Source organism: Tachypleus tridentatus, chromosome 13 (assembly GCF_004210375.1).
Source record: "Tachypleus tridentatus isolate NWPU-2018 chromosome 13, ASM421037v1, whole genome shotgun sequence".
In the NCBI taxonomy this organism is placed as follows: Eukaryota; Metazoa; Arthropoda; class Merostomata; order Xiphosura; family Limulidae; genus Tachypleus; species Tachypleus tridentatus.
This window is the reverse complement of record NC_134837.1, coordinates 102042690-102164585: the sequence shown is the minus strand read 5'-3', so window position 1 is coordinate 102164585 and position 121896 is coordinate 102042690. Positions and strand designations below refer to the sequence as shown.

Genomic DNA, 121896 nt, shown 5'->3' with positions numbered 1-121896 from the left:
ACGTCTGCGACGGCGACAACCTCAACCGCAGACTCTATCTCAGCTTGCAGGCTGAGTTGACAGCCATTCCACAGGATGTGATTCGTCATCTCATCGCTTCCATGGGCAGGAAATGCCAAGCAGTTATTGATGCTCACGGGGGGCATACTCGTTATTGACGTTAAACTTCACCTAGTGAGCATGGACTTCGCCTTTGCAGACTTTGGATGTTCAGCAGCGAATGTGCAAAGTTTCACACATGTCTTACAGAACTACCCGGGATAAACTTGTTAACAATGTGTCTCATATTTTGCCTTTTGCGTTTCTTTTTTTGAAGAGTATAGCTTGAATCAGAAATAAAACACTTTTAGCATTCATTCTTCGTATTAAAATAAAGAGGACTAAGCCACTTATCATGATATGTTTGAACGAAATTACACTGAAGTTTTATTTTTATAATAGTAAATTCAGGGATACGATTAAGTAAGAATTGTTAAAGTTGTTCAAAAGTGAAAATAGGAAGAATGTCAAACACAGCTCATAATTCATATTCGCCATTCTTGTTTCACAGCTTTCACTAAATCAACAACACGAAAAGTCTAATACATAAAAAATCTAGTCACACTTCGTATTTGTGATTTGTCGGCGAAATTTTCTCACAGCTTTGTAGGACCAAATTTATCAGGCGGACGCAGGATGATGACCTTAACAACATCACTAAGCTCCCTATCAAGAGAATTAAACATGCCCAAGGGTCACTCAGGCGTAAAGGGAGTCTAATAATAGTGTTCAGGGTCGCTGACCCCGCATCGGATTTGAAGGATCTCGGGGACATATGTTTGCATCTTTGTTCATACTCTTACTCACCGGCCAATGGGACCAAACGTGACATAACACTTTTGTACCACATGCGAATGTCCTAACAAGTTTCATTTGCGGGTAGCTATTGAAATACTTTGGGATAATGATGGAGCCTGTGAAACACGGGGGAGTTTTATGGCCGTATTTTGGGTTCTAAGTCCCATTATATTTCAAAAATCATCATTAACAATGATTTAATTGTTTTTAAACATGACAACGCCCGTCCTCACACAGCCCGACTCACCACTGTCTTCTTGAGACACCACAACATCAACGTTCTTCCCTGACCCAGATTTCGGTTTCTCGTTATTTCAGTTTTAAATTATTTTGCGTATCTTATTAATGTGTATTTGTGTGTAAACATACAAGACTTGTAAAATAAAATATATGTTGTGGTAACGATTGACATTAAAATATTTGACATAAAAATGACATTAATATTTAATGTTTATTTTCAATTTCATGAATAATTCTACACAACAACCTTTATTATTAAAATAACAAGATAAAATTAAACAAACCACATATAACCAAACATCAAACTATTTTTATTTTCCTGAGAGGAAAACCAACAAAAACAGCACAGTGATAGTCACATCGACTACATGAAACACTTTATGTGTCATGTTGTTTTATCATTAATCTACCATTTCGTCATCACTTAACATAAACTAACTCTCAAAAAAAACAAAAACATTTAAAAAGAATAAAATAACAAAATCATGACTTTAAATTCTGTTACTATATTTTTAACATAATATCTATCATATTCAAATGTAATGAAATTAAACTTCACACTTTAAACCAAAAATGAACTTCTCAGGATGTACAACTAGCTGTTTCTGACTTTTACAAAGTCATTTAAAAACAACATTATTCAGGAGGTTGAAAGAATGTCAAGTATCATTGGAATGTAATACAATATTTGCTACAACCCTTGTTTAAAATTGTATTTAACTTACCAAAAATGTTACTGTATGAAAAACCTTGGACGTTGTTATAACATATATATGTAGGCCACGTGGTGTACTTAACGATCATACATGGTCAAATTATTACAATATATTTAGAGATTCTATTGTACAACTGAAATGTTAAAAATCTTTAAGATGTACTGTTATAAACTTACCTGCACATTTACATGCATGCACGACTCCATTTCTTCATTAAAAATAATAAATAAATAAAAGAGTACAGATTTGTAATTCGTCATTTAACCTTATAGTGTTTCCCCTTTGACATTCAATTGAAAGGGTGATAGTACTGGTTTTGTAACTTCACTAACTACCAGCCACTTAAGAATAACCCTTAATAAAATATTGTCATTTTATGACTAATTTGTACTTAAGATGTCAGACTTGTGTGTTTGTTTCAAAATTTTACGTAAAGCTACATAAGGGCTATTTGCATATAGCCAACCTCATGTTTGAACTAACAGACTAGAGAGAGAAGGAATCTAGTTAACCCCAACTCTTGTCTGGCAAAATCGTGGGATTTGACCATCACTTTCAAAGTGTGCCATCATCCCCAAAGTATGGAATGTATATAATTTACTTATTTGGTAAGAATCCAATGTCTGCTAGCAACATTAACATATCAAGTAATATGAACAAAGTGAGGGAAACTGGACAAAAGGCCTCACTGATAGTGTCTTACAACAAATAAATAACAGGACTATTACCTCCCTTTTTTTAATGTCTATAAAGCTACACTGTGAAATCAAGAATGAAATATTCACAGGTATTTTGTTTCAAAGTTACATTTCATCCTATATTCTTCTTTACTCTAAATTAGCTTTATTTTTCTAACAAAAAAAGAAAACACTCCTGGTAGTTTTAACACAATATTATTATTATTTATTAGCTTCAACTTGCAATTTCATATAAGATCTTTAAACAGATATGTACATAACTTGTAAAACCACCAAAGGTATTTTTTAAAGCTGAAAAAATTAATTTTATGTGTAAAGTTTAAAAAATAACATAAACACAATTAAACAATATCCTCTGTACACAGATATGATTTTAAATCAGAAAAATCATATTATAAAACAGAGAGCATTGGTAACTTGGTAAATCTGTGGACAAATAATGAAAAACAATACCTTTTAGACTGCAATAATCAAGTAACTATATTGTAATTAAAATACTCTCCAAGGGTTTGGGCTAGGAAGAGAACAATGACTGGTTTATAGAAATGTGAATGGTTCACAACTTCTCATAACTCACAGTCACCTTCTCCACATGCAAATTTCATACAAAAGTAGTAAATTTTTATTTGTATTTAGAATTTTTAAGATTTGCATATAAGACAAACTAAAGAAACAATCAGATTTAAAAATTCCTTAACCACAGACTTAATTTTAGAAAGTCCTCAAGAACTGCAAGATTAACATCACTCACATTCATACTATTTCCATGTTTGCTAGCAAGTGTATCCATAACAATATGAAACTATTTTGGATATATATTTACTTTATGTAAGTTGAAAGAGATAAACAACACATTTTTTGTTTATAATTTTTAGCTTTATATAAATAAGCTATTAATCATCTTCCTTAGCATTTTGACAGGAAAAATGAATTGCAAAATTTGAACAGTGAACCATAATTTTTTCTATCTTTGGAACATTATGAGAAATAACAAAAAATTCATAGATACTTTCATTAAACTGCTTCGTAAAAACACATTATGCTTGTGTAGATGTAAAAATAATTGGATCATGTATATGCATAAAAAATGAATAATTCAGAAACATTTATTCATTAAGAATTTTTTGTATAGAAAGTATAAAGATAGATTAGCATGATGTAACATCTCATGCTGAGTTAATTTATAATATTCATCAGTTTCCTTATATAACTTAGAAACAAATTGATTTCCTAATATGATGAGAAATGATGCAAAACTCAATATCAGAACCACATACAACAGAATACTTTCTTGCATTAGAAAGTCAATTACCTTTATAGTGCAGAAAACTGTGTATGCCATATTTTATATTTAAAATGGCAACACATGGATTCTTTTAAAATCTCTGGTTAGAAATGCTTTAAACATACGTGCACACACACACATATATATATCTAAAATAACTGTGCAATACAAATGAAAATATTCTTAAGAGAAAATTGTACAAATAGTGTAAGGCAATGGATGGACTGCTTGAAAATCAGTTAACAATTATATATATATATAACTTGTCTTCTAGACTAAACAAATCATGGCATCTTGAATTTTCTTTAATATCAGCTTAGTTAGCTAAATGTTCAGATTTTTGTCATATCTTAACATCTGTCTTTTTTTCTAGTATTGCTTCATGGAAGAAGATTCATTCACATGTTTCTTAATCAGGCCATTAAGTTCTGAAAAGTCTTCAGTTCTCAAGAAATTGAAGTTAACATTCTGTGATTTGATCATGATAAACTTATTAATATATTAGGAGCTGTCACCAGTTTTAGAGAATACAGATTAGGTCACTTATTTTAATCATTACTCTCTTTCATACACTGAAAAAAGCAAAGAAGGCACCAAGTCAACTTTGGCATTAAAACATTAAATGATAAATGAAGCATGATAAACCAGTGTCATATGAAGCTTCTAGTCACCAAAAGAGAAAATTACTAAAGACATGGTGTGAATTTCCAGTCTTGATTTATGTCACAGATAAAACAAGGATTACGCATCGCAGTCAAAGATTAAAATTCTTACTGAAGAAACTCTATGTGATCAGATGAAAAAGCTTCTTCTCCCACATGGTGAGAAGACAAAAAAGGATCATCATTCACAGGAAGCATATGATCATCCATCATCATGTCATCATAATGTCCAAGAGGATTACCAGGGCTTGCACTGTGGGCTGAACTCAGCCCAGAACTGGGACTTGGAACAGGACTTATATGTGGTTCCTGATTTGCATTAAGTTCCAATAAATCCAAGTCTAATGTGGATACGTGCATGCTTCCATTAGTATAAGTGTTGCTTGTACCAGGATTGTTCAAAAGCATATTTGGTGGGATAGGCTCTTGCTTAATGAAGGAGTTGAGATCAGTTTCTTGTGATGATTTCCAAATGGTATCTGTAACTTGAATGCCATGAGAATGAAGCTGGATCTTTAATTCCTTTGGAGTAAAGAACAAACAAATAAGATCTTAAAAACTGAATGACTGTAAATGAGCATAACAATATATACAATGTATAAAAGATAGCATTTTCCTACACTGAAAATGTATTTCTGATAGATATTTATCCCCTCTCACAAAATAACTTTTCTCAAATAACACTGCTCTTTACTGGTACAAATTTTAAATGCACACCACTATCCTTCTGCATCTCACTCCTGCATATCCATATGTAGCAGCTTTCCACCAATCTGAGTATGACACCACTCCTGATGTAACCAGGATGCTCTTCACATTTTCACTTGTTAATCACTCTGAGACTGGACAGAAGACCAACACCACATATTAGTGGAAGTGAGATGGCTAAGTGGAAAATGTGAGAGGTGGTATGTTTCTATCTGAAATACATTTTTAGTGCAGAAAAATGTTAACTTCTGATATGATTTTTAACATTCTCTCACAAAATAGCTAGAATTCCACACTGAAATGGTTGAGGAAGAATATAAAAAAAATATCTCACTCCAGAAAGCATTCAAAGAAAAACCAAGAGGTGTGGAACTAAAAGAGAAAACATCACACCTCGGAGACAGACTGCACTGCATCTGATCTACGTATACTATTCATTCTTTTGTGACTGTCACAAATATAAATGTCAGAAAAACAAGAAGAAGCTTCAGGGTATGTATGATCAATGAATGGGACTTCTGGGTGTTGAATGACTAGGGTGTGGCAAATTGTTGTGGTAGTTCAACACCATGCAGAATCTGGAATGGTACATCAGTTCTGCAGTAGGTAGAGGATCACCTACCTCTTCACCTTGAAATGAAAATTTGTAGGGAAAACAAGCTTCTGTGCTGAAATCCATTTTCTCTTGTAAACATTTCCAGCATAACCAACACCAGATCCACCATGAACCAACATCCAGCAGATGGTAGAAAGTGGAAAGTTCTAGCAGTATGACATCTCCAGCCATACAGAAATGAAAAAAATGTGCTGTGTCCAGCTGCAACCAACATCAGATTCACAGGAAACTATCATCCAACATATAGTAAAAAGAAGAACTGCAAAACAGTGGTGCATCTCCAGTCCAAAATCTGGCAGCAGTGAGCATTTGTCACATAGTTGACACTAGGAGGAGGAATACAACTTGCTCAAGTATGAGGACTTAATTCACTAGATCACCTCCAATCAATGCCCGACTCACCACAAATGTACATCTGGAGGATTGTATGGAGATGTAATGCCATTGTAAGAAAACATGATTGGTCAGATATATAAAAAGAAATATGTCACTGTCTTGCAACCAAAACCTGATGACATCTGCTGAATGTCAGTGCCTTACTCTCTACTGAATGGTATAATTCATTGCCTGGGAGGACCAACTTCCTTGGTCCATCACTCAAGGAGCTAGGAAGTGATAAGTGGTAAAGAATCCCATACTTCATTAGAAGAAAGGGGGGAGGGGTGCACCGGAGAGTCCAGAGGACTGCATCATCATGTTGAAGTACTTAATCAATCAAAATCTGGCACCATCTGGAATTGTACATCAGATTCATGGTAGGAAGAGCCTTAATGGCAGCAATCTTTGATTCACTAATGTTAGTCATTGAGTGTACAGCTCAGAACAAACTTATTTATGAAGCAACAAATAACTAGAGAGAAATACTAACAGTCCAACAAAACATCCCATTTCTATGGTGTGCACAACCCAAAACTGCAATGTAACAGTTTAGTCATACATAACAATAAAACAGAAACAGACACAACAAACACCTGGCAGAATCTGGAATTGTACATAAGGTCTGCAGTAGAAAGGGCTACAATGGATTTCTACACACACAAATACATACAAAAAGTATATCTGGTTATAGTGGGATCCACAATACACTAGCAAAAAGGATCCTGAGAAATAAAGAAAAGTTTAAAAAAAAGCTTTTCACAATACTGAAATGCAAATATTTAAATAAGTAATAAAAAATATGAAGCCAGTAATATAATGGAAAACATAGACAAATCTATGAGGCAACTCCAGCACATCAGTACAGTACTACTGTCAATGAAGAAATTATTAGCAAATGCAGATATGAAGAGGGCACTGGCTACAATAGAAATGGTGACTTGCTCCTACTGGTGGAGAGCTGCTGCATGATCATTCACATGTCCATATGCAGAAGTAAGTGGTGGAAGGCTAGTGGCATGAACTGAAAACATGCATGAATAGAGGGTAACATTAGTTGAGAAAAGCTATTTTGTGAGATGAGGGAAGTTACTCTATCAGAAATTTTATTTCAGGAAACACTTGTCTTCTAATTAAAACAAAGCAAAATTAAACTGACTATATATTTGTTCCAAGTTGTGTAAAGTTTTTCAAACTTTTTTGTTTTTTTTATGCATGATTTTTCAAATAACATATTAAATTTTTACTAGTGCCTAACTAGTGATAAACAATGTAGATTAAGAATCAAATTCTGCATAGAAATATGGTACTTGGTTGTACACAAACAAGAAATTTTGAAACTCTTATCATCTAAATCTAAACAAATTATTTTTCACAAATAGTTTGATATTTCAATTTGATCTAGTACTTTTCTTTAGCATTTTTTGTGTTTTTTTATGATGCTTCTCAATCTGACTAGTAAACTTTCTTTAAAACCAGTCTATATTTGAAAACCGTTATTGTCATATCAAATCCATCCTACAATTTGTTGAAAACAATTTTAAGTGTCAATCAACTGTAAGAAGAACAGTCCAATTCAGTGACTTAGCAAAAATCTTTCACAATAAAAATCACTTTAAGAAAGTATGTATATGTTGATGTTCCTGTTTGTCATACATTAATATTTGAGAGCATTTTATAACACATCATTTAAAAAAAAAAAAGCATATTATTAGTTTGTCTTGACATTTTAAGCAATGTTTCTTTATCTGTTCTTATTCACCAAGTGTGTGAAATATTTCATGCACTTAATTCAGTCTTTCTTCAAATGAATTTTTGCTGTAAAAAATTGCTTTCATTCAAATGGACAAATCTGTATCATGCAAAATTATCTATCATTTTTTCAATAGATATATAATATGGGAGAAATGTTTTACCCTTATTCTTATTCACAGTTTTGTTTATTGTTACATTTTACATATACATATTTAGAATTGAAGTAAATTTCCAACAAGCATTTACTTCTAGAGCAGGGGCATAGATCCTGATGGGGGGGGATGCAACCCCCCTTCATTTTAGGTAGGGGTATGGTGCATACAATCATCCCCCTTACAGTTTGGTCTGTTGAATTGTTTTATTGCATCACAGGCCTATAAATTGTGTGTTTGTTCTTGTGATTCTCGTGTTCTTATCAATCAAATTACATAATTAGGCCTAAATGTAGGCTTCTTCAGTAGCTGAAATGTACATCTTTAATATAGGCATGCTTCTAAGCTTTTCAATCTAAGCAATAGTTCGTAAATATCAGTCAGTAGGCCTAAGTATATATGCAAGTATCATGGCAACAAGATTACTCTGTGACTGCATATTTACAACTTTCAGGTTCACATAATCAAAGATTATCAATTTGCAAATTGAACAGTCCACTTAAGTGGTTTTAAAAATCAACCCCCCCCTCATCGGGTGTAAAAAATCTACGCCCCTGTTCTAGAGTACTGAAAGCCTTTCCTTGCTAATTCTGAACTCATGTGTTACTTACCTGTAATTGTCCATTCTACCATCATCTATATGAATTATTGCATAATAGTCAAGGATCATATAAAAGATCTGCTTTCCCACCACACCATAATATAGATATTTTTGAAAGGCAATACTCTTGCACAGTGCATCAGTACAAATGATGGAATTTCGACAAGGAAAAGTACATAGATAATTGTAACATGCAAAAATCCTCTCTGGATATATCCATACTCTGAGTCTCACTGAAGGAAAGACCATGATTTATTTTATATATATATTTTACATATATGCAATACATAACCAAATTTCTCGACTTCAGACATGCTTATATTATTTAATATGAGGTTGTGTAGGATAAACATAGAGGTTAAAGAACAGGCAAGAGCACCAACTGGATGAATTGATATAAGTACAGATTCTTGATACATAAGAATGTGTTTATTATCATAGCTTTCTTGTTTCAAAGTCAAAAGCATTCACGGTCCCATACACTCTGTACATTATCATCAAGTGTGTTGGGTAGGAAATACAAACATTCACAAGAGACAGATTACATTGAGCATGAAAAATAATCACAGGCAGTAAATAAGATCTTTAAACTGATGATACACGATGTGATGAGAGTGAAATAAAAAAATATATGAACATTCATTTCCATGACCACTTCTGAGATGTCACTAAAGAAAAGGTACAGATAACAGGAGACCACAAGCACCACTAATTGGTGAATGTAATGAGATGCAAGCTGAAGTTCATACTTAAGGTGGTCGGGAACATCATGTTAAACAAGATGGATCAGCCATAAAAATTCATTAATATAGATAGAGCAAGTCCTGTGGAATAAGAATCATATATGGTATAACCAACCAATGCTGGTTTGTTTGTAAAGAGGAACAAACATCTCTGATCAAACATAAAAAACATTTACCAGAAGTAGGATCAGGGTCAGTTAGAGTGGGAAATGCAACAAGATTACCATCTCTTGTAGTCCATATCTCTGATAAGAATACTCTATCAAGATATATGTACACAGCCAAACAGGATAAAAGAATGAGGAACATCAATGGCATAAAAAGTCTGAAAATCTCCTCCCTGATATGAAAAAAAGAAAATAAATCTTCAAAAATGGTAAGCAAGTAGCAAATGGTTTGATTGTAGAAGACAGAGTTAAATCAGAGTAAGGACAATGTCAAAAAAGAACCAACAAAAACACCTGAAAAATAACTGGGTTAAAAGTGGCATATGACTTCTGTGGTAACTGAAGGTGCAGCTCTTTAGCCTGCAATAAAAGCAGATAAGAATCAGTCACAAAATAATAACAGAAAAAACAAAAAGAAACAAGCTGTTAACAAATTGGAGAAACCTAATTTCACAGGAAGAAGTTATGAAAAACAGCTTAACAAGATTTGTATACTGCCAAGGAGAGACATCTGTAATAACATGAAAATATTCAAGCTTCTCAAGAAAGCAACACTGCTTCACTAACAAAGGGCTGCATCACAGTGAGCTGTAAAATGTTAATGATAGACATTGTTGTGAAAAATATAATAAAAATAATAGAATAAAATTATTCTGAAATAGGTGAAAGAAGTGAAAACCATGATGGAGTAGGCTAATATGGGGCAATAAGAACTGAACAATGGGAACAAGTGATCTTGTTCAATACTTGAGAAAGAAGATGAAGATGAGAGGAGGAGAGAAGAAAAAATTCTCCCAAGTTCAGTTTGAGATACCCACTACTAGAGAAGCTGAACCTGGAACTAGAAACCAGTATAGCATCTGAATATTATGCACTGCTATTACAAATGCAGTAAGCCAAGGATAACTAAAGGATTAGCATAACCAATGAAATACCATCTTGGAGTAAGGCACTATGTAAATGTAGCCAAAAGAAAAAGAAAAGAAATTATAGCAAACAAATGGTGTGAGATTGATTCCTCTCTGCCTATATTCTGAACACTAGAGGAAATTATAAAAATATGATAGTGGTAGAAATAACTGTTGCATCAGAAAGAATGTCCTAGCATGGTTGACAGCATAAATATCAACAAGAAAATCTAATTTATAGTGAGCATGTAGAGCTTATATAAGACCCACTGGATGATGGGGAGAGTACAGAATTAAGAATAAGTGACATATTATACAGTGTGTAAAGGAAATTTGGAAATTTTTAGTTGCATGTTTTACTGACAGCATAGATTCAGACTCAACAAGGAAAGACTTTCAGTACTTCTGAGGTTAATCTACTCAAGTTGAAAACCATATTTATACTGACTTGTAGAACCTCTGAAAGATGATAATCATTTCCATAAAAGATCAAATGTAACTCTTATCTTAACCAAAAGAAAAAGAATTCAAATTTTGTTAACACATACAAAACCGATGAATAGTGTGACCTTACAAAGTTTTACCAAATTGCCAGTTAATAAGAACCTATGACTCCATTTATTCTTTCAATTATTAGTCAAATATCATTTGACATGACCTTTGTGTACTACTACTATCAGGTATTGCACTATCAAATAATAGCCATCTTTACAATTGGTTAAAGATAAGCAGTGAGATATAAATACTTCTGAGTCCCAAAATGTAAGAATATATCAATAACATAATATGAAGAAAAATAGAAGTTACTTCTGTCAAAACCTGCTTACATATTAACACTAACCTCTGTGGCATTCCTATCAAATCATCTGTAAATCACAACTTCTGTTTTACAAATTTCATCATAAGAAACTTTACAAAGATGCAAGCCTCATTTTTTTTTTTTAATAATCAACAACTTATTTTATCACTTCTACGTAAACTTGTCAGAAATATGTAATACTGTGTCACAACACTTCAAGAAATAAGAGTTAAAAATGACTATGAGTTGTGAAACATATTTAAATAGAAACAAAAAATAATAATTACAAATTAATTTCTTAGAGAAACATCTATCCTCAAGGAACAAACCTGAATCCTAAGGAGTAACTTTCTGTTCTGGTGCTCTAATTGTCTCTGTCGTTCCTCCATGTGAGGTATTTTACTGACTTCTTTCTTTAAGCATCGCACGTAGTCCACTGAGGCCTTGAGAATTGTGCCCTTATTTTGTCGGAGGTCACGAACAAGATCAAAATGGCTGCAACAGAGTTTTCTAGATTTAAGATGTCCAATTGTGCTAGTAGGTGAAAACACAACAAAGATGTACAAATAACACGACCAACAAAACAAACTAACTAGATTTTTTAGTAATTGAGCTGTTTGAATAAAACAAACTCAGTTTTCAATGGTTCTGTTAGAGGTTTTTATTTTATTTAGGTGAGAGTAATTTTAATTAGTTTGAACATAATAACACCTAAGGTATAATTTTTAATTAATAATTTGTACAAGAATCATGCAACAAAAAGTTTTAAAGTCATATCAGTCTCACCATGACTTTCTAAGGTAGTCATGCACCATGGCATTTCTAATTCCTACCCTTAACATGATTTTCTAAGATATGCTTGTGTTTACTTTTATTACAATAATTAGTTGGGATGTCATCATGGCTTGAGTTGAGAGGAGGCAAACCAGAGAGTAGTTCCTGTTGTAAGAAACTGTTGCAAAACCACTCTTCTTGTTGGAAATTTTTATGAAAACGTTTTTGTTGAATGTCCAAGGATATATGTAAATTTTAAAAAATGCTATCACAATTTTACCAATTCATATTGTTTATGCAGGCCTACTTTGTGACATGTTATTCTTCTTCATTTGCATTACTTTTCTGTGTCAACAGACACTGGGATGTCATCAAAAAATTGCAATAAGAGACTTTGGTGGTTCTCAGACTCTTGCCTCATAGGGGGTGAGAAACTAACACAACTCAAGTCCTGGATGTCATTAACCTTGCAAGAATGTGTTGACGTGATTCAGATGTGATATAATGCACTGAGATCAACAATGCACATTCTAAATGGCTGTAAGGACAGAACTTAGAAAAGGCATGAAGTAACAGCATTTGCAGCACCTGTATTTCATCTATAATAAATGAAAATGGTTAATTACTTTAATGAGCTAAAATATTGTTAAATGCATTACTAACTTCAACACCATCCTATTTTTGACTTGATTTTGGCAAAATATAATTTCACAGTTATGCATACTTTTATCTTTGTAAGAAGATACTTGTCATGCTTTAACAGTTATTTGGTCACAATGCAGACTATTTTATTTTCATTCTATTTTAACATATTTAAAAATTGTTATTACACTATAACTCATTTTAGTTGTTGTTTGTTAAATTCTGTTTAGTTGAGCTTACTCAGTTCATTTAATTTGGTCTACAAAATGTATTTATAGCATTTTCTAATTTTTCACAAGTTCTTTACTACAAATAAAGAAGTAATAAATGTATATATTACAAAAAATAAGCTCTTCAATAAATTTTTGAGACAAAAATTCTTTACTGAAAACCATACTATGGGTGATTACCAAAGTGTTTATGAAAAATGAATTTTTTTTTTGTTGGAAATGTTATTTTTCAGATATAGCTTCTTGAGGAAACCTAAACTCGGTGTCATAACAAACCACTGATTTATATCTCGCTACTGGTAACAAAGAATAACAGCAAATTCAAACACATAGAAGCTAAATTTCTTCACAAGTATAGTTTTTTAGTGTACAAACTTGGTCTATTGTAGTCTGTTGCCTTATGAATAACAACACTTCAAGCTTTCTTCAATATTCTTTTCAGGTATTTCATTTCTGTAAACATAACATTTATTACCACAGACTTTGCTTTATTTGCATGAAAAGTTTTGCATTTACAAAAGAACACTGAAGGAGTTTTATGCTAAAATTCTATTACTGGAGCAGCTCAGATTCTAAAATTAGGGTATTGTTACAATATAGACTTAAAGTTGAAGGAAATTAACCATATAAACCTCTGTATTGCTAATGTAAAATCAATAAATTGTTGAAACTACAATAAATGAAACCTATACAATTATAGATCTATGAATGAACATTATAAACTTTGTGATTTGGTTCCATTTTGTCTTGATGTATTTTACGATTATCTAACAGAATATAAATAACTCACTGAAATGTATCTAAAATACACTTAGCTAAAAACCTTGCTGTTAAGAAGCTCTAGTTCTAAGTTTCACTGTTGTTGTTTTTTAACTATTAGCTTTCCAAAAACAAACAATTGTTCTGATTACTTTGACATAGGTCTGAAAATTTGAGTGGCACACATTAGATGAAATTGAAGATGCGAATGTATACACTATGGCTTCTCATCCTCTGAAGATCTCTTTTTTCACAAAGCACATTAGCATGACAAACATAACATATCCATTTGCAAGTGAAGAAATAAGACTTCTTAGTCATGTTGCCAATCACTTTTTAACCTACTGAAGGTGATAGCACATTCTCTTAAAATGCTAGTTCAAACCAAGTAACCTTTTTTCTCACCTGTGATTAAGTGTTTTTAGATAAAAACAATGAGAAATAAACAGACATTTCTAACATGACTACCTAGGGCCACATAACTTACATGTTCAGAAATTGACAGACACTGATTAATAATCCTTCAATAAAGCTCAGTTTTCACGTTTGTTTTTTTCTTGATTAAATACAAATATTATGCTATAATGTAAATGCCATAAAAACGTTTAAAAATGTTTGGTGTTATGCTCAGATTAAGGTTAGCTCAACAACTCATACAAAAAGTTAAATTACATTCTAGTATTTTGCTATAAAGTTACAAGCTCCATAAAATATTTTCAGAAGATTTATTTTCTTACAACCCATAAAAATCACGAGAAGACTTTCATACTTAACAGAGATATTCCTGCAATTCTACAAGCCAAGTTTTCCTGAAGACACTTTCATTCAATGTAAAATGATATAATGAAGATATTTTTATCCAACTATAATGTCAGCCTTCACCAAAACTAAAAATAAATTTTAATACTAAAATTAAGACAATCTAATTGTCATGTTTCAATAATGTCTACCAGATTTTCAACTCAAGATTGATTACTCACGGGTCATTGTCCTTAGGTAGAGAGTTCCTAGCTCTTTGATCCGGTCATTGATGTTGAACCTCCGTCGTCTTTCAACTATTTAACCAAAAAATATTTTCAAGTGATATAAAAGATGCATAAAAAATAACAACTAAGAACTTTTTTTTTTTTTCAAAACATAGAGTGAACATAGAATAAAGTAACTGTCATACTTCTGAGTGCTATAGCATGCAAACTTCGAAATGTATGTATGACACAGGTATGACAAATGGCACATAAGAAACCAATTGCAGCATTTATATTTATCAAATTTTAACACAAGGTGATGTTACCACTGCATAAATTGCATATTACTTAGAAAGGCAGCAAAGTAAGTTACAGAAATATGCAACTGATATCACAGTCCAGATTGATTTATGTAATGAAACTGCATAGCATGTAAAGAAGGCAGATAATGAAGCTTTACTAAATAAATAACAATTACAAAAACAAGGAACATTTTTCGGTTGTAAATAAAGTATGAGAGATCACACATTTGAGAAGAAACTAACTTTGAAATTTAAGGAAATGATAGCAAGCTGTTGATTTAACTTTTAACAGTGTCAACAACATACAAATTTTTAAAACTTTAGAATTATAAATACATTATTGTAACTATATATCCTCTTCCTTAAAACCATATATACATATTTAAATTGTTAGTATGGTTACCTTTACAAATACTAATAACATTACAAGAAGTTTTTTTGTTTCATCATATAAAATCTGTGCCTGATAGAAATATTGTATATCCACAACTGAGATATTTATTAAATAATTATCTATTTTTCTTTATTTACACCATTGAAATGACAAATATAAAACTTAGCAAATGTTCTCACTCATATTGTGATTGTCCTTCTTTTGTCTTTCTTTTGCTAATGCCTGAATCTGATCATCAGAAAGAGACAATGGTTCCTCTTTAACACTAGTAAGGTCAGATGAGCATGAGGCTGGTGATTTAGCTTGTCCCACAGAAAACAAATCTAGTAAGTTTTCAGCTCCAGTCATCTAAAGAATTAAACATGCATCAGCTGATACTAATTACTATTTAACATGGTTAGGTTTCTTTGATTTATATACATATCAAAGAAATGAAAAAGATGTCATACAAAAATCTCTAAATGTTCAGCATGTTTAAATACACACACATACGCTGATTTATCAGTTTACTAGGGCCTTCACTTATTACTGACTTGGACTACACTTTGCCACAATACTACTACATTTCTGAAATTTCAAGCTTCAAGCAACTACCTGACACACCACACGATCAATCTGTTTTTCATATGCCAATTGATAGGTTTTTTTTACAAATTGTATGTTCAAATCTTATAAAAGTGTTTAATTTAAAAACACAAACACAAACCCACACAAACAAAGTTGTGCCCTACAACTTGCAGTTTGATACATTATTGCATATCACTTTATTTTAAATAAGGTTAATGCTAAAGCAAAGAAAATCTTTGATGTGATAAACTAATAATAATTTTATTAAAGAAAAATCAATGCTCCAAAAACTATGTAATATGATTATTTTCATAAAACTGAAAACTCACCTATTCTAAGATCTTACATGTTTTTGGTCTCATCTACTCCAAAAATAGGTATAATTAATGTGCATTCAATTATCAAAACTTAACATTAAAGAGAAGTGGTTAAATGTTATACTTTTTATAATTTAAACAATTAATGGACGAGTAGAATCTTATCATATATGATCTAACAATCAATTCTTATGACACAGTTATATCAACCAATAAACTGTTACAATTTCTAGCAATTCATACATTAGTATAACCAAGAAACAGTATAATTTTGTCTCAGTGATTTTAATTTTACAAAATTGCATTTAGATTGTGGTTTGTAAAATCTTAATACTGTGACTTATTTCTCAATACATCCTTTAAATATATATATATGTATTCAATATTTATTAATGTAACTTTATTCATCTGTAACAGTGACAAAACTGAGCAATAATGCATGATAAAATTTACCATAAAGTTTTATCGCATTCATTCATTCTGTGTTTCTGGTAAGATAAAAATGTAGTAAAATCAGAAACTGTTGAATAAAAGACAGTAAATACTGACATCAACAACAATAGTGCTGATCAAATGCTCATTATAGTGCCACCTATATTTTAATAACTGTACTAAAGGGTAACATCTATCAGTCAGCAAGGATATCACACCATTCACATCTTCATTAATAGTTAGACACTGACCTTTGATGGCATGTTAAGACATGGCTTTAACTCAAGAAAGTTGGGGTCACCTTCTAGAACTCCAGTTCCTAAATTACTAAAATCATCCCAGAATTCATCCAGCTATAAAGAAAATAAAATATATAAGTACAAGATATTATACATTTAAGAAGAAAATATTTTATTTTAATTGCATGTCAATATACACATACTTTTTACAAAGAAGACCGATAGAAGACTTACATCATACTTTGATATAGATGTATAATACCTTTGTAATTTCAGTATAAAGTTTCCCTTTTTTACACATTTGATAAATTAAATTTAAGCCTGCCAAAAACATATTGAGTTATGGAGGCTACTGACATTTTTCATATCCAGTATGCTTCAGTGAGTTACCAAATTAACAAGCATTTTATAGATATAATTAACAGTAACAAAACCTTGTTTCTCTTTGGTCAGGTAGAGCAATCTTCACTACAGAACGGTTAAAAACAAAACAAAATTTATCTTCGCAGTAAAAAACTTTCTAAGTAGATTTCAACATAAGATTTCTCAAACATATAGTAAACCATAAAAAATGCATAACTTAGTGTTAATTTTACATTACACTAAAATATCTGGCTTGTTTTCAAAACAGGTTAGTGCTAGATGGAAACATAACAATAAAATCAATCTTATGTATATAAAGGAGGAAATAAAGTAAGTAAATTAAAACAGTTTCTACTTTACTATTATTATTATTCAACTTGACAACAATTTGTTATCAAGCATAAACATAATTTGAAATTTCCAATTCTTTATTTTTTTAAGTACTAAATGTACATAGCACTATGATATTTTTTATTTCAAGCTACATTACCATACACTTTTTGTTCAATAATTGTAACATTCATTCCTGAGAAGAATTTATTTTGCTATTCTTGAATATGAAAATAGTGAAGATCCAATGAAATTATTGTTAGATTTCTAAATAGTGAACAGGAAAGAAAAAAAAGGTTGGCTGCTTTAACCAATAATTACTAATGGGATGTGTCACTAGAGCAGTGGAATATAAAACTTCATATTATTGTAACATGTCTATCCAGTTCTATCTCTAGGTGTCAAAGGCCTCTCTGCATCAATCTGACAACTTGCTGAAATAGGTCTGCTACAAGAAATGCTAAAGTCTGCTAGTTAGGTCTAACCAGTTATTGCACCACCTTTCTTGACACTCACCAGGCCAAGAAATATGAGAAAAGTCTACCCTGTACCATACCAGTAACTAGATATCATGACCCCCAAAGCTACTTTAGGGACCAGTATTTTATTTACAATATGGTCTAAATGTTTACATACTTGCAGATCTATCATAAACCAAGGTCACATTCTCCATATATTCTGTCCTTGTTTTTTTTCTTATATGAAACTCACAAACTAAAAGGATGAGTGAAAGAGAATTAATTATCTTATTATTCAAACTCCCTGTTTTAAACTACTGTTTCTTCAACCAGTCTACTGTAATAGCCACAATATGGTTGATATGTGGCAAATAGGTAAAACTGCAAAACATTTGCTAAAAACAGAAACATTTACAAGATATTAGCAAATTCTCAATAAGAAAAATATGATGTGATGATAATAATTATCAAAAGAATATGTAATGAATGAAACTTTAACAATGTGAACTTCAGGCAATCAACATTATTGACTTATTTAATCACTATGATATTCAAAATATCTTAAACCAAATAATTTCATACCTACTCTATTACTTTAAAATGACAAAGTGTTTTAAATATTACTAATGTATAAACAAAACACCAAACAAGATACAGCTTAAAAGATTACATGATTTATTAAACTTTGACCTTGAAAATGAAAAAATAATTTCTAAAAAAAAAGTATATCTTAATGTTAATTCATTCACATATTGCTAGAATTTCATTTATTACTTAATTTCTATGCCAAGTTTACTTTATTATAAGGAGTTACCCAGAGGTAAAAACTTAATGTTTATCCAAACAATTTTAATCAAAATCTTAGTTCACTAATATAACACAGTAACTACTACAGTTGCTCAACTGTTAAAATTACCTATTATCTAAGTCACTTTTATTAAAACCCTTAGTATTGTTGGTATGTAGTTATGCCAAACTTTATGCCCCTACAATCTGTTCCATAAAATGTTAACATAAGTGTCCCAAGTTTAAACCTTGCCATATATATCCACCATGGCTATTTATTACTTCATTTTTAAATCCTGAGAATTTTGAAGGTGGACTTGTGACCAAGTTAAGTGTCTTAATATATTTTACATATTTCTGATACAGACTTTAAAACATTTCAAGTAGTTAATTTGAGATTATGGTAAAACATAAATCATTTGACCAACACTTCCCCACTAATTATCCCACTGAAATAAGCCAAACTGTGTAACCATATTTTTTAAAGTGAAGTTTGTTTCTAAGAAACCCTGATGTCTCCATTTTGAACTTGACCTTTGACCTGCAGGCACTAACTGGGTTTAGAACTTTGTATATAATACCTGTTCTATAAATTTAGTCAAAATTCATACCTCCCACATCCATTTGTGATATTATTACCACAAGAACTGGAAAAAAAAAAAAAACAATGGGTGTGGAGCAAAACAACACGGCTTTCTCTGTTTCGCAGTGGGAGTGTAACAGGGTAGACAAACACAGTTATACAGGGATACAGAACTTTCTCTGATGCACATCTGATGAACTAAAATGAACACATCTTTCATATATCTATTAACATCGTTTCATCTGTCACGAATCAGAATTAAAGTAAAATAAGCATCAGCATAACGTATGACACGGCATGTTTAATTAGTTCAAAATCATACTCCTTGAGGGCATCATTTTGGTTCAATAAAAAAAAAAAGCTCACCCCTTTAATGTACCGAACTGGTATACTTCATTTAATATCTTCTGGGATATTAAATTTTGAAGCCGATACAGGATAACACGAGTCACATTACATTTCAATTTCAAGATTTCTTTGCTTCTACGAGCTCATTCCCTTCGAGATACAAAATATGTGTATATATAAGATAAACACTGCTACATCAAGAAAGTATACGCAGAAAACCGTCTACGAAACCTAAACTTTCACTATTTGAGTAGAGCATAACAAACTTGCCTTTTTGCCGCTGGAACTTGTACAGCTAGGTGTTGGAAGTTTCATTTTACAATAATACGACACAGTGAAAGTCGGTTGGAGAAAGATGTTCCACACACTTAACAAGACAACAAAATGCACCTTAAATATGCGAAAAACAAAGCGTTTTACGTCGATTTACCTTTCGTTATTCAAACTAAAAAGAACGAAAGACCTTACATTTGCTTGTGTACTTGCACAGTTCAGTCGCCCAATGGACGGCGCAGCAGTAAGTGAAACCAGATCAAAGTACACTCTACTTTAAGTCTTGTATCTTTCCCTCCCCCTTATCTCCTACATCTTGACGACGCCTCCCTTATAGTTGCAGTATTTAGTTTGGGGATGTTGTAAACATTAATATGCGTATTTATAACTGCAAATACATTCGAAAAATCAGTATAATCGAGTTTGCTTGCTCAACTGGTCATTACACAATGACAAGGTACAACAACCAAAACGCGTTTATATGAACGTAAATATACCTCAAAAGCTAGGACTAATAGTCACAGCACAACGACAGTAAATCCGAAATTTCATTCTTTACAGCTCAGTACCGCAAAAATGCGCTCTGCACTTTTGGTTGTGAGTGTACTATAAAAGCATTGATCAAACTGTACCGTTCGGTGAAACTCGAGTTAAAGGGAAGTAGGAAGAGGGGGCGGCGTTAATCAGATGTCTTCCTTCAAGGCTATCAGTTCAAAATCAGGGACGGCTATTCACAGATAGCCCTTTTGTGTCTGCACGAAAATTATCAACAAATACACCTTAAAATAGGCAATTAAACCTATATTACTGTCGTAAGATTAAAATAAGAGGTAAAGTCAGTCAAAATAAGGTTTAGAAAGCTTTATTTACCCTACTGCTTTTAAGTTCGTAAGTAAGGTTTTTTTAGTCTCAACACAAACAACCAGACAAAATCCCCAAATCACAATGTATTCAGAAGTTATACTTCCAAATCTAAAGTTTTAAACTTCAATGAAATCTTTATCAACTAACTGGAAATATTTTAGTTTCTAATATGAATAATCTTGAAAGTAAGTAATCACTCCATATATGTCTTTCAACAAACACATAATATAGGTTTTTCACGATTTATTATATAGAGAACTTCTTCAAATGTGTATATTCGAAATACAACTTAATACAACCATACCATAAAAGGATATGTATCACATGCAGTTTATAGTAAAGAGAAACAATAATAAAAATATCTTCCACATAAAACCATTTATTAATAGTTTATTAACTGTGCTGGAAACATAGTACACTTTCACACACAAACAATTTCATATAAATTCTGTCTTTAATCAGTTATGAGCTAGATATCCCTTAATACGTAGAACTTTCCATTATTAAACCATTAACAGTGCAAAAGTCATCCAAATATGCATGAACTTCATTAGTGTACAAATCCACGTGCATCAATTCCAAGTTCGCTATTACTATAAGGGTGGAACGTATACACTTTTTCTCAAGATTGAAAAATCTTCCTGATTTACCAATATAATATCTACATAACATTAACTTAGAATATAGGTGCACTCAACTGTAGAATAACATACAAAGAAATATTCACACAAGTGCCCAAAATACTTTGATGACCGCATATTTTAACGGGTACCGAAGTAAATAAGGGTAAAATATCTGTTTTTGATGTTCGTATATGTTAAATCTTTATAAATTATTTGAAGATTATCAGATAAAACAGATATCCAATCACGATTTTTTCAGCATCTTATAAAAGGTATGTTTGGTATTATGTCGATTTACCTATTCTCAACGATAAACACGTAGTAACTAAAAAATTCTACCTCTGGATATAGAAGCATAGATGGTAAGTTTAAAAAGTATTACACTTGTAGCACAGCACCTTTCACATGAGTGTTAACATTCTACGATTGTCATGTGCCACCTTTAATAAAAAAGACGTCGTACTTTACTAATACCTTCCTATGTCTACCTCTAACGAAACTGACTGTATAATAGCTCTTTCAGTCAACAATTTCTCCAATACTTACATTTCAATTATCCCAACAGACTGTCGTACATCAGTTTCAGCATTAATTTCCTCTAACACAACATAGATTTCAACCAATCTTTAACTCAACAAACTGCTCTTCATGCGTCACAGTATCAGTTAATAATTATTCTAATACTTTAGATCTTAATCGTTCTTTAACCAAATTGAAAAAAGTAGTCCCTGTAGCAATCGTTAAATATACATATATATTTATACATCCCTTTTGTTTGTATCACATTTTATGAATGCACCTGTAAACATATGTATATATACATCCCTTTTGTCTGTATCACGTTTTATGAATACACCTATAAACATATGTATATATACATCCCTTTTGTCTGTATCACGTTTTATGAATACACCTATAAACATATGTATATATACATCCCTTTTATCTGTATCACGTTTTATGAATACACCTGTAAACATATGTATATATAAATGGACAGGAAAGGGTGAAAAAAATTAAATAAGTTCGTGAGGTAATCATATAAGAATAAGAAGATAAAAGGGAAAATAATATGAATATATGTACAATAATGTGGATATATGTAAAATAATATGAATATATGCAAGGAAACATTTAAAGACATATACATTTAAACAATATAACATCCTTCTTTTATTTATACGTCAATATTATAACACTACCATGCTATTCTCAAATACACTTCACCATATCTAGAAAATATATATATAAAATTATTAACAACACGTGATGACAGAAGTCTCTTATCAATAAAAATTACAAATAATAAGTTTTATCTGCTACGTAAAAGTCTTCTCCCAGAAAATGCTACTTTAGCTAAGCTCTAATTAATAGTAATTTTTGTTCCGTTAGAAATAAGGAATTTTCAGAAAATTGATCCAGACTTGACCAAATACATTCAAGTGATCATAGCTGAACAAAGCACAAGTTTTGCTAATTTTACTGCAACCTTATCCTTGGCTGGATTTAAACATTTCAGCTAACATCTTTATGTTAAATATGCCTTTAAATACGTCCGTTTAATTTAATGATATATGCCGGCATTACTAAATTTCTATAAAGATAATTGCCTCAATAAGACACAGTTCTTGTTTTTAATACTGTAGAAATGATACGTGACAAAACAATGAAATTTTAGTAGAATATAAGTGGCAACATGCACCAACAGTATACATATACTGTTTGTTGTGTCCCAGCCAGCCTGAAGAGCTCTGTATATGGCGAAAACTGTCGTCAGCAAAGTGTATAACAAACACAGTGTAGTTGTTATGTTTTTATTATACATTATTCTCACTCTTGAAAAATCTCTAAGGGACTAGATAAAGAATTTATTGTTTAAAATTTTAATAGGCCTAACACTAATGTCTTATGGCAAGTGATAATAATTAATATTAAAAGAGTGAAAAAAAAGCTTTAAGCAATATAAATTATATGTTCTGGTGCAATTGAGCACATAACACGATATAGTACAAGTAAAATTTGTTAAACACGTAAAGACTAATAAGATAAAACAAGTTAATAACACATTATTGCCTGGGCGCTTCATAAATCTCGACCTTCCTTTTATTAGTATTTTAGTAGCAATGACAGTTCTTTTATTGATTATAGAAGGATTAGCTTACATTACAACATACTCCCAACTACCAATTCTTACATTCTTGTTATACCTGAGAGCCGTGATGAACTTCCAGTAAGACCCACCGGTGAATTGTGCTCGATTTTTTTTCTAAAGGGCAACTTATTGGTTGGGACACAACGGCTACATGTACACTTTTCCTAAAAAAAGTAATTGTAAAATGACTAGCGGGACTCTGGAAAGTATCGGCAAAATTGGCTTGGGAGCCAACGTGTTAAAATGACGTTTTCTTCTTCTTGCTGTACACATTAAAAATTGTCAGTTTTTTCCCTCTCCAACTTCTATGCAATTAAGTTATCCGATTTTTAAATATTTATGTCATGGCGGAAATCCGATTCTTCTACGAACCTAACGAAGTTACGAGGCGTATGTCATTTATGTTTTTTGTTACACAGTCAAATTATACAGGTTCCATTATTTCTGATCGTTTATTTATGTAGAATTGAACGCTGCTTAATTATTTTGTTTGTGGCTAATATCTCTTTCGTTCATAAATCTTTATTTCTATATGCCTCACACACACACATATATGTATATATTATATATATCTACACACACCCTAAATCTTCTTAAAAATGTGGTAGTTGCCCAAGTAAAAGTGTCCTCATAACGTCTTACAATAAATAAAATATAGCTAATCAACGTAAATAGTTTCACAGCTTCAAGGTAGGAACCTTCAGAGTAAAAAAAATTTCCTCAATAATACACAAGGTCTTGCCCTTAGTATCTGTAGATATGAAATGAAGTTTTTTTTTTCTCGTTCGTATATATGTTTTATTTTTGTTACTTATTATTAGTGAAGTAAACACAATAATACAAGCATACTTCGGGCCTTTATGATAATTTGTCCAGACAGCAAGTAGTAATGTCTACACGAGTATTCGAAAAAATATCTCAACACTCAAACGTTAATTTTCTGATGTTAAATAGCTGTATTTTAAGAGTCACGTGTAGCATTTATTCGTATTGACTCTTAACTTACTTAGACTAAAAGCGTATAAAATTTAAACCTATCAAGGTCAGCGAGTATGTAGGATATAGAAACTCAAGAGAAAGATCTCCAACAGTTGGAGACTCGCATTTCTTACCTATGCCTCGCAACACGCATGGTTCAATGAAGTGCTTCTGCGTCGATGGAACAGTATCAGCATCTTGTTTTCTAGCAGCTAAATTACTTCATTACTTTAAAATGGTTCAAATAAAAACTGTAAGACGTCATAACTAATTTTTTTGTGTGATTCTTTTTCTAAAATAACCATGTATAGTCAATTATGTATATGTTTATAAACAGTCACTTCTCTCTAGCCATCAGAGATGTATAATACACGTTTATAAACAGTTCCTTCCCTACATTCATCAGAGATGTATGATACATTTTTATAAGAAGCTGTCTTTCTGAAGAATTTTGTTGGTTTCATTGATAACTAAGACTAGCATAAATAATATGACAGTTCTCATAAAATTCACGTATATTAACGTTATTACTAATGTGACTAATGTTAATCTTATATAACTTTTAAAGATCTTTTTAGCTGTTGTAAATGCGATATCAAAATACATATTAAAAAGTACCACAGAACTCGGAATAAACACACATTGTAGAGACCTGTAAGCGAAAATAACCAACAAAAACAATCTATTACAGTTTAAATGTCTTGTAAACTGTGATTCAATAACCTCGTTATCCCAGTTTAAAAATATATATACATTTACAGATATTTATTATGATATTTACTGAAGAATATTTACAGTTTTATAGCGTTTTGGATTATACAACTATGATAAAATGTAATATACAAGGTATTAACAATTTAACCTTGTCTGCGATTCTCCAGTGGCACAGCGGTATGTCTGCAGACTTACAACATTACAAATTGGATTTCGATACCCGTTATAGGAAGAGCACAGATAGCCTATTGTGCTTAACTACAAACAAACTAACCTCTTTCTTTCACTTAACGATAAGTTTACTTGATACGAGTAAACTGTTACCCTAAGACTATCTGATAAGATCTATATCTGCGTACGATGTTTTAAACAATATATAATCTACTTGCCAGCAAATATGTTTTGTTGTTATTTCAATCTACTTATAAAAGACAAGCATGTGACAGCTCAAAACCATATCTCTGAATGTGAGGGCACAGATGATGTAGTTTGAAAAGTATTGCACCCTACAAGTCATTTTGGGCACGCGTACAGATATATCTATATACGTACATGAATACATTGATTCTAGAGCACGTTTATCGAAGCAGTATTTTCGCATCGAATATTTTTATAGAAGTATTATAGCATTAGAGCACCTGAACGTTCTAGAAGATCTCTTGACTGATAAAATGAAGTGTAAAATACAAACTCTAAAACAAGACGGTTAACGCTAATTAGAACATTACGCGTATCATTCGGAGAAGATTACATTTTAAATCAATGTATGTTTATATGTGGCTAATACTTTAAGTCTTATGCATATAAATAAACAATATCAGTTGATATTGTTCAAAAAATTCAAACTGGAGATACACGTCTTAACTATGTATTTTACTCATACTTTAATGCCGAAAAGGAAATGGAATGTTCACGAGGACGTTCTAGAGAAAACAAGTAACAAAGGAATCGGAGTACAAGTTTATATTATGATGATAAAAGATTGGAATTACCCACACTGTCACATTATGTTGGTTCTACATAGTTAGTAGAAACTGACACCATTTGTTCCTACAATGTGTTTTCTTTCGTTGCTCATCAGCTGTGAAGAAAAACAAAATCTTTTGAAGTCACTCAGCTGTTCAGTGGTACTGAAAATGTGAAGACTAACCACAAGTTATACATATTGTAACCAAAGAAAAGAAGTATGTTAAATAGCTATATATTATCTATAACACCTAAAAACTTTCACAAAGTACTCATGTAAACTACTAGTTTTAGGCAGTACTTACCAAAATATATTTAATAAATAAAGAAAATTAGAATATGCACACACACACAATCAAACTGTAAAACTAACAATTTTAAATTTAATTACATTTTGTGTGATATAACAAAATAATAATTATCTACCAATTAATAAAATGAATTAAATACAGCAACACTCGACGAAAATCCACTGGATTATTTATAAAGTTATTTGTTAAATACAAGAAAATATAATACTTGGCGAAAGGCAGTCAGCAAGTTCAGCAAGTATGTTCATCACAACCCAACAGGTATTATTATAGAAAAAATGTTAAACACAGAGGAACACATGATAACAAATAACACTAAATAAAATTTACTAAATTTGGTTTTACGTATATTTTTCATACACCATCAATGTAATAAGTTTCATAGAATGATACATATATATACACATATACGCACAGAAGATAATTCTGTCTTTTTGCGTTTCTACCTGCGTTTATATTTATATCTCATGAAACTATGACAGATCGGTTAAGTTTTTAGGCACGCTAGAGATAAAACAATCATGTGGTATATGATGAATTCAGACTGGTTATTCATGCTTTTAATGTACCGCCAAAAATATAGAATCAAACCTTTTGAATTTTTTTATTGCTTAGATCCACAGAAATGAATGATAATGTAAAAATAAAATTATAAAAATTCGTGAGCACGAGCACGTCTACTAGACAGACGATACTCACAATATACAATATAATCTGTTCCAAGCTGTACTTACCTCAAAACCGAAGCACTAACTCTTTGCAGGTATCTTTCTGTAGAATTTATACCGAAAATAAGGAAGTGACTAACAGTGTATATCGATTCATTTATCAACGTGTGGCTTTTGTGAATATGGTTCAAGATAGTTGGTTTGTAAATTAAGTTATTATGTGAGGAATTGATTACAAGTGGAAAATGAAAAAAAAAAATTCGATTACAAATAATTAGTCATTAATATCTGAATAATACATTTATATTACAACAGATGTATATACAAGATGTCTTGGTTCATGTGCTAGACAGAGACAGTAGTCATTCTAACCCCACAAACAATCACGACACGAGGACCATCCTGACGTCGTAAGTATGAACAGCAATGGTTTGATAGAAGTTTAAAAGGCCAGACAAAGGAAGGATGAAAGCAGTTGTTAATTTAACCATAACGAAGTACTAGCGTTACAACAAAACGTAAATGCCCAACTCACTGATACAAAACACTCGAAAGACCAAGTTCTTTGTTTCGGTATGAAAATACCTCACGCAAACACATCGATAACCAACAACTACATAGCATGAACACGTTTGTTCGATTTCGCGCAGACTATTCTGGGGCAGTTCCTAATTTAGAAGTAATAGACGGGAGGGTAAGCAGCTAGTCGACATCACCCCCAATGCCGCCAACACTTATCAGAATGAACAATGCGATTTGACCGTCATTGTTATAATGCACTCGTGACCCCAAGGTCAAGGCCCACGCTAATCCATATGGCATGAAGACTAAAGTCTCCTAATAGTAAAATGTTAACATTGATGTGAAACAGAGGTCAAACGACCTTCCTAAACGTTGACAATGGATTGTTTCAAGAGCCTTTCCTAACATTAGTTTTATATAATAAATGTGATTATTAATAAAATACAGGGGTCGTTCTATTTGATCAAGTGAACAGTCTTTCACCAAAATAACGTCTCACCACGCGGTTATAAAAACTAAACAATCGTACAGTAGACAGCCAATGCATAATTAGTTTAAAATGTTTGTACGATTTCCATCCCTTAGCATTAATTGTATTAAAATACAAAATCTTACGAAGGTCGGGACAAAAATAATCGGAACAGACACATCAATTTACAAACACCTGTCTCAGGATTGAACTCTCAGATATAAGTATCATATACCAAATATTTGTAATTTAACAAATACTAGAGCATAATGTTATTTTCGTTCACGGAATGTTTATCGCTATTTGCATGCCTGTGAATTAATTTACCCATGTCAAAATTGGCAAAGGCTAACCCATTCTAAACAACAATCAATAAAATAGACTTACATTTTTCAATTATACTTCTTTTGAAACTTAATTGAAGGGAAAATTATAATAAATTTACGAAAAGAAAAAAGAAAAACAACTTGTAATAACTCTACACGGATTACAAACACCTGCAAACACTAGGCACTCACGAGATCAAATCACCTTTCGGGTTCATTGTGTGCATACACATGGGCCTGCAAATACTTTTATCAAAGAAATATCCACAAAATAGAAAACTAGAAATTCGTGCATGAAAATACATTAACTTAAGACTCCATACTACTGATTAAAGTTGAAACCCAAATAATAGAAAAAAAAGAGTGAAAAAGTGGCATAATAACTGTTAGTCATGCGAATTCAAAGAGTGTGTTATAACGCACAAAAGCAATGTTACCGAAATCTCCACTCAACCACTCTTATAGACATCAGACATCCATTGAAATTAAGCACAGTTTAAGCGGATGATGTCAGGTAAATACAGTATTGTTAGGTACGGGTACAAAACCGAAGACGCACGTTTTTCGATATGTACTTTAAACGAGGGATATAAACAACAGATCTTCAGGTTGAATATAGTTATATAAATAAGATAGAGACAAAATTCCTTACGTATTTTTTACATAGTTATTATACGAAAACCTGCAAAATCTCATTTTCGTTTTAAGTTTTACAACCACATTAATAAAAAAAAGGAATTCTACAAAAAATAATGTTAAATCTCTCATACCTGTTCCAGACAGGATCGTATTTTTTTACATTTCCTGCTGTAACATTCACTGATATTTTATGATATCCTAGTTGTTAAAGAATTTACTTTTTAAAACTACGTCTTTTCAACCACATAGAGAAATTAAAAAACTCCTAAGTAATTGGATAACATCTATATCTGAGTTTATAGTCTACAAATATCTTGAAGAAAAATCTTCACTATCAGTAACTCAAAAATGTTACCAAGTGATAGAAGAGAAACAAAACAAGAAAAGTAATAACGGAACGTGAAGTAACTATAATTTGCTGTTGGGTAAAGTTTGAAATCATTTATAACTATCACTTCACCTTCGTGAAAGTGTTGATAATTTAACATTATGCTGGGCTACACGTCAGGTTCAATATACATGAATCATTATTTACAGAAATATTTGCATTAAATAAAAATTGTAACTTTATTGCACACAAATAAATCTAAAATAATCTTAGTATGTATGTATTTTTTTTCTCTTAATTGTATCTATTAATGAGTACTATTATTGTACCACATGATTTGGGCAAAGACTATAATGTGAACTAGTCTGTATTGTGAAGCTGCAATAGGATGGTTATGTCTATATATTAATAACAATTAATTGAAACAATTGTCGGTTATTTACATTATAATTAGTGGTTTTGATTTTCAGTGTTAACAGATAAACACCGATAACGCATCTCCAATGCAAAAACGAAAAAATATATTCGTTGACATGTGATAAATAAACGAAAAAAAAAACAACACCTCTATAAATACTTGGTCCCTTCAAGTCACATTAGTCCCACCCCTTTCTTCCAGTCCAGTTAATTATACAAAGTTGTTCCTCCATTTTGTTGAATCTAACACTGAATTGTTGTCATTATTTTAAAACCACCACAGCTACTAAGGGGATAGTAAAACTTAAAAGAACATAAAAGTAAGTATTATACAAATCATATGTCATTTAATACAAGCTAAAACAGACTCTGTGTAGTGAAATTTTGGGGAAAGTCGAGTAACTTACACAAAAAGAGAAAACACGCAAAAAATCACACACGTACAAAATTCTACACAAAACTTTAAAATAGTTAACAATGTATACTGAAAAATGGAAACCCTCACTGTAATAATTCAGGTGAGTTAGAAAAATAATGATTTATTTAACTATCTCTCGATTTACTAACCGTAATAAAAATCCAAGAAATTACCACAAACACTGAAGATCTGGGTAACTTTGACAACAATATTCTTGTATTATTAAAACACAAACACTGAAGAGGATGCCTAGATAACTTTTACAACAATAGTTTTGTATCATTAACTTTAAAACTCTAACGTTGTTGTCCGGATAACTTAAGACAGCAATATTCTTGCGTTATTTACATACAAACACTGAAGGTGTTGTGTGGATAACTTTGACAATAATATTATTGTCTCGTTAACAAACTTCAGGATAATAACATTAGTTAAAGGAATGTGTAAACGTTTACACGTGAGGTGTTCTACTAATGAACTTTGACCAGAATCTTTCTACTATCAACTTGTTGTTTCAAATGGTGATAATAACCTTCGCTAAAGAACTGAATTCTCAGTTTATTAAAAATAAGTTAAACTAATTTATTTATAAGGTATAAAAAATCAAATGATGGCACAAGATAAAACTACTCAAAGTGTATAAACATTGCTTTGGTCAAACATGGACTACCAACACATACTGTGTGTATGAGGCTCGATGCTATGTCCAATTAATAACTTGAAAAAAACAACAACAATAATTTGTTTGAAAAACAAAAAGAAAAGAAACAAGAAATCTTATCCATTGCTTGTTATAATAGAATATACACCATTGAAAAATAAATTTTGTTTACCGGTGCTGTTTTGTACCAAGTTAATTTATTTTTACTGCCTAAATTGCCATGGTAATAGAGATCAGCTTTAACAGTTTTCAAAATTCTTTCTCTATTTTCAATACTCATACCCAATCTGAAGAACGAAAACAGGCTGCTGAATCTTAAGATATTTCTGGTAGAAAAATACTGAAAACGTTTAACGTACCTTTACGCCTAAGTAGAGACGTAAGAAGCAATTAAAGTATATCACAATGAGACTGAAGAAGAACTATCAGTTAATGATGGCATGACGGAACTTGTTATTCTAATAAAATTCATGACAGTTCACCTTCGATCTCACAAACATAAGAACTTCCGTCATTACGTCACTTGGTAAAATCATTTTCTTCACCTTATGCCCAGCGTATGACTGATTTACCGCTATTTAAGTTCACAATAGTTATATAATCAAATTACTATTATATAAGCATACAGTTATATAACTACACTCACATTCCGTCACGACCACTTTTGAAACTGGTCTGATCCATTACCCAGTACTATCGAAGGGCACAGCTCAGAGTGATAAGACTCTCAACGAGGTAAGAAAATGCTTTCTACATGATACTCCCCATGCATATCACCGCAGGCAGATTAACCTTAAGTTACACAATACCATTAGTATGCCAGTGTGACAATCAAGACTTTTTAAAGCACCTAAAATTTCATTCAGTTAACCTATTGTCAATAACATACATATAATTACATGACTTTCTGTCTAAATGTGTTTAAATATGTCTGGAGCACTACGTAGTTGGTTATATCCGTTAACCATTTATGGTCTCCGTAGCAAATATTTCAATTATTGTATTTTGAATGGTCAATATGTGATAAAGATATCATTAGAAATATACATTATTTACAGTTAAACGGCCTCCTATAGTTAAATGATGGCACTTTGCACTTTACACTAAATAAAATACTCAAAGTAACGAGTCTCTACTACTTTTAATATTTTTCTTTACACGTATTATCGAATTCATCCTATACGTACTGCAGCTCTCTGCCCCTATCTATCTATATATACATACACACACAATACATGTATATATATATGCTTGGAGATTCCATGTCGTAAAATTAGTACTTTTCCAATAAAATTCTGAAAATAGGCCAATAAAAATATATATAGTTTATGTCTGTAAATCCTTAAGCATACCTGTTTAACTATATTCAGCTTAGGGAGACACAGAGAACAAAGTAAACATGCGCCTGTACTTAGATCTCAAATTGGTAAAGAGATGGAGCCATTAGATAAAAGTTTGTACTTGAAAAAAAAAAAAAAAAAATCCTGGGCCATTCTATGAATTGATTTGCTGCGGCTAAAAATGAAACCAAGCTTTGCTTTCCTACTAGCACAAACAGGGTACATATGCAGTAACATTATGAGCCGAAAACATTCACTATACAAGGTATAAAATAACAATATTTCTTTACATTGTAGCTTTAAGAACAAGCTTAAAAAATAAAGCATAAATAGTTTATTATTATTTTCAGTAGGTATCGTCTCAAATAATAAAAATAAAATAAATGTTGGGTTTGGTGCAGGTTCACACTGTACAACCAGTTTGGCAACCTCTGTCATGCCATGATATACGAAACTTTTTTTTCGAGAAGATTTTAAACGAGTGACGCCCCAAGCAAAATCGAAGCTCTTTCGTGGTATTGAGTGACGATCTCGGAGACTTAGGAAATATGAACATGAAAAAAAACAGCAGGACGTACGGTAATCTGATGTCCACAGAGTTGTAATGTAATTCCGAGGCCACCTAACGGCAGTAAAACAAGACATCAGAAAACGTCGCTTCATCCAGTCTGTCAAACCTCAAGAGAGGGCGCCTTAAAAATGTATCATGTTCTGTACAACTAATGTGTCAAGGGTGTAAACGTCACCTCGTGGGTGAAACTTAGTAACGAATCACACGTCAACAGAGAGAACAAAACTGACCTCTTTATTAGTAAGCCACTAGCGGCACCCCCATCATAATGCATTCACACAATAAATACATAAGATATAAAATCTTCTATTTACCAAGGCTAAACTTTTTAGCATAATTTTACACTCTGTAGGTCAGTATTACTGAGAATATGGAATCTTAAGTTCAGCTGTTTTAAAACACAAGTCAGGTGCAGTTATTTTAGAAATATCTCGATACCTGGAGAATGATCGGGCACTGTTACTCAGGGCTATCTCCGATGTTTTGAATTTCGCGAAAACTACACGAAGGTTACTAAGCTAGACATCCCTAATTTAGCAGTGTAAGACTAGAGGGAAACAGCTAGTCATCACCACCCACCGCCAACTCTTGGGCTACTCTTTCACCAACGAATAGTGGGATTGACCGTCACTTTATAACGCCTCGACGGCTGAAAAGGTCTTAGATAATTTCATTGCCTAACAATAGCGGCGACAACACCCAAACGTTTTTTGGGCAAAACAAGACATCTTATACTCACGTGTAATTCAAAGGAACTTCTTTTTCTACCCAAATTTTAACGTGTTAAGTTACAATGAACCAACCTTGGGTTTCAAAAATATTTTGTACTGCGTTTCAAATTTCTAGTACTCGCAGACCTTGGAGAGGATCAAAAAGTGTATGACCATTGTAGTATTTCTAGAAATGTTTCTGGAGAAAATAACAAGTCCCTATAAAAGTGGATTGACGAATAAGTCAAAAGCATGAATCTACCAAGACACCAATAGGAACGATCTTCTTCGAAATTAAACCAAGTTAAACTTGAATTTGAAAACATAATAATGCACCTAGCAACAACATAATTAAAATCAGTGGAAAGAGCACTTTCTCTGTTCACCCTAATTACTGTTAGATTCTTTAGTGTCTTACTTGCCATATTGTTTCTCAGGTGATTTATGATCAACTTTATCTTGCTGAAGCTCCTTTCACAGCCAGCTGTATTTACTGGGAGAATTATTGCTATCTTTATAACCTTGGAAAATTTAGTAAAACCATAAATACACATTCAAAATCAAGGAACCTTTCAGATTTGTAGTAAATTACTGACAGGGAGCGCAACACTTGGATATTTTTCTCAACAAATTGTTTTTTTTTAATTCTCAAAAATTATCATTGGTTAGAAACAAGATGAGACGTTTCATATCAGATGAATCACGTATGGCGTCTCGCTTCACAACTATGGCTAGGACTACAAAAACGTCCATATTTGAGAACGTAGAGCTCTGTAACTGGACGTCGTCAACAACATTTCAGGTCATTCCTTATAGCGATGTCATGAAACTAATATGCAGCTTTCTCTTCACATCTGTAGGTTTGCAACTCAGCTAGAAGATTCTCAATGAGATCTGCTGCTTTTATGTAATCTAACTTGGAACTTTGCTGCATATCGAATGCTTCTTTTGTTTCACGAAAGATGTCATTGAGAAATATTATACAGTATATGAATGTCTGATCAAGCTACGCCATAATGGATGGGGCATATAATGCATGACTTCTATTGTTGGCTTATAAAAAGCTAGCCATAGGAGTAACAGATTTCACACTTTTCATGATGGCCAAATTAAGACAGTGAGCAACACAGTGAGTGTAGATGGCTTGAGGTATGATTTGCCTTATTGTATGTTGAAACCGAAAGCACATGCTGCTCATGATGGCGGTGCCATCATATCCTTGACCAATCAGATTTGTGACTTCAAAACCAAGAAATTCTCCATAAACTTCTGAAGTATTAAAGCACTAAAATAGCAAACTCATTATTTACTCTTTTTATTGAATAGGTATTTAGTTTCATCGACTAAGATTGAAAAACACTGAGTTTCTCTTATTTTTATTTTATTTTTCCCATAATTATATCACTGAGAACATCCAAAATAGCATCATGTACATTGTGGTGTATATACTTGTTATTTTTAGGTCCTTTATACAGTTGTTCATTTAGAATCTGGGAACAAGTCTTTAAGAAGTTTAATATTTCCAAAACGTTTCTTTTATTTTCAGCTATGCCTCCTTCACAATAACATCTCTAAGCTACGTTTCGGGCAGCTGTAAGTCTCAACGAATCTGCACGTATTTTGTAAGCTACGTTTTGGGCAGCTGTAAGTCTCAACGAATCTGCACGTATTTTGTAAGCTACGTTTCGGGCAGCTGTAAGTCTCAACGAATCTGCACGTATTTTGTAAGCTACGTTTCGGGCAGCTGCAAGTATTTTGTAAGCTACGTTTCGGGCAGTTGTAAGTCTCAACGAATCCGATCCTAACACGATCCGATACTGTTTTCTTAGAAATCTTGGATTCTAACTAATCTTTATATTTTCTGCAGTGTTCAAATATGCACCAGACTGCTTGTGTTTGAGAAATTATTTTCTTTTGAGATTCAAATGTGAGCTTTCCCACGTACTAAACCCTTCAGACACAAAAGCTTGCTCGTTTCATATTTAGTGCCTATAGTAAAATTTCGAAAGACAAAACACAAAACGTTGTCAGTAGGTGCGGAATATTCAAGCTAAGAATATGCCTTATACCATTCAATTATGAATTTTCGCCCACGAGTCTTCGGAAAAGAGAATTTATTATTAAAACCAGTTCGAATCGGTCCATTGTATTCGAGATATGTTAGCCAAACTACCTACTCCAAGAATCGGCCTAGAAAGGGTTGATTTTACACTTCTTCTGCTCGGTTCGTGTAATTCTCCAACACTAGCGGGTTCGTCTAACATATTTTCATGTTCTTGATCAGAAGTAGCCAACACTGCCAATTTGGTTTAATAATCTACTCTATGTCGGGTCTTCAGGTACGACAATTTCAGCTTCAGTCCTTCGGAGCTTTACGCTTGGTTCACGTGTTTCTTTAATAATATTCAAGAAATCCTGTGATTTACGCTGGTTTTTGCAAATTTTCTAATAGAAATTTACTCAATAGTAAGACTTGATGTCTCTATAAATGTATGCAGAACATCAACTTCATGTAACAATTAACATCAGCAAAATGTCTCATTTAAATATATATAAAGATACTTGCGATCTTTTGACCTAGAAAGTTGAGAAACAATTTTGTAACAAGTATTGAAACGCAAGTAAAAGCTAGGTACAAAAGAAGCCTTATGCTTGTCACTACTGCTTACAGCAAACCCAGCCTGACAACCTTATTTATCAACATTTCTGAGAAAGCCAAGCCTGAACCTCTTTTTAACCCTTTTGTGGGCAATATTTTCATCGCTCAGGCAAAGTATAATACTTACAGCCTTAGATTTTAAATAGTTAAAGAGCTATCAAACAGAAAATCAGACACCCTCTTGCCAACACCACCTGTTAACCGTTCCTTTGAGAACCTGCCAATAGTTTTCTCTTACTTTTAATCCTAAATTTTGCATAGCCAAGGATTCTGCCTTTGTTTCTGTTTCAGCTTTTGTTCTCACGGGAAACATATCGACCACCTTTGCTTAATTTCACACGAAGTTTGTGGCATGATTAGAAAGCCAGAATATTTGTGACAGTTATGGAACATATTCTACTTTTTTGCGTGTTATTATTCTGCGTTATTTCGAGTACTGCTTAGTTAAATAAGTAATTATTTAGTGCAGTAGTGCCATTACTTTGAAAGAGTAGGGTTATATAAAATACCTATTATTGTGGGATATATTTGATTGATGTTAAGCATACAATAAAAAAACTCTCGTAAAACAATAGTGTGCGTGCAAACGTACTTTCTTGTTATACACATTATATCTGATCTATATATGTCGGATTAAATTGGAAGGGGGCACACTTGGGCAAGATAAAATTTGGGTGGGCAAGTGCCCTATTGTAGCGCCGCCAGTGTTGCCTAAGTCGTCATCACGAAAATGCAAAAAAGCAAACTGAGTTCTAAAAACATTAACTCTCCCCTTTCATCTTAAAGACTACGACGACCATTAAACAATGACGTTAGAAATTAATCCAAGTTTATAACACCTACTCTATATTTGGTTAGTTTGTATTTTTTCGCAAAGTTATACGAAGGCTTTGTTTCTTTGTTTGTTTTTGAAATTCGCACAAAGCTACTCGAGGGCTATCTGTGCTAGCCGTCCCTAATTTAGCAGTGTAAGACTAGAGGGAAGGCAGCTAGTCATCACCACCCACCGCCAACTCTTGGGCTACTCTTTTACCAACGAATAGTGGGATTGACCGTCTCATTATAACGCCCCCACGGCTGAAAGGGCGAGCATGTTTGGGCGCGACGGGGATGCGAACCCGCGACCCTCAGATTACGAGTTGCACGCCTTAACACGCTTGGCCATGCCGAGCCTATACGAAGGCTATTTGCACTAGCCCTCCCTAAACTGGCAGTGAAAGACTAGAGGGAAGGAAGGCAGCTAGTCATTACCATCCCCACTAATTCTTGGACTACTCTTTTATCAACGAAAAGTAGGAGTAACCGTCACATTATAACGCCTCCATGGCTGAAAGGGCGTGCATGCTTGGTGGGATGGGGATTCAAACCTGTGCCTCTCACTACTTGGTCATTCCGGGCCGCTTAGACGAAGACAATCTATTTTAGTGTTTATATATCAACATGATATAAAACCTCTAGCTTCTTCTTATAGATAGAAAACTGAAAAAGACTTCATACATAAAATCAAATCAAGAGCAATGACAAAAACGTGACTTACAATATGTTCTTAAGCCATCTTCCTAATCAATATCAAATAACAATACAGTCTGACTAAAATCGACTCCTTGTCATTTGATCGAACTTTTATACAACAACTTAAAGTACGATCAACTTCAAGGGATTTATGGTATCAGTATTCCAAAAAATACATACACGCCGTTCTTTCGGTGGAACCTCGGTTCAGCCTGAATAGCTAAAAACGTAGCTTTAAAGTTTATTAAAACAGGATCAAACTCAGTAAACTTCATCTTTCCTTTTCATACTAAAATATGCGTTTCTCGATGCAGTAGACTAGAACTATTAAAGTATGTCTGTTTCTCCAACTTCAACGTCTAATCTCTCGAGCGTTCGTAGTACATTCGCTGTTTCCCCTACAACAATAACAGCTGTTTAGCACACTGTTGAAAATTAGTTGCAATGAAGTCCTGCACCTTACGAATTAACTAACGTAGAAAGTACCTCTGTACTACATCTCTACATGTGTATATTTTGAAATCATAAATGATCGAAGAAAACTAAAATATTTGCTAAACAATCAATTCTCCAACATTTAAGAAAATTGGTTGAAAATATGTGAACTTTAGTCTAAAGAATACCACAAAAATAAAAAGACACATCTAGGTGGTGTTTAGTACTTCATTACCAAGAAATTAACTGTTCCTAACTGCTACATTATTTCTTCTTTTTTTTTTTCAATTTTCACGTTAGTACATTAGTAATTAAAACAAATTGGTGTGCAAAAATTCGTATGACAAGATGGAAAGTCAATCTCTGCTAAATTATTATATACTACTCACAGCGCCGTCAGTTAAACGTTGCATGAGGTTTAAATAAATCATGACCAAAATTATTGTCGAGTTTTGGTAAGCAAATTAATTAATATGTATCTCGCTTGTATCTAAAAAAGTCTAACAATATTCTGAGGTAATTTCCAGGAAACATTAAGCTGTACTTCCTGAAAAATATTCGTCCATGATTTTGTTCTATGTTCAAGTTCATGTAACGTTATTTAAGGGCAGTCTGCCCTAGGTGTCTCTAGTTTCAAAGTGATAGACTAGGAAAGGCTTTGCTTTTGTTTTTGAATTTCGCACAAAGCTACATAAGAGCTATCTGTGCTAGCCGTCTCTAATTTTGCAGTGTAAGACTAGAGGGAAGGCAGCTAGTCATCACCACCCACCGCCAACTTTTGGGCTACTCTTTTACCAACGAATAGTTGGATTAGCCGTACCATTATAAGACCCCCACAACTAAGAGGGCGAACATGTTTGGTGCGACAGGGATTCAAACCCGCGACCCTCAGATTACGAATCCAACGCCTTAACCCACCTGGCCATGCCGGCCCTAGGAAAGGCAACTATCAGATAGATAGTCAACAGCACTCACCACTAACATAAGAGCTGCTCTAATCGAATAGAAAGATTTGACCGTCACAGTAATGTCGCATCTACGTCCTCAAAGTAACGAGATTCCAAATCAAGGAGAAACGGTTCCACAGTCCAGCAAGCTAACCACTGGGACGTTTAGCTTAGCTAGAAACGTGTAACGGATTTACCATTATATGTTTGGTTTAATACCTATGTTTGTTTCAGTATTTTATTTTTATGGATGTGACGTATATTGTTGGATGTGTATTGCGCAAGTCCCGCCTGTTCTCTAAATTTATAGAAGTTTCTTGAGAATAAGAATCAACAATATGAGTTGTAGGAACACGCTAGCTCGTTTTAGAACATTCTGTAATCTCGCCTTAAACTATATAAACCAACACACCAAGGAACAGATATAAGCATCATTAGTTTGCTACAGCAGTGTGTGAAAGGCGTCGGAGGCTATAATTGTGATTAACGTTTATTAATAGCAAAAATACAGAACTTGAGCAGAAACGTTATAGATTTCAAACATTACAAACTATTACAAACTTCAATGAATTACTTCGGACATTATTGTTTCTACGAGGACATTAAATATATTCATTGGAAAAAATCAGCTTGTGACCGGTGTGAGGCCAAACAAGAATAGAGCTTGATAGTATATATGTAAAAGAAGGTGAAACGTTGTTTGCTCCTCTACATAAAAAAATTTTCTCAACTCAAACGAGCCGTTTTTACATATATATTTTTCTCTACAAGTGGATTTTCTCGACATCACTGATTATTATTTCATCAGAGCTGGATAGTATTTCCGTGGAGAGAAGTGTATAGGTGTATCAACAAATAATTGATTTGCCCAATAAAAGATTCAGCTCCAAACCACATATAAGACTCAGTATTGCTTGCAAGTTAGTAAAACTCTTGTATATAACCATCATTTGTCATAATTATTATTAATAACCGTTATTATAAATTACATTGTTGTTTGTATATTAAAATGTATTTGTTTAAAACAATTATGTGTATCAATCCTATTAGCAAATATTACGTTTAATTAACTTTTAAAGTAAAAAATTCGGTTATTTAAAATCATAATACGTAATGTATGTAACACAGTAAATCGGAGACTCCTCCGAGATAAATTATAATACTTAACAAACGTGGTAGTAATTTAGTGTTAATCCAGGGACTGGAACCTGGGGTTCGAGGTTCTGGACTCTGAGGTGTTCTGAAATAAATTTAGTTTGATTTAGGAGCTCGTGTAAACAGCATGTAAGATCAAAGCTCGGGTCCTGTTAAGGAAGAACTAAAAGGAGAAATGGCGGTAGCAAGAAAAAACCGACGAAAAACCCCGGATAACCATGGAGTAACTTTCTTCTTTTATTTACACGTAACTGGAGAGCAGTGTGCAAACTAATCCAACGGATGTGGATCTGTCGATCCGATACTCCTAATACTGACATGGGAAGAAGACGAGAAAAAACCCACTTTCACTATCATGGGACGTGTTCGAACCATTTGCCAAATAACGTTAGTTTTAGTAGCCACATCCAATAATCGGAGAACTATTTGTTTTCTTGATGCATAGTTCGAGATTTTTAGCTTCCAAAGAAGATTTACTGCATACCCACAGGGAGCGTGCATATATAAATTATATAAACTTAGAAAGTAATCGAATTAGACTGACAAATTATTAACATTGTTAGTAATTTAACTTATCTACGCAAATTGTAAGCGGGTAAAGAATAATAAGGAATGAAAGTTTTAGTACATAATTAATATAAAAAACATAAATTATCTAACTTATAAAATTTATGTGTTCTACTGTTTCTTTTAATTAAATTAATGTGGTGTTCTAATTTAGAGATATTTTAAAATTGTATACAATTTCAAAAAACAAAAAGTAGAAGTCCCCTTGGTATACACTGTTATGCTTTATTTAATGGTACATTTAGCATTTTAAACCAAGACACTAGAATGGAGTGTTCTTACGAAATACACATGCATAAGCGATAACGTTTTTGTTTCTTTTTATGGATTTTTATCTGTTGGAGTTATAAAAGCTGGTATGTGTTTGTTTTTTTAATGATAAAGGAATACAACACGTTATTTACGGTCTGTCCACCGCAAGGAATCGAGTGTATTTGTGTGTTTTTCTTATAGCAAAGCCACATCGGGCTATCTGCTGAGCCCACCGAGGTGAGTCGAACCCTTTATTTTAGCGTTGTAAATCCGTATACTTACCGCTGTATTAGCGAGGGGCGGCGGGATATCGAAACTGGGATTTTACAATTGTAGGTTCGGAGACTTACCGCTGATCCATCAGCAGCTACAAGTTTTTAAGTATACAACAGAACTTGTCAGAAGTGTAATATATTACTACGTTTATCTGATATTAAAAAAAGAAAAGAAAAGCCATACTTCACGTATGGCTGAAGAAAACAATTTATTGAATAAATATGTCTCTTGTCAATACGTAACTGTAACGATACGTCAGGTCTTGAAATTTGGATTTAGAACTGGAAGTGTAAAATACACTACAATGAAAAATAGTGGTCAGTTATGTTGCTAACTTTCGGATGTTTAAACGTAAAGTATTCCCATATTATTATTTACTTACTGATACAATTTAACTTGTAAAATAAACTGTAAAATCGAACTATATAGGGCCTGGCATGGCCTAGCGCGTTAAGGCGTGCGCTTCGTAATCTGAGAGTCGCGGGTTCGCGCCCGAGTCGCGCCAAACATGCTCGCCCTCCCAGCCGTGGGGGCGTTATAATGTGACGGTCAATCCCACTATTCATTGGTAAAATAGTAGCCCAAGAGTTGGCGGTGAGTGGTGATGACTAGCTGCCTTCCCTCTAGTCTTACACTGCTAAATTAGGGACGGCTAGCACAGATAGCCCTCGAGTAGCTTTGTGCGAAATTTCAAAACAATCGAAATATATAAATCATGTTCAAAATAAAAAAATATATATATACGTCTTCAAATTTGCCTATATAAGTAATGTTTGGTGTCCAATAATGTATGGAGAAGATTTATGGTAAATCAGACGTTACTCGAAAACAAAGTCTTGTTCAAAAACATAACTGGATGTACATTCATTAATCACACATTATCATTAGGTTAAGTGTTTTCACTGAGCTGATCTGTTGTAAGTTTGAAAAAAACAACAACAGTGGTTTACAAAGTAATAGCTATAACGGTACAACGGTATGTCTGCGGACTTACAACACTAAAAACCGGGTTTCGATACCCATGATGGACAAAGCACAGATAGCCCATTAAGTAGCTCGTGCTTAATTTAAAACAAGTTTAACATCTCACTTCACTAAACCCATGCAACATATGTAATAACACTTTGATATCTTAGTTCACAAAGTACATGCAACATATGTAATAACACTGATATCTCAGTTCACAAAGTACACGCAACATATGTAATAACAGTCTGACATCTCAGTTCACTAAATACATAATGTTTTACGTTCAGCACAAGTATTGATTTTGTTAACAGGCATCATAAAAAAACATTGCAGTGTTTTGTGGTTCTTTGCATATTGAAGCTTGATACATTAAAAATTATTGAAAGAGTAATTTGAGTGATAAGTGGTAAATATTTGTTACTTTATAGATTTAATACGTATTTGTTCTTACTAACGTTTTTACAGTTGTACTTTGAGCTACAAACGACTGCTGCTATGGTTTTTGCCTTGTTTATGAGCTCGTTAAATAATAAGTTATTTAAAATGTTAAAAATAGAGAGAGAGAAAGTAGATCCGGCGTGAATGTTTGTCTTGGGGCCCGTGCTGGTTGGTCTTCGACGTTCCGGTTAACAAACAGATCGTTTTCTTATGACGGTTTTTTTCCATAAGCTCTATATTATACAGTTTCTTTAATAACTCGTAAAAAAATATTCCTAGTACTTAACAGCGCTTTAACAGCTTCTCGATGTGGATGTGCTCTATGACGTTACTATCTGCTGTTAGAAACCCAAAGCTAACACTCCTTTAAGTAATTGTGTGGATTAACATATCATTTCTTTAGCATCTCAAAATTTTATTCAATGTAAGTTGTACTTCAAAAATAATTCATAATGAAAACATGACATCTTGAGTCATTAAAAGATGATTATTTTTAATAGATTACAAATGACCCACAGCAACAACAAAATGGCATGATGTATACGCTATGTTCATGGTAATATGCCTCGATTGTTTTGTTTGGTAGATTCCGCGTAAAGCTACAAGAGGGCCACCTGTGTTAGCCATCATTAATTTTGATGCTATAAAGTAGAGGGAAGGTTGTTGTTGTTTTGAATTAAGCACAAAGCTACACAATGGGCTATCTGTGCTCTGCCCACCACGGGTATCGAAAGCCGGATTTTGGCGTTGTAAGTCCGTAGACATGCCGCTGAGCCACTACGGGGCAAGATGGAAGGCAGCTGGTCAACACCATGCACTCAACATCAACTGTTGAAAAACTCTTGTTAGCCTGTTTGTTTGTTTGTTTTGTTTTTGAATTTCACGCAAAACTACACGAGGGCTATCTGCGCTAACCATCTCTAATTTAGCAGTGTAAGACTACAGGGAAGGCAGCTAGTCTTCACCGCCCACCGCCAACTCCTGGGTTACTCTTTTACCAATGAATAGTGGGATTGACCGTCACATTATAACGCCCCCACGGCTGAAAGGGCGAGTATGTTTGGAGTGACGGGGATTCGAACCCGCGACCTTCGGATAACGAGTCGAGTGCCTCAACCACCTGGTCATGCCGGGCTTCTTGTTAGACTGAATAGTGGGATTTAACCTAACGGATTCAGAGCACAGAACATGATTTTGTTTTGTTTTTGGCAGTAACAGGACGCAAGCCACGCTAATTACTGGACTATGTTGGTTTAAACGAACATGGAAAAACTCCAGACGTGTGATAAATGACAACCTGAAAATATACATACCAAATACAATTTTCGTTGTTTAATAGTCGTAAGAGAAACTGTGGTAATATCTTTCATTTAGAGTGTCTTTATTTAATACACCGCACTCAGGAGTACATATAGTAATATAAACCGCATTACCTCTCTATGATATCTTATACAATAAAGTTCAACTTAACTGATCTGTCGCGTCTCTAGAAAGTTTGAGAGAAGCGTATCATTAACATGTACAGGATTCTTTATGTTTACAATCCTGTAGTTTTGGATAATATTGGCTATTTCAACCTTACTGAAATTAACCAAGAGCAGATTCAACAGGATGTCACAAACATGACAGGCATACTACTACGGTTGTGATGAGTACTCGGATAATAATCGAAACTGGAAATTCAAGTAAAATATTTGAATACGAAAGGTTATCCCTAAACATATAAACAAACCTTTAAATGATTCAATATCCAATTACGTTAAGTAATTACTGTAATTCTTACATTTTATGTAGGGCCTGGCATGGCCTAGCGCGTTAAGGCGTGCGCTTCGTAATCTGAGAGTCGCAGGTTCGCGCCCGAGTCGCGCCAAACATGCTCGCCCTCCCAGCCGTGGGGGCGTTATAATGTGACGGTCAATCCCACTAGTCGTTGGTAAAAGAGTAGCCCAAGAGTTGGCGGTGGGTGGTGATGACTAGCTGCCTTCCCTCTAGTCTTATACTGCTAAATTAGGGACGGCTAGCACAGATAGCACTCGAGTAGCTTTGTGCGAAATTCCAAAACAAACAAACAAACAAATACATTTTATGTGACATACGACAAGTTTGAGTTGCACCATCTTTCACATAATATATGATAGTACAGTGACCCGATAAAACTTGAATAAATCCATAGATACTTACTATTTCTAGTAATGGGTAAAATACATTGTTCCTAGAACTTAGCTTTGATTATTGGGATCAAAATGGCCGACAATCATTCGATTGGATGTTATAGAAATGATTAATCGATTTTCAAATTTCAAAAACGTAGCAGTTCCTTTACTAGTTACAACCGCGTATTTCTAACACGACTGGTACTTCAATTATCAAAGCTAAAACAGATCTGACTGCGAATGAAACAGACTGCTCCATAATGAGCCATCTTTGCTCTGCCCATCATGGGTATCGGAACCCGGGTTTTAGGGTTGTAAATCGGAAAACATACAGATGTGCCACTGAAGGCACCATAATAATAGTCATGGTCACGTGGTTGAGTTAGTGAATTCGAGGATTAAGAGGTAGATAGCACTGGATAAAATCACACCTAACACGTAAATCATTTACAATGAAGAACGTGATTAAGGTTACTTGTAGAATGTATTCCGGCTAACACTGACCAAAACACACACAAACGCTTTCAATCCAAACTCTGTTACTTCCACGTCTATAGAATAAGAAGCGAAGAAGAGCTTATAAGAAGAAATTAACGTCACTTCCTGCTATATGACAAGACACTTCTGCTTTAGTCTGACTTTCCTCAACTTTTAACCGTTTCTACAAGTACCAGTTCAAAGTGATAGAGTTATGAACTGAGAAACAACTTCTAGGATCTAACAATTATGCTCAGTTTCATCACAATAATCCTCTAGAAACCAAACTCAAATCACGACTTTTGGATTTTGTTATGACAGCATCAGATCGTCACCTAAGGGGTGGGTAGTACTCCCTTCTTGCATCTGTCTCATGATACTCAGAATCACGTTGATACTAGGACACATTTCCGCATCTACCATGCACTTATGTTGTTCATCATGATTGAGATTCTGCTGCACATAATAATGACAATACAATTATTCTGGTGCTGAGCAGATTACATGAATATACAACTTATTTCACATTATTAGCATATAATGTTCAAGCAACACATAATTTGCCTGCCAGTTTTACTGTACAAACCCCCATAAATAAATACAATGACATCAATACATTCACCTTTCATGACATCAACATATATATATGTATTTTGAATCCCCGTCACACCAAACTTGCTCGCCCTTTCAGCCATGTGACGGTCAATTCCACTGTTCGTTGGCAAAGGAGTGGCCCAAGAGTTGGCGGCGGGTGGTGATGACTAGCTGCCTTCCTACTAGTCTTACACTGGTAACTTAGGGCGGCTAGCGTAATCAGTCCTCGAGTAGCTTTTCGCGAATTTCAAAACAAACAAACTAATATGTAAGTGTGTGTTACCGGATTATTTAATGAATACGAATCTTTTGTTTCGTTTCAGAGCAAAGAAACATAAGGGGTTATCTGGGCTATGAACGAATATAATTTTTTCCGTCTTCAAACTATGAGTGACAAGAATTTCACATATATTAAGTGATCGAACCCATTTGTTAATGTTTTCAATAAACTGTAATTTGTTTGTTAAATTTCACACAAAGCTACTCGAAGATCGTACAAACTAGCCGTCCCTAATTTATAGGTGATGATAGACTACAGGGAAGGCGGCTAGTCAACAACACTCACTGTTGTTAACTTTTCAGCTACTCTTTATCAAAGAATAGTGGAGTTGGCCAACACAGTATAACACCTCCACGGCTAAAAACGAGATGAGCATTTTCGGTGATGAGATTCGAACATGTGATTGTTGTTTGTTATTGTATGTGTGTGTTTTTGTGTTTTCTTATAGCGAAGCCACATCGGGCCATCTGCTGAGTGTTTATTATTAAGCAGAAAGCTACACAAAGTACTATCTGTGCTCTGCTCACCACGCTGTACTACTTCGGGGCTCGAACACACGACCCACAAATTGTGAGTTAAGCGCGCTCTAACCACCAGGTGACGCCAGGCCAACAAACTCTATTATAATCTATTTCAGCCTTTAATAACACTTATCCTCTCAAAATACGTAAGCATTTTAAATCTTTAAGCTAGATGTATGCAAAATTTACAATCATAAATACGAAATATATTTTTGACACTGCTTTTTTAAAGTAGAATTTTATAACTTTTTCAAGTAGGTCACGTGTACAGAGAACTAAGCTTAACCTCGGTATATATATATTATAAATAAGAACAACCCTCAAGCTTTTTTTTTCGTAATCTCTTGCATGCAATAATTGGAAAATACATATATTTGACGAGTTTTAGTGATTCACTTCCAACAAAGAACATGTATTATTAGGCAGAAAAATAGATTCGGTAAACTGTAAATGCTACATTTTTCATCTTCTTCGATAAAACTGTTCTACTATAAACATGTTTCACCATATAAAGTATATTTTCTGTTTCAACTGCCACGCTACCATTATGTTAATGTTCGTTACCTAATCAATGTCAACTCTACCTTTGACATTTGGGAAATATAACTGAAAGAAATCCAAGCATAGTTTCTAACTGCATCCGAGTGCCTCCCTCCAACCGAAAGTGAGATGGAAGAGTCCAAGCGATATTTCGATTGTGCATCTTAAACTATTACACACTAACATAATGTGAAAAAAATATTAGCGCCTAAAACCACAATTAAAAAGCGTGTACTGACAACGGATGACACCTTTACCACAGAGGGCTCTCTGTACTTAAGAAGTTTTGAATCTAGACTTCCAGAACTTAAATTCCAGAATGAATTTCAAACCTATTTCAGACGAAGTAAACATGGCGTTAGATACACGAAATATTAGTGCTAGTTTTCCCTGAACACTTGTCCAACCCACGTAGCGTAGCTGTTGGTCATTCTCATTGAATAATAAGAATGGTTATTCTTTGAGAGATTGTTTAAGCAGAGTATTCATGATGAAACTTTGTAGAATGGACGGCAACTGCCTGTTGTGGAGACACAATGTAGAGGACGACGTTTCGAAGATGAAAGGTGGGAGACTTTCGAAACGTCTTCCTCCACACTTGTGTCTCCACAACAGGCAGTTGCCATCCATTCTACAAAGTTTCATCAATAAGAAGTGGTTGTATTCTTGAGATATCACTGACTGGCCAATGTGAAGAATCACTGTCTACTTTCACACAGCATGCACAACTTTACAGTAATATTGCCAATGGTAAGACAAAGATGATGCCTTAAGTGAATGATCCAGAATGATAGATAGCTAGAGTGAAAGGCAATTATCAACTTCCTTGTGTACACTTAAATAAAAGGTAATTTTGAAATTTTTTTACATACACATGACATGGCTGTATACTACATCTAATCAGAAACACCTTAGGTATTAAAAAAGGTACGACTAAAAGAGGATTCACTGTGTGGCTTAAAGGAATTAAATCAAAATTAGCGGCCAAACTTCTACCTACATTTATAGCATTGATAATAATTTTACAGTAAATATATATATTTATTCATTGGGTGGTCAGGCTACATTTTTTGTTCAATTTTGGAAATTATGATGGGCAAAACCGAATTTTTTTTATATGAATTCATGACATTTTGTCAATACACACTGACAAACCACGGCAAGTAAGAAAGTGAGACTCTATAGTAAACCTGATTATCTTTTGGATAGCAGCCTTGTTATTAGAAACAAACCTTTACTTTACAGAACTAATCAAAATCTTTAAAATATGGTTGTAGTTCTCCCTCTCTAAAATAGCGTTAATGTTTGTTTGTTTGCTTTTGGAATTTCGCACAAAGCTACTCGAGGGCTATCTGTGCTAGCCGTCCCTAATTTAGCAATGTAAGACTAGAGGGAAGGCAGCTAGTCATCACCACCCACCGCCAACTCTTGGGCTACTCTTTTACCAACGAATAGTGGGAATGACCGTGACATTATAACGCCCCCACGGCTGGGAGGGCGAGCATGTTTGGCGCGACGTGGATGCGAACCCGCGACCCTCAGATTACGAGTCGCACGCCTTAACTCGCTTGGCCATGCCGGGCCGATAGCGTTAATAGTTTCCTTGATGGTAATGCCATGGAATTTAGATCAACAGTTTCTTCTCATCACCCCATGAACTCGTCATAGCCGAATCAAGCATCATTATTTATGCTAACTGTTTAAGTCAATATCATGTGACGATAAACATTCTTTAACTAAGATAATTTCATAAAATTTATTAAAGCATAAAGATACACTTTGGGCTATCCGTGATCTGCTCTCTTGTATCAAAATCCGGATTCTAGCGTCGCAAATCCGCAGACATACTGCTGTGCTATTGGGAAGGGGGGTTGAGCTAGAAACTACTAATCTAATTTGTTTGGCCTAACCAATATCTACGTGTCCATAAAACGGTCCACTTTTACTTTTGAGATAAGCTGTAGTAAAACTCTTTGACCAATTAGCTCAAGTGACTTTCAGCTTAACCAAACGCAATTTTTTGGTCAAATTTGAGCAGTTTTATGTAATAGCTTTGCACATATAGTTCATATGTAAACCAATTTAGATTCCTAATTGTCGATTCAAAAGAAGAATCTACTAATGTACCAAATTTGAAAAAAAAAAAATCCATAAAAGTTAAGTATATTTTACAATGAAATAAACATTCTCTACTTTTGGTGCAAAGAGAATAATATAGAAAGAAATTCGATCAAAATTAAAGATGTTATATCTCAGACATTTCTCAATGGATTGATTTGAAATTTAATATGTGAAGTAAGAGTCCACTAGAGCATATCCATGTCAAATATGGGATAATTTGGATTATCTCAGTTCAAAATACAGAAGCTAGAAAAACGCTAAGTTATCACTCCTGTTTTGTAAGTAATATTAATTCTTAAGATATTATTTCGTTTTCCTAAATGGTAAAGTTTAGTTGAATTAACTGAAATATTAACATTTTTATTTACGTATTTTTTATAGAGCTAAAAGACCGGTTAGTAAATTTGATCGTAAACATTATACAATTTAGAAGGTAATCCAATTAAAATATGTAGAACTGTTTGTACTAGGTTTTTGTTTCTGAACGGAATTAGTAGCCTCAGTAACAACAGTATTTTTGTCCGTAATCTTCTGTTTTTCAATGTTAAACCCGTCATATTTTGAGAGTGAAGTGCCTATAGAAACAAATTCCGATTATTCCCCCATTCTTGTGATGATCGAATTATCCGTACTTTATTAACGATATACATAACTTTGGCTAAAATTGTGTGATAAACATAACTACTCATTATAACGTTTCGATCAAAGCGAGATATACATAGATCATAATTAATAAATTAAACTAGTGATAAAAATAGTTAAGTTAATATACCGATTGTATTTATCACGGCTGCTCTAGTTGAAATGTTGTGTTAATTATTAAATAGTTTAAGCAAAAAGCGTGAAGAAGAACACGGCTGAACAAGTTCTTTGGGTTAAGATAAACACTGTTTTCGTTTTTGTCACTAGAGGGTATTTTCTTTTTTTAATCACTTAGTAACATTTTACTTAAAAGAAGTAAAAAAAGAGACGTAAAAGTAACCCTGTCTAAAAATTGTGTTTGGTTGTTGTTTTTTCCTTAGAGAAAAGTCAAATTGGGTTATCTGCAGTGTCCATCGCGAGAATCGAATCCCAAATTTTAGCGTTGTAAATCCGTATACATTATGCAAATTTAAAGACATAGTCAATGAACGCATAGCCGACTTAAATATTCACTATTACAAACAATAAAGTTCTAGCACGGTCGATTAATAACTTGCGTCAGTAAAGATAAAACTTTATGACAATGACACTTACAAAATTACTAACATAATTTCGTATGTAAGACTAGAGGGAAGGCAGCTAGTCAATCACCACCCACCGCCAACTCTTGGGCTACTCTATTACCAACGAATAGAGGGAAGGCAGCTAGTCATCACCACCCACCGCCAACTCTTGGGCTACTCTTTTACCAACGAATAGGGAATGACCGTCACATTATAACGCCCCCACGGCTGAAAGGGCGAGCATGTTTGGCGCGACCGGGATGCGAACCCGCGACCCTCAGATTACGAGTCGCACGCCTTAACACGCTTGGCCATGCCAGGCCCTAAGGTAATAGTGAATCGCTTTATTGTATTGACCATCACCGGTTTCACCACCCGTTGATTTAAGTTCTTGTTATACATAACTAATATCAATTAAGTAAGAGTCCCATGTATAATATGACATCATGTCATTAAGTTACTTAAATTAGTTTTCAAAATTAATTTCTTTGCCATATTTTAAAGAGTATTTCGATTCATTATTTTTACTGGACTTTCTAGAAACCCATCGTCTTTCCTTTTCAGCTTTTACACAAAAATAAACGTTATTTACCACTTTCTGTAGGCAAAATTATGTTTAAATGTCAGAGGTTAGTTAAAGTGAGTGTTAGAATTAGATACACCATAAAGCCAGTTTGGTACAGTGTTTTCTGACTTTGTGTAGTATATTTAACATTGTTGTATTTTCATGAACTGCTTAGGTATTATCTTATTTTCTTATTATTTTGTTTCTTCATAAACGTTAATTTCTCCTTGTACTAAAGGAAAATTACTGCTACTAACTCGACATAATTTAAACAGCAGCACGTGTCATTCGTTGCAGTTGTATTTTAACGTGTTTTTATTGGTCAAAACATTAATTAGGGAGATTTGGGAAAAAAAAATTGGAAACGATATACCACATTATATGTTACAGAGATTTATTTTTATGACAGTAGCTCGAGCCAACTGCAAACGTTTCTGTCTCCCAAGTATGGTAAACTATATCCTTTATTCACAGTTACTGTCGTTAACAGTATTAGAAATATTTAATATATAACATATGTTACTACTTTCTAATTCTATCTTTTATTATACTTCTATTAAATAAATTGTTTGACATTATTAGCTTAATATACATGTATTTATGGCTAACGTATTTTTCCTAAGTTAGGGTACCAAGTGATGAGACAGTGCTTTCTAATCTTTATGAGTTGACACGTAAAAATATATCTGAACTGATTGCTTTTAAGTTAATATTAATTTCTTTAGACGACACTAAAGCAGGCAGTTTGTGAGGAAAACAAAATTTCAAAACTCCTTTCAGATAGAGATTCAACAGTTTTGTAAACTCATGCTCAGCTATGAAGACTTGTAAACAAGGAAGTTTCACAGTAGATCAGACACAAACATTTCTCTGAACTTTGACAGTCATTCTTTAAATGAACAAGAATACAGTACACATACTGTACCCGTTGTCAATGAGATTATATTAGATCGACGATATTTCCGCAAGCATCACTGAACAATTTAATATTACAACATAAATGAATTTCAAATTCATGAAACGCGTGTTGGAATTCATTCTTCTATCTGCGAGAACCTTGTTTTAGCAGAGTGGCGAGTGCTACAGACGAAAGGGCATTAAAATGAATAATAACAAAAAAGTATTTATCAAACTTCAGCTGAGTTTTTATTAAGATTGTTATTCTAACATGTGTATATATAACTCCCATCCCTATTAAATCTAAAGATTATAATGGATGATCACGAGTTTTAGTTTGTTTTTTACTCACATGATGTTGAGTGCATCAATTACTTTTCTCATGAAACTAACATATCTAATCTTAGTGGCGCCTAAAATTCCCGCGCCAAAAAGTTTCGTTTTTTTCTTTACTTTAATATCGTGGCGGGGAGAGGAAAGAAAGGTTAGCTTTGCAAGTTTATGTTGTTGTCCTGAAAGAAAAAATAAATTTAGAAAGTTAACTTACCTGCACGTAATACCGGATGTGCTTTTACTTGCAGTCCTGCTTGTATTGAGTACTAAATTCGTTGAATTCCGATTCACGAGAAACTGTTGCCCCTAAATTTTTGTTGTTGTAGTTTACGAGATATTACACTTTTATCAAACATTTTATCTTTAATTTAAATCTACGATTTTTCAGCATATGATTATTGATAATATGAATTACGGCTTTGAATTTTCGTGATAGGGCTGAACGTAAAAATTACATAAAGGACGAAAAAATACTGGCACATAAATTTTATCTTTGACCCTTTTTAAATTGCAACAGTAATTTTAACTGAGGACATGTAATATATTAAACCTATACAACCTTCTTTACTATGGAGATTATATTCAGCTTGTCTTTTTTCCTCCGATTAACTAGTGTATTTGAATGGTACACCCTACACTGAATGATGGAAAACAAAATTAAATCAATCCCTTGTATGTCATGCAGTAAAGCTACAAACATGCAGTATTATTAAATGTGATTAGTTCTCTTCTATGTTATGCACATAGTACTAATACTGTACTACGTTCATCATATTTAATATTGGCTGTCAGCATATACCATATTGATTTGCTTTTCTCTTGTTAATAGGCGTTGGAACAAGAGAGAGGAAATCTTGAATACCACTCCATATATATTTTGACAGGTTTATTGTTTCTTCAAAATAAATTACGTTTTCAGTCTATAATAATGACTTAAAATAAACAAACATTCCAAAGTGTATTTAGTGGTTAAAAATAAAGAACTGGAAAGACATAGGGATTATATGTATAAAAAAAGCCAAAAAAACATGTAAATTGGTTACAAAACAGCTTATTTACCTATTGTTTTGACTTTTTTTTTCCCCTCAATGCCTATTATATCTTGGCCCATACTGCATCCAAAAAGACTCAAACTTCCACTCTTGTCAATTTTCTGGGGAAGCATGAATAGAAATATGCAAGTATTAACTTGGTTCCATTGTAATGTTTCCTCACTTACATACATTTTGTTCTGGTGACAATGATAGGCATAAACAATAAATTCAATAAGACACGTACAGAGGCTGTGGTTGCTTCATTGATAATTCTGTTATTTTGTAGTTTTTGAAGTAGATTCAACTTAAAGTGTAATATTATATTGATGTATAAGATTATGTTTTATCCTAAATATATTATTACTGGTTAGTTTTGTATAAATATTTGTTCAATTCCATGTATTTTCCCAGCAAATCAAATATATCACCTTTATTTAAACAGGTAAACAGTTAGCCAACATCATGTCTCTATGGAATAGTGCAACTGTTCTCACATGTTAATAATTAAGATTTCAATGACATTGATTTTTAATAAATATTTAATAATATAATAGTTTCAGTGATTTCTACATAGAATATATCAGCTATTACTGCCTTAAAACTATATATGAGCACAAAAGTTTACATTGACATAATTCCATTGAATGGGATCTTAAGTAAAGTTTTTTGTGTTCAAAATTAAAAACTGTTTATTTTCCTGAGGTAGTATTTAAAGACAGTGATGAATCCGGAATACATAATGGGATTTTTCCAAACATACACATGACAACTTTAAAAATGAAAAAAGGAGGAATTGTTATGATTCATACACCCTGCGTCAATACCTTATAAACGGGAAGCTACTCTGACGTACCATTCTGGGCCAGTATTATTTCTCAAGAATATAAGCAATATCCTGAGCTGCTTACAATCTGTTTCTCAAGATAAGCTAAAACCTGACTAGCTTTAAATGTAATACAAAGAATTTCCAAGCTTAATTTATTAGTTTTATATATATGAGCACAAAAGTTTACATTGACATAATTCCATTGAATGGGATCTTAAGTAAAGTTTTTTGTGTTCAAAATTAAAAACTGTTTATTTTCCTGAGGTAGTATTTAAAGACAGTGATGAATCCGGAATACATAATGGGATTTTTCCAAACATACACATGACAACTTTAAAAATGAAAAAAGGAGGAATTGTTATGATTCATACACCCTGCGTCAATACCTTATAAACGGGAAGCTACTCTGACTAGCTTTAAATGTAATACAAAGAATTTCCAAGCTTAATTTATTAGTTTTATATAATAATAATAGTCATTAATAATATTTTGCTGAGAAGTGAGAAGGTATAAATCACATTCTTAAAGAGAATAGTAGTTACATCTGATGGAAACTAATAATGGTTTATTAATATTTTTTTGAAACCAAACAAAATTTCTAAAAAGAACTAAAATCTAAAATCAGTGGATATTATTTTTAATGTTCTTTCTATTAAAGTTTTAACAATTTCACTTATATTACTCACCAGATTTTACTCACACCAAAGAAAATCTCTGATACTGAAACTTCACACTAAATACAAATAATTAAACCTTTCATAACTGAAGTACTAAATATCAGGTTTTATTTAGGAGAAAATAAGCATGGACTAAGCATATTTTTACTTTAATGAAGGAATGATAGAAAACAGAAATGAGTTATAGCCCTTTAAAAGTTATTTTTTGCTGCCATAAAATGGAAAAAATCCAATAGAACATAAAAAACTGAAAAAAGAAATCTTATGATTTAACAAAATTAAAGTTTATCCATCTTCCTAGTCACAAGTTTAACCTTGAAGTAATTACAAACTTCTGTTATGAACATCAACAGTGTACACTTTAGTAAAATACGTTGGTTTTTATTACTTTTTAGTTTATGTTGCCAATAATTATTTTTAGCACAATACATACTTCTGACTTGATAACCTTATTATTCAGTTGTCTTCTTTACAAATTAAAAAAATGTACTTAGGCTTTTATTTATAAGAAACTAATTCATTAAAATCTTAATACTAGTAGAATATTCTTACACAAATATTCTATTTATCAATATGTGGTCAGCATCATAATTAATTAATAAAATTTTAAAGAGTGTTTTATGTATTTGCATCCTGTTTTAGATAGCCAAGTAATAAAATTACAGTAATTTGTAAGTGTGTTCTTAGATTTTCTTTACAATATTAAAATTTTGAAGCTTTACAACTGCCCAAATATGAAAAGGCAATTATTCTCCTTTGGTTAAACATATGAAGAAAATGATACTCACATCTAATATGCTAGTGGGTGCAGAACTGTTAGGTAGGATGGGTGATGGACTGTCAGGACTTAGATCACAGCTTCGTACATTTGGGGCAACAGACAGAGTATGAATTTGTGGGTGCATACTCCCATGAGTATTACTTATATATTGTTGTACTTGTCTTCTTTGGCTCTGTAAAACATGGTATTTTGTGGGGTTTTCTAGACAAGTCTGGACCTGGAAGAAAATGCATTATTAAAACTGTCAGGTTTATATTTGTTCTTAAGTAATACCATGATAGCTATAAACAGAATATTATGCATGTTTTCAGAATGTCATTCCTTGATATTATTAATTCTACAGTTTTGTTAAAGATTTATAAAACCAGAATTGTAGTAATTTTATATAATATCATGTTATCAACAGCTAGGTACCATATCTAAGCCATGAATTCTAATTAGTTAAGTGATATTCTCTATTAATCATATTCGGAAATGAATGTTTTTCAAGAAAAAAACACCTCTTAAAAGGTATATTATATCTATAATGATGAGATTAATACACCAGCTGCCATGAATTTAAAATTTTTGTTTGGAAGTTGGATGTAATATGAACCCCTATTAAAAGCCACAGTTATATAATATGATTGTCTGAAAAAATTTTTCTTGCAAAATAAACTGAATTATTTAAATGTTTTTTAAGCAGTGATCTACTATGTAATCACAGAATTGGCAGACACGATATATGCATAACAATTGCAATGCTAAACAATCAACGATGACAGAGCGTTTTACTTTAAAAGATTATTGCTACTCACTTTCATTTTTCTCTATCCAACAATTCTAAAAGCAAGGCAAGAAACTGTCACTAACATACCAAGCCCAAGAGTGACCAACAAATCAAACTGTTCAACTTTCTTCTTTTCTTTTTTTTGAGATAACTTTATTAATACTTTGTAACTAATGCCAATTTAACCTAAATTTACTCTGTTTCTGAGCAGTGAACAGTGTACTGAATAGTACTACTTTAAAAATATATATAAATCTAGTGTTAATGATGTTATCATTACCTCTTGAAATTAGCTTTTATACAGAAATCTTAACTACAACAGGAATAACCAGCCAAATCTATATGAACATTAAATAACTAAAATATTTATAACATTTAATACTTTGTACACTATATAATCAGTGGCCCTAGTGAGCCAACCACTATATTATGTATGAAGTGCAGGAGTAAAAAAAAAATTAAATGTAATAATATTAAATTTTTATTATGCACATTTATAAAATAAACTAACTTTCAGTTAGGGGAAAAATGGCACAAAACTAGTAATAAAAATCATTTTGTAAATACAAGATGATCTATGGATGCCAGTGTTAAAAGAATACAAAACAATAATTTAAGGTTACACTGTAAAATGCATAATTGACTTCAAAATTACTGCAGTTGGAAGTTATACATTCTTAACTGTTGGTATGCAGTTTTTTTTAATCATAATATCATGGTCATGTTAGGATAGGTATAAATGTAGTGTAACTAAGAGACTAGGACTTATGTACAAAGAAAACCAAGTTGGGTCAAAACATGTCTTGACTATTACAGACTTTTGCTTCAAAATCAGTCAAATCAACCTACTTCATGGCCATTTTGCACTTAAGCATTGAAAGTCATTTAGTGATGATCAGTTTATATGCAAAAACGGCTCGTTTGGGCTGAGAAAACACTTTTACATAGAAGAGCGAACAACGTTTCGACCTTCTTCGGTCATCGTCAGGTTCACAAAGAAAGAGGTAACTGACCGGAAGCTGACCACATGTTTGAAAGGGGTTGTGTAACTGTGTGTCGAAACCTGACGATGACCGAAGAAGGTCGAAACGTTGTTCGCTCTTCTATGTAAAAGTGTTTTCTCAGCCCAAACGAGCCGTTTTTGCATATAAATTTCTCAACAAGTGGGTTTCTCGTCATCACTGAGTGATGATCAGTGTTTAACTGTGTCATCCATATATATTCTTGCTTGCATTCTTTATGGTACTGCCATCCCTACACCATTTTACATTTATAAAATTTATATTACCTGTATATAGTACACTGTTCAGTTACATAATTAAATGTCTTATCTCAGAGGTAAAAAGAGTATTTTTTATTTGTTTTTCCATTACCATGCTAGCAAGATTTTATCTGAATTTAAAGATATAGTTAAGATCTTCCTTTACTTTTTATATACAGGTTCAATTATTTGTTAAGGTGCTTGAATATTAGCCACTGTTTCACATTTATGATAAACTAGTAAAAAAACACTAACAATACTTGATCACTGCAACAACTCTGAAGTCTTGTTATAAATTTTGAAATATTTTGTTTCATAATTTTGGAACTGACAGCCTATATAAAGACAGCTAGTCAGCAGCTCTTGGTTGACCAAACAGTGAGATTTAACCTTTACTCTTACAGTGTATCCATTGTTTCAAAGTACAGACTGCATTTTTATGACAATGAGAAGCAAACGGTGAGTCCTCAAATTCATATTTCTGAGCATACTTACCATTTGGTTACACCTGGCCCATTTTAAATAGTTTGAGGTGAGGAATGGAAGAAAAGGAGTACTTACATTTTCTCTATCACACTCATCTTGTTCAAACCAAAATCTTTCATCTATACATTCAGGTTTTATAGCCAAGTGGCTTAGTAACATGTATAGCGATGTGATAATTTACAAGTACGTGATTTACATTTACCATTTACAACACACGAGCAAAATTGAGAGTTTTTAGCAAATATTATATAAAAATTTTCATAAATTAGCAGTTAAAAGCCGTTAATATTGTTTATTCATGGTATGTAAATCTCATACATAAAAGAATAATATTTTCATAGAACCAAATCATTACACTTTGAAGAATATCTGAAAAGATGAGTCTAGTATGAATACTGCATCACTCTCATTGTAATTAAACTGGTGTAAATACTAACCTGCTTACATAAAAGTTTAAAAAAAATAACATTCAAAATTAGCTTATGTTAGACAGACAAAAGCAACATCTTTAGCAAGCTTTTCTTTTCCATTGTTAATGAAATGCATAAGAAACCAAAGATATGTAATGTTGTATATGTTCTAAAGAACCTACACACACACACATATATATAGTATTTTCTGCAACAGTGTAATATCCTTTTAGTGCATTCATAACAAAAAAATATAATAGTCAATATAAACATAATCCACTTACACATTTTTAAGAAAAATGTTGATACAATCAATGTAGAAGTTCTGAACTGTTCTTGCATCACTTTTATAGTGGAGAAAATTTTGGCTATGTACAGGTAGAGATTTCACAACACCACAAAGAGCAGAAAATCTTGTTCGCTTTAAGAATTGATGTGAAAAGCACTGCATGTTATGTAGGTTTTTACAGACAGACTTCAGAATTCCATACAAGGCAGATATGCATTTTGAATTGGTAAACAAGTTTTCATTTAAAAGATCATGTATTCCCGTTATGCTGGATTTAATTTATAGGTAATAAGAGACCAAAAATGCATGACATTATACTAAAGCTTAAACAAATAAAAATAACATGGGATTAGTCATGTGATGATAAGATTACAATATCTGATGGACAACGGTGCATGTGGTAACTGAGCAAATGCCATTAAATCAGAAAATCTAATGGAAGGGATTAAAAATGATCTACAGCAGAAATTGCGGAACACAGCATGCCCAGGATAAAATATGTTTGAAGACTTGCTGAGTTGTACATCTGATAATGGAGAAACTAATACACATGATTATGATATGCTATGATAGATTTTATTTTAATCGATTAAATTTTTATACAATAGTAACATAATGTGATTTTGAAATTTTCAAATCAGTAATAAAGTTTGTCCTACTTTCAGAAATTAAAGATTATTTTAGAAAATTTCAGGATATACATGTATTTCAAGACTTATTTGTAGAGATTCTTGTGCTACATATCAGTTATGATAAAGTTTTCTAATTTATACACACACACACATACATATCAAAACAGTTAAGATAACAAAGAATAAGTTAAAAATTACATTCAGTAAGTATTGTTTGTTAAATTATTATGGGAAAGAAATATGAAACAGTGAATGTGCAACTAAACTATAATTTCACATATTGGTCATACAGCACAAACAGTATACATGAAAAAATAGTAAATGAGATTGCTTAGTCAATGACATCTAAGAAAGGCTTTGAAAAAAAAAGTGTAATTTAGTTTAAAATAGAAATATAAGAAAAAATTATGATAATTACAATACATAAAGACAATGTGTAGATATCAAGAAATATCCCACACATCAGCAACTTTGATATACAAATTATTATGTTTGTTCCAACAGAAAGAATGTACAAACATTCTTAAACTTATAATTTACAGGAAGCTAGTCTAGCTTACATATGAGTAATACATTAACACTCTAACAACTGTTTCCAATGAAACCAGTTTTGCATCTGAAAAACTGACCTGTAGCACTTGACGAGGTACAGAGAAACCAACTGCAGAGGTTCCCACTGGTACTTTTATTGCAGCTGTTGTAGGAGCAGAAGATGAAAGTATTTTTGGTTGAACTAGTGCTTCTTTCTGTTTTAACTGTTGCATCTGTTCTCGCATTAACTGTTGTTTAAGATTAGTACGACTCATTATGGCAGTAGTTTTCAGATCCCCAGAGCTATACAATATTTAAAAATAATAATATGAAGAAAACTTCTCATTTAATAGCATCATACAACATATACATATATATAAATGTTAATAAAAATAAAGCATTTTGCTCTTCCTATTGAAATGAACAATAAGTTCAGGATATTGAAAAAACCTTACTTATGGATGAAAACAACAGCTGTAGGATATTTTAATTTTAGACACATATTCCTGACTTCTCCATTGTTCAGAATTTACACAATTTTACAGTGAGTGGTATGTTTACAGGGTGTGATGAAAAGGTTGGAAATATGAATTTGAATACCAGGATTAACCTTTTAAATTTTAATGACTTGTTCTTCAATAAAACTTTTTTTTTTTAATAATTATACATTTGCAGAATGGCCTCATGGATGATGTAGTGTGTGACTAGTTGAAATTATTTTAAGTACTTGTAGGATACATGTAAGTTCATGGATGTGAAAGCTTATATTCAATTTATGTAGTGAGTGAGTGATGGCCCAGAAGTGTCAATGACTTCCTCACATTGTTTTCATTTTGTTCTACTTTTCAATTAATGATATTTTGAAGTCACTAAAAAGTCTAGCACTATGCTCCTTCTTTAAAATAAGTTTTTAAAATAATTTACATTAAATTATCATTATAAAAAGTATACAAACATATAAACTACAAGGAAATGAAATCCACTTCTGTGCACAGAGGTACTGTGTACATATATATATATATGTGTGTGTGTGTGTAACTTTAGGAGCAAAAACTGTGTGCTTCCATTCATTTTGCAAATTAAAGCTAAATATTGGAAAATTTCAAAACTGATAAATTAACCTGTTACTTTAAACATACAAGGCAAATACAATTTTAATATTCAATTATGATTTAACTAAAATTTGAACTCATGCTTAGATAAAATAACATTAAGTTGGAACCATGAAAGGTCGAGAGCATTAATATTGATATATGAAACATATTAAACACAATTTAAAGCTTAAGGCCTACTTATGTCTACTCAATGTAATGAGCTAATCAACTCATAATGTCTACTCTATTTATAAGAGCAAAGTGCATGTATTTTTAGCATTCCTAGTTGCACACATGTATATAATAAAAATGATAAAACCTCAAAAAATATACTGGAAAGTTACACTATAGATCTTTATTAAAAATATTCTCTCTGTCTCTTTCTACACACACACACATATATATATATATGCATATATATATATGTGTGTGTGTAAATATAAACACATTTTAATGAAGTACAATCACAAGGAAGGACTGTGATAAAAACAGCAAATCTAAACCTCTGACTAATTATATTAGTTTGTTATGACTCAAACACAAGCTGAAACAAAAACAAATTAAACAAAAAATGTTGTATCAACTGAAAAGATCCCAGGGTACAAACTACAATGTGGGATTATGAAATGTACCCTAGGTTTTGGAAGTGACTACAAGAATAGCATCCACATTGTAGTGGGGATACACTGTCTACCAATCTCAACTTCCATTTGCCAGTCTCACATAAAAAATAAAGAGTAGCAATAGATTTAGAAATAAAAATTAGGAGAGCAAGATGTGGGTGCTTAAACACACACCGTTCCACATCTATATCACCCTTTATTGCCTGCAGAGAGTTGTGGGAAGGTGACTGCTATCCCAAGTAATGAATTAATTGAAATAAAGAATAAGGAAATAAGGTGCTATCATTTGGGAGTAAGTAAGATGAAAGCTTACCTCTTGATGTTAGCATACTGAAATGCTTGTTTTCGAGTTATAGAAAACTAATGAATTTGCACACACATACACCTGGCAAAATGTTATTTATTCCCCTTAATGATTTTTCTGGATTATCTTTATTAACTAGAGACAAATTATTACCAGAAAAAGTGTTAAAAACAAATGAACATTTGGTGGACAAATGACCATTATGAGAAACTACTTCATGCATGAGCCATACAGGATTTCATTTAAAGGTTTGTTGAGGTACTAAAGGAAGTTTATCTACACTTTCATCACCACTAACACTCTGTATAAGTTTATAAATTAAATACACTCATGTAAACTTTATATATTCTACAACAAATTTATGATAGATGTAACTACACTTATTCAAACAATGTTTCAAGTATGCATAGAATGCACACATGACAATGATAATTAAAGTACATAGTTCAGTTAATCATATATTTGTATGTCTTTTACAATATTTGCAAGGAAAGAGTTCATCTAATACACAAGAAAATCAGTAACTTGTATATTACTGGAACTTATATGTTAATATCAAGCCATAATAAGTACAAAATAAAATAAGTTTATTTTCGCTAATGAGATAAATCTTATTTTAATTCAGGATGTTCTTTTTGAAGAACAATTACAAACAACTGTAAATGTGATCATGCCCAACATGTACAATCATGCTTGTAAATGGTAAAAAAAGTAACATCTTCTCCATCCATTAAAAAAATGCAGAATATTTAATTTTCTAAGCTAGTATTGATAGTTAAATGTCTTCAAATATGCATGTACAACAAAATGTATCATTAATAAACATTAAACATGCCATCATAAAAGAACTGATAATATTTTTCTTTGTTTGTTCAGGTTTCCATTTTTTGAGAAAGTGAATATATCAGAATTTCAATTACATCTAATTTGTTTCATACCATTTCTGATGGGACATTTTACTCAATACCAGCACTCATCAAGCCAGCTGGGTTATAACATAAAATAGTTGTAACATGTCATTTATGAAAAAACAACATAATGTAAACATTAAGTGTTGAAAAAAGTTTCTTCAACTAAGTGCCTGATAAAAGGGACTAGCATGTAACACCCTCTAGCCACTTTACTAACAAAAGTATATAAATTTTCTTTGGTTATCCCAAATATTATAAACTGATAAGCCACCAACTGTAATTCTGTGCAAGTACTTTAATGAAATTAAGTATTTCTTGTAAGTTATCCTACTGGATATGTTTTGATGAAAACATGGAACACTTTGCTTGGTTTAGCCGAGTTTAGTGGTTATTTTAATAATGACTTAATTGAAACAACTATCTGCTGAAGAGGTGTAAAGAATTTAGCAGTGTGTGTAGTACAGTAAACAAAGCTTCTTTTTGTTCTGTGTTTGATCTTAAGTCAGAGTACAAAAAGCAGAGCTTAAAAATTATTTGAAGTTAAATTTTCATTCATAATAAAATTAGTTAGGAAGACTATACAATGAAACTTTAGATATTGGATATACTTTTTAAATGAACTTAAGGATGTAAAAATGTATCTCAAGACAGCTGGTAATGGTATTAAAACTGTTAATAAAATAGAGAACAACGTTTTGGCGTTCTTGAAGATGACCTAAGAAGGTCGAAACATTGTCCTCTATTTTTTAAAAGTTTTAATAACCTTACTAGCTGTCTTGAGATACATTTTTACTTCAAGCGGGTTTCTCATCTTCACAAATTACTTAAGGATGTAAGTTGTACACTTAAGGATAAGAAGAATAGTAGTTAATTCAAAACTCATACTTTGTGTGGCATTATTATTCTTAAAAAAATGAATCCAATGAAATTTCATTGGTGTATCCACAATATGGCAGAAAAAAAGGCCCTTTCACCACAAAGAATACACATCACCTGGGCTTTGATACAAGTAAGGTTTATGAAATGCCAAATTCAAACATTTTCATTAAAAAATTAATTTTACAGTTATAAGTTTTTTACATTCCAAGAACTATTCCTAAACATTAGATGCAATAAAGTTTGTTCAGTATTATAAAATGTTGTGGACAGGATTTATAAATTCAATGAATTATTGTCTTTAATTTTTCATATTAGAGGTTTTTCTAACCATACTTTGGACACAAAGGTTACTGAAATCAGGAACAAATAATCAAAATATTAAATTTTAACAAAAACTTTAAAGACAACAAGCAACATATTAGTTCATCTAAACCATTCCATCCATTGGGAAAAAAATCAAAGCCAGCCTTTATCTTTCAGATATTTATCAAATTTCCCTTAAACTCCTTCAAATTTACTGCATCCAACATATCTGTAGGCAATCAATTCCAAAGTACAACCATCCTGTCAGTAAAACAAGATGAAGATCAGCTTTAACCTGTGACAATTTATGCACGTCCATAAGTATTACCATTCTCACCATTAAGTATGATAGAAGAAAATGCAACAACACTATTAATTTCCTCAGGAATCTTAGATACCTATATAAGATCCACTCTAATTCTTCAATGTTTTTAAGAAAAACATTCCTTGCATGGCAACATTTCCATCCCAGATATCATGCTAGTAGTTCTTCTCTGAACCATTTCCAAGAATTTAATATTCTTCCTAAGGTAAGTAATAAAACACTGAAAACAATACTCCAAATGAGATCTAACCATTTTATAACTGCTTATGGATTTAAATGTGTTTTATATAGCACCATAACTACACCTGATATTTCACTAACTTATTTATTTCTGAAATTAATAAGAAAATAATGAGCAATCTTAGTGACAAGAGCATAGAATGCATATTTCTCATAATATAGTATTTGTTCTGAATTCATTATTTCTTCTGTATGTGTACAGGTTTCATATAACATGTAGTCAAGAAAGACTTTAAAGTGATTTTATTCAAGCTGCCTTTGTTCCTTTGCTATTCTTGAGTAGTTAATACTTGTTCTGCCTTTGAAAGACATTACTGTAATACTGCACATTGCTAACGGATGTCAAAAGCAGTGTCCTTCAGTGATAGTTAAGATGATATCTTGAGGTGCAGCTTCAAGAATGTTTGAAATAACAATAACCAGTTATATAGTAATGTTAGTCACTGTGAATAAATGCAACATTTATTGCAAATTAAAAAACATTGAATTTAGACAGTCTGGTACATGGATTCACTCTGATTAGTTGAAAATAGAAGTTATTATAAATTACTTTATAATAAGTATGTGAATTGGATCTCCTGTTATTAAGCAGATCCGTCCTATTGTTTTGATTTTAAATGAGTTTTATCTGGATATTTCACAGCATTACCTAGCCTTCATTTGCTATTATAAGTTATACAACATATAATTAATAGTAGTAAATCATCATCAAATTAATTTAGTTAAATCAGTGTCTGGTAAAATTATTATACTTTTCAACTTGTTCTTAGGTTTAGCTTTATTTATCCATTACTTTCAGCTTACAGCCCCTAAATTGACCATGTGATGCTTCTGATAAAATACTACTCCAAGTAAGTTTTGTAACTTTTCTTTATTGTTTTACTTGTGTTAATCTAATTTCCAGATTTACATTTTAAGATTTACTGAACCAAAATTTTTTATGTATTGTACCTACATACATCTTTGTGTGTGTTTATATACGAGCATTAACATAATTTTCTTATTTTATCTTCTCTATATTCTTTCCATCTCCACTGATTAAACAACAGTAGCAAGTTAGAATCAATTAACCTTCAACATCAAATTGATCATGCTTTTCATAATTTGGATCCAGAAATCAGTTTTTATGAATCATTCAATTTCTGGAATATTATATAAAATTCTTATGCTTGTATCATGTTTATCAGTGGAATCAGTCATAGAATTCCCCATAATTATTTCCACTCAATACTGTGCCTTACATTTACTTATAATTAAAGTTTATTTGCCAAACATTTATCCAACTAATCCAATTAAGTCATTCAGTAGTATCTCAGAATTCTCAATACAGTTAAAAATATGCAAGTTTTTCATCTGCAAACTACTAAGTTACAAATTATGCACTTATCAAAATTATGTAAATAAAAATAAAGGACCAAGCACTGAGTCATAAGGGTCTTCATTAGAAATTAGAGTCTTATCTGACAAGATTCCATTATTAACAATCTTTTATTCTCTCTCCACTAACCATCGTACAATCCAATTAACTAGACTTTCCTGAGCCTCTACTGATGTAACTTTCAAGATAATCTTTTTTATGTGAAATCTTATTAAAATATTTTTAAAATAAATATACCAGATAGCAAGTAATATATTCAGAAAAGGTCAAAAGATTAGTAAGAGAAAATGTTTCTTTAGTGAATCAATGTCATTGTTGGTTTGATAATAATATTCCATTAACTTACTTTGCAAAGAATTGTCTAACTACAGAAACAAGACTACCTGGTTTATACTTTCCGGGGCAATTCTTATCACCCATATTATAAGTAAGAGTAATATAATAGCAGCAACTCTAATTTTCAAGCACCTGTTTATTGTTTAATGACATATAAAAGATGAAAGAGATAGACACTCACATATCTGATCTTTAACCATCATTAAAACCCTGTCAAAACACTGTCTTGGTGCTTTATCTGTTATAATTTCTTAGTCTTTTTCACTACAATAAGTGGAATAATATACACATGGTTCAAGTTAATCCCAATATTTCCCATAGAATATTTTCTGGACCAGGTATATTACTAATATTTATTCTTATAGAAACAAAAAGAACAGAACATTTTAAAGCTCATCCATCACATAGTTTTTAACAAAAACCTTGCTATCAAACTGGCCTAATCCTAATTTTGCTTACCTATAAAAAATTTAACCATTAGTTTTAACATTATCACTAAGCTGTTTCTCAAATTCCATTTGGATTTAATAATTTCTTTTTTAATCAAACCTCTAGTTAAAACTATTATTAACTACTAGCACAAACAGCTGTCCATCCATAGGGTGGCATGTTTACTACTACTAATAAGTACTGGAAACTCAGCTCCACTATTTTTCTTTAGCAAATATAGCTTTCAAAGAATTATATAGTTAAAAATTGTGTATCTAATGATTTGGTATGTTATTTTACATTAAAAGTTTTAGTTTTTTTTTTGTGTAGGGCAGAAATATGTACATGAGTAACCAGAGCTTCATTTAACTTGTGTTGCTTTACTGATGAATTTAATTTGCTGAATAATATTCATCACTTTATCTTTTCTACAGAGCCTATTATAAAAGTATTAGAAGATAATTTTTTTACTTTTACTGTTTTAGCAAACTAGCTTGTGAACTCTTGCTTTAATTTATTTTTTAACAGAACATTCTTGATAATTATTTGATTTCCATTAGTTAGCAAACTTTACCTTTTTTCTGATCATCATTAAGGTGATGTTACTTTCTAATTAAAATATGACTCTCCCATTAGCCTTTTGTTCCTTTAAAAGCTAGAATAATTTAAAATAGTGTTCCTTTTCTGTCCTAAGAAGTTTTACTGGCATATACTAATCTAACATATTTTAAAATGATATGGATTATATTATTTTTTACATATACATTATAGTGAAATCTTAGCAATGACACTTAATGTTTAAAGTGAAATACCATTTTTCAAAAACTTCTTATACATCTTCTCATATCAATCAATTTTAGAAGAAGTAATAAGAAAGCTATAATGCTGTTTATGTCATACACATTCAGCCAGTGTTCAGTTCAAAAGAGTAAACAAAACTTTCCTGCTTTTGTAACTTCCAAGAAGCTATTAAAAACTAAAAATTACAGAAAAACTTGTACACTTATCACTTATTTATGATAAAAAATTGTATAGTAGATGCCTTTTTATGTTACTGAAATTTTAAAGACTTTAAAATGAGCTAGGGATTCTCTTAAACTTTCAATTCACAAATGAAATTCAAATCTGGTCAATCTGTACAAAACTAATGTTAATGATCATTTTTGTTAGGATTAATTATTGTGACATTTTATATTATTGAATGGGTTATTTTAGATTATTTGGTAAAAAATAATATTGGAAAGTCCACTTAATGATATGGAAAGCACATTACTTTTTAAACTTCAGGTTCTGTAACTTTACAAACCAGCTTTACTGATGTTTACTGATAGGCTTAAATTTACAGTCGACATTAATACAAAAACTTCAATTACTTGCGAGATTTCTCTTGTATGTACAACCCTTTCTTACATCACTATTTTTGGTCATTAAACCACAGACTTAATATTCCTAAAAATGAACTAACTGACTGAAAGTAACAAACAAAATGGATAAGAAATTTACAAATGCAACAGCTAATCAAGTACTGTAACTGTCTTAGTAAATCAATCATCAATTCTAATTTGCTATGAATTTTACACCATCAAAACTGTGTAATAAACTTTCAAGAAAGCTCTAGCCTTTGTACCAGATGTTCCTCACATAATATCAAAACTCTCTTTGACAAAACAACAATACAAACATTTAAGTTTAGAGAAAACACAATTAATATATAATACTGCCCCACCAGAGATTGTGAAGTCATTTGAGTGGTTCTATTGTACAAATTAAACAATGGTGCATTACAAAACTTCCATAATTAACAAGAAAAGAAAATTGGAAAATTAACAACATTAGTATTTATAAATAAAACATAATAATTAAATAAGTATGTGAAAGAAAATAGTATAATCAAAATTTTGATGAAAAAATATTTTTCTTGGCCTATTTACTGTCTTTAAACTGTCTATTCAGTGCAGCCAGCAATATTTTTGAAGTTAGAAAAGTGGAATGATATCTTGCTCCTTATCAAAAATAAGTGTTTTCACTTGATTAGGTGACGAGGATCTCTTAATATAGGTGGTTGAGGAAATCCACTAGTTAAGCTATCCCCAATGATACTCTGAAAGTGGTCTTGACATAAATCTCAGGCTCTTCACTATACTAAATTACCTTTGGTGAAATAACATAATGTTTAAGGAAAACAGGGGATCTACTGGGCTATCTCAGCTGTCCCATCCTCTAAACCAAACTGAAGCTATTAAAATAAATTTAAAGTCAGTTCTTACCACTCATATATATATATATATATATATATATATAAATATATATCAAGCTTTCTTTTAAACTCACTCAAATTTAGTGCTTCCACAACATCTGAAGGCAGCCCAAACAAAATTCTCTCAGCAAAAGATGGCTTGTACCTCACCTAAATCTATACTTTTCCTATAATTCTCAATAGTCTGGCATGGCCAAGTGTGTTAAGGAGTTTGACTCATAATCCGAGGGTGGCATGTTCAAATTTTTGTTGCACCAAATATGCTTGCCCTTTCAGCTGTGAGGATGTTATAATGTGACAGTCAATCTCGCTATTCGTTGGTAAAAGAGTAGCCCAAGAGTTGGTGGTGAGTGGTGATGACTAGCTGCCTTCCCTCTAGTCTTACAATGGTAAATTAGGGATGGCTAGCACAGATAACCCTCGAGTAGCTTTGCGTGAAATTCAAAACAAACAAAATAATTCTCAATTTTAAGCATAAAAATGTTAATGCATTAACATTATAGGTTCCTTTTACAATCTTAAACACTTCAATCAGATTTACTCTTTTCTTTTCAAGAGAAATCAATTTTAAGGATCTTAATCTCTCCTCACGTGATAACCCCTCCATCCAAGGTACCATTTTGGTAATCCTCCTCTGAACCTTTTCCAACAATTCAATGTCTTTCCAAAAATCTTCTAAAAAGTTAACCAGTTGGTTGTTCTCTTGCTGATATACTTTCAAATAAATCATGGTGGATGACCTTTGGCTCAGAACAAATGTCTTTCTGGATACTATAAATAATATAATTGACTCCTTTGACATAGCATAAGGCTGTTCCAGTGTCTACTTAACCTTGGATATAGTTTTTTATCTTTTAATGAATTGTATAGTTATATGCTTACTACAATAAAATAAAGATTTGTCATAGTAACTTTTCATCTTATCAATAGCTGATTTAACTGTTTTTCTGAGTAAAGTTGTATAAGGCATCAATATTTTTCCTTAACTTCACTGCATACTCTGTAAAAGATTCAGGGTGTGAGCACAGAAGGTCTAATAGTAATTTCATTGTCTTTCAGACATCAGTGTTGTGATATGTTGTTTGTAGCTTCATTTTGTGGTGTTCAATAACTCATGAGTAGAAGTGGAAGATCTTGACATTTAATTATGTTTATCCACATAAACCACTAACTGAATTAAAGTTGTACAGCTGTGTTTCTCCATCATTTCATCATAACATGGATGATGTCCTGGTCTTTTAGATTTTAAGAATTTGAAATACATCATAAATCAAGGGTGATTTACCTGAATAAAGTTACATGGGTACTCCAAATTTTGAAAGAAGTTCATTGATAATATTCTTTGCTAGAGTTTTTACTTCCTTAAGAGAAACAGCAAATGTTTTGGGCCATTTGTTGAAACAGTCCACCATCATCATGATGTATTATTTCTCTAATAAAAGAGCAACTCTTTTGAATGGTGCCCCAATACAATACTGTTGTAATTGCTTATTTCTTTTGTGAAATGTTTCACTCGCAGCAAGGTTTACCTGATTTATATCAATTCCTTACATTTTTCTGGCATCCAACCTTGTAAAAGCATTCTCTTAATCTATTCATTGTCTTTAACCTATGTGGATTACAAAGGGTGATCGTGTAAGTATCAACCATTACGTCTTTGTCTTTATGTTGTGTTGAGACACTTTTAGCCATGAAGGATATTCAGCACCATTCCTGATCCACTGAATAACCAGATTAATATTTAAGTATACATTTTGTCTAAACATCTTTTAGTTGAGCATTGGACTACAGTAATTCATCATCATTTGTGGTTTTCTCATCTTGAATTCTATTTTGTTAATTTATGCTACCTTTATTACCTTGTGCTTCCCTCATTTCATAGTGTTCATGTTCTTCAGTTTTATTGCTATAATCCATCTGTACATTCTCTTTGGCTTCTTCAGTCCTATCTTCCATCAAATCTCACCATTATTTCATAATTTCTGAGTAATTTATTACCTCATTTCTAGCACATATTTTAAACTAAAGTCTAGATTTTATTTAATTTTAGCAACATAATCTCACTCCTAATACTGTTGTTGTAATGGTTTCTGTTATTGGATGGGTTTTTTTAGATTATTTGATAAAAGCAGAATACAACGTGCAGTCCATTAACAATAAGAAAACAATTATGTTTCTACAACTTCTGGTTTTACAACTTTTTCTTTACTTCTACTAATAATGACCAATAGGACTAAATTCACTGCACTTGCTGCTCCAAAAATTTCATTCATTTGTTAAATTTCTTTTGTGAGTAGGGTACGTTTTCTTACTTTTATTTGTTTGGCAATACAAAAAATGAAAAACTCAACATTCACAAAACTGAAGTGACTAAAATACCTGAAAGTATCAAGCTCGCCAAAAAAAAAAAAAAAAAAAAGGTTGGTAAATCATTAACTCTTGATGAATTTTCAGTGTTACTCTAAAACAAACTCACTAATCATTACCTCTAACCTAATTCGCATAAAAAACATCTGGTCATTACGCCACGTACTTATCACGTGACGTAAAAACTCCCTGTGGCGAAGCAATAATACAAATATGGTATACAGCAAAAGGTTTTACTCAATAAACAAATTCAACAAGTAGATATACAAGTTGGTGTAAAGAAAATCACGCCACTTGTATTTTTTTATTCCATGGATCATCTACTTTAAAACTGGGCGAAACTAACGATAACTTGTTAAAATAGCAAATGAGTGTTCCACATCTCTCTCTCTCTTTTTCTGTCCCCCGCTGGTACAGCGGTATGTCTTCAGAATTACAACGCTACAATCGGCGGTTCGATTCCCCTCGGTGGACTCAGCAGATAGCCCAATGTGGCTTTGCTATAAGAAAACACACTTTTTTTCTTTTTTTTCACTATTATGTGAGAAAAGATAATTGTTCGTCCTACAAAGTATACAATACCACAACTCATAACATGAAACTCACTTGTAAGTTGTTTTCATTTAATACTTCATCTAGCATTTAGTAGCAGTAAACTTCACGCTAATTTGCTTACCTTTGAATATGAGTTTCAGGCGGTGTTCTACTTTTCAATGTATAAAACACTGAATTGGTGCTAGTATTAACGTTGGCACTAGTAGCAGTACTGGAACTTTCCGTAGATCTGATAAAATAATCGATATTAGGAGATGCTACCTGCGACTCCAAGTCAAAGCGCTGATGATCATTTAGATCATAATCTAGATCAATGCCCGATTCGTTGGTTGAGGATGTCATTTCGATAAGAAAATTAACAAGTAATCAACGCTTAAACGAGTGTGAAATTCCGAGAGTTTATGGATAAATTAGAATCTGTTTTAAATCAGAAAGAGTTCTCAGTGACGCACTTATCGTAAGTCGAGAACAATCACTTGTACAAAAATTCCAGCCTCTGAACGCTTAATTACAACAGCATGCGCAGATTGTCCAGAAATGTCGCTACACCATTGGATAGGCCATGAAGAAGCCAGAAGGATAGCTTTCATTCAATTGGTAAGAAGTTTAGGTGACTCATTAAAGGGATAACTTACGTCATCTCGGCAGAAATCATCTACGAACTTTTGAAAAACGTAAAGCTACTTTCGTTCGGTTTAAAAACAATCATTAGTAGTTCGTATGTTTGTCATGAATAAAATGTGGAAAATTAAACTTATTTTTCTAATAATAAAACACATATCACTTGACTTAAGTACAGTAACACACACGCACACAGAGATGCACATATATATACACACACATACATACACTTAGTTAAACTTTTATTGGTACTACTGTTTTTCAAAACAGCATTTCCTTTTGTATTATAAGTAAGACTAAAATCAGTATGTGTTAGCATTAAACGTTGGTATTTCGTTGTTTTTAAGTGGTTTTGTAGGATCAGACGGTAGAAGATATGCACTCACATACTTTCTGTCATCTGAAAAACTTCAAAGTAAACGCTTTAAGATATTGAACGTTTTACCATAAACTTATACATAGGTTTGATTATTTAATGCTCTAGGGACTAGGTTTTTAAGTATACGCAGATCTGTTAAAAATAACATATTGTTTTTCGACTTTTTAAAAATATTATCTGTATAACGTATGCTTACCTCAGTGATTCAGTGGTTTTGTACCGTTATTACTGTATGGTTTTAAAGAATATATATAAACATAATACTATCTGTTGTATGTCCATGTAACTACTTCGCAGAGTATGAATGGATCTCCACCAAATTTTGTATGAAGGTCTGTTGGTCTATGAGAAAATACGAACAAATATTCATTTCTGGGATTTGCGGATTTTATGGAAGTTTTTGTTTTTTACCACTACTTCAATCTCTGTTGATGAATTTTTACCAAATGTGGAGGTACAAATTTGAGGTTTCACGTTTTCTGTTTTGCTGTTTTTATATGCGTTTTTATTTGTTTTTTTTGCAATTACATTAATGAAGCAACTTATCATGTTCTTAGATAATCTTTCATTAATTATGAATTTACATTATTTCTGTCCAGAGGGTGGGTACTCCAGCTAGTTGTTAAAATGTTTCGTCTCGTGCTAAACTGTCTATAGTAAAGGAAACACAAAACAAACGGAAATAGTACCTGTCATCTCTGAGCAACTGAATTTATGCAGTCAATTTTAAAACAAATTTGAATACTATAAACGGTTTAAGATGAAATTTTGACTGTTATAGAAACGATAATGCTGTAATAAAACTTTGCTTTTGTTAATACTCTTACAATTCTGTTGCAATGGCGTCGTGCCCATAGGCCATGGAAGGGCAAGAACACACCATCCCATGTGCTTTTCCTGCACTGTTTTAATAATCCCAAATCCATGTATAAACATTTGATTTAAAATGTTCAAAATATTTGTTTATGTTAGAAACCAAAAACTTAATTAAAGTAAGAATGGGAATTTAATAACATAAACAAATTAAAAGTTATTCCACTTATTACTAATGTTTGTACATTTATCACTCTCAACTTGCCATTGATAACAAAAGTACTTTGTTTTCTGCCCCTTCCCCCAAACCACAACTGAATGATGTCACTATTCTGTTATACAATTATAATAAGGAGTATCGGAGAAATATTATGTTTTTTATATTATTTAGCCACATATTTTTAATTAGATACAATTTAGCGCAGATAGCTCTCGAGTAGCTTTGCGCGAAATTAAAAAACAAAAGAAAGAAACAATTTGCTGTATTTATCATAAGGTTTTCAAAATATGTTTGTGGAAGCCGCACCTTCAGCGCCTTCTCCATTTACTAAGGTTACTTGTATTGGACTCATAATATAGCCAGGAAATTGGTACCCTGAGGTAAACTTGAGGGCTTAAACACTAAAATTCAGGGTTCAGTTTCCCGTGATAAAGCTAGCACATATGACTCATTGTGTAGCTTAGAGCACAAAACAAACAAATATAATATAAGGTCTGTGTGTGTGTTTCCTTATAGCAAAGCCACATCGGGCTATCTGATGAGTCCACCGAGGGGAATCGAATTCCCCATTTTAGCGTTGGAAATCCGTAGACTTACTGCTGTACTATTTCAACTCGACACGGGTAATACTATATTGTAGATTTTTTCTTCTTTTATCTACCACGAGCAACTGTCCCGAAGATATTTATTCCGAATTGTAAGCAGAAAAAAACTTAATTTCATGATGTGACACACCTCTTCAGGTGAAATAAAAAACCTGATTAGGCCTAAATATGTGTTGACAAATGTATTCAGAAAAAATGCAGCATAAAATTTGTAACTCAATACACACATTCAGCTTAGAGATGCAGTTAGTAGTTTTCAAACTCAGTAACAACTGCTATTCTTGAAAAGAACAACAAAAAACTTGCCTGCACAACCGTTGCTAGCAGTCGTAATAGGATTATTTTACCTCCGAAGCCTCTCAAATATTGAGTGTGGATGGATTTGTTCCCCAAAATGAAATTTGATACTTAATGTGGTGCAATTATATCCTTTTGAAAACTGTGGTTTATTATACAAACATTGGGTAGCATAATTTTGTTTTCTTCTGTGAGATATATTGACAAAAAATTGAAAATTAAAAAGTAATCTGTTAATTGAATTATATATCATGTAATGTATACCGTTGAATTAAGTTTTCACATAATAACTACAGAAATCGTCAGAGCATTTCAATGTGATTTATTCAAGGTAAAATTTGTTATTTAACTTATGTTGACATTCAGGTGGAAATTATTAGTTTTTAAATTCATTTGATAACTGAGTTATAATTGTACACGCAACGTGAGAAAAAGAAACAAATTGCTCCGCAATTACATATAAAGAGGGCTGCTTCAAAGAATTACAATATGTGCTAAATTATTTGTACTGCTAGGCCTTGTGTTCTTTGGATCAAAGAATTAAAATCATACATCGTAACTAGAACAATAAGACGTCATGAGATAACCATAGTTTCTTTTTTGTTTTTTTAAGCGAAGCCAACTTGAGTTATCTGATGTGTCTGCACTGAGGAATCTAACCCCAGACTTGAGCCTGGTACGCCTGTATACTTATCGCTTCCCTACTGTGAGACAAATAACCATAATAACGTTATATGTTTGTCAGTTGAATTATTTCATACAATGTAATGTATATTGTCTTAATTAAAGTTACAGGCTCACTGACCTCACTGGTCACTGCTAAAAATATCTTTAAATTATGAAATTCGGGCTGCCAGTCTTCAAGTCTAAAGAAAAATGAAATTTTTTACACTATGTAATAAATTATTAGCAGCACTGATTGTTTATATTCTGTATTTACATGTATTTTAGCAGGTCACCTCATGAGGACATGAAAAGACGGGGACAACACACGTGTTTAGCAAAACATAAAATAAAATAAAACACAAGTCTAAGTATAAAATGACTTTTTATTGGTCTATAAAAGTAATCACACCTTTACGTTTGAAAACTGTAATGGAGTGCAACTGCCTGTTGAAAGAAAAGGAAACAGCGTTTCGGCCTGTATACCGAGGCATTCACATCTGTAGCAAGAATGCACTCGAAGAACTTATATAGAATATATTAATTATTTTTAGTTGTTATACAGAAAAGTTATATAAAGGTATATTCAACCAAAAAGTATAGAATATACTTGAAAACACCCTTCTCTGATCATGTTTACAATTAGGTGTCACTCATCTAGGACAATTATCAATGATTCTGTGCCTGTTCCACATTATATTTGTTTTGTGATCCTACTCGTGTTTAGCAAAGCACGCAATATTTAGAATGTTTATTATACTTCATATAGTGTTCAAGAATATACCTTTAATATTTTCGTGCATTGTGTTTGCTCGTGCAACAAACATTAACTTGGAATTTTATAACTAAATTATTGTTTGTAAATTGAGAAGTGTTTTCTATAAAAATATATATTATTATAACGACCAAGAAACAGTTTTAATACTTATAGTAGACTTAAGTTTCAAACGTGATAAATGTAGCAAAGCGTACCCAATGTTATATGTTATTTATGCCATTACACACCGTTATTATATCAAGCTATTAATTTTCTATCCTTTGTTTTATAATTTTTAGGATATTTGCATAAGTTGCTATTGTATTTGCTTTGAATAGTTTTGGAAAGGTTACAGAGGAATGTCTGGACTAACACTAATGTGTTTACTTACATCTACTGAAAGTATCAAATTCAAGAGCTACGAATTCACAAATGATATAGCGCTATAGCATTAAATAGCCACCACAGTTAAATAACTCAGTGTAAAGAACAAAACTAAAAATCCTACATGGATCTTCAATAATATACTCTTAACGTATAATGAGATTATTTAGTGAGGCTGTTAATAATGAAGCCTAACATATTAGGATTTTCAGAGATAAACTTTAAACAGATCACGATTATGATGAAGAGATTTATAAAAGTATCATAATTAAATGTTATTTACTTTAGCAACAAGAAAGGGCAATTTTCTTATATTGTCAACTTAAACGTCATCAATCAAATTTTATTAAAATACATTTAAAAATGTCTCTCTTGGCACTTAAGTTTTGAACTGTAAACTACTTATCAATGCACAAAACCAGAAAAAATATATAAACAAAAAAATTGTGATTGGATTATGAAATAATTAATGTCTTAAAAATGTACCAAAAATATCAGTGTTTGATAACCATTTCACTCATCATTACAGAGACTGAATGTTGATTGAAGGTATGTCAAATTATCTATGTTGTAGTTGAGACCTCAGTGTTCGAAACCAAGACTAAGACCTGAGGGCTTGAGACCGTAGGGGTCGAGACCAAAACCGAGACATTGTAATAAATTACACAATTAAAAATAAAGTAAAAGAATAAAAATCGCATGCATCAATCAAACTTTATTAACATTTTAACACCAAAGTTGTTCTACGAAAAAATAAAAAATAATGAATGAATAAAATAATATAAAAAAGTTAGCAAATAAAACTAAAAGAAAAGTATTGTTTTTAAAGAGCTTATTATTATTTATTTATTTATTATGCCACTCGATTCCATGAAGGAACATAGGGCCGCAATCGCTTGCGGATTCATTAACAGGCTGGTTTTTTTAAGTGAGCCGATTGTTAGCCTACTGCACAACCCCCAACCAGGAGGAGAAACCTGAGCCGTCCCTAATTTTGCAGTGTAAGACTAGAGGGAAGGCAGCTAGTCACCACCACCCACCGCCAACTCTTGGGCTACTCTTGTACCAACGAATAGTGGGATTGACCATCACATTATAACGCCCCCACGGCTGAAAGGGCGAGCATGTTTAGCGCGACTGGGATGCGAACCCGCGACCCTCGGATTGCGAGTCGCACGCCTAACGCGCTCGGCCATGCCGGGCACAAAGAGCTTAGGGTGTCAGTGAATTTTTTGGAGGCGAATAGTATCATAGCAGATCTACTAGACATGTTGAATATAAGGGATAATTGTTAAAATTTAGCATAAGAACGTGCACCAGATGAAGAAGTTCATGCAAACTTATAAGAAGCTTGGGTGTTATATAATGTATAGTAGTTATTATTTTGGAATAGCTCATGTTACAACTGCGTAGTGCCATACAGATAATATGGCAGTTGGTGACGTAAGATAAAATAATGGAGGCGCTATAAACATCATTCCAAAATTGTAATACCAACTACTAAGGAGTTTTACAAGTAAAACATCTCTGATGCTATAGAGCGCCACGTTGAAACAACTGCGAAATCGATATTTAGTACTTAAGAATCCTGAGTATATCTAAATACTGGTTAAACGTCTAAATTTATCTGGTTTCCTTTTCGAGACCCGTAAAGCATCGAGACGCATACGTTCGTAGAGCGAAACCTTTCGTAGGGTGGTATCAGGCCTAGAATACTGCAAAATACAAGATTAGTAAACAATGTGAACGTTTCTAATTTCAACTTCTTACAAGATACGAACGACAATGCCACGATGTAGGTGAGAAATTGTATATTTAGTTTTTTTGTTAATAAGCCTAAAGCTGTACAGTATAGCTCAGAAGTATAATTTACTTAACTCCTCAATGAAAACAATTGCCCCATTAGTGTGCTGAGTACATTGATCGTAGTAGCCTTAGGCTTAAATTATTTTTTAATAATTGATGAAATAAAATGTTTTGAATACCCCACTCTTATGATTGCAAAAATTAAATAAACGAACAATAAGTTCGTTTTTTTATATGGTTTTTGGTACTTTTGTCAACGAAATTGACATGAACGAATATTTTGGTTGCACGACGATTCACGAAAATCTGTATTGATTATTCCCATGACTGTCGCATGTTAATATACAAATCCGTTAACTGCAAGTTACCAATTAGATAAAAACTGGCCCGGCATGGCCAGGTGGGTTAAGGCGTTCGACTCGTAATCTAAGGGTCGCGGGTTCGAATCCCCATCGCACCAAACATGCTCGCCCTTTCAGTCGTGGGGGCGTTATAATGTTACGGTCAATCCCACTATTCGTTGGTAAAAGAGTAGCCCAATAGTTGGCGGTGGGTGGTGATGACTAGCTGCCTTCCCTCTAGTCTTGCACTGCTAAATTAGGGACGGCTAGCGCAGATAGCCCTCGAGTAGCTTTGCGCGAAATTCAAAAACAAAACAAACTAATTTAAAACAAAAAATTATGGAACCAGTTCATTTCTTCAGGCAGCAGTTCTGATGCTGAAAAGTCAAGTGCGAATAAAAATACATCCTTATAGTATTAATTTACACAGAAAAGGAATGAAAATGTCAACATTGTTTTTATCGGGTTGTTCACGGTATCCAATCGTATAAAAATGTTTTCTGATTATGTTTAAGTATTGAGAAAAAGAGGATAAACAGAAGCAGTTTACACAGTAAAAATGTACAAAAAGACGAATTACTAGTGAGTTATTGGACAAGTTTTTCAGCAACAATAGCGTTTCATCTGGTATACAGGTTCGTAAATAGCAATACAGGTAAGATTTTGCAATAAATCATTAATTTACAAGTGAAATCATATATATATCGAGCACAACGATAGGTGAAACATTTGGAAAACTTATGAAATTACTTACTTGAAGTAAATAACTTGTATTTAGACGTTACTTGCCCATATAGTAATTGTCATGTCTAAGTATACGTAAATAGTCACAATAGCAGTTTTGTAAGCACACAAGTAAATAACTAGTGTATTAATATGTATATCTAATTGCACGTGCATAACCAGTATGGATAAACGAATAATAATTCTGTAGAGCAGTATTATTTGCAAGTAAACATAAGTGATTTGTATAACAATAGTGCATGTGCATGATTAATTATTTGCTCGTAATGTTAGTTTAGCACTAAAATTTTATTTTAACATGTAAATACCTAAAAAATATGAGAAAACTACTGTGTGTGATATGGACAATCCATAAAAAAGTCCTTCCCCTGAAAGGTAATAACAGTATTGAACAAAGAAAAAACAGTAGTTGTATAACAACAACTTGATATTTTACTTTAACAAGCTATGTTATGAAAGTAATTTAGGATGAAAAAGAACACGGTGCAAGGTTTTAGGTAAGATGTAATTACTCTATTTCAAACAATTGTAAAACGTACGAAAAAAATTATAATTTCATTTCATACACAAAAGATTACGACGTGCTATATAACTAGAAATGGAAAACTATTTTTCTAAGGTTTATTAATTTATTGTCCTCCGGTGGAACAACGGTAAAGTTACAGATTTACAACAGTAAAATCCTGGATTCGACTGGCTTTTTTCTTAAACATATATATATATATATATATATAAATGAATATATATATATTCATTTAGTTAATCAAAAGAAGAAAATAATCTATCCTTATTTCTGTCCTAATTTCCAGAGTTCACTCACCCAGAATTCAACGTGTGTATTATTTTTGTATCCGTTCGAACACACTCATAGTTCCGGGGAGAATCACGGCTTCGTTGTATATTAAATGGATATGAGTTTAGCACAGGAAGAGAGTAGAATAAACATATTTTAACGGATGAACTGGTTGATTTTCACATCCTGTTTTAACATTCATCTATATTTATTTATTCATTTGACTTCTTTAATCGTTATGTTATTTAGCTTATAAACACGCAGAAGTCTAGGCACATAAGGCTTTTACGTTGTAAACGATACTGACATACATGCACATATATATCTGATTTCCCGGACTTACGTCACTACCCTATATCAGTTTTCTAACACAAATTGTCGATCAGAGATAACTAAAATAAAATCCAAACTTGCATATATTCCCTAACTGTTTAGTGCATTTCCTATACAGTCAACATGTTGATGAAAATTATGAGTGATAACGTTCAACCATTAAAAACCATCGAACGCCTGTCTAAAATTACAGCCACAACTTATAAAATATGATAACATTTGTAAAATTATGTCATAACGATCACAGATTTATTAACCAAAACACCTTGTTGGTGAAACAAGTGATCTGATTAACTGACATGCTACAAATACGAAAGTATACGTTTCATAAAAAGTGTGAAATATGTTGATATTGGATAATTATTATCACAAAAAGTGTGAAATATGTTAAATGTGTTGATATTGGATATTATTATCACAAAAAGTGTGAAATGTGTTGATATTGGATATTATTATTACAAAAAAGTGTGAAATATGTTGATATTGGATATTATTATTACAAAAAAGTGTGAAATATGTTGATATTGAATAATTATCATCACAAAAAGTGTGAAATATGTTAAATGTGTTGATATTGGATAATTATTATCACAAAAAGTGTGAAATATGTTAAATGTGTTGATATTAGATATTATTATCACAAAAAAGTGTGAAATATGTTGATATTGGATATTGTTATCACAAAAAAAGTGTGAAATATGTTAAATGTGTTGATATTGGATAATTATCATCACAAAAAGTGTGAAATATGTTAAATGTGTTGATATTGGATATTATTATCACAAAAAGTGTGAAATATGTTAAATGTGTTGATATTGGATATTATTATCACAAAAAGTGTGAAATATGTTAAATGTGTTGATATTGGATATTATTATCACAAAAAGTGTGAAATGTGTTGATATTGGATATTATTATTACAAAAAAGTGTGAAATATGTTGATATTGGATATTATTATTACAAAAAAGTGTGAAATATGTTGATATTGGATAATTATCATCACAAAAGGTGTGAAATATGTTAAATGTGTTGATATTAGATATTATTATCACAAAAAGTGTGAAATATGTTAAATGTGTTGATATTAGATATTATTATCACAAAAAGTGTGAAATATGTTGATATTGGATATTGTTATCACAAAAAAAGTGTGAAATATGTTAAATGTGTTGATATTGGATATTATTATCAGCTCTGGGCTGCTATTTTGAGCTACTCTGCTTCTCTTCAGTGCAACTAAAACCAGAGTTAAAATATTATTTAATAGAGGTTTATATGAAACAAGCTGAGGTTTCTGTCCTTTGCCGGGTTATGAACATATAAAAAATGTTAGAGTGGACGCTTTGATAAATAATATAAAAAATCTATATGGCGACCATTTTCTTTTTCATTTCCATTCATAGAGAATGCTAGTGCATTCTCTGATATGTAAGACATTTGTATGTATGTTGTTTTATAGAAAATGTAATTAAGTTTTGTTTGTTGTTGTTGTTGTAAGAACGCGACGCTTTTTATGAAAATAGTTAGAACTTCAACTTTCGTCAAAAAAATAATAAACTGATTAACTTTCCCCTTGTTCTGAACTATCAGAATTTGGTTGAGATTGGCCCAGCGACCTTGTAATAGTTAGACAATTGATGGACAGACATATATATTTTTGTGCTTTATTTATATAAGCATGAGCAGATATACTTTGTAGTACTATTTAATATTTGCTATAAATAACGTTTAAAAATGAGTATGACAAATAAAAGATGATGAATAACCAACTCATTAGTTGCATACTTTATTTCTTTTTAATGTTTTCAAACACAGTTTACTCATTTTTTTCAGAATGTGTTTATGTAGTTCTACTAGAAAGCTGATATCACTTAAGATTAAACATTTTAGTTATATGAAAAAAAATATTTATCACAAACCCACACAAGACAAAACAACTCCTAACAATATAAACTGTGCCCTTCAAAAACTGTAAGCCCGACATGACCAGGTGGTTAAGACATACGACTCGTAATCCGAGGGTCATGGGTTCGAATCCCTGTCACACCAAACATGCTCGCCCTTTCAGTCGTGGGGTGGTTATAATGTGACGGTCAATCTCACTATTCTTTGGTAAAAGAGTAGCCCAACAGTTGGCGGTGGGTGGTGATGACTAGTTGCCTTCCCTCCAGTCTTACACTGCTAAGTTAGGGACGGCTAGCGCAGATAGCCCTCTTGTAGCTTTACGTGAAATAAAAAAAACCAAATGAATAAAAAACGTTAACAATTACGTGGCAGTGTTTGTGCATGCTTTCAGTAAACGTCTAGTCGATAATCTAACAGACGATGTCATTCTCACATCGTAGTATCTCTCATTTCGTGAAACGTCACGATGTCATTCTCACATAGTAGTATGTCTCATTTCATGAAACGTTACGATGTCATTCTCACATAGTAGTATCTCTCATTTTGTGAAACGCCACGTGATTAAAAGGCGGGTCAAAGAACAATGTCTAAAATCTCACCTCTCCTGCACAGTCATCATACGACCATTTAAAGACAACACGTGGAGACGAGTCTTACCATTGAAGCTGGTGGTGCTAAGATTGAGTGTTGGTTGTGTTCAACCATGTTAGTAGTGTGACTGTACTCCAAAGTCTGGTATGACGATTTGTGAAGTTAAGATAAACTCCGAGCTTATACCCGTAGAGAGCAAGTTCAAGACACTCTAAACCACGTAATCTTCATCCCAGGTTCGACCGTTTAGTTTTAACATTGGGTCAACGGAGTCTACAATTGGAATACAACCTTATTGTGTCTATGCTATAGATAGTTTAAATCGATACGGGATTACAGGGCCAACATATTCCTGAAAAAAAGGTAAAGTAACTATCGCGATTCCCTATCCCGTCGATTAAAAACGGATTAACAACACAGCACCTTGACAAGTTATGTTAAACCACAGCTGTATCTGTTCCCTGGTATCGAGTTCCTGCAAATTAATGAGTTTTCTTCAGATGAATATTGGCAATTGTGACGTAAAATGTTGCTTCAAAGCAATTTCTGGGCGAAGATTTCTTTGTCATATTCCCTCCTCTCGCGTAGTTTGACGATTTGGCCTCATTAGTTACTACAGAAGATTTCCCATTTCGTTTACAATCTGTTACTGAATCTCTTTCAGGAAACGTAGCAAATAACTTAATGCTGCAACACTTATACGGAAAGTTTTTCGTCAAAGATGTCTTAATCCAGGATCATCACACAACAGGATAACTTCCACATGTTCTTACAAGTCTAACGGTGTCCTAATCAAGTATTATATAACAAAAGTAAAAGATAAAGTTGTCGAAACACAAACATAACTCAGTAAAGTAATAGTAAAAGTGGGTCCTGGAAATATTAGGTTGTCCAGAAATAAGTGTCAGAATTTTCACGGTGACATTTAGAAGCTGAATATTGAGTAACTTATCGTATGTTGGTTGGTTTAATCCAACGTTTATCGCTTACAAGATGTCTTAATTGTCTTCTGTTTCAACTCTATTTAGAATAAGTTCCGCAACCCCAAGGCAGCACTTTCGTCTGATTTTCCTCTATTACTTCAAACCTGGACGAAAAGCTACCGAAGCTATACGGAATATCAACCAGGCATTTGGCTATGGATCTATTACTGAACGTACAGTTCAGCATTGGTTCCAAAGGTTTCGACATGTAGATTAAAGTCTTGAAGACTACGAAGGTTGTGGAAGGAAGCTATCCTTAGGTGAAAACACATTAAGGGAAGCAGTTGAGATAGACCCTGGCACAACAGTACTTGAGCTTGCAGAAAAGTTAGGCACAAACAAATCAAGCAGGGGTGTAGGTTTTTTACACCCGATGGGGAGATGATTCTTGCAACCACTTATGTGGACTGTTCAATTTGCAAATTGGTAATCTCCGATTACGTGAACCTGAAAGCTGTAAACATGCAGTCACAGAGTGATCTTGTTGCCACGATACTCCAAGGTTTCCATGTAGGTTTGTATAAGTGAGGTATTGTGAACAGTTTTCAAAATGTTAATAGAATAAACTGTGCACACTGCACAGTATAAGAGATGGCCATTATGCTTGGAAAGGTTACTAATAACTTTCATTGCATGAATTACGTTTTCAAATATTAATAAAATTAGTAATTACCTTTGATAAGTTTATATCTATTGAAAACCTGTTCATGTTGTTTGATAAAAATAATTAAAATGTCTTTGCGAACTCTTGAAAATTACACATCAATACAATTTAGCACATAATTATTCATAATTTTCATTGAAGTAAGATTCATTTAGTCCTCTAGTCTACATGTTCCCAAACATAGACCTCCTTTACGATGATTTGTTTATGAATTCTTTCATAAGCTCTTCTATATTTATCTTGTCGACCTCATCTTTGTGAGTGTAACAAACTGTCACATGGTTGACCTTAACCACGTCTTCAACCGTCTTAATGCAGAAAAGCTGCGTTCACATTCGCAGCTGGATACTGGACATACAAACAAAATTTTCATGAGAAGAAACACTTCACTAAACATCTGCTGGCTTGTTTCATGCATTTTACAGTAAGCATCCTTCGCACCTTTCAGAGACACTGCTTTTGTTGTTCCTTTGAACATAGGCAACTGAAACTCGAGCTGTTGTGCAGAGATTTCTGGATAGAAATTTATAATCGAGTTGTCAATCTTGCCAGATGTGATCATGTTCTCAAGTGCCAGATATTGCCTCAAGTCATTGTTGTCTGCATTAAATCTAGTGGTCAGATGTTCTATGACTGTGTCCACAAATTCAAAATATTGGCTTCTGTAGTAATCTCTAGCTGTTACAGAATGGTGTGCTGAGCCATCACCTGTGATCCTTCTGGGGGGGGGGGGGGGGGGGGAGGTCTGCGAATGCGTGGTAGTTCAATAGGCACCAGATCTAGGGAAGCTACTTTTTTCTCAGCTTCATCAAATATCTTGTTGTAATTTTCCTCTGTTCGCAATACCCGCAATTGCTCAACTGTCATTGCAGATGCTTCAATCATGCCAGATACTGTCGCTGATTTTGCTTGGAATGCACAGTTTAGTTCCTCTAATGCAACTAATGGATGCTGAGCCATCAACGGTCCTAAAACTGTCTTTCCTTTGTCAAATCTGTTCAGCAGACCTCGTGCTTTCACTGCTACATCTGATTTTTTCATTTGCTAATTCAGACAAAGAATCAACAATGTCACTGTAGTGATCATTAGCACATGCAATTGCACATAGGCGGCACAACTAGCGTGTTGGACACAGTGGGCGAATGTATTTAACTGGGCAATTGTGGCTATCTGACGTACAATATTTTCAAAGATTGTCTTGTATTTGCCTGACTTCTGAAGCAAGACATCAAGTTCATATACCCACTGGATAGAATCTCGAACACATTTACAAGCTTCAACTGCATGTTGCATTATTAAATTAGCCTTGTGTGCTCCGCAGTGAAAAAAACAAAGCTGACGGTTGCTTCTCTTTTATTTTTGCCAGGCATCCACTGTACGCACCACTCATGTTATCGGCTCCATCATAAGTTTGTGCTCTTAATCCTGACAGTGGTAAATTGAGTCTAGTCAGTACATCAAGTATAGTCGAGGATATTGTTTCACCAGTTGTATTGGAAACACTGTACAAACCAAGAAATGTCTCATGGACGTCAAGGTTCTCATCTACATATCATACACATATTGCTTTCTGTTCGGCACCTGTAACATCTTGAGTGCCATCAACCATTAATGCAAAGATTTTACTTTTCTGCACTTCGTGTGCTATGTTCCTCAGTATTTAATGGCTGAACATCTCCATTATTTCATTTTGAGCCTGGGGTGATATTAATGTGGTTTTCTTTGACAAGTAGGCTCTCAAATCAGGATCTTCCTCTTGCAGGAGCTTTATTAACTGCAGGAAGTTCCCCTACGTATCAGAATGTCCACGTAATGCTAAACCTTGACGCAGTAAGAAACGTAAACTTCTGAATATTTTGGCTAGACGTCTTTTACATTCTTCCTGCTGCTTCTTTTTCCATCATGTAGCTGGTTAGTCACTGGAGTTACATCAAGTGTACCTTCTGGAGATATAGCAAATCTGTGCTGAGAGGAGGATTGGTGTTCGTTGTATTTCTGTTTTGCCTTTTTCCAGTTGCAAAAACCGGTGGTTATGAAGGTATACTCCACTGGCCTCTCCAATTTCCCTGTAAAAAGGCCTCTATTTTCCGCCGTGGCACAATGAAAGCATATGACTTTTTTAGTCTGATTGCCGAAGTGCAGCCATGGGAACTCATCAAACCACTTGACCTGGAAGTTGATATTTTGAGATTTTGCTTTCTGTCGTGATATTAGTTGTGTGTCTGGATGATATGGCTTTCCACACTGCATTTGTGGAGTGTCAGATTTTTCATCACTGCACAAACTTGTTTCACAACTATTTTCAGACTCGTCCTCTGATGAACATGGTATTTCCTCTGTATGACAAGTTTCTGTTCCTTTGCTTGAGGTTGTTTGATTATCTGCATCTGCATTATCACTTGTAGTACTAGTAACTGGCTTGCAGAACTGTCTAATATCGGAAAGTTTCAGACGCTTGCTTGTCATAATTGGAATTTGTTTCCCAGATGACTCAACAGGCTAAAATACAGTCTTTATTGAAAAACTTTAACGTACAACGAACGAAGATAGAAAAGAATGGAAGTAGGACTAAACTGTACAATGTATTTAAGTCGAACGCCCGAACTTCACAGTGACTACCGAGCCGACTGACCGCCTGGGCATCGCTGGGACAATAATGTGTGCTAGTTACAACACAAATAATTGCAAGTTTCTCAAAAAACACTTAAATAATCACAAATATATTATATTCATGTTAAAACTCATCAAAAGGCAAACACGTTGTGATATAATGTCTATAAGCACGTGTATTAAATAAAAACACAAACAAAAACTAGCAATACAATTCGAGTAGAGGCTTTAGGCCGTTGAAATCGCTTCTTTTGTGCTCTAATTACACAAGAAAATACAATATTTTTACTATCTATGATAACAGAATATATTGTTGTTTTTTTTTTTAACATAAAGAACCAGCACTTTATTAGAAGGCGGTGATAATCTGAAATTTCATGGATTAATGAGGGCCACAAACACAGGTCTAATGAGCCCTGTTGTAAAATCGAGGCTTAGACTAAAGGGAGTGGAGGGGGGTGATGTAGGGCGCGCCTGGATCCTGCGGCCCGAATCTGTCATTAACTGTACACTAAACGTACACTATGGTCAGCGAATTCGGCAGCTAAGAAGAGTAAGGCGTTCGACAATAAAACCGGCTAGACATGCATAAGAACAAATGGCGAAGGAAAACCGCACAATATACGCATAAGATTGATGCAGCTACAAGCTACAAATGGCCTGCCAGATTTAGATCACAGGAGTTTACGCTTAGGAGTAATATTTTCGAATTTCATGCTCTGTTCAATCAGTTGTGATGAAAATTTTACTTAAGCTTACACTACGTACAAGACGTAGGTAGATTCTGTGATAGTGCTTGCAAGCCTTGCATGTATACTTAGGCATACTGACTGATACTTAGAAACTATCGCTTAGATCGAAAAGCTGAGAAGCACGCCTATATTAAAGATGTACATTTCGGCTACTGAAAAAGCCTACATCTAGGCCAAATTATGTAATTCGATTGGTAAGAACACGAGAATCATAAGAACAAACACAGAATTTGTAGGCCTGTGATGCAATAAAACAATTCAACAACCAAACTGTAGCGGGGGGGGATGATTATATGCACCATACCCCCATATAAAATGAAGGGGGGATGTTTTACTCACTGGTTTACACTCTTCCAAATTTCCAGTTAAGAAACGAAATTTATTTCTGGACAAACTAATATCATGATGGTGCCTTTTGTAGGATTCTTTATCTAAATAAGAATTTATTTATTTACAGCAGAGTACATGTCACGTCTGAGAACAAAACGTGATCAAAGACATGTTTCTTGTTACTACTGCGCAATATGGACTTCTGTAGTTTGGTTTTGTTTTTTTTTGGAATTTCGCACAAAGCTACTCGAGGGCTATCTGTGCTAGCCGTCCCTAATTTAGCAGTGTAAGACTAGAGGGAAGGCAGCTAGTCATCACCACCCACCGCCAACTCTTGGGCTACTCTTTTACCAACGAATAGTGGGATTAACCGTCACATTATAACACCCCCACGGCTGGGAGGGCGAGCATGTTTGGCGCGAACCCGCGACCCTCAGATTACGAAGCGCACGCCTTAAAGCGCTAGGCCATGCCAGGCCCTGGACTTCTGTAAATGAGCCAACTAGATGATATATGTAGTAAATATAGTGAAACCAAGTTTTAAAAAATATAGTGCAAAGATCAGGACAAGCTAAACTATTTACTCTATGTTTATATAACGCACTAAAAGAAGGATCATAAAATTGCACAATAACAAACACATCTGCTTACAAAGAATCATTCATGCATAGTGTTATTCATTTACATCGTGTGTTTGTTTGTTCGCTAAGTCATCTCACAGTTTTGAAGTCATAAGAAACCAAACTTGACATACGGATTCAGGGTAGCCATGGAGTGTTACCTTTTTCACATGAAGTAGGCGCATCACCAAGGAAAGCTGGAACGCGCCTGGAAGGCCATTCTGATTTAAATGTTATCTAGGAGTAAATTTTCAGGATATCTGAAGTCGAATATGGAATCACATTCTTTTGTTCTTAGCTCCCCTCGGGATCCTGGAGGCAACATGTATGAACGTGTGTTTACCTCTTCTCACAAGCTAGCGGGACAAAACTTGGCACACATATTCATCTATATCGGGTGGGTATTCCTGATAATTTTTTTTTTTTATGATATGGATCTCTCTTGTTATAGCTATTGAAGCAATTGAAGATAATGAAGAAGCATGGTCAGTAAACTGGGCTCTCTTTGAATTATGAGGGAGGGTCTTTGAACCCCGCAGTGGAGCTCGGATATTTTATGTTTGTAATGATAATAATAAATTGAGGTCTTCCACTTCAGTTCATAATAGAATTTTTTTAATTGTATACGAATTGAAAATTATGACATATACTATGTATCTATCCGCCTTTTGGTTTTCGTGTATACACACACACACACATATATATATATAAATGCAAGGAGAAATTAGTATACCAACACATGTTAACATGAAGTTAACTTTTATTTCCGCGTCTGTTCGAGATGAAGACAGAAGTATATACATGTTTTAAGACAAAAATAAGAGCAATTTATTATAATGAATTTATCGAATAAATAGGAATTACATCGAAATCCAGAATTTTAAATATACCACACTTTTATGTTAGACCACTGTCCTAGTGCAGTATCCCACAATCCTTAGAATACATTTATCAACAATTTTCCAAAATAAACATATTTATAAAGAATAGAACTACATGTTACAATTTGGTGGTAAACGTGTTATCGAAACTAGTCGCTGAAATACCTAATAAAGATTTTACGTTTCATAGTGCCAGAAACGTTATTTTTTCTTTACATTGATATACCAACACAATGTGAATGAAAAGTAATCCATATTATTTTAGAAGATTAAAATAAAAGACATGTAAATCATTACATTTTTACCATAGGTACTATACTGCGGCTTTTTCATTTGTATATTACCGACAATTACTGGTAAAATATTTTCTTAAGTACATATTTACGTGATAATTTCTTTAGATTTTTATTGAAGAAACTCATGCTTAAATACAATTATACTCGTAGAAAATTACACGAGACGATTTCATTTGTCTCTTGTTATTTTATTCTTTGAAATGAACATCTTAGTTTTATGTTCACAGGGTTTTATAATTTTAATAAACACCTTTTTTGTGTTCACTTACCATATCAAGGTTGCTGTGTAACAAAGTTACAGAACAAAACATATTCAGAGAAAAATAAGAGCAATTCATTAGAGCGAGTTTATCAAGTAAATAAAAATTACCTTTGTTTTGTTTTTTAAATTTCGCGCAAAGCTTCGAAAGGGTTATCTGCGCTAGCCGTTCCTAATTCAGTAGAGTAAAGCAACTGGTCATCACCACCCACCGCCAACTCCTTTATCAATGAATAGTGGGATTGACTGTCACAATATAATGCCCCCACAGCTGAAAGAGTACGCATGTGTGGTGTGACGGGGATTCGAACCCATGACCCTCAGATTACTAGGCAAGCATCATAACTACCGAGCCAATAATTACTTTAAATATAATGATCTTTAGAATTTCATAATTCTTTATATTTAGATTCCGAGAGATAATTTTGTTTTATAAAAGGTTAGTTATTTAGAAATTGTACTTTTATTATAAATTCATGGCGTGCTTGTTAAAGAATTAGGAAATAAACTTTCAAAGTAGAAAAAAATAATGTATAAGATACATACTTCAGTATAGGTAATTTTGCAGTTGTGATGCCATTTTTGTTACGAAAGATTGAAACCAGACATGTTGGGGCTCAATTTTTTCTGAAAAAAAAAGAGTCTAACCGATTAAAACTATCTTTCATAAACGAAATATTTCACATTTTATTCCAACAGTTTTGTTATGACTTAACGTCCGAAAAGAAAACCTATTAACATGAACAATTGGTTACTTTGTACTATTGATATAAATCACCGTCCTTAGATGACTGTTGTATATTTGTTTTAATGTGATGTGATAACTAAATACTGATGTAAAATATCTTGTAGAATTCAACAGTTTTTTGATATCGTTTTGGTTTGAAGTTCGCGCAAAGCTACACGAGGGCTATCTGCGCTAGCCGTCCCTGATTTAGCAGTGCATGACTAATTTGAAGGCACCTAGTCATCGCCACCTTCCGCCAACTCTTGGGCTACTTTTTTTATCAACGAATAGTGGGATTGATCGTCACATTATAACACCCCTCGACTGAAAGGGCGAGAATGCTTGGTGCGATGTGGATTCAAACCCGAGACCCTCGGATTACGAATCGAGTGCTTTAACCACCTGGCCATGCCGAACCTTTTCGATGTGGACCCAAGTTTGATTTTAACACCGGTTTTGAAGATTCTTATTAATTAATTAAAAAAGGAAACAACTAACCAGTCACTTATTTTGTTATTACGTAAGATATTAACTTTGAAATTTTGTCAACATATTGTTTCATTATTTTAAAATAAAAAGATGTTTCTCATGAAAGTAAGCGTTTATAAACTAAATTAGTAAGCAGAAATACGAGATTCTGAATAAAAATATTTCGTTGTTTTTCCAGTTAAAAACACACAGTTACTAGATTAAAAGAAAACAAACTATGAATATTGTAGATATTACGAAAACGAAGATTTTACGTTGACGTTAAATACTAATAATAATCTAGCCATTTTATTTTACACTGATTGCCTTTGTTAGATGTACGAGGTCTGTTAAAACAATACGCGGACTGACGTCATAAAACAAAATGTACTTTATTTAGAAGTTACAGGCCTGGGACCCCTTCAAAGTACTCTCCTCCCCAACGCAAACACTTATCCCAACGGTGATTCCACTTGTTGAAACAGTCCTGGAACGCTTATTTTGTAATGTCCTCCAGCTCCTTCGTCGCATTTGCCTTAATCTCGGGAATCGTCTCAAATCTTCTTTCTTTCAAGGGTCTTTTGAGTTTGGGGAACAAGAAAAAATCGCAAGGAGCAAGGTCAGGTGAGTAGGGGGTGAGGAAGAACAGTGATCGAGTGTTTGGCCAAAAACTCACGAGTTCTGAGGGCTGAATTTCGCAGCAACGCGGTGAATCTTCAATTTTTCGGTCAAAATCTCGTAACAAGATCCAACTGATATCCCACACTCTTCAGCAAGCTCCCTGACAGTCAGACGTCGATTTGCCCGCACCAGGGTGTTGATTTTGTCGACGTGTGGGTCGTCAGTTGACGTGGAAGGACGTCCAGGACGCTCATCATCTTCAATGAACTGTCGACCATCCTTAAAACGTTCATGCCATTTGAAACATGCCGTACGCTTCATAGCAATATCACCGTAAGCCGTGTTAAGCATAGCAAAAGTTTCAGTCGCAGATTTTCCAAGTTTAACACAAAATTTCACAGCAAGTCGTTGCTCATTCAGGTCATTCATTCTGAAATCCGCCAAACGAAAAAAATCGCACTTCACTTAAAACCGCGTAGCTAATACACAAATGAAAATATCTGCAATCGGGAAATGGCGTCGTAATCAGCTGATCTGTGCGAACCGAGCGACATCAAGCGGATTCCCCTGGAACCAACTGGAGCCGCGCAATTCAAACAGTCCGCGTATTTTTTGAACAGCCCTCGTATTAAGCTGCAAATGAAAGCTTGTGTGTGTGTGTGTTCGTCTTACAGCAAAACCATATCGGGTTATCTGCTGTCTCTACCGAAGGGAATTGAACCACTGATTTTAACGTTGTAATTCTGGACACTTATCGCTGTCTCAGCAGAGAACAAAACATGCCGTTGGGCCACTGGAAGAGGAAAAGAAGCTTGGGAGAAAGATTGTTTGTTTGTTTTCTCATAACAAAGCCACATCGGACTATCTGCTGAGTTCACTGATGGAATCGAACCTCTGAATTTAGCGTTGTAAATCCGTAGACTTACTGCTGTACGAGCGGGGAACTGGAAAAAGAAGGTAGTTCAATTTGTTTTCTACAAGCAAAGATGCTTAATGATGAAGAACTGTAGCCTCAGAAAATATTTAGACTTTAAGAAAATCACTCAAGAACCTAGATTAATACCAGTGATAAAATCTAGTTAAATATTGTTTTTACTTATTGTGGACTCTTCTTTACTGAAACTTCTTTTAAAAGTAAAGTTTACTGTACAAGATGTATTATACTAAGTATAATTTTGTTTAAAGTATTGTACTCTTTAATAATACGCACGACGATTTTTACATTACAATTTTCATACGAATTCGTATTTGCTTTCCATCGAAGCTTACGACCGTGCTGCCACATGTGAAATGACAACGCAATTACGTTCATGAAAGTGCTCGACTCTTCTCATTACGATCAAAACCTTTGCGACCCATTTTGATTAATAACAAAAATATAGTTTAAATAATAAAAATATCAAAATCATCACATTTTCTTCTATTTTTAGGTGTAAAATTTTAATGTTTCGCCAGTTTCTAACATATATCTGACCAATATTATTTTAACAGTGCTTCTACGAACCTTGGCACCTTGGATTTCGTCTGTATGACAGACTTTAACATACAACATCAGTCCCGAAAGAGTTAAAACTATTTTGAACGTTTTCATGTTCAACTAAACTCTCACACAAAGTTTTACGAAAACAAATTTGCAGATTTAGTAACATTATCGCAAGTTCTTGACTCCCACAGCACACGTGTGGTGTTAACTTATCCGCTCGGCCTCTTGGCTAACTGAGATAAAATTTGTTGTGTTTTTGGTTATTTCTTCCCGTTCCTTGATTTCAAACTAGATACTAATGCCTTGACTTTGGTGTCAGTGGAATAATTGTCATCACCTTGATAAATGATACTGTATCGATTTCAGTGCAGCTCGCTTACAGTAATGTTGGACAGATCATACTGTAGGTTCTAGTTGAAACCCAGACTTCAATCGACGAGTGTCAAAAGCTTGTTCTTCAACTTTCAATCTCTCTTTCACTTCTTTGAATGCCATCGAATAACATAGTAGTGCAAGTATAACTTTTCTATGAATAAATTTCTCTTGAAGAGCTTGTTGCACATCGTTGGCAGATGAGAATAGTTTTGTTCATCAAATTTCTTATAAATGTCGCTTCCATGCATCTCAGGACGGTTGGTATGGGTAATAACACTTTTACTAATGAAGCAGAGAACAACGTTTCGACCTACTTAGGTCATCTTCAGGTTTTGGTAAAAGTGATAGCGAACAATGAAACGGTCCGCAATGACACGTGAGAACTGTTACAATTCTGAATTTTTAAACTTTAAATGCTATTTTCTACAAAACTCTTACGTTCAAATATTTCTTATTAATCATGTGCTAATTTACGTATACTAATTTGAAGGTACGTACATTTTAGCCTAGCATGGCCAGGTGGTTAAGGCTTTGTTTTGTTTTTTTGTTTTTTTTTTTGAATTTCGCGCAAAGCTACACGAGGGCTATCTGCGCTAGCCGTCCCTAATTTATTAATGTAAGACTAGAGGGAAGGCAGCTAATCATCATCACCCACCGCCAACTATTGGGCTACTTTTTTAAATCAACGAATAGTGGAATTGACCGTCATATTATAACGCCCCCACGGCTGAAAGGACGAGCATGTTTGGTGGGACGGGGATTAGAATCCGCGACCCTTAGATTACGAGTCGAGTGCCTTAACCTTAACCACAGGCCCGGCATGGTAGGAGTGTAATAATGTTACAATCAATCCCACTATTCGTTGGTAAAGGAGTATTTCAAGACTTGGCGGCGAGTGGTGATGACTAGCTGCCTTCCCTCTAGTCTTACACTGCTAAATTAGGGACGGCTAGCGCGGATAGCCCTCGTGTAGCTTTGCGCGAAATTAAAAAAAACAAACAAACGTACATTTTATTTTAAATCAATTTTTCTTCCTTTTGCCTTCTAGCCAAGTTAAGAATGTCATTTATTTTTAATTTCCCGAAAATAGCCACGAAGAAGAATAAAAAAACAAACAAATACTACGCGAAAGTATCTTCTTATTGTGTGGAATAAGACCTGGAATGGACCTCAGTAATATGTTGATAATTTACACTGTGAGAATTCATTCAATCAAGAAATATCACATCATTCTATAAAAATACTGGCAGTCATAACATAGCAATAACAGTAGCAGAGTTAAAACAGATACGACTTCAAGAACTGAAATACTTCATAAGGAGTGTAGGAATCAAATTATTGACTGAAATTGACCCACCAGATTTCGACAAAATCCCATATTTGAGTAGAATCTGTATGAAAAACTGAATACGTTACGTTAAACTCGTACTGTGCTGTTAATAATAAACTCAGTAAATATGTCTCAGAAATATGTATCTGAGGTTACATTGTTCAGGTGACAGACAACGATCATGTAAGCATCTTGCTGAAAATACAAATTACTATTCTACGTTATACGAGAACAGCAGGATAAAGATTTGAGGAAAGACAAGTGTATATTTCAAAATTACGTATTTACTCACGACCATGGTTTCGCCAGTAAAGGTGTCATCAGGTATAGACCTGACTTGGTGTTCTTCAGTTCTGTCCTCATGGAATTTCACTAAGTACCGACGGTTTGAAGTTACAAAATACACATCAGCAGAAAGTAGTCTCAATGGATATGAAGCTTCTCTAAAACTGCTGTTCCAAAAATGTAACCAAGCCAAAGTTTTGAAATCGGCATCATAACATAAAGAGCAAAATGAGCAACAAAGCTGAAAACGTTTACTTTTAAAATATAAAATAAAGTTCAATCATTTAATAATGATCAACGACAACTTGTTCAATGGCCGACAGGAATTTATTTTAAATATTCAACATACAATAAAAGTGTCAGTTGAATATGGGTATGTTTTCATATAGCGAAGCCACATCGGGCCATCTGCTGAATTCACCGAGGGGAATCGAACCCTTGATTTTAGCGTTGTAAATCCGTAGACTTACCGCTGTACTATTGAGGGACGTTTTAGATAATCAGTACATGTCCGTTTCACACAAAATAGCAATTGGCTGTTAATAAGTAAAGGAGAAGTCCAATAATTTACACCAGTCCCTGAGAAACTTGACATATCAGAAGGCGATTTATCTGTGCTAGCACTACAATGATCACAAGCTTTCAGATGTGATAGAACAGTCTTGGCGATAAAGATGCTCATGGAACACTCACAACCAGACATAGCCTGCATCAAATCCTCAAACATTTCTGGAGCTGTAGAGCATAATTATCTAAAACCCGATATAATAAAAAAGCACTAAAAAAACTTGGTTGAATTCTGGGGTGTAATAACTGACATTTGAAACACAAATTGTATAGAAGCATGAAAACAAGGTGTAGTGTATGAACCCTCCCTTTAAGAGGGTTCACATACAAACTGTTAGTGGATCGCACATCTTAATATTTTTATTTTGTAGTTTCTGTAACAATGTTTTATACTATTAACAAAATCTCCCACTGTAATACTTTCGAATTTGAGCAAACCTACCTAAGGCTTTCTGCGTTAGCAGACCTAATTTTGGAGTAACAGATCAAAGGAAGACTGACACCAACGATATATTTTCATATCATAATAGTTCAAATAGTAATATCTGACTGTCACTCTTATAAGATACTTATGGCCAAAAAGGGCGGAGCACGTTTTATAGTGGTAACGGAACACGAATTGTGGAACCTCACCTCACGTAAATCTCGCTAATTACGAAGATACAGTTACCTTGTTCGTTCTTTAACACTTTCATAAAAGAATACGAAAAAAATACAAGTTATTAATTTACACTAAATTTGTTTAAAAAAATTGGATCACATATCGTTGTCATTGCTATAGTCTATGCGATCATCGTATGATTATTCCATAAATTTGTTGATGCTTCGATATAGATGGCAAGACAACATTGTAATAAAATTCTGGTAATAGAAGTTTAAGAAATGACACTGTTGGTTAAGCACGAATACTGCTTTCTTACCACTACTGATTCGAAACCTGATGTTTAGCGTTTTAATCAGACTTGACACTGAGGACAGCTTAAGGTAGATTTACACACAGACACTAAGATGGCGTTTGAATAATAGATCACATCAGTAATGAAGTACTTGAAAGGTAAAAACCTGCAATACAGTTCCTTTCACTTGAAAGAAACGTTTTGGTGCATTGTCCCTATATTCATTTCATACCGAAATTTAGTAGTTTCATTTAAAAACAAAGAAAAAACATTTAAGAATGTTGACAATAATGAATAACCAACGAGAAGGAAGATACGATTAAATTAAACTAAAGAAAAAACACTTTTATAGATGTCCGCTAAAAGTTTTCAGGGGGTGGGTAAGTAAAGTAATGTGAAATTGTGACGTGAATAAAAGAATTCAGATACATACGCTAAATGAATGAAGAAATAATTCTTATTTTTCAGAGGGTTGAAATGGGAAACATGCGATTGCAACCGATCATTGTTCTATTACGTTTGATGTTTTGCTGCATATGCAGATAAAGAATATTTTGGTTATAAATTTAAAAAAAAAGCAAATTTTGAAAATATGCGACAAGAGCTGTCCACTGATGCCATTAATCTTTATAATGAAAAGTGTAGAATCTACACGGACCTGCAATCGCCGATTCATTAAAAAAATGTATAATAAAAATTGGTAAATTGCCACGCAACCTCCACATTGTATCATAAGCTTTCTCGAGGTAAAAAGTACAGAAACAAGATGTCATTCGAGAAAGGTTTACCCTGATTGACGTTTAAAGTCAAATCAGGTGGTCCATAGTGGAGTGCTGTCTTCGGAACCCACACTGGGTGGGTGAGAGGAGGATGTTTGATTCGAGGAACCAAATAAGATAAGCCTTAACTATCCTCTAAGATCTTACAGAGACAGCTCGTCAAAGTAATTGGACGGTAGTTCAAAGGAATCTTGGGATCCTTCCCAGGTTTAAGAAAAGGGAGTACAATAGCATGGTGCCAAGCATCGGGAAAAGCATTCTCCTGCCAGATCTAGTTAAAAACAATCAAAAGAATAGCAAGACAGCAGGAGAAAGATGGCACACCACCTTGTAATGAATATCGTCAGTTTCAACTGATACACTCCTAGATCCATGACGGGCAAAGTTTAAGTTTCACCAGTGTAAGGGGTGATTATAGTCATAGAAACGATCAGCTTAAAAGGAAAGAGGCGTTTGTTCTGCCCGTGTTTTGATGGCTAAGAAGATGGGAAATGAAGCAGAAGTACTAGATGCATGATAAAAGCTTTTGCCGAGAGTACTGGCGATGGTCTGGGTATCAGCAACTTTTTGGCAATCAGAGAACAAGATTGAAAGAGGAGAGGAGAATACTGGCCACTAACCTTTCGAATTTTGTTCCATATAACTTTGGAACTGGTGGTAAAAGAAATAGTAGAGGTATATTTAATCCAAGATTCCTTTTGGCTTTGATGTCTGACCTGCCGAGCATGTGCACGGGCCTGCTGAACTGCATGCAGTTTATAAGTGTAGTATATCTATGAAAGGTATCCAAAATCCATTTGTGAGCTTTTCTTGTCATGTGACAGACAGGATTCCATCATGGACGAGGATATCGTGCGAAGGTTTTAGGAATACAGTGAGTAGCTACTTGGACAATACAGTCAGTTACTGCTGCCACACAGTCATCTATCAATAGCTTACACAAGATGGCAGGATTGTTCTGAGAGTTGTGAAAGAAGGCCAGTTAGCCTGGTCCAACTTCTGTTGAAACACGCGAGTCAGATGGCATTGACCACGGCCAGTCTCTCTCAAAACGATAGGAAAATGATCACTATCCCGTGGATTACCGTAGACTCTTCAAGAAAAGTAAGTGAAAAGTGAAGGGGAGCAGATAGAAATATCTATAGCAGTAAAAGACTGACGAGGTGCATGAAAATAAGTATAAGAACCAGTATTGAAAAGAGAGACAGATTCTGGTCCAGAGCATATGCTCTACAGCGTGACCCATCCCATTAATACTAGTACCACCCCAAAGGGGATTATGTCCATTAAAGTCCCCCGGTAGTAAGAAGGAGGATGGCTGCTCAATGAGGGCATCAAAGTCTGACTGATGATACGTAGGTCTCTTAAGGAGGCAGGTAAAGAGAACAAATTGTGATGTATGACCCCCACCAAAAAAAAAACAAACAAAAAACAGACGGCTACAGCCTCAGAGGGTGTATCAAGTGACAAGGACAGGGTGGGCACATGCTGATCAGCCAGCAATGCCACCCTATCATGAACTCATCCATTACATGACCTGTCACTTCTATTCAAGAAAAAAAACTGGCGAAGGGTGACTATAGCAGCAGGTTTCAGAAACGTTTCCTGTAAGGAGAGGCACACGGGATGGTGAGAATCAAATCTTTAATGCCATCTAAATTTGAAAATCTCGACAGTTCCACTGGATCAGAGTGGTCATTGTTATTTATGTGAAGGGGATCTTCTGTTTGCGACCACACGTTTTGTTTACTGGTCGAATATATTTCAACCTCCATAAATCTTGCCCTGGGATGGATAGGCAGGTCTCTGTCTATGAACAAAGATTCTAATGACTGAGGTCGTGAATGAATGGCCGATTTACTTTTCAGGGCAGCAGAAGAGGATGGACCCGAGGAAACATTTGAACCTGAAGAAAGTGAAACTGGGCAGTCACTGGAAGGAGTGGTAGGTACAGAGATGGAAGTAGACATAGATACGTCAACTTTCTTAATTATGGAGGGCACAAGATTAAAATGTTTTGCAAATGACTCTGTTGGAGGCACTGAAAGATCTGTCTGCACTCTCACCATGGTAGTGGAATGGAGTGCAGCAGCATATAACTGAGATAGAGTTAGGGACAATAAGTTCCGAGCCTCTGAGTACGTGATATTATCAATAGTCTTTAAGCACCTCTTTCTCTTCTGTCCATATAGGGCAAGCAATAGAGTAAGAAGGGTGTGGGCCACTAAAGTTAACACAGTGTGGTTCGAGGTTGTACTTGTAAGCATAAAAAAATATGATGTTTTTGAGTGAGCACATCACTGACACTGGAAACATCTGAGAGGGTTAGGAATATAAAAGTCCAGATAACCTGCTTTGACTGTCGCAGGAAGACGAGGTGGCGTAAATGTAACAATATTGGTAGGTCCATCTCGCCACGTACAGGAATCCACACTGAAGTGGGCTTACCTTCGGAAAGACATTGAATGGATTGCCTTTGGACGTTGTAGAGGCAGTAAATTTAAGCGAGTTTAAGAGAAATATTTATAACCATGAATGATAAGGGCCAAGTTTTTTTTAAGAAAATAAAGCTTAAAAGATGGAGCAGGTACCTTGTTGTCCTTAGATATTATTACATAATGTCAAACATAGATAAAAGTAAAAAATATATTTAGAAGCCAAAAATTAAGGAGGAAAATTTGTTAAGATCACACCACACACATTTCATTTCTTCATTGGAATGGTGGTAGTGTGAGCTTGGTTAATTATTTTCATATCATATACAAATATTTACTGGCATAAGTTATCAAATGTGGATTTTAAATTTTTTATTGCACACAGCTCTAGAGATAGTTTACACAGAGCAAATACCTCCCCCCCCTTCTGAAGGTTTTACATACAGAGATCCTAAAATATATTTCTTTTAAATCTATCCTGCATGAAGTTTTTACATATGTGCACTTATTTTTATAATACACTGTTAAATAACATTCATAATAAAATTGTTGTAAATAACCCTAAGTTAATCATCATTCATGAGAGATGTATTGATAATTTTACTTAACTGCAGAAAAAGTATTTAAATATTTCTTCTCTAAAAACACAGGAAACTAACCTTTATCCTTCAAGCAAGTATTCAAAATATTATTCTTATTATAAAGCAATCTTATTCACACACACAATCTTTACAGTAAGACTGGAATTAAACAATCACATTTTGTTAAACATTCAAGACCAGAATGAAAAAAAAACATATTTTGAATGTAGTGGAATATAAAAGTCAAAACGAAACTTTCACAGCCCATCCCCATGACCAGCTACATGCAACTGGAACTATAAGTAAAAAGGATTCACCAGATTGAAGCTGATTCATGTTCTCAGACTTTTGTTTTGCCCACAAAATCATTTATATTTTAATAAATTTGCAGGACACACAAAATAATCCAATACTAATTTTATTATTAATTAACAACTAAACACTTGCATACAAATAAGATATGCATACATTACAGTTAAAATACATAACAAATTACACTTGACTAGTTGTATTTCCAAATTATAATTTCAACAGCCAAAAAATGGATGTAACAAACTAATTCTAACCACACTGTTTTTTTCTGTCTTCTTCAAACTCTTCCGTTTGAGTTACTATATCATACATTTCATTTGAAATGTCATTTTTTGGGTCTACTGACACTCTGGGTGTACCACTAAGAAAAGTGTCACTTGATACTGTATCATTCTCATGGTACCTAACAGGAATTATGTTATCATTACATGTTGTTACAGCACTTAAAAACTTTTTTTCATTTTGTCTAGGACTGCTTATAGGTGCACTAGGATTAAAGTCTTGGAGCTTAAGAGGAGAGTCTACACATTTTACTTCCTTCTTTGATGAATCATAGTCTGAAAGTGAAAGAAAAGAACTGACATCATCAGAAGTTTCAACATTTTCTGTTTTTAAAGGGTATTTCCTATTTCTATCTGAAGAAGTTTCAGCCCTGTTCTTATTGGTGAGAAAATTATCATTTTCTAAGTTTTCTGGGGATAAGGATTTCTTTTCTTCAGAACAACCTGAAGAGTCTCCATCTTTTAAAATACATGTAGATCCACTACTGTCACCATCATTATCAGGGGATGACTCATCATCTGAAAGACTGCCATCATCTGTTTCTGAATATTCATCAGATAATTCATGCATTCGGGAATATAAATACTGCTTTAAAGATCTGTTGTATTTTTTGAGCTTTTCATTTTCTTCCTGTAGCATCAAAAGTTTCTGTTGAAGTTGTTCCAGACAAAGCTCTGGATCATATTGTGACAACTGTTTTTCCAAAGCAAGCTTCTGAGCTTCATACTCAGCACACCTTTCTGCCAATTCTTCTTCAGTCATCTGTAGCAGATTCTCAACTCTAATTTTTGCATAGGCATTTTCAAAATCTTCCTCATAAAATGCAGTGTGATCCAAGTCATCTGGTAATTCATATTCGTAGTCAATGTCATGAAAAGCAGCATGTCTAACATTGATCCAACTGTCTGATGCTGAACCTCCAACCAAGTCTTGTTCTGAGCTTTCATTCAAGACATTACCAGAATTTTCAAAACTTTTATATAAATTACAGTCTTCATGGTCATCAATGATAAACTGAGTAGAGTTTTCTGGAGCCTTTGGGACATCTATTGGCCTTATTTGTACACGTTGTTTCTTCTTCCTTCTGCGGCGACATTTACGAGCAGATTTAACGTAGTTCTCATCAGCAGATTCTGACAAATCTTCTTCATTTTTATTCAGTTCTTCCCTTTTCACAATGAAGATATTTTTTGCAGGATCTATAGTTTCCCTTGCTGCATGCATATCTTTTACTTCTGTATCTCCTCGAACTGAAAACTGAAGATAAGAAATGTTAGTAGCAATATACATAAAGTTAACACTGAAATAACATTAAATTTAGTGATACTTTATCTTTCAAAACCTTATAAAAACAGTTAACAATAAAAATTCTATTACCAAGTTATTCTTTGATACCATTTGAACACAGAAATAAATGGCTAATAATATTTAGATAGTATACATTTAATATAAATGTCTGGCCAAAACAGTAAAATTACGTTACTAAGCATCTAATCAAAATTATTCAGACAGACTTACCTTTATGATTGATTGATGTACATTAATAGGTAATACTAATCTTCAATAACATAAGGAGCATTCTTGTATGATATAGACTTTAAACTTTAAATACTACACTACTGTACTTGAATAAATGGGAGAAAAGTGGAAGCCTAACAATTGTAACTTTTTAAATAATTTTTTTGCATTCAATATATCAGAACTAATACAATAAATTCAAGTTCAGTTTCCAACAATGTCCTAAGCACATATAAATTTTAACTTACTAGTTGCCACAGAATTATATTCAACCCTCTTTGAATGACATATAGCATAACTTCTTTATATAATTTAATAAGGGATCTATTGGTCCATATAGGCAGCCCCCATCCACTAAACTTTAAAATGAGAACTGGTTTTCCTCTGAACCTTTTCTTTTCTAATATAATAATGTTTTTCCTAAGTAACAGAGACAAACTTAAAATACAACACTTCAATGACTTGTACAATGGAATTATAACCTCTTTAGACTTGTATTTAACATTTCTGTGTATACAACTTAAAATCCTACCTGTATGCCAGTACCAGCATCACAATGCCTGGATGGCTTAGCAGATTGATCAAGCAGAACATTAAGATCCTTTTCTTCCATATCACTGGTAAAGTTATTCCCACCAAAATTATACACAATTTACATTTTGATATTCCACATCCATTATCATGCAGTTATAATAATTAAAACCCATCTGCCATTCATTCATTTAACTAACCACATAAAATAAAATCCTTTTGTAAAGCAGCAACATTCTCCTTATAGAGAGAAAGAAAAACTCCAAACCTTAACATTAGCATGTTAAAATAATTTACAGACACTCCTCCACCATCCATTTATGGCAACCAAAGAGAGCAAAAGTCCTAACACTGAACACTGAGGTAATTTACTTGCAATATAAATCCAGTTTGAGTGAACTCCATTTACAAAAACCCTTTGCCATTTTTCTAACCAATGAGCCAACCTATTCCTCAACTACAAAAATTTTAACAAGCTTTTTGTATGGAACTTCGTCAAATGTTTTCTGAAAATTCTGACACTACATTCACACCCGTACTCTTCTACATAAGCAATAAACTCTTCAAAGAATGTCAAAATCTAGTGAAGCAATATTTCCCACAGTGAAACCATGCTAATCATTCAATAAAATACTAAATTTTAACTGATTAAACCAACTGTTATTAGGTTTTCAATAACTTCCTACCATTGATGTAAGACTAATAGGCCAATAATTACCTAATTTTCATCACCTCCCTTAAAAAGAAGAGTAACATTAACTTCCAATCATCTGGTACTTACCCACTACTCATAGACAAAAAAAAATAGTGGTAAGGGGTTCATATATCCCATTCTTAAATGGAAAGAAAATTTAAAGCCAATTACAATATTTTAATATAGAAACAATCCAGTTATCGATACACATTCCTTTATTAGGAATGAAAACCAAAAAACTATTACCAAATACGTATTTGACAAATACCATTAAAAGGACATATTGTACATTATGGAACAGAGAAAACAAAATTGCTCAGCAGAAATTTAAGCTATTTGTCATGTATAAGCAGGAATGTAGTGGAGCTGTAGCAACATAGCATTTCAAAATATTTTTCAGCTGCATTATGCTCAGCTGTTAATAATTAGAATTACCATTGTATTTAAAATATTCCCTCATTAGAATTTGTGTTGATTATTATATTATTTAATACTGGATATATATATATATATATATATATATATATATATATCAACTACAAAATGGTTGGTAGAGTTCAGCACAGCTTTTATCACCATTTTACCTAACAAGTATCAAAAGGTGGAGCTGGACAATTAATGTGATTTATGAGCATCTATTAATGTGAAGAAAACCACCAACTAATCAAAACCAGTTATCATCAGGGTTTTCCATTTTCAAACTATTTCAGTAATTAAGTATTGATACTATGATTTTATAATTTGTTCACCTTAAACAAAGTTTCACAACTCACAAAACATAAATAAACTAATCAAATTTAGCAGTTTTGATTATTTCAGCTGTCCAAGTCTCAAATAATCAAATTCCACTTATAGTCCAGCTCTACACTGATATAGGTATTCCTTGAAAATGAGGATAAGTTGATATTAAGTCATAGTTAAGCTTTAACATGTACATTGTTAAATAATGTGAACAAACTATATCATGTCAGCACATACACTGTTAACAATTCTTCAAAGATGTTGACAAATGTACACAATATTCATGTCAACAAAATTCCTCAAACTATGGAGACCAACAGTAACAGTTATTTATTACTTAGTCAATAACTTTAACAAAGAAAGTAAAAGGGTTTTTAATGCATTAAAATACAATGAGCTATAAATGCAGCATTACATTTGCACATCACAGTTTAATACAGTGTCAGTTTTTGTTTTCTTAACCACTGCACCCTGTGTATAAAATACCCATGAAGATAATTTATATTCCTTAACATTTGAAAAGGAAACTTCTTTTAACATGTTTTAAGTTAGTTACTAATAATTTTATTCAAAGTAGACGAGTATTTATTAAAATTAGTTTATAACTTAAATGTTGATAATTGGTAATGACAGATTCCTTAATACATTTACAAAACTAACAAAATATGTTCTGTTCATGTTTATAGTAAGATAAGCATCAAAATTAAAAAGGCAGTAGTAATGCAGTTGTTTTAAAAAATTATATAATTTCACAAAATTTAATATCAACTAGTTAATTCAATGCTATAACTTTTGTTGATTATTTATAGTAAATACATTGATTAAAACTTTGAACACTTGAATGTTTTTAATTAATACTGGTTAAAAGGGTCAGATAAATCATTGTTTATTCTTTTAACTACAACTTAATCTGTTTATGAAATTGCAAGTTTAACTTTATTTGTTGTTGGCTCGAGACAACTTACGACTGTAATCATCACATCAGGAGACTTATTTACTCTGAAGTTTGGGTAAATATTAAACATGTTTTTTGTGCTTGGACTCAGTTTTTTTTGTTGTTGTTACTAATTTTTTTTGTATAGGGTCCATTAAGAAATCCATTAAAATGCATCTGATTTGACCAACATATCTATGTGAAATAATGTGAATTTCTGTTTCATTCCATATCTGCTAGATATGGATGGATTTATTATGGGAGAAACTTGTTTTACTTTCCCAAAAGGGGGTCTTCTTGATCATTTTGCCTATTACTGCTTTGGACATGTGGACAGCTTTTGCAACTTATCCTTGTGCAAGTGAATTATCACCTATTACAAGGCATTATACTTACAATATGCAGAGCTAAGTTGATTCATATTCTTTGTTTTCCAATGCCATTAAGTACAAAGAATATCCTGTTTTGGAAGTTAATCCCCCAATCTCAAAAAACTGATAAAAATATAGGAACATTTTGCAACAGAAAGAGCTTTCATACAAACTCCCCCCAAACAGTCACCTTTCAATGACAAATTTTTTGTGAAACACCAAACAATGAAGTTTTTGTAAATTTAACTCCACAATATTACTTGCTGATTTGCATATTCAAAAACATTTTAATGTAATGTACACTTAACCCTCTGCAAGATAGGACTGATACAATCACAGGATACTATAGAATAATACTTGTCATGCTTTCTTAACCCTTTCACAATGGGCTTGGTATAGTATTCACAAATTTGTATACACATTTACACATGTTAACTATTTATAGTGTAACTTTTTTAGTAAAGATTGCAAATGTTTTCTACACAGCAAAATCAAATATTTTAATAAAGATTTGTTTGTAGAAATATTTCATTACTAGCCTGAGTTTGACTTATGTTATGATTAAAATAAAACTATTCTTAATCTCAAAATTTCATATTTGTGTAATCTCTTAAACCTCCTAAATATATTATTTCAAATGTTTATTTTTTAGAAAGACTATTTTCTCTACCTTAATTGTGTATCAATTTGACCGGCCTCATAACCACCATAAAAAAAAAAAAAAAAAAAATCGGACTGTTTTTTTTGTTTTGCATTCTAGAATGACTAGAAATTATAACATCAAAATACAAATGTTTAGTCTATATCTCAGAACAGTTGGTATGGGTATTAGCACTTACTGATAAGGGGAGAACAATGTTTTGACCTTCCTAGGTCATCAAGGTTAGGAAAGAGATAGTTTAAAAATGACTTGTCGGAAATGTCTTAGGGATGAAAGTATAAACGTGCATGGGATTGTAGGTGGATGCTAGGTTATGAATTAGTATAAAGATGTTCCTTTATATTGGTTTAATTTTGGCTTTAGTTGCTGTACAAGTAAGGTTTCTTTGATTTTGCACTTGTTCATATTTGTTTCCCAACTTAATATCTAGGCGTTTTCTATGGTTATATTGTGTTTACTTGATTTGCAGTGTTCAAAAATTTTTTTTTTTTCTTCTTTGAATTGAGTACCCACTTTTCTGCTCGTTTCTCCAATATAGCAGTCATGGTAGTTATTGCATTGTATTTTACAAGTTTTGTTCGTGTTGGGTTTGTCAATGTAGTTTTTACATAGTATGGATTGTAGTTTTGTACCTGGTTTTTGAATAAATTTGGTGTTTACTGGAATGTTGTATTTCATTACAAGTTTTTTTCCAAATGTTGGCTATTTTTTTGCTTATGTTGGGAATGTATGGTATGCAGCAGTATAAGGTTTTGTAGTTTGTTGTATTTTGGGATTTATTGTTGGTCCAGGTGTGTGCATATAATTTTTTACGTTTTTTTTGAGAAAATTTGTTGATGAAGTGTTTTATTTTGTTAATTTCATTGGGTAAGTATAGTTTTGTGGCTGTGTTATTTGGTTTAATATACTGAGTTTTTGTTTTGTTTCACGTGCTGAGTCCCATGGAATATATAATCCAGTGTGGGTGATTTTTCTGTGGATTTCTGTTTTGAATTTGTATCAGTTCTAGTAATAGAGGTTACAAAATGCTGTTAGGCTAGTTTTACTCCTATTCACAAATGAACTTGATTTGGGGTGTACTAAGTTAATGTGATTGAAAAACTAAGCACGTGTTCTGTATATACGAATCCAGCAATTGTATCATTAACATGTGTACCAGTATAGTGGTGGGCATAAGGCTGAATTGATTGTGTGAGGTTCAATCTGTCACAAAAATGTTAGCTAGAACAGGTGACATGGGATTCCCCATACTTAAGCCATTTATTTGCAGGTAGTTTTGGTTATTGAACATGAAGTTAGTTTTGGTGGTAGTGAATTCTATAAGGGTTGCTAATTGGTTTCTGGGAATGTGCATCAATGAGTTGGGGTCTTTGATATGAAGTTCTAAAGCTATCTTGCATGCTTCAGTTGTTGGGAATTCTGTGAAGAGGGAGATTACATCAAAACTGACCATTAAGACTATGATATAGTTGATTGAGAATATATTTAGTCTTTGAAAAATAAGCCAGCTGATGTTACATATTTAGAAAATGTCCATGCTATATATTTACTGAGGTTGTAGTTAAATGATTCATTGGTCAATATTATGGGTTGTAGTGGACAATCAGGTTTGAGGGTACTGTGTAGTTGTGGTGTGCGAGTTGTTTTTTCATAGGTAAGAAAGAATGTTTTCCGAGATTGTGTTGGTTGTTTTCATTTGTAACAGTATTTTGTTTAATTGGTTTTCACGTGTTTTTGTTGGATTTGTGCTTAGTTTAAATTTAGTGTAGTTTAAATTTGTTTGTATCTGGCAAGATGTTCATTCCTTGAATGTATTCATTTGCATTAATTATTATAGCCATTGCCTTCATCTGCTTTTAGACTTTTGATGTTTTGTTTTAAGTTGTTTATAGAATTAATATCTTTGTGTGAGGTTGGTTTGCAAGATTTCTTTTCTGTAATATAAAATCACATTTTGATGATTACACAATATATGTATACAGATTATTACTATTTAAAACCAAGTTATTGAAATTATTTTCCTCAAAATATAAGAAACAGTAAATAAAGTAGTAAAGCAAACAGTTAACTTTTGCAATAACTTTTGACCTCTGTTGTTGCTGTATATAGGTTGCTGAGCCTTTTAAATTTTTTTATGCATCGAGGATATAAAAATTTTAAAAAAGCGTATATATGCATATGTTGGTGAATAACCAAAAAATCAAACTACTATATGGATATTATAGAATTCTACTATAATTTATCAAGCTTTCTAATTAAACTACGTTTGGGTCTTAAAAAAAAAAATAATAATAATAATGAAATTTCAATTAGACTAACAACAACCCACCTCTTTGTAATCTTGGTTTGAAGGAATGTGGTAGTCTTAACAAATTTAACTAGGGGGATAGTTTAAGCTGTTGATTGGTTATACATACATAAATTGAAGTGTAAATAAGGGATCATTTTGAAAAACAGAAAAGGGTGAACAGGGCCACAGTTTTTGATTTGGTATGCAAGTCACATCTCAGCAAAATAAAAAGATACAAGGTTCATATTTTATATTCTAGATCATTAAAATTGGTAATTTGAGTTCCTATTTTGTACGAGACTATATACTTAGTATTTCGGAGATCACAGACATCCAATTTGAACCAGTGCTGCACTCAAACAAAAATCAATATTTAGGTGTGCTATTTTAATATTTACTTTTAAATTAAGAAAGTAACTAAGGTATAATACTAAAATCTGAATGATAATATACAGCTTAATACCAAACCTAAGTTCATAAAATAGTTGTTCAATGAAATATTAAATGCAAGTCAATAAGCAATATAACATGGCCTTTCACTCTCAACTAGTCATAACAGGATTAATGTTAGCAGTTAGGACACTAGGAATTACACAATATTTTCTATAGCTTCATATACTTTGTCAAAACATGCATTTTTCCTATCCCATTGTTATCACGTTGTTAATTTATATAAAATTCAGCCATTTTCAATTTTACATCATAATCAAATCTCAGATTCTGAACTGATACAGAGTTTACACTTGAGCTCAACTTAAGTTTTGGAAACTAACTGGCCACTTTGGACTTTCTGTTATGGTCAGGATGGTGTATGCTGCTCTTGGTAGCAAATTCATAAAATGAACAAAACTATGTTGGAGATTGAAAACTTTGCTGAAAACAAGACTGGGTGGCTCTAACATTAGACCTACTGTTAGTTTTCATGTTGACATGTCTTAATTTGGACATTTTTTAAAGATTTGTAATGCGGCACTTATTCTGATAGAATTCAGGACATATATTTTATTACAATATCTACAACTGATTTTTTTTTCCTTCTTACCATAATAATTTTTATTGTCACCCATTATTGCTGGATAACTGAGTACAATTCATCTAAACTTGCCAGATTCACAAAAACTACAACAGTAGAAGCAACTTAAAAAACAGCCATTCTTGTACACTTACATTTGCACACAGAAATGATTTAAGATGTTTGCAACTTTTACTGTTGACATACTGAAAGTTGTTATAAATCAAGTAAATGCAGTGAAAACTGGTCAGAAGAATAAATACCTCTATGGAAGGTGGAGTTTAGGGGACATATTCCCCCCAAAAATTTTTGATTTTGTCTTTGAGTTTTGTGCAAAGCTATACAAGCTGTCCCTATTTAATAGTATAAAACTAGAACGAAAGCAGTTAGTCACCACCCACCACCAACTTTTGAGCTACTCTTTTACCAACAAATATTGGGATTAAGAGTCCCATTATAATACCCCCATGGCTGAAAGAGCATGTTAGGTGTGACAGGGATTCAAACCTGCAAAATTTTTGAAATTTAAATGCTTTAAAATTGAATCTTGGAGCCATTTTAAAATATGTATACCATATATGCACAACATAATGTATCGAATTAAAAGAAAAGTTTTAATACACAACTTGAACCTGCACATGCTAAGAAATAGTGGCCAGGCAGTTGCCTGACTGGTTGGTTGATTTAGTATTTTATGGCACAAAGCAGCTAGGCTATCTGTACCATACATCCAGTAAAAAGTTAAAACTAAATTTAGTACAATTAATAAAAGGAAATTAAGGTAAAACAAAACAAAGTGAAAACAAACAAATAGCATAAAACCAATGTTTACACCTAGTCTACAATGTTAAGAGAAAAACTAGTCATACAAGTTGTAAAGGACTTTCTGTAGCATAATTATCATAACTCACCAGAAAGACTAACAGGTACAAAAACCACCGTCAGTCACCTGAAGTTTGCCTTTCCAGTCCCGATTCAGTTATTTTATGTCATGTCAATTTTCAAAAGTAATAAAAGTTTTAAAAGACTTTTAGCAAAATTTTAATACCTCACCAGGATGACTAAACGAGTAGTTCAAACAGCAGCATTAGTCATACAAAGTTGGCCTTTCTAGTCCATGGTTTTGACTTATTTGACATTACAGCCATTTTCTAATTTCACATCAAACTAGATGGACTTCGATTCTTAAAAGGGAATCTCATTAAAAAAGGTCTAACATGAAAAAAAAACAAACTTACATAGCATTAAAAAAAGATTAATAATTTTTAAAAACATATCCAAGGTGGACAGTATCACCATCACCAATAACACTTTCTAATGTTAAGGGTAAACCTTGGGACAAAATATGTCTTAAAATGTTGCTGTTCTCGAGAATCATACATCAATTCCAGGTAAAAGAAAACGACGAGTTAAAAAACTTTGACCAATGTGTAGCCTGATTAGAACTAATTCCTCTTTCTGATCCTTATGGAAGCAAAACGGGCAAAGTCCAATATAGGGTTTTTATTTGGAACAGCTTCTTAACGCGTTGCTCACTCCAAGTTGACTGCCAGCTGGCACAGAGCCGAGCTTTGAATACAGGACCATAGTCCATGTATGGAACAGGCACAACAGTGATAGTGCCAGAGCAGATAGATTTAGCTGCAGTGTTAGCAAACTCACTACCATGAATATCAATGTGGCCCTGTATCCAGAAAAATTGGATAGAAGTAGATGTTGAAGAAAAATGGGCCAGTCGGTTTTGAATATCCACAAGAACATGGTGTGAACTAATATGAAGTGATTCCAGGGCCAGTAAAGAACTAAGCGAATCAGTATAAATAGTACAATTTGAGTACTGCTTAGCTTCTATGATATCCAGGGCAAGAGAAATGGCATACAGTTCAGCAGTGAACACAGAAGCTGTAAAGGGGATTCTGTGTTAAACCACAAAACCACAACAAACCATGGCAGAGTCCACACACTCACCTGATTATGAACCATCTTTATAAATAGGAATGGTTCGAAAGATGTTCGGCAACTAGCAAACAGTATTTCCAATCAGGAGTGTCTGCTTTTCTCAGATGACTTAAAGACAGGTCATATTTGGGGACAGTAAGAAGCCATGGAGAGATGGGCTGACCAGCAGATGCTGCAATGTTATCCAAGGACAGACCCAATTTTCGCCTGGATACAAAGGCCAAAAGGAGCAATGGCAGAACGTCTGTTCTGAAAAAGTATGGCCCACTGAGGAAGGAAAACACAACCCCAGGTGGGATGCTTTGGTAAGAAATGAAGATTCAAAGCATATAGTAAAGACAGTTGCAAATGGCAGAGGTGCAAAGAAGGTTCAGGAGAATCTACATTTTAGCTCTGAACTGGGGAAGTGCATAAAGCTCCAGTGGCAAAGTCCAATAATTTTTATACTGAAAAGTGCGACATTCAAAACACAGCCCTGAGGGACTCCATGTTCCTGTAGAAAAGAACGGGAAAGTGTCGAACCCACATGAACTTAGAATATCCTGTCAATTAAATATTTTTTAATAAAAGTGGTCAAATGGCCACGTAACCTATATATATATATATGGAGGTCTCACAAAAAGGCCATACCTCCATGTTGTATCATAAGCCTTTTCAATGTCAAAGATTATTGATACAAGATGCCATTTGAGAGAGGCTTCTCTGATTGATGTTTCAAGTTGAATCAGGTTGCTGGAACCCACATTGGGTGGGTGAGAGGAGGATGTTTGATTCAAGGAACCAAACAAGATGGGCATCAACCATCCTCTCTAAGGTCTGACAGGGACAGCTCGTCAAAGCAATTGGATGGTAGTTTGAAGGAATTTTTGGATCCTTCCCAGGCTTAGAGAAAAACAGGACAATAGCCTGGCACCAGGCATCAGCAAAAACATTCTCCTGCCAGATCTAGTTAAAAACAATCAAAAGAAAAGCAAGAGAAGCAGGAGATAGATGGTGCAGCATTTCATAGTGTACATCATCAGGTCCAACTGATGTTCTGCCAGGCTGATGAAGGGCCAGTTTGAGTTCCAACAGTGTAAAGGGGCAATTATAGTCACAGAGACAATCAGTTCAAAAGGAAAGAGGTGATCACTCTGCCAGAGTCTTGATAGCTAAGAAGGTGGAGGAAGAAGAAGAAGTTCTAGATACCCAGCAAAAGCTTTCACCTGGGTATCAGCTACTTCCTGGCCATTAGAGAAAAATTGAGAAGGGGACAAAATTATATTGCTCACTGACCTTTCAAATCTTGTCCCATATGACTTTGGAACTGGTAGTAGAAGATATGCTGGTTGCAAACTTAATCCAAGATTCCTTCTGGTTTTGACATCTTATCTACCTAGCATGTACCTGCTGGAAAGCAATGTAGTTCGAGACTGTGGGATCTCTACAGAAAGTATTCTAGGCCCGTTTTTTAACCTCAAGTGCCACGAAGCAGGCAGGATTCCATCCCAGACGAGGATATAGTGGAAAACATGTTGAGGTTTTAGAAATACATTGAGCAGCTGCTTGTATAATACAGTCAGTTACTGCTGCAACACAGTTGTCTATTGATGGCTTTTACAGATGATGACAGGACCAAGTTTTGCGAGAGCAGTGAAAGAGGGCCAGTTTGCCTGATCCACCTTCCACTGGGACACACTGGTTGGGTGCAATCGATCACGACCAGCTTCTCTCAAAATTATAGGAAAATGATCACTGCCTCGTGAATTATTGTCAACCCTCCATGAAAAATGGGAAAATAATGAAGGGGAACAAATTGAGATATCAACAGCAGTAAAGAACTGACTAGATACATGAAAATAAGAACAGCCAGTATTGAAAAGAGAAAGATTGTGATCAGATAGCATAAGCTCTAAAGAGCAACCCATCCTATCAATATTAGCACTTCCCCAGAATGGATGATGTCCATTAAAGCCCCTCAAGTCTATGCCAACAACATTATTGAAAATTCTAATATTCAGCTTTGATCACATTTACTCACCTCATGGTCTAATGACAAATTTGAAATACACAATTTGGCAATTCCATCTATTCTGTAGAAGTCTACAGGTGTTGTGTGTAATAAGATATTTTAGTTCTTATCACACTTTTAAATTTAAACAACAAATTACCAGTTACCACTCATTACTGTATTAAATAATGCAGAGCAGTACAATTATTTATCATTCTTACACATACTGTCTCTAAATTCTGAACACACTGAGAAGTTGTACAATGTTTATAAGCCTAGTTAACAAAACTATTACTTTCAGTTTAATGGTAAATTCTCACATTCTACTATTTGTAGTGTTTTTATTGTGTTATCAATATTAGTGATAATAATACAACAGTTTTTAAAAATACTACTTAGGTTAATCATGACGTTTTGAATAATCTACTCTTACAGTTATAAGTTTTAAATTAGATGTAATACATAATTACCTTTCTCGGGTTTGCCTGACTATCGAGATTTCAGCCTCTTGAATATGTTTACAATACGGCAGTCTTCAATATAGATTATGGCTGCCACAGACAGATATTGACTACGAGTACGACCTTAGCAGACTTTCCCAAAACTAAAGGAATTAACAGTGAAATATGAAGTCACAGTGGTTGTTTAAAAATCAAGAGGTCTAGTTATACTGTTACGAATAATAATATAAATTATAATTTAATATGAACATCAATCGATTATTTTCCTCGTTTTTAGTTGTATTCAATTTTTAGTACCATTTATTAACATTGTCCACATATACAACTTTTAATTGAAATATTTAGATAAAATTTGAAATAACGGCACAAGCCTTCAGATTTTGCATCTTAAAAACAATAAACTAAAGTTTAACTTATACTAACATTCAGATATAACTAGCGTAACAGCATTAAATATTATTACCCTTTCTTAACTTACTCCTACATCCACCCTATTACTAGTACACTTACTTAATTACGTATACATTTCGTTTTGTTATATTCAAATATGATTAGCGGCCTCTACAAAGGATTGTTAAAATTAAATTAAGAAATATATGTATGTATTCGACAAAAAAAAAAAAATGTCAGCACATAGTTAATATAATTAACATTATTATACTCAGATTTTTAAGTCAAGATTCACTAATAAGTAATTAAATGTTATAAAATAGCAGTGTAATACGCTTATTAAATTTTATGTCAGTACATTTTAATCAGGAAGGCTTTAGAAATCTTGAATTAAAATATGTGCTCATATTTTGCTTTTTTATCATTACTAAACACAAATTTGCATAATAGACTACGTATGCTCAACGCACTAAGAATATTGAATGTGTGTATTTTTCTTGTAGCAAAGCCACATCGGACTATCTGTTGAGTCCACCGAAGTAAATCGAACCCTTGATTTTAACGTTGTACATTCGTAAACTTACTGCTGTATCAGCGAGGGACAGGAATATCTGAACATAAATTTTAGAGTTGTAAGCCTTTAAACTTACTACTGAGCCACTGGGAAAATTATGTCTGTATTTAAAACATTTTTAAATTGAAATCAATGTGTCTGTAGGCCAGTGTAGTATTTAATGATACCATACGTTTTCTATCTTTCCATTTTAATACAGCATTGTTTAAGATTTTTCAGTTAGTCTGGTGTATACAATTTTGATATACCGCCTTGTCAAATTTCTTTACTTCTTGCTGCAGCAATGTTCTTTGTCATTATCTTTAAATGTATCACATAGCTTGTTCATGCGTTTTCTGGCTCGTTATTTTAGTACATTATCAGTTATTTTGTTATGTGCAAACTGTGTAGTTTTAATATAACACGTGGTCAAAGATTCGCTAAGTTTCTCTCATTTTTCTATCGTAATTCTTTGTGTGTTTGTTTTTTTTATTTCGCGCAAAGCTACTCGAGGGCTATCTGCACTAGCCGTCCTTAATTTAGCAGTGTAAGATTAGAGGGAAGGCAGCTAGTCATCACCACCCACCGCTAACTCTTGGGCTACTCTTTTACCAACGAATAGTCGGATTGACCGTAACATTATACACCCCCACGGCTGGGAGGGCGAGCATGTTTAGCGCGACGCGGGCGCGAACCCGCGACCCTCAGATTACGAGTCGCATGCCTTACGCGCTTGGCCATGCCAGGCCTAAACTGTTTGAATAAAGTATATTAATATTTATATGCTATATATAGGATATAGGATATAGATAATTTTTAATAGCCTTTTCTTTTGGAAGTCCCTCACTGGGACAGCGGTAAGTCTTCGGATTCCCAACTCTCCAATCAAGGGTTTGATTCCCCTCGGTGAGTACAGCAGATTGTCTAATGTGGCTTTACTAAGAGAAAGACAAACACACTTTTTTTTGAATTTCTGTTCTGTTCTGACAATTTGTCAAAAGGTAGAAACAAAGCCGGAAATCTAATTTTATTGAATATTATTTAAAAAGATTGAACTTTTGAAGCTGATGATGTCAAGAAATGAAAAATTTAACTATGCACACATTTTTTAGTTATAACTAGAATGTTTCTAAAGTTTATCGTAAATTTAAATATATTATATGAAACTAAGAAACTTTGAACTATTTTCTTTCTTAAGGCGTTCGACTCGTCATTCGAGGGTCGCGGGTTAGAATCCCATTCGCACCAAACATGCTCGCACTTTCAGCCGTGGGGGCGTTATAATATGATGGTCAATCCCACTCTTCGTTGGTAAAAGAGTAGCCCAAGAGTTGGCGGTTGGTGGTGATGACTAGCTGTCTTCCTTCTAGTCTTACACTGCTAAATTAGGGACGGCTAGCGCAGATAACCCTTGAGTAGCTTTGCGCGGGCCCGGCATGGCCTAGCGCGTAAGGCGTGCGACTCGTAATCCGAGGGTCGCGGGTTCGCGCCCGCGTCGCGCTAAACATGCTCGCCCTCCCAGCCGTGGGGGTGTATAATGTGACGGTCAATCCCACTATTCGTTGGTAAAGAGTAGCCCAAGAGTTGGCGGTGGGTGGTGATGACTAGCTGCCTTCCCTCTAGTCTTACACTGCTAAATTAGGGACGGCTAGCACAGATAGCCCTCGAGTAGCTTTGTGCGAAATTTCCAAAACAAACAAGCTTTGCGCGAAATTCAAAAACAAACAAACAAACTTATCTGGTATAGAAATTTCCAACTACTTTCGTAATATATTATGGGGCTTCATTATTTAATTTCTGTAGTATTACTCATTGGTGTATAGAAGAAACTTTAATACTTGAAATAACCTATAACACTAAACTGCTTGTGTGCTATGGAAAGGTAGTTGATTATCTTAATCGGTTTTCCCATGTGCTTGTTTATTTTGTTCAAATAATTGCTTTAGTAGATTAATATCTGCATACAAAAACGCTCGTATGGTGATTTACTGCCAAATCGAGACCGGAATCGGTACAAGTTCATAAAATTAAAAGAGAAAATATCACAAATCATACGTTACTTGTGTTTTGGCCTCTTCCAGTACCATTCGAAACATTTGAGTAGGACGAAGATAGCTTTCATGTGTAAGATAGAATAATGTAAATACTACATCTATTGCTATTATTTTAAATCTGTTTTAGAAGATATCTTCCTGACCATTTCATTTATTACATGAATGGGCTAACGCATGATATATTACTCATGAAAACTGCTAGCAACTTCCTGTACGATGAAGCCTAGGCTAAGTTTTTGCAAATGTTTGTCAGAATGAAGTAATTAAATACACAAACAGTAGTGGTGTCGAGAATACAGTGAGTAGTCGATTTAGTAATAAACGTATAAATAGCACGAGATCATTATGCAACAGCAAACGGAGAAAGACAGCGACGGGGTAGAGTGAAGTCGCAGCCAATGAAAGGGTTAACATGAAGTTGATTACAGTACAAGAGATAGGCTTAAAGATTAACATAGGCCTAACGTTTAATATGTTAGAGCAAAGCTAACAGTAGAAAAGGAGATAAGAATAATAATTTAATTCCGTCAAAGCACGATTCTAAAGTAAGTTAATCAACCTGAGCACACCTATCTTTTACCAACTGAATCTATTTTCTTATTGGTAAGTTTTTTGTCTGTTATGAGTTTATTTACATATACTGATTCTTCTATTTAAAAAAAATTCTAATACGAGTGCAATAGTTTCTTTTATCAAGGCTTTTCAGTGACGTCACATAGGAACGTAGAATATTTTGAAGAGAGAAGAACAAGAGATTACAGGAAAGGCAGTATACTATTGCAGTAACTTGCGCTAAATTGTAAGTTAATTATAAACATAATACAAATACGATAGAGTAATAAGGGAAAGTATTTCGGCTTGTCAACTGAAATTCTAAAGTAACTAGTTAGGTCTAAGTGGACTTTGGACTAGAAGAGAATCATATAGTATTTATGATATCCCTATGATCTCTATAGCATAAAAATTTGTTGTACATACTTTTAACTTGTTATGAATGTGTGTTATTTTGTAAACAAGTGGAGTGATTGTTGTTCATTTATTGCTGAACTTATCGCTAACAAGTCACAAATTCTTGCTGTAGAAAAATCATAAGCCAAACAAAAATGCGATATATACACCCTTGTGCAAATTAATTGAAACAAATGGTCATTTTACAATATTTTTAGCATGGCGGCCGGTGTAGGCTCGCTGGACCCGCTGATTTCCTTTAATAGTCATTTTTTTTCACACAGATGGCGTCATTCATTAGCTGTGTTTTGCAGTACGGTAGATCAATTTTTGGGATATATGATGAAATTTTGAGGAATTTTACGTCATTCGAAATTGTGTTAGAAAGGCAAGGAGACCAGTCAAAAAACAACTTACCAACTCAATGAAGAAAAAACAGTATCAATGGGGTCTGAAATACAAGAACTGGAAGCAAGAACAACGGAGGAAGGTGTTATTCAGTGACGAGACTCATTTCTTCGTATAGGGTCAAAAAAGTCTGTTTGTTCGCAGATCTCCAGACGAGAAACTTCGAGAATCTCGCATCAATCAGTTCGTAAAACATCCCTTGAAGAAGATGTTTTGGGGCTTTTTCAGCTACTATGGCGCCAGAGGCTTACATATCGTAGAAGGTATGATGCAAGAACCACAGTACATCGAAGTTTTGCAGAGAAGAGTCGTTCCAGAATTGAAAAAGAGATTTCCAGATGGATCTGGCATTTTTCAGCAAGATTTGGCTCCGTGCCACACATCGAAACTTGTGAAGAATTTTATGACTACAACGCGAATAAAGGTGCTGGACTGGCCTGGAAACTCTCCCGACTTAAATCCTATTGAAACTCTTTGGGCGATTTGTAAAGAAAGACTTCGGGGAAAAGACTGTACTACAAAAGATAAGCTAATTGAGGCCATAATTGAGGTGTGGTACCGCGATTGAAAAATTAGTAAAGATTGCAGTAAACTCTTGGACTCGAGCCAAAGCGGATTAATGATCTTCTGAAAAATAAAGGCGGTCATATCATGTATTAATTTGTGAGTAATTTTTGGATTCTCAGAAATAAAACGTAAAAAATTGAAAAAAATCGTACTTTTCCGTCTTGTTTCAATTAATTTGTACAAGGGTGTATGTATACCAAACGAAATATAAGTAAAAGCCCTTAATTGACAATTAGCGAACGTAACGCAACTTTTAACACACGGCAGGCTTATTAGGTCCATTCTGGGGTACATACAAAATTTCAATTTGCGTTTTGTGGTTTTTAATGGGTATTTTTGCTTTTCCTTTTTTTACCACTATCTCATCTCGTATCTTCATAAAATTCGGTATGGAATTTCACTGGCTACATGGGGAGATAACAATCATTTTCAGTTTTGCGGTTTGTATGAACATTTTCGCGTTTCGTACCACTACTTCGCTTTCTGGTGATTTACTTTTACCAAATCTAGCATGAAGGTTTGTTAATGTATGAGGAGATATACACAGACTTTCATAATTACGGTTTTTATGGGCGTTTGTGTGTGTGCATTTTCACTATTTCGTCCCTTGTTGATGGATTTTTTTATCAAATATCGCATGGTGGTGTGTTGGTCCGTGAAGAGATACATGCAACTTTGCGGTTTTGCAGTTTTTATGGGCGTTTTTTAGTTTTTTTCTACAATTACATGTGAGGGAACAATGTTTTATTGTCGAAGGTAACCTTTCATTAAACATGAATTTACATAATGTCCATCTAGAAGATGGGTACTCCAGCTAGTAGAAAAATAAAGTTTAAAAGAAGTTTACAGTAATTTAATTATAAAAAGACAACAACAAAGTATACAGCTTGTCAGAATTTGTGACATTCATACTTACTCCCAGCTGTTTAAGTTCTTTAAATTTCAATATTTTTATTATCGTAGTGCGAATATTTAATGATATTTCTGTTTGTTTAGATTTTTTTCGCAAAGCCACAAAACAGCGATCTGCGCATAGCCGTCCCTAATTTCACATTGACAAAATCGAGATTCCTCGTTGCGGTGCGTTATAAGAGTGACATTCAAATTCCATCGATCGGTCTGAAAAAGCAACTCAAGAGTTAACGCAGTTAACTAGCTACTTTCCTTTGAATCTGTCATTATTAGCGAGGGCTAGTGCAGATAACTGGCATTGCACGAAATCTTACAATCAAAGAACAAGCGCATCCATATCTCCAAAGTATGGAAGAACTTTTTGCCATATGAACCATGAATATGCGAATATACTGTAAGAATAAAGACCGCGTCCGATCCTTCATAATATTAATAGCTGACTATATCTTTAGATGCTTATGCAACAAAAACTTCTGGTCAAACTTGTAATGGATTTCACTTCTAAAGATTGATTTGCAGATAATGCAAAGATCTAGTAAAAGGATAAGTTGAAGATATACGTTGTATATTATTTCAATTTATTGCACTTCATGCATGAACGACGAATACAAGGGCATATTACTGTAGATCCGAGTGGTAGATTCACGGAGAACAGTGCTTGTTTATAACTTCAATAAATATTTGTTTCATCATGACTGGCAGGTTCGAATCCCGGTCGCACCAAACATGCTCGCTCTTTCAGTTGCGGGGGCGTTATAATGTTACGGTCAATCTTACCATTCGTTGGTAAAAGAGTAGCCCAAGAGTTGGCGATGACTC

General features: G+C 33.3%; 2 protein-coding genes and 2 long non-coding RNA genes across 11 annotated transcripts; 1 reads left to right on the top strand and 3 right to left on the bottom strand.

Moving 5' to 3' along the window:
- Positions 1 to 1269: 1269 nt before the first annotated feature.
- LOC143236233 (microphthalmia-associated transcription factor-like) lies at positions 1270 to 72801 on the bottom strand. Its single transcript, XM_076474512.1, has 11 exons — positions 72416 to 72801; positions 60392 to 60596; positions 55923 to 56132; positions 53657 to 53750; positions 26376 to 26436; positions 20022 to 20178; positions 16896 to 16997; positions 15508 to 15676; positions 14644 to 14722; positions 11592 to 11757; positions 1270 to 4960 (listed from the first exon to the last, which is right to left on the bottom strand). The coding sequence occupies exons 1-11, from the start codon at positions 72634 to 72636 to the stop codon at positions 4547 to 4549; spliced, it is 1878 nt and encodes a 625-aa protein (XP_076330627.1). The 5' UTR covers positions 72637 to 72801; the 3' UTR covers positions 1270 to 4546.
- LOC143237501 (uncharacterized) lies at positions 54320 to 55916 on the bottom strand. The gene is made up of 2 exons (XR_013020115.1): positions 54567 to 55916; positions 54320 to 54475 (listed from the first exon to the last, which is right to left on the bottom strand). It is a non-coding gene; the product is annotated as an uncharacterized LOC143237501 (long non-coding RNA).
- Positions 72802 to 78124: 5323 nt separating the features above from the next.
- LOC143237500 (uncharacterized) lies at positions 78125 to 94471 on the top strand. Of its 6 annotated transcripts, XR_013020109.1 has the most exons (3): positions 78137 to 78832; positions 79696 to 79835; positions 80734 to 82818. It is a non-coding gene; the product is annotated as an uncharacterized LOC143237500 (long non-coding RNA). The 6 variants fall into 6 exon arrangements; XR_013020113.1 differs by lacking the exons at positions 79696 to 79835; positions 80734 to 82818 and adding an exon at positions 92538 to 94471 and having other exon boundaries at positions 78125 to 78832; XR_013020110.1 differs by lacking the exons at positions 79696 to 79835; positions 80734 to 82818 and adding an exon at positions 91831 to 92212 and having other exon boundaries at positions 78125 to 78832.
- Positions 94472 to 101894: 7423 nt separating this feature from the next.
- On the bottom strand, positions 101895 to 115822 carry LOC143237708 (uncharacterized). Of its 3 annotated transcripts, none has more exons than XM_076477234.1 (3): positions 115709 to 115822; positions 115255 to 115388; positions 101895 to 103340 (listed from the first exon to the last, which is right to left on the bottom strand). In XM_076477234.1, exon 3 carries the CDS (start codon positions 103305 to 103307, stop codon positions 102051 to 102053), a length of 1257 nt encoding a protein of 418 aa, XP_076333349.1. In that variant the 5' UTR covers positions 103308 to 103340; positions 115255 to 115388; positions 115709 to 115822; the 3' UTR covers positions 101895 to 102050. The 3 variants fall into 3 exon arrangements, with proteins under 3 accessions (XP_076333349.1, XP_076333351.1, XP_076333350.1); XM_076477236.1 differs by having other exon boundaries at positions 115756 to 115789; XM_076477235.1 differs by having other exon boundaries at positions 115724 to 115761.
- Positions 115823 to 121896: the final 6074 nt, after the last annotated feature.

Bases quoted from the DNA above. Each gene is read 5' to 3' on its own strand.
- LOC143237708 (XM_076477234.1), bottom strand. From the start codon at position 103,307: ATGCATGCAGCAAGGGAAACTATAGATCCTGCAAAAAATATCTTCATT.
- LOC143236233 (XM_076474512.1), bottom strand. From the start codon at position 72,636: ATGACATCCTCAACCAACGAATCGGGCATTGATCTAGATTATGATCTA. The intron at 60,597-72,415 runs GTAAGCAAATTA...AATATTGTATAG, and splicing joins CCTGAAACTCATATTCAAAG to CTCTGGGGATCTGAAAACTA. The intron at 20,179-26,375 runs GTAGAACCAACA...TAACGAAAGGTA, and splicing joins TGTCAGTTTCTACTAACTAT to AATCGACGTAAAACGCTTTG.